At 36.0% G+C, this 144,179-nt stretch overlaps 2 protein-coding genes across 10 annotated transcripts; one reads left to right on the top strand and one right to left on the bottom strand.

Annotated features, from left to right (window-relative positions):
• The first annotated feature begins 33,933 nt into the window (after nucleotides 1–33,933).
• On the top strand, nucleotides 33,934–107,762 carry FXR1 (FMR1 autosomal homolog 1). Of its 6 annotated transcripts, XM_036926732.2 has the most exons (18): nucleotides 33,937–34,059; nucleotides 51,936–51,988; nucleotides 53,653–53,746; nucleotides 74,792–74,863; nucleotides 75,257–75,405; nucleotides 75,635–75,728; nucleotides 76,163–76,279; nucleotides 77,330–77,500; nucleotides 78,966–79,044; nucleotides 82,737–82,846; nucleotides 88,714–88,800; nucleotides 89,844–89,901; nucleotides 89,989–90,051; nucleotides 99,391–99,594; nucleotides 101,433–101,633; nucleotides 102,341–102,421; nucleotides 105,840–105,931; nucleotides 106,720–107,762. In XM_036926732.2, exons 1-18 carry the CDS (start codon nucleotides 34,009–34,011, stop codon nucleotides 106,888–106,890), a joined length of 1,947 nt encoding a protein of 648 aa, XP_036782627.1. In that variant the 5' UTR covers nucleotides 33,937–34,008; the 3' UTR covers nucleotides 106,891–107,762. The 6 variants fall into 6 exon arrangements, with proteins under 6 accessions (XP_057356269.1, XP_036782625.1, XP_036782627.1 ...); XM_036926730.2 differs by having other exon boundaries at nucleotides 33,935–34,059; nucleotides 89,844–90,051; XM_036926733.2 differs by lacking the exon at nucleotides 102,341–102,421 and having other exon boundaries at nucleotides 33,939–34,059.
• Nucleotides 101,209–119,122, bottom strand: DNAJC19 (DnaJ heat shock protein family (Hsp40) member C19). Of its 4 annotated transcripts, none has more exons than XM_036926737.2 (7): nucleotides 118,968–119,122; nucleotides 118,067–118,118; nucleotides 117,913–117,986; nucleotides 116,853–116,932; nucleotides 116,232–116,302; nucleotides 114,980–115,033; nucleotides 101,209–102,436 (listed from the first exon to the last, which is right to left on the bottom strand). In XM_036926737.2, the coding sequence occupies exons 1-7, from the start codon at nucleotides 118,968–118,970 to the stop codon at nucleotides 102,399–102,401; spliced, it is 372 nt and encodes a 123-aa protein (XP_036782632.1). In that variant the 5' UTR covers nucleotides 118,971–119,122; the 3' UTR covers nucleotides 101,209–102,398. The 4 variants fall into 4 exon arrangements, with proteins under 4 accessions (XP_036782632.1, XP_036782634.1, XP_036782635.1 ...); XM_036926739.2 differs by having other exon boundaries at nucleotides 114,962–115,033; nucleotides 118,968–119,120; XM_036926740.2 differs by lacking the exon at nucleotides 114,980–115,033 and having other exon boundaries at nucleotides 118,968–119,121.
• Nucleotides 119,123–144,179: the final 25,057 nt, after the last annotated feature.

Consider the following 144,179-nt stretch of genomic DNA (forward strand, 5'->3'; position numbering starts at 1 on the left):
AATACCAAGAAGTTCATAATAGTCTAGTCAGTAACACAGGTTCTTAGGTTTCAATTATAGAAAAAACATTGTTGTTAAAGTCTGCAAGTGCTATCCTAATTTTTCAGATTACTTCCTTAGAAAGTGTGCTTTTTATCTGCTCTTCCAAAGAAAAACACATGTGCAGACTTCAATGCTTAATAAAGTTGAAAGCTTCTCTCTGGGGTAACTGAAATTTTTATCAAAGGGGCGATAGACCTGGTTGCAGCTGCAACAAAGGAGTGCCATATAAAGCCAAGTGGAAAGCAGTTATACCTCATTGGTGGTACAGGGCCATTGAACATGGTCATATTAATTGGAATCTATTGCACAGGACATTCCACTGCACGCTGGGCAAATGACCCTGAAAGTTTTGAGTCTCTCTGGTGTGTAAAAAAAGTTCAGATGTAAAAATAATCATACAGATGGTGGATTCTCTGTCCTTGAATGGGCATAGCTACCCTGAGAGCTGGGTGGCTGGAAAATCTCTTTTTTAAATAATGCCCTTTGAGTGAGTCCCCACATATGCATCTTCTTTTACAATCATCTGAAAACTTGTCTTCTAATAATTTCACACAGAGCTTTCAGCATAGCAACATTCAAAAGAATAAAACTAATGAAACACGGCAACTTTTACTTTTTACTTTTCTGCTTTGGGAAAATTATGATTAAAAGATATAAGGCAGTTCAACTTGATATTTCTTTATTGCTCCCAAAATGAATAACTTCTAATCTAATAGACAAATCAGAGAGATTTAAAACCAAGGTAGTATGGAACATGTCTCAGGTACATCATGATGAAACTGTTATGCACTTATGATTTAAATTCTTGTATCCTTAGATGCTCATGTTGTTTTTGATTGCAGGTTGCATGTAAAGAGCAATCACAGTATTTGTCTTTTAGGCAGAAACCATTCCTGAGCTTCATCACTGATTCTTTATCCTACTCTTTAAACTAAATATTAAAAGAAAAATCCACAAGATATAATAATGCCAATGAATAATAACCTTAAAATGTCAAAAATATCATTGAGATACAGCCAACTGATTAAATACAAGGAGTAAATTTAACAAGAAAGTTCCAAAACTTATACACAGAAAATTATAAAACATTATTGAAAGAAATGAAAAGTACCAAATAAATGGAGACACATCCAATGTTTGTCGATTGGAAGACTTAATGTAATTAAGATGGCAATATTCCCCAAAGAGAGCTACAGATTCAATACAGTCCATATTGAAATCCCAATTGGAGTTTTTGCAGAAATTGGCAAGCTGATCTTAAAATTAATGTGGAAATTCATGTGAACCAAAATGATCTTGGAAAAAAGAACACAGTTGAAGGACTCACGCTTTCTGATTCTGAAACTTACTACAATGCTACAGTAATAAAAACAGTATGGTACTGGAACAAGGAAAGATATATAGATTAATGGTGCATAATTGAAAGTGCATAAATAAACCCATACATTTACAGTTGGTTGATTTTTGACTAGGTTACCAAGCTCATTCAATGAATGCAACAAGAGACTATTTTTCAGGCCAATCACTGTTTCCATGGAAATGGACCACCATGACTTGTGGGGTCAGAATCAAGTGCCCACAGCTCAGGTCAAGAATTGATGGTCCTAGGGTAGACCCTTCCTGCTAGACCCTTCCATCTGCATTGGACTGGGTGAGGAGCAGTTCCCCTCCCCCACATACCCCCAAATTCTAGGCAGATAAAAGTAACAGATGTCAACTATATCAAACATAAACATTTTTTTCTCAATGTTTGACCCTGAAAAAGAGTAGGGAGAGAGGCAAGTATAGCTACAGTGGAAAGTGGAGATGAAGTTTGTGAGAATATAAGTGACCTGAGCACATGTAAGTGCCAACAGAGAGTGAAGAGTTAAAGATACAAAAGAAATGGAAGCTAATCAATACATCTAAAGAAATAACTCTTTCCAACTCTCTTTCAGAAAATATATTCAATAAAGGAATTTCTTCCTGGGTCTTTGGAAGATAACCCAGGCTCTTCCTTAACTCTCCGCTTCATGCTCTGCTACCGTGAAGTTGAACCACCACTTCAAATCATATTGTACAGTTGATACTGTTGTTGGGATCTGAAATTCTGATGCTCTGGTCATTATGATAATAATCAGCACTTCACTCTTCATTAATAATAGGATTCTCTCCACTCAGTCATGTACACAGGGAGGGCATAATTGCAGGCAGGCCACTGCCTTTGCAAAAAGGGAGGTGGTAGGCTTCTCCCACATTCTCAGCTGCCGTTGCTGACCCCTCTAAGCTAGCATACTAGCAGAAAGGAGAGGAAAGGGAAGCAAAAAAACTTCTGCGATTGAAACTATTTCAAAATGGCTTTGTACTCTCTGGTTTGGCAGATATTTAAAGCTAAGTCATTCTTAAAGATGGTTTTATGGATTCTTTGGAATTTATCCTGCTAGACCCATCCAACTGCAACTCCCAGGGTGTGGGTCATTCTTTCTGTATTTCCAGCTTCTGATCCACCCTTGAAAACAGCAACCCATTTCTCAGATTCTCTGTTGGAGACCCATCACCCTCCCAAGCAGTCGTCTTGGAAAAACTTCCTGCTACGTAAAATTATACATTTTTCTTTATTGTTCAAGTCAATCAAGTCATAGTTTTAGGTTATCTGCAGCTGAGTCATTTTTACTGATAATAGTGACTTGTAGTAAATTTTATTTTTCTGTACCTGGTATCCTGATTATTTAATGGGAGAGGAGCTGCTGATTGCTTGTGTCTTTGATATCACTTTAGGGAATTTCAGTGGTCCTGGTTTTGGAAGCTCTAAGCTAATATTCTCAGAGAATATTGAGAAAATTAATGAATTGATTATGACTATGAATCAAAATAATAATAAAGAATTATTTTTAAAAGGCTGGAGAGCCTTATCCCAAAAAATTCTAAAGGCAGTGTTCCCAGACTTTTCTTCTTATACCTCCCTGAGTTTTTTTTGAGATTGACAGATTTTATTTTCACTGTATTTTGGAAGTTAGATGAAATGTTCATATGTTTTAAGCTGTAACTGTAATATATTTGCCTTAAAAACTGACAAGAAACCAAAAGATCTAGAACAAAGAGCACTAATTTTGTACCCAGCTGCATGCTAAACACATAATGAACCAATCTGAACCCAATATAACCGCTGTTTTCAGATGTCTGTTTAATTTCATAAGTAGCATATGAATATATTCTATCATGAAAGTTCCCAACAATCTCAAAGTTCCTTTCCTTTTTATATGTATTTGCATACATACCCACATATAACTTTAAATATTTTACATAAATGGAGTCATCGTAAATGTATGGTTCTGTGGCTTGCATTTCTGGTTAATAATTTGTTTTGAAATTTTTTCCAAGTCAGTGTACAGAGCTCATTTTAACAAATGCATAATAGTCAACAGTGGAGTGCATATAATTTATTCAACCACATCTATTAATGGATGTTTAGGTTCCTTCCAATTTTTAGTTATTACAAACAGTATTGCACTGAACCATAAGCATTTTTTGTTTCATATTTTTCTATAGCATTTGAAAAATTAATTGAGGTAATATACACCTGAAGCAACAAAATATCCTGTAAATCACTCCCATGTGCTTGCTTAAAGCTCTTGCTTCAATTATGTATAGAGAATTGTCCAACAGGTTGTAATAATACATCATTTGAATAAATAGTTCACTGCCTGCATGGACATTACCTAAAACAGTATGCTTCATAAATGTCTCATGTCTCAAAATGGAACTGCAACAGACAAGTTCATGAGCTGACTAATCTAATTGGGAATGCAAGCTGACTTTAGCCATGGTTCATTAGACCTAGTTTCTCTCTTCCTTTCTTCCTTCTTTCTTCCCTCCCTCCCTCCCTTCTTCTTACACTTGTAGATATCAGTCACCATTTATTAATTGTGTTAGAATATATTTTTTAGGTCTTGGTACTTTCATTACCCACTGAGGTATAGCTCTGCAATAATTACTACTACTACTAAGAGGTGTTTCTAATTTCCACAACCGCTGGAAGACTAAAAGACGGGTTTTGAAAAGTTGTCCTCTTTAAAGCAGTTATAGAATTACTCTTGTCAAGCTGTTTGTTTTTCATTACAAGGGAGGACTTGAATTACATTTTTATTGCCTGAAAGAAAACCCTACCATGCTTTTCATGTTATCAGGTACTCTATAAATAGATTTTCTCATTCAGCAGAAAGGAAGCAGAAACTTGATAAGTTTTTCAAAAGGTATCAAATATTCCTGTGGTTCGTAGGTCAACAAATGGAACAACGAACACCACCACCAAATCTCCCTCACATATTACAGTCAGCATTAGCAGTAATTCTTAGTTTAGCAACCTAAGAAGAATATTGCAACAGAATCAAGATTTCAAAGCATCAGAGGGTATTTTTAGACCTCTATGGGGTCATGATCTGCCTCTCTTTTTAGGTGTGGATTTCATGCATTAAAATTCAATGACTAGTTTTCCCAACATCATAGAGCCCTCAAGGCAAAATGCATAACATAAAATTCCAGAAGGGTCCTAAACAATAACAATGGATACATTTTAATTTTAATTGTTTTCAGTAGTTATAGAACTTGTTTATTGTTAAGCCGTAGGTCTTCCAGACATTCAGTTGTAAAAGGCCTCTGTGACTTGGCAGTGTAATCGCCGTGAAGGAATGAAAACTAAGTATTTCCAATTAGCTCAAAGCCAGGTTAGGTATCAGTCAAGTGCAACCATAGATAACATTCTTTGTATGTGCAAGGAACTTTGGTTAAACAAAATTTCCTGCCAGCTTGAATTTAATTTAACCATACTAAATATAGAAAACTTTCAGAGTCTTTGTAAATAAATTTCTTAGAAGGCTGTAAAAGTGGTTTTAGTCTCTCAGTAGAGTCTTTTTTAAAGTCTTAATTATACTTTCAGCATTTTCATAATAACATTAGTCAGAGCAACCTCTTGGTACTTTGACCAAAGTTTATTTGAAAATGTAATGAGTTAGAATTAGGTTTGCATTTGTATCAAAAAGTTGCTTACAGGGTTAGGGAGCATTTTTTTAAGGCATTAATAAAGGCACAAAAGAATTTCATTCTAATTCTGATTCACTCTTACCATTTGTGAGATCTCAATGTTTCTCAATAAATATTTCTCAAATGTTAATTGTGTGGTGACATAGTGTTCCAATATTATTCAAATGTTTGAAGTGTTTTTTTAAATTAAGGTATTATTGATACACACTCTTATGAAGGTTTCACATGAAAAACAATGTGGTTATTACATTCACCCATATAATCCAGTGCCCCCACAACCCCACTGCAGTCACTGTCCATCAGTTTAGTAAGATGCCACAGAGCCACTACTTGACTTCTCTGTGCTATACTGTCTTCCCCGTGAACCACCAATACCATGTGTACTAATCCTAATACCCCACAATCCTCTTCTCCTTCCCTCTCCACCCTATCTCCCCAACCCCTCCCCTTTGGTAACCACTTGTCCTTTCTTGGAGTCTGTGAGTCTGCTGCTGTTTTTGTTCCTTCAGTTTCACTTCTTTGTTATGCTCCACAGATGAGGGAAATCATTTGGTAATTATCCTTCTCCACCTGGCTTATTTCACTGAGCATAATATCCTCTAGGTCCATCCATGTTGTTGCAAATGCTAGGATTTGTGTCTTTCTTTCGGCTGAATAGTATTCCATTGTGTATATGTACCACATCTTCTTTTCCATTCATCTACTGATGGACACTTAGGTTGCTTCCATAACTTAGCTATTATAAATAGTGCTGCGATAAACATAGGGGTACATGTCTTTTCTGAATCTGAGAACTTGTATTCTTTGGATAAATTCCTAGGAGTGGAATTTCTGGGTCAAATGGTATTTCTATTTTTAGATTTTTGAGGAACCTCCATATTGCTTTCCACAATGGTTGAAGTAGTGTACATTCCCACCAGCAGTGTAGGAGGCTTCCCCTATCTCCAAATCCTCGCCAGCATTTGTTGTTTGTAGTCTTTTCGATGCTGGCCATCCTAACTGGTGTGAGGTGATATCTCATTGTGGCTTTAATTTGCATTTCCCTGATAATTAGTGTTGTGGAGCATCTTTTCATGTGCCAGTTGGCCATCTGAATTTCTTCTTTGGAGAAGTGTCTGTTCATATCCTCTGCCCATTTTTTAATTGGGTTATTTGCTTTTTTTGGGTCTTGAGGCGTGTGAGTTCTTTATATATTTTGGATGTTATCCCCTTGTCAGATATGTCATTTATGAATATATTCTCCCATACTGTAGGATGCCTTTCTGTTCTGCTGTTGGTGTCCTTTGCTGTACAGAAGCTTTTTAGCATGATGTAGTCCAAATAATGACAACTAAAAGTTGCAGGTAAAAGGGTTCCTACTAAACTTTATTCTTGCAGTGGCAGGTCAAGTGCTAGAATTGTATCTACATCTGGCAAATCTGCAGTCAGCCTCAGGCTCCACCAGGCAGGGAGAACATTGGGCAGAGTTCTTTACATAACAACACAGACAATAATGGCTCACTGCCAACATGTGTAAGCATGTACCTATGCAGTGGCAATTACATCATTTCACATGCACCGTGGGCAGGTAGATTAGGGTCAGGTGAGGATCCTGGTCATGGGAACTTCCATTTTCCCTACACTAGTGGAAACTGATTTCTTAATAATTAGAAGAAAGCAATAACTACTACTGGTGTGTTTAATATTTTTATTTTTCAAGAGGTAACACATACCACGTTCCATATTTTAAAAGTTAAGCATTCCACATTCATAAAAGCACATTTTCCTGGGAGTGAGGTGAATTATATATTATAAATTGAATCAAAATGCCTTTTATTATTTTACACATGCATATTCTAAAAGTACCTTGGTAAAAGCAAATACTCTTCTAAGAATTGGTAGACATGCTTTTTGGAATTCCGTGTATATACATATATATATATATATATATATATATATATATATATATTATATTTAATTTTTTTTGTTATCACTGATGTACAATTACATGAACAACATTGTGGTTACTAGACTCCCCACATTATCAAGTCCCCACCACATACCCCATTACAGTCACTGTCCATCAGCGTAGTAAGATGATACCGAATCACTACTAGTCTTCTCTGTGTTATACTGCCTTCCCTGTGCCCCTCCACATTATATGTGCTAATCATAATGCCCCATTTCCCCCCTTATCCCTCCCTTCCCACCCATCCTCCCCAATCCCATTCCCTTTGGTAACTGTTAGTCCATTCATGGGTTCTGTGAGTCTGCTGTTGTTTTATTCCTTCAGTTTTTGCTTTGTTTTTATACTCCACCAATGAGTGAAATAATTTGATACTTGTCTTTCTGGGGCTGGCTTATTTCACTGAGCATAATATGCCCTAGCTCCATCCATGTTGTTACAAATGGTAGGATTTGTTTTCCTCTTAGGGCTGAATAATTTTTCCATTGTATATATGGACCACATCTCCTTTATCCATTCACCTACTGATAGACACTTAGGTTGCTTCCATTTCTTGGCTATTGTAAATAGTGCTGCAATAAACATAGGGGTGCATATGTTTTTTTCAGACTGGGCTGCTTAGGGTAATTCTTAGGAGTGGAATTTCTGGGTCAAATGGTATTTCTATTTTGAGTTTTTTAAGGAACCTCCATACTGCTTTCCACAATGACTGAACCAATTTACATTCCCACCAGCAGTGTAGGAGGGTTTCCCTTTCTCCACATCCTCACCAGCATTTGTTGTTGTTTGTCTTTTGGATGATGGCCATCCTAACTGGTGTGAGGTGATATCTCATTGTGGTTTTAATTTGCATTTCTCTGATGATTAGCAATGTGAAGCATCTTATTGTGTGCCTGTTGGCCATCTGAATTTCTTCTTTGGAGAAGTGTCTGTTCAGCTCCTCTGCCCATTTTTTAATTGGCTTATTTGCTTTTTGTTCATTGAGGTGCGTGAGCTCTTTATATATTTTAGATCTTAACCCCTTATCAGATATATAATTTATGAATATATTCTCCCATACTGTAGGATGTCTTTTTATTCTACTGATGGTGTCCTTTGTTGTGCAGAAGTTTTTAGTTTTATATAGTCTCACTTGTTCATTTTTGCTTTTGTTTCCCTTGCCTGGGGAGATATATTCATGAAGAAGTTGCTCATGTTTGTATCCAAGAGATTTTTGCCTTTGAGTTTCTCTGAGTTTTATGGTTTCGTGACTTACATTCAGGTCTTTGATACATTTTGAGTTTACTTTTGTGTGTGGGATTAGGTAATAATCCCATTCCATTCTCTTGCATGTGGCTGTCCAGTTTTGCCCATACTAGCTGTTGAAGAGGCTGTCATTTCCCCATTGTACATCCATGGCTCCTTTATCATTTATTAATTGACCATATGTACTTGGGTTTATATCTGGGCTCTCTATTCTGTTCCATTGGTCTATGGGTCTTTTCTTCTGCCAGTACCAAATTGTCTTGATTACTGTGGCTTTGTAGTAGAGCTTGAAGTCGTGGAGCATAATTCCCCCCACTTAATTCTTCCTTCTCAGGATTGCTTAAGCTATTGTGGGTCTTTTGTGGCTCCATATGAATGTTAGAACTATTTACTCTAGTTCATTGAAGAATGCTGTTGGTACTATGACAGGGATTGCATTGAATCTGTAGATTTCTTTAGGCAGGATGGCCATTTTGACAATATTAATTCTTCCTATCCATGAGCATGGGATGTATTTCCATTTAATAGTATCTTCTTCAATTTCTCTCATGAATGTCTTATAGTTTTCAGTGTATAGGTCTTTCACATCCCTGGTTAGGTTTATTCCTAGGTATTTTATTCTTTTTAATGTAATTTTGAATGGAATTGTTTTCCTGATTTCTCTTTCTGCTAGTTCATCATTAGGGTATAGTAATGCAACAGATTTCTGTGTATTAATTTTGTATACCACAACTTTGTTGAATTCTGATATTAGATCTAGTACTTTTGGAGTGGATTCTTTAGGGTATTTTTATATACAATATCACGTCATCTGCAAAAAGTCTTGACTTTTATTTCTTTGTGTTGTGTGATTGCCATGGCTAGGACCTCCAGAACTTTGTTGAATATAAGTGCAGAGAGTGGACATCCTTGTCTTGCTCCCAATCTTAAATGAAAAGCTTTCAGCTTCTTGCTGTTAAGTATAATGTTGGCAGTGGGTTTGTCATATATGGTCTTTATTATGTTGAGGTACTTGCCCTCTGTACCCATTTTGTTGAGAGTTTTTATCATGAATGGATGTTGAATTTCGTTGAATGCTTTTTCAGCATCTATGGAGATAATAGTGTGGTTTTTGTCCTTCTTTTTGTTGGTGTAGTGGATGATGTTGATGTATTTTTGAATGTTGTACCATCCTTGCATCCCTGGGATGAGTCCTACTTGATCATGATGGATGATCCTTTTGATGTATTTTTGAATTCGGTTTGCTAATATTTTGTTGAGTATTTTTGCATCTATGTTCATCTGGGATATTGGTCTGTAGTTTTCTTTTTTGGTGGGGTCTTTGTCTGGTTTTGGTATTAGAGTGATATTGGCCTCATATAATGAGTTTGGGACTATTCCCTCCTCTTTTACTTTTTGGAAAACTTTAAGTAGGATCGGTATTAGGTCTTCACTAAATGTTTGATAAAATTTAGCAGTGAAACCATCTGGTCCAAGTCTTTTGCTCTTAGGTAGTTTTTGATTACCAATTCAATTTCCTTGGTGGTAATTGGTCTATTCAGATTTTCTGGGTCAGTTTTGGAAGGTTGTATTTTTCTAGAAAGTTGTCCATTTCTTCTAGGTTATCCAGTTTGTTACCATATAATTTTTCATACATAATTCTTTGTATTTGTTGTGTCTGTAGTGATTTTTCCTTTCTCATTTCTGATTCTGTTTATGTATGTAGACTCTCTTTTTTTCTTGATAAGTCTGGCTAGGGGTTTTTCTATTTTGTTTATTTTCTCAAAGAACCAGCTCCTGCTTTCATTGATTCTTTCTATTGCTTTATTTTTCTCAATTTTATTTATTTATGCTTTAATCTTTATTATGTCCCTCCTTCTACTGACTGTGGGCCTCATTTGTTCTTCTTTTTCTAGTTTCATTAATTGTGAGTTTAGAGTGTTCATATGGGATTGTTCTTCTTTCCTGAGGTAGACCTGTATTGCAATACACTTCCCTTTTAGCACATCCTTTGCTGTGTCCCATAGATTTTGTGGTGTTGAATTATTATTGTCATTTGTCCCCATATACTGCTTGATCTCTGTTTTTATTTGGTCATTGATCTATTGATTATTTAGGACCATTTTATTAAGCCTCCATGTGTTTGTGGGCTTTTTCATTTTCTTTGTGTAATTTATTTCTAGTTTCATACTTTGTGATCTAGAAGCGGCTTGGTACAATTTCAATCTTTTTGAATTTACTGAGGCTCTTTTTGTGGTTTAGTATACGACCTATTCTTGAAAATGTTCCATGTGCACTTGAGAAGAATGTGTATCCTGTTGCTTTTGGATGAAGTGTTCTGCAGATGTCCATTAGGTCCATCTGTTATAATACTTTGTTCAGGGCCTCTGTCTCTTTACTATTTTCTGTCTGGTTAATATGTCCTTTGGAGTGAGTGGTGTGTTGAAGTCTCCCAAAATGAATGCATTGCATTTTATTTCCCCTTTTAATTCTGTTAGTATATGTTTCACCTATGTAGGTGACTGTGTTGGGTGCGTAGATATTTATAATAGTTATATTGTCTTGTTGGACTGACCCCTTTATTATTATGTAATGTCCTTCTTTGTCTCTTGTTACTTTCTTTGTTTTGAAGTCTAATTTGTCTGATACAAGTACTGCAGCTCCTGCTTTTTTATCCCTAATAATTGCATGAAATATCTTTTCCCATCCCTTACTTTCAGTCTGTGTATGTCTTTGGGTTTGAAGTGAGTCTCTTGGAGGCAGCATATAGATGGGTCTTGTTATTTTGTCCAATCAGTGACTCTATGTCTTTTGATTGCTGCATTCAGACCATTTACCTTTAGGGTGATTATCGATAGGTATGTACTTATTGCCATTACAGGGTTGAGATTCATGGTTACCAAAGGTTCAGGGGTAATTCCCTTCCTATCTAACAGTCTAATTTAACTCACTTAGTATGCTATTACAAACACAACCTAAAGGTTCTTTTTTTCCCCTCCTTTCTCTTCCTCCTCCATTCTTTATATGTTATGTATCTTATTCTGTACTCTTTATCTATCCCTTTATTGACTTTGGGGTAGTTGTTTTGATTTTGCATCTGCTTAGTAATTAATTTTTCTACTTTGCTGTGGTTTTATTTCCGTTGATGACATCTGTTTAGTCTTAGGAATACTTTCATCTTAAGTATGCTTCCACCCCTTCCCCGCTCCATTTCTCTTTCTCCCACTGGTGAGCTTAGGGTGGGAGAAGGGCTCAGGTCCTGCCAGATTAAGGCTTTGTATGTGACCCTGTTTCATGAGGTCTGCTCTGCTCGTGAGGTCTGTGTGGAGTCTGGTGCAGCCTTCTTTCCTGTTGCTGTTTTAGGGCTATTTGCATTAACTGTATCTTCACACTATCTGTGGTTTGGGGAGGAGTCCTCCATCCCTCCTCATGCCACCATCCTGAATTTCATACGTTTTTCTATTGAGTTCTTTTTGCTTTTGCCTTCTCAATCCGGAAGTTCTATTTTACAGAATATGAACTAAATTGCTGTTGAAAATCTTTAATTCATGCCTAAAAACTCTGAATTTATGAAACACAAGTCAATTTGAGAAAGTTGGAATGATTAATTTTGCTGCAGGTTAATGGAATTATAAACAGTAGTTTTAATTCTCTTTCAAATTCTAAATTAATCCAATGTCAATGAAAATACACACAAAATAGTTACATGCTGTTTTAGAAGTCTTCAATAAAGGCTAGAGGGAAGGAAAAGAAATTATTGAAGATCTGAATTTGCTAGGAATTGATACAAGTGTTTTTTCCTTAATCCTTACAATATTAAAATAAGGTAGGAAATGTTATTTTCAAGAATTTAGATTTGAGGGAAAGTAACCTTCTCAATGTCAGAAAATTAGTAAGTGGCTGTTTGGTTTAGCCCAGGTGACTTCAGAAACTCAGTTTAGTGACCATACTCTGCTGCCCATCTAATTTGTCTTAATTTCCTTTTGTCTCCTGGTTTTCTGTTAATTTCCAATTTTCATCCTTTTGTTGCCCCACTTCCCTTCTTTCTTTCTTTTTCCAATACAAATGGAGAAACACAAGAAAACAACAATTATTTCCCTCATTGTAGTGGGAAAAATACATTGTGGACATCCTAGATGCTTTATCTTATTTATTTTCAAATTTTGGGGGTAAAGATCAAAAGCAGCAGAGTCCTAAAGGATTTTGTTAGTTAGGGATTGGCAGGAAATATATGGCATACTCAAATTGGATAATTTGAGGATAGTTCTAAGAAGAAACTATTTTAAGTGTGTGATCAGGATATAGGAAAACTACTATGTGAGATAGTGCCGCTGGAGTTGGGTTCCTTGGCCACTGCTAGGTCTGCAGAGCAAAGGGGATTCATGGCTTCCAAAACCTGGAGACTCAGAAAGCTTTGTGAAGAGGGCCATCTGAGAGGTATTCTGACCTTCAGTAATGGATGCAAACAGATGCAAGATGGTGGCACCAGTTCCCATAGTCTCTGTCCTTCTACCATCTCTTGCCAGGGCTTTCTGTTAGCAGCATCTACCCAAAGCAAGAAGACAATAACCCTGCTAGTATAGCCTATTCAGGTCAACCTTCTGGGGCAGAGAGCCCACTGAAGAAGAGTAGAGAGAGGGCCTAAAGAGGCAAACAGAAGATACCCAGTGCGAGGCCTAAATTTTGGTGGTGAAAAGAGGCTGTGCAGCTACTCTAGCTGTTACTACTTCCTTGTCTTCCAAAAGCTTTCATTTTTGCCAATACCAGAATAAGCTTTCCTTGATTAATCCCATCAGAATTCATGTAACTATTTTTGTACAAGTTACAATGACATTAAATATTTTATCTGTACCTGATTATAATTCCTTTCATGCATATCATTGTTTCTAAGTTTTAGCAATGTGTATATTTTATGTATACTACTCCTGAGTCATAGAAACCAGCAGGCTGGGGGCCTCCTATGTCAGATGGCTGGGACCTCATACTAGGAAATACAATGTTGAGAATTGCTAGGGTTCCCAGATCATACTAGCTTCAGGCAGCCTGTATTGCACAATGCATAAGAATAAGGGCTCTGAAGCCAGACATACTTGCTAGCTGTACAATTTGGACAAATTATTTCTTTCTGTGTTATCTATTTGTAAAATAGGAAGTAATGATACCATCTACCTCAAAGGTCACTTGAATGTTTAGATGAATAAATATGTACAAAGTGATTACAGTAATGCCTGACACATTATAAGCACTGAACAAATGTTAGCTTTTATTAGTATCTCAAAAATGAATGTTTTTGGTTTGACACCATTTGGCTGATTAAAACAAGTTTATGTGTAAAAGTGAGACAGATTAGTATAAATTACAATTAGAAAAGCAATTCACAGTGACTTTGAGACCATGTAAAGAAACATCAGAGCAGAAACCACATCTCAATGACTGTTTGCAGGCAAACAACAAGCCCCAGTAACCAACTTTGCAGTTTGGGGTCTCGCATCAAATTTGCTTTAAATTTAGGTTGACTACCATATTTCACTCATTCCACCATACTTTGCCAAGTATTTTTGGTCATTTCAAGTGACAACAAACAGGTCAAATTGTTTTCCCCTGGTTCCTCTTAGCTGAGTCCACATTTCATCTTGAACCAGCCACTTTCCCTCTCTGTCTCCAGCTCTGCTCCTCCATTTAATGTCCACTTTATTTCACCTGCTCTTAAGGACAATGCTTTTGTCACCGTTCTTGTGCCCACAGTCCTCTAGTTAACTTTCAAACCTAGGATCCTGAATTATTCTCTCTAGAAACCTGTAGCTTTGTCAGCTTTATAGCTGTCAGACAATTTCTGCCTCATTCAAAATGATTGCTTTTTGAGTAGTCATTTTACATATTTATCCATAACTTTTGTAGATTCAAAAGGTGAAAGCAAAGAAAACCTGTTGTCATAGATAAATTAAAGAATATTATTAGTAATCTGATAAGCTCAGTGTTTTCCAAAACTGTAGGCCATCGCCCATTATGGGTCATAAGCTAAATGTAATTTAGCAGATTCCAGAATTTTTTTAATTAAACAAAATACAATAAAATAGGATGGAATAAAAAAATAGAATGTGACCATAAAATAAGAGTATGCATTATTTCATAAAACTTTTGTTTTATTTATGTGGATATATGCTTGGTTACCATGTCAAATCTACATTTTATTTTTGCTCAAGATATAAAAAGCTTGAAAGTCACTCTAATGTAACTCATTTGTTTCTTGCTTTTAAGCTCTTTATCCTTTCTATAAGGACATTTTTAGGTTTTCAGTTAGATTGTAAGCTGCTTAAGAGAAGGGACTCATTCTTATTTACCTTTTGTATAACAGCTCCACATTATTGAAACCTTGATACATACAATACACTATGTATCCAATAAATATTGACTAACTTGACATCTATATAGCTAAAGAAAAAGGAAGGCAGTGTTAGCTGAAAATGCTTGTAAATGAAATATTCAACTCTAATAGGTCTACAATATATCTGGTTATTTATAGGTGACCCACTACCATTTTTTCAATACCATTAAACTAAATTAAAAAGTTGGCATTTTTTATTTATTTGCCAAACTAGCCATTTGGGGCATTTTGCTAGGTGTTTAAGATAGACATGTGATTAATATACAGTCCCTGTTTCCAAAGAATTCATGATCTATAAAGGATACATGTTTTAATGACAGGATTGAATTATAAGTATTAAGTCTCACAACATTCCATTAAAGTGGGCATCAGTATTCCCACTTTAAAGAGGAAACGTTTTTTAGAGATATTAAACTATTATTGGGATTTTAATGCCTCTTACCTTTCTCCTATACACATTATATTAAGTCTAAGATTTTTATGTACTTACTTTGCCAAATCTCAGAATATGGAGAGGCATAGGACCAACATTCACATTTATCAATTAATCAATAATTTTTTTTGAGTGGCTGCTATACACTCATGTTCTAGAAAGAAGGTAATCATGTGGAAACTTCAGACAGATATTAACCACTGAATTTAAGGAATCCCATTAGGTTGGACAAAATCAAGTGCCAGAGAAGTGGACTCCATGAAAACCACCAAATAAGACAAATAGGAGACCAAATTCAAGTTAGCTCTGGTTATATAAAGCATTTCAAAGAAGTCATGGCTCCCATGCCACAACACAAAATTGGAATAGCCCTAGAAACACTCTGTGCGCCTGCCTCAAACCCCTTCACTATAAAATGTGTAAAGTTGGGACAAAATGGCTGAGAATATCAAGTAATCATGGTTTACTGCAATACTTTCCCATAACCTTACAAAACTAACAATTTCTTCTGTGGCAGGCACAAGTTTAAAATGTAGAAGAGATAAAAGCCAAGCTGATCATGGAGAGACTTGTGATGCACAGTAACCCCCTTCCCTACTAAATGGTATTGATCGTTACATGATTAGAAACAATTTAATAGGGCAGATATTCCTTGATTACTTTATTATTTACTAGACACTGGTCTCAGTCCTTAGGAAACAAGAAAAAGTTGGAGCAGAGCAAACTTAAACAGCCTTTAAGAGTTTACAAAGCACAAGGTTAGATTTCATTTTCTCAGAATAATTCTGTGTGGTAGGTTTGGGCAGATTTTTGGACAACTTGGTCAAGATTGTGGATCTCCAACCTAACTGCTTTTTAAAATTGGTTTTTCCTTCAGGGATGTTCATACAAGTGGCTTTATAAATATGTTCTTAAAATTAATGTTGAAATCAAAATATTTTGAAATACAAGATTCCTTGGCAATGACAAAAATCCCTTGTTTCTTATCTTAGAATAATAATATATTTGATTAGTGATGGCAAAATGAGTGTATACTTTCTTATTGTCTTTTTCACCATGCTTTGAGATTTCTTGAATAACTGAACATTTAATATTCTTGTTTCCCTTGATTTTAAATTGACATTCAAAGAAAGGCTTAAACTTTTTATGTTAACCTTTATATATTACACCTTTTTTGAAATATACCTAACTCCACATACATTAATTCAAGGGACTAAAAATCCCAATTACACCTTAAAATTTTTAATGTTTCCTCTTCTTTAAAGTGAGGATAAAGCTACCTACCTAGTTATCATCTGTTTGTAAACGAGTTTATAAAATTAACTGTCAAATGTCTGGTAGTACAGCACAGAGAATACAATTAATGATTCTGTAACATCTTACTATGTTGATCATCTGTGACCACACTGTAGGGGTTGAGGGCTTAATAATATGGGTCACTGTTGAACCACTGTGTTGTGTATTTGAAACCAACATAAGATTGTATATCGATGACACTTAAATAAAAAAATTAACTGTCAAATGTCAAGTTCATGAATGTGTTTTTAAGTATTATTATTATAATTCCCATATGTTCCTGTTATAGATGTATAGTGTAATTTCTTACTGTAAGATCTCAGCTTAAACCTCACTTGACTCACCCATGGCTATGCTATGATGTCCTGCTCTGGGCTGTTATAGAACCCAGTCCTGTCTCTACCTAGAACTTATCTCATTTTATTGTAATTGCTTGTTCAGTCACCTTTCTTGCCTTTAAACTGAAAGCTCTTAGGGAACAAGAACTATATCAGTCTTTCTCATCATTATCCTACACATGCATAGCACAATATATGACACAGTAAAAATCTAAAAAATTCTTATAGAGTGGAAAGTCAAAGTTAGAGCTTTTTCTCTATTTCATAAAATTTTATTATCAGCATTGAATATTATTACTTAAAAAGTAATTTTATCAATAATGCAATTGCCTAAGGCTTTGATCACTTTACTCTTCCTCTAACCTATTAATATGAACATTTTTGCATGGAAAATGATATGATGATAACAACAAAACAGTATTAAATGCCTTTACAGTATATTTGCCTAGAAAGCTGGTGTCTTTGAATGAGAGATCACCAAGAAGATGAAATTTAGAGTTATCTATTTCTGAGTTACTTTGAGTTAATTACATATTATTCTCCAAAAATGTCATCTTACCAAGGACATTCTTTTCCCTAAGAAGATAATTCTTAGTAGAGAAGAAAAAATGTTTCTATTTATTGGCTGTGGTAGAAAAATAATTTACAAAGCAAGATCAGAAAGAGAAATAAAATAAATCTATAAGTGACTTTCAGAAAACAAAATTGTAATAAAATATCAAGCCTGCTTGAGTGCATTAACAATTTTTTTAAGTTCTCAAGACATTTCCTAGGTAAAGCCTTATATATATTTTATCCTACTCATGATGAATGCCAAGCCAATCTTCATTTAAACAAGGAATATGACCTATTAATAAGAGTATGATATTACTATCTTCATATTAAAGCCTTATGCACAATGTAATTGGTAAATTGAAGAAGTCAAAGGAAATTGAGGATCCAAGCATTATCTCCCTTTTCTCCCACATTTTACTCTCTGGGGAATTCACATAATTTAAAAAATTTTACCTAACACATACTCATCAAAGAATATGAGGTTCAAAGAAAATGACTGTCTTTTTTTGGTTCTTATATACTTTGCACTTGGTAAATGCTTAACATGTTATAAATACTTAACTAATGAATGAATGAAAAATGGTTTTTGCAATAATCAGTTATTCTTAAGATCACACTAGACTTTTAGAAATCCCAACTTAGTCTACATACAAATGTGTATTTGGTTACATCAGTTATGTTAACCAATGTAACTAATAATGTCTGGCACAGGAAAAAAAAACCTTATTTATGGATAGGAACCTAGCATTTTTCAGTGGACTGAATTCAATACACCTTATACATCCCCTTCTCTTATGGTTTCTTAATAGCAATGTGTCATTAGAATTACTGCAACTACTTTTTAAAAACTATTTCAGAGAATATAATGAAAAACTCACAAAAGAAAAACAATCAAACCAGTTAAAATGGGCCAAAAGATTAATCAAATCTAAAAACACACAAAAAATGTTCTATTTATCTTCAACTAAAGGAGATGCCTTCTTTCCCATGTTTATCCAACTGCACCTATCTGATTTAATGTTCTTTATATAGAAGTATCATCCTCTCAGCATCACCAAGCATAGATTTAAAGCAAAACAATTTTAATCAAATTCACATGCAGATTATATGGGCTCCAGCCAATTCCTCTTATTATAATTTACCAGAACTGTGGTACTGCAGTACTTTACAGAGCGTTAGAACAATTTTCTCTGATGCATATCTCATATTGATGCTGGGGTTCCTGTTTGTGGAGATGAAGAATGAACTTCGCAAACACTCAAGGTAGGAGAGCAAGGCAGAGGCTTTTGTTTAGAGATAAAGCAAAAGGACAGAGCTCCTGGCTCATGCCAGGAGGAGATAAGAAAGTGCTGATGTGGTGTGTTGACTAGGGGTTCTATAAGTGATTGAGAGACAAAGGGCTAGGGATGTACACCTGCTAAGTGGTCCGAAAATGTTTATCTTTGAAGAGACATTAAGTTTCTTATTAGTCTTCCTAGTTATTTACAAGGATTTTACTGCTCTGATTTTCTCCCAGGATAGCAGCTTCCTGGTCTGGGAGCATATCACTTAAGACTGCCTGCTTTGCTCCCAAAGGTGGGCTCAGTTATTGTCTGTTTGTTAAGAAACTTACTTTTTAACTAATTAGGTTTTAAGATGATGCAATCTTATTTTCAAAATGGAACCCTTTCTGTTTTTACTAGTTGTTGTTTTGGGCTTGCTTGCTACATTGCCCAGGTTGCAAATCATTTGTTTAGGGCTGGAGGAAGAAAAGCAGCACCTGGGTAAAGTCAGAAAAATAAGCTGGGCCCCCAGTAGGCCAAAGCAAATCCCACATGGATTATCTTGCTTGGTTTTTTTCCAGAGGCCCTCACCCTACTCTGACTACACCCATGGTCCCTGTCTCAATATCATGATGAAATGATATGACTTATTTAGAAATATGTTTTATAAAACCAATTCCCTCTCCTGTCTTTTTGGACAGTAAAAGTTATTTATTTATATCCTGTTTTTTTTTTTGGCTTTGAAATTTCCTTTAAATTTAGAATTGGAGAAAACATTATTAAATTTCACTGTGTTTCAAAGTAGTTTTACTTACCCTAAATGTATTTTTAAAGTACTACAAAATGTATCTTTCAAAATGTCTCATAGAAATAGAAATGATATAGTCAAAATTAATGAAAGCAGTTAAGTCCAAAATACAAGGAATTTTATGAAAAAATTGAAAATGCCTATTATTTTTTTAGTTTGAAAATCATCTTTAAAAAAATTTAGGTGTAACATGCATTCATAAGAGCATATAAAAATCAGGCAGTCTAGGAAATAAAATAAAAATATAATAAAATAATAAATAAATAAATAAATTCAACACCCATAAATGCATTAGCCTAATAAATAAAACATTAGTAGTATTTTAGAAGCTCTATTTATGGTCTATCCTGAGAGGTAACTGCTCTCCTGACTTCTTTGTTAATTATTCCCTTGCTTTCTTTATAGTTTGTGTCACCTATTCCTAAACTATTTCATTTTTATTGTTTAATTTTGAAAACCTGAGTAACAAACCCAAACCTTAGACATACACAGAAATAGCTCTATTACCACTGTTACATATACCTTCCAAGGATTCCAAGGAGAAGCTGAATACAGTTTGTATGTTACAGTCTGGTTTCAGCGTCCCTGAGAATTTAGATGAGCCCTTTTATAAGAAGTCAGTGAGTAAGGCCATAGCGAATAGGCAGAATATCAGTTAGGACAGAAATGTGGGTCAGCATGGAGGAAACAGAGATAATGATCCAACCTAAATTCCATTAGACTAAACTGGAGAAACAACAATAAAAGGTGTATATATGTAGTGGAGGCAGTAAAAGAATGAGAGCTAAAGGCTCTTCCATAGTGGCAAGTTAATAGATAATGCCCACATGTTATTCAGAGGTACAGGATATAGCAAAATAATAAGCTAAAAAATTAGAGGTGGTTGTCCCCATGAACAGGGCAATGATTGTAGATGGGAGTGGAGTACTGCAGTTTCTAAGATTCCTTGAGAACTAGTGGATTCTTTAGTTGAGGTACAATTTTTGACAAAAAGAAAAATGAAAGAGGAGATTTATAATTTTTTGAAAGAAAGAAAGAGATTCTCTGCAGAGAATCCAGGAGTGAGGTCTGGTAGCACCAGTGGTGACTAAGAGAGTCAAAGTTTCAGAAGATCAACAGACAAGATTTGGCTCCTATTCCAGGCTCACATGATCAAATTATTTTTTCCACTCTTAAGATTATTTCTTCCACTCTCCTCTCTAGGCAACTCTTAGCTAGCTCATATGCCTATTCCACCTAAATTAAGTTGCTAATGGTACCAAGACATTGTGGCATAGCATTTAAGGGTGTAAACTTTAGAATGAGACCGAGTTTGAATTCTGACTTAATCCTTTGTTATATAGTCTTTGGCGAGTTAGTTAACATCTCTGAGCTTTAGTTTTATCTTTTGTGATGTGAAGAATAATAATGGTCTCTCTAAGGGCCGAGAGAATTAAGTGAAGCAATATATGTAAAGGTGCTGAACCCAGTGTCTGGCATGTAATGAGTGCTCAGTTATTATTATTAAACTCCATAAGCATTGTACTGTTAGAATTAGTATTTTAATTTAAGTACGGGACTCATTTTTTAAAAAATCATTATGGGTGCTTTGTGTTCTTTTAAACTGCTAGTACTGATTCATTGTTGGATCACTGTAATCAGTTTAGTGGGTCATTATCAACATTTTCAAAACTAAAACAAACTAGTAATGAGGAGACCAGAATATTGCACTAAGAAGTGTTTACTTAAATGTTTGAGAAACACTGGCCTAAGTGTTGATGGGAGAGAAGAATGCTATGTGAAGGTAGCAGTGGTTCTCTCCTTTTAAGTAAAAGCACAGCTATGGAGAAACAGATTGAAGGTGCTATAAATGTATGTGTTTTTCAAAGTCTTTGCTACAATAATAAATTATAATAAAGTCTAAAATCAAATATGTGTTTATAAAAAGATAACTCCTAGTTTTCAGGACTACCAAAGGCAACAAAGTACTGCTTGGAGTTTATTGCTTCCTAGCTCATCTTTCATGCCTAAGAATAAAATTCTGAAGTCTTATAAAATAAGCTTAGTTTATAAAAATGTCTTTGACAAACTTTCATATTTTAAAAACAACAGGTATATATTTATCACCCAGATCTTGGTTTCTAAATATAATTATTTAATAAAAGGAACCAGGGCTCCTTGGAGACATAACTCATCCCACAACACAGGAAGGGAAGTATAAGATAAACCTGCAAGAAAGTACATTATTGCTCAAATATTGATGAGCCACGTTAACAGAACTTGCAAGCCAGTTTGAAGATGTTCCCACTGGCTAAACCTGGAATACATTGCAAATCAAAAGGAATATTTTGAAAAATAAAATATTACTGGAATGGGGAAGGGAAATACAAAATGAGCCTGGAGCATTTTATAGTAATAGAAAGCAAGTAAGCACTCAAAAATAAATAAATAAGTAAGTAAATAAATAAAACAATGGGACTTTATCAAAGGATACAGTAGACAACCTGAAAGAGCTTCCAGTAGCCAAAGCTGGAACAATATGAACAACAAAATAAATAAAGTCATTTTGGATTCTACCCAAAGTATAAAATAAATAACCATGAGTCTATGCTTACATAAAATAGTGGTTGAATAAATAAATGGTAGTGAAGGGACAAGTTTTCTTCACTGAAGAATTTCAAATTATATACTATCCCCTCCTAGAGGTAGAGTTTAATCCTCTTGGGTTGTGTATTTATTGACTTCCAAAGAATACAGTATGGATAAGGAGCAGCTGCAGTGGAGAAATGTGGAAAGCACTACTTTAGCCAATTGATTAAGGTGAGTATCATCAGTAATAAGTTATGTTGGTGATATTTTACCTCTGGGCTATGATGTGATGACACTTCACCTCTGTGGTATTCTTCCCTCAGATCCATAACTCTAGTGTAATCATGAGAAAGTAATCAGGACAAATCCAAAATGAGGGATATTCTAAAAAATATCTGGAGGAGATGGGAAGATGGTGGCATGAGTAGTTCAGAGGAAATCTCCTCCCCAAAACATATATATTTATGAAAATACAATAAATACAACTATTCGTAAAAGAGACACCAGTGGATGCAGTACAACAGCCAGGATACATCTACATCTGTGAGAACTCAGCATCACACGAAGGGGGTAAGATACGAAGCCGTGGCCAGGCGGGACCCAAACACTCCCCCCACCCCAGAACCCGGTGAGAAGAAAGGAGTTGGAACGGGGAGGGAGTGAAAGTCCAGGACTGCTAAACAACCAGCTCTAGAAATCCGCACCAGGAGCACAGATACAAGGTGCACGGGGTGCTGGATATTAGAGAAATGGAAAAGCAAAACCCGTGGGCAGGTCCCAGCAACCAGCGCCCCTGAGAAAAAAGAAAAGTGAGTGCTTTCTGCAAGTCTTAAAGAGACAGGGACCCCATAGCTGGACGAAGTCGTCCCGGCACACTTAGCCAGCAGCTGGAAATCCAGGGGAACTTTAGGCGCCCTAAACCCCAGGAAGGCAGTGCAGCTCTGAAGCCCCTCACAGCACTAAGCAGCCTGCCAGTTGTTCCTCCAACTGGCGCAGACCCCGACACACTGGCCCAGTAGCGGGAGAGTGGTAGCGTGTGCCGGGGCGGCTGCACCAGAAGAGACCAGGAGCAGATGGTATTCGCCAACCGCGCCAGAGGAGACCAGGAGAGGCTTGTGCGAGCCTACAGCTGTGGCAACCGAACAGCCCAGGTATGGCTCGCACACACCGGAGGCAGTGGAGCCAGAGGAGCCTGGTAGAGGCCCGCGTGGGAGAGCCCTGCGCGCACCTGCAGTGGAGCTATAGGGAGCAGACATGCTCCCAGCAGCCAACCGGAATCTCAGCCCAATGCACAGCCACTCGGGCCAGACCCAAAGGCTGCTGCTGGCACACAGCTGCCCTGCAGGGGCGCCGCTATCACGGAGGAGTGCACGTGGCATGCCTGCCACTCCCCGCAGGGCTCTGTGCTGCTCTGATGGAGACCCCACACACAGAAGCTTAGGGAACTAACCTGGTGGCTGTGCCAGGAGTGCGGGTAACCAACACAGGCAGCAGAGAAGGGAAAGGCATCCAGCAAGCAGGAAAGGACTTTCTCCTCCCAGCTGACACACCCGCAACCTGACTACAGCCACTGCTATCACCACGAAAGGGCAAACAAATTTAGTCCAGTCCAAGACAGTTCAGACAACACCTGAAAAAGGAGCTGCAGAGACAGACCTAGCCAGTCTCCCTGAAAAAGAATTCAAAATAAAAATCATAAACTTGCTGACAAAGTGGCAGAGAAATATGCAAGAGCTAAGGGATGAAGTCCGGAGGGAGATTACAGAAGTGAAACAAACTCTGGAAGGATTTATAAGCAGAATGGATAAGATGCAAGAGGCCATTGATGGAATAGAAACCAGAGAACAGGAACGCATAGAAGCTGACATAGAGAGAGATAAAAGGATCTCCAGGAATGAAACAATATTAAGAGAACTGTGTGACCAATCCAAAAGGAACAACATCACATTATAGGGGTACCAGAAGAAAAAGAGAGAGAAAAAGGGATAGAAAGTGTCTTTGAAGAAATAATTGCTGAGAACTTCCCCAAACTGGGGGAGAAAATAGTTGCTCAGACTACGGAGGCACACAGAACTCTGTTGTAGAGCTTGAAGTTGGGGAGTGAGATCCCCCCCACTTTATTCTTCCTTCTAAGGATTGCTTTGGCCATTCGGGGTCTTTGTTGGTTCCATATGAATTTTTGAATTATTTGTTCCAGTTCATTGAAGAATGCTGTTAGTAATTTGATAGGGATTGCATCGAAACTGTATATTGCTTTGGGCAGGATGGCCATTTTGACAATATTAATTCTTCCTAGCCAGGAGCATGGGATGCGTTTCCATTTGTTAGTGACCTCTTTAATTTCTCTCATGAGTGTCTTGTAGTTTTCGGGGTACAGGTCTTTCACTTCCTTGGTTAGGTTTATTCCTAGGTATTTTATTATTTTTGATGCTATTGTGAATGGAATTCTTTTCCTGATTTCTCTTTCTATTAGTTCATTGTTAGTGCATAGGAAAGCTACAGATTTCTGTGTTAATTTTGTATTTGCTTCCATATCTTGGCTATTGTAAATAGTGCAGTGATAAACATAGGGGTGCATCTGTCTTTTCAAACTGGAGTGCTGAGTGCTGCATTCTTAGGGTAAATTCCTAGAAGTGGAATTCCTGGGTCAAATGGTATTTCTATTTTGAGCATTCTGAGGAACCTCCATACTGCTTTCCACAACGGTTGAAATAATTTACATTCCCACCAGCAGTGTAGGAGGGTTCCCCTTTCTCCACAACCTCGCCAATATTTGTTGTTGTTGTCTTTTCGATGATGGCGATCCTTACTGGTGTGAGGTGATATCTCATTATGGTTTTAATTTGCATTTCTCTGATGATTAGCGATGTGGAGCATCTTTTCATGTGCCTGTTGGCCATCTGGATTTCTTCTTTAGAGAACTTTCTGTTCAGTTCCTCTGCCCATTTTTTAATTAGATTATTTGCTTTTTGTTTGTTGAGGTGTGTGAGCTCTTTATATATTTTGGATATCAACCCTTTATCGGATCTGTCATTTATGAATATATTCTCCCATACTGTAGGATACCTTTTTGTTCTATTGATGGTGTCCTTTGCTATACAGAAGCTTTTTAGCTTGATATAGTCCCACTTGTTCATTTTTGCCTTTGTTTCCCTTGCCAAGGGAGATATGTTCATGAAGAAGTCACTCATGTTTATGACCATGAGATTTTTGCCTAGTTTTTTTCTAAGAGTTTTATGGTTTCATGCCTTACATTCAGGTCTTTGATCCATTTGGAGTTTACTTTTGTGTATGGGGTTAGACAGTGATCCAGTTTCATTCTCTTACATGTAGCTGTCCAGTTTTGCCAGCACCATCTGTTGAAGAGACTGTCATTTCGCCACTGTATGTTCATGGCTCCTTTATCGTATATTAATTGAACCATATATGTTTGGGTTAATGTTTGGAGTCTCTATTCTGTTCCACTGGTCTGTGGCTCTGTTCTTGTGCCAGTACCAAATTGTCTTGATTACTGTGGCTTTATTATTATTGTTACTAGTAATACTATAGTCTATATTAATAAGATATTCTTTTGTGATCTGTAGATTGCACTATATAACCTCTTTTTCCAAGTAGTCCCATCTATAAATTGCATTTACTATTATTTACTTTCTCCATATAAGCCTTCTCAAGGAAATCTTATCTGCTTTCCTGATCTTAAATGCAAAGTATTTATCATAGACTCCCCAAACATCTTTGCCCTACACCTCTACTAAGATCTTCACTGAATGTTTTGAAGACACCTCAAATGCAATATTTCCCACCAGAATTTATCTCCTTTCTCCAATTTTCCCTTATGTTCTAAATTAATGGCATCATTATGTATCCAATTGTCCAAGTAAAAACTTAAATTTATCTTGAATCTCTCATTTCTCATCAGATCTCTAGCTTCTAGGTCACATTGCTTCAACACTTCAGATGCCTCAATTTTACTCTTTTTCTTGACTCTTACTGCTTTTGTTCAGGTTCTGTTTATCTCTTCTCTAGCTTGCAATAGACTTTTAACTGATTTCTGCCTTTTCTGTCTTCTCAATTATAAATCTTTCTTCCTCTATATTGATAAAAAATTCAACTTCTTAAAACCAAATGTGGTTAAGTGATTTCCCTACTTCTGAGCTTGTGATGGCTTGTTCATTATCTGACACTGTCACCATCATTCATTGAACATGTAATATATACCTATACCAGGCATCTTTCTAAGTGGTTTGTAAATATTATTTCATTTAATTCTTATATCAGCCCTTTTAGATTACCACTATTTTCATCCCAATTTTACAAATGAGGAAAACAGGACCCAGGGAGGTTAAATAATTTGTCCACTATTATATCTAGTAAGTGGCAGAGCCAGCAATTTGACTCTAGAGTCATTGCTCTTAACGTCGTATTACAACTGTCTTTCAGAAATACACTAATTCCAAACCTTTTAAGTATTCTTCCCAATTGTATCCCAAATCCATCCAGCCATTCATTAAATATCAAGTATAGTTGCTAATTAATAAGAACTTCCTTCGAAGGGCTCACTGTTTGGTGGAAAAAAATGTGAGTGCAAAATGTTACAACTAAGTGGGATAATACTTAGTTTGAGAAATATCGAAATAGAAATATTCTCAAATTCTATGTGAACAGAGTAAAAAGCTTCAACTGGGCTGACTTTTCCTTTTTTCATACTTCTGGTCATTTTTCATGTTGTTCTTGAGTTTGGAATGTCTCCTTTCTTGACGATATGACCAACTATGGTTTCTTCCAAGATGCTACTAAATTGTCTTCTGCCTTGCATAGGCACAAAGACTTCACAGCACAGCATTCCTCCTCTGAATGTTCATCTTAAATGGTGCAAGTTATAATACTGTATGGTCTGTAGAATTATTATTGCTTATTTTGGGGGTTATCCCACATCTCAACCCCAGACTATAACCAATGGTCAGTCAGATTTTTCTTTGTACTCCCTTTTACTACACCTACCTAGCAGTGGCCATATACTATTAATAATTGCTTAAAACATAAAAAATGAAATGATGACAGTCGCCACTGGACTGTTTACTATGTGCCTGGCTTTCAAGTGCTTTACATAAATCAGATGAATGAATGAATAAACAGAAGAAAAAGTATAGAGAGAGGTTGGCTGGTGAAGTTGTGCTTCACAGATTCTCAGGGTGACCAGTAGATTTTGCTCTTTTTGCATTATGGTAGGCAGAATTCTAACATGGCCTTTGTGATTCTTGCTCTCTGGTTATCCATGTTTTTGTGTGGGCAGAACCTGTAACTCCCTTCTAAACAATAGAATATGACAAAGGTGAAGAAGTTTTACAGGTGTCAATTTGATTCTTAGACCAGCTAGGAGAACCTCGAGAAGTAAAGGAAATTTCTTCCTCTCCAACAGTGGTGATGGGTAATTTTAATTGTCAACTTAACCAGACTATGGTGCCCAGTTGTTTTGTCAAACAGCAATCTAGATATTGCTGCAAATGTAGTTTGAAGATGTGATTAACATTTAAATAGGTATATTTTGAGTAAAACATTTCCCTCTGGGATGTGTTTTTTCCCCATACCACCAAACAATTTTCCAATTCCCAGCAAGGCTCACTGGGTGTCCTAACTCAATTCTAACACTATCTACCTGGAGATTGCATCAGATCCCACAGGTTTAAGGCTCAGTCCCACAAGACTTCCCTTGTTTCAGAGGCCAATTGCCAAGTTCAGGTTGCCTTCTGTACTTCCTGATCAAGCCATAAACTGGAGATCCCAATGGCTCCCTTCTCAGGTTTGATTTATTTGTTTGAGCTGCTCACAGAAACAATTACTTAGGTTTACCAGTTTATTATAAAGGATATTATAAAGGATACAAATGAATAGCCACCTGAGGTACATAGGGTGAGGTCTGGGAAGATCCTGAGCATGGAAGCTTCTGTCCCCGTGCAACTGGGGTGCACACCCTCCCAGCATGTGGATGTTTTCATCAACTTGGAAGCTTATCATGTCTCCTTGTTCAAGAATCTTTTTATAAGGATTTTAATTTCCAGGGTTACCTCCCATTCACCTTCTCCTTCCCAAAAGTCAGGGGTAGAGCTCAAAGTTTCAACTCTCTAATCCCGAGGTGTTTCTGGTGGCCAGCCCCATCCTGAGGCTATCTAGGGACCCCACTCCAAGGAACCTTGTGGATATGAATTCAGATGTGCTTTAGAAGGCTCCTTTGAATAACAAAAAATACTCCTCTCTCTCTCAGGAACTTCCAAGGGTTTAAGAGAGAGAGATTTTGAGGAATTTGTTCAAACAACTGTGAGGGCTGGCAAGCCTAAAATATGAAGATAGGCTGGCAGGCTGGAAGTTCTGGCAACAGCTGATGTTGCAGTCTTGAGCCTGAAAGCAGTATGAAGACGGAATTGCTTCCTGTTGAGGAGATCTTAAGTCTTTAAAGGCCTCACCTGATTGGATGAGATCCACCCACATTAGGTAGGGTTTGGAATAATATATATCCTGAAAAAATAGTGTATGTTATTAAGCAAAATTAGAAGAAAAATAATACCAATTTTAAATACCTTACCATATCAAGGAAAGATTCTCAGTGATGCTTTGATCACTGAGAATATGTCAGTTTAGGGGAGGATATATCAGTTTTTAAAAAAATTTCTTTTTAAAAAATTGTAAAAGGTAATATATAGATGCACATGAGAGAAAAAGTAAAAAGTATACAAAACAAATCAATTCTTACTCTATCCTCCCATAAATAAGCGGTTCTCTGCTTATATCACCTAATGATATTTGTGGATGAACTGTCCATATTTGCATGTGTAGATCTACTTCTACTCCGGAGGCACCCAAACATTCTTCGTTCATAGTATCCTTAGTGTCTCAGTACTCAGTACAATGCCCAGTGAAATACCGAATGATTTTGTTCAAGTAGTTAGATATAAACAACTTGGGGAGCATTTATGTCTTCACATTTAATAGATGTGAAAAATGAATAAATGTAAAAACTAGTAGAGAAAAATTTTAATCTCATTTTTAAGTAACCTGATTCCTTACTAATGGGATGTATATACCTATTGGTCACCAGACACCTCTCTTGGAATCACAGTGGACATTGCCATCCTTGTTTCCTGTTCCACAGTCATTTTTGCTTTTTGTTACATCAATTGCTGAAAACTCATGCTTGCATAGATATGAAATCATCAAATCTAATATTAAAACTGTGAGCTACTTTGAGATAGCACTGTGCACCATTTCCAAGAGACAGTAAGAATCACTATGTTTATCTCAAAAATGTAAAATATCCTTAGGCACCCCTATGAATTCTTTGTCATGTCCTGGTGCCTGTTGGTACACAACTTTGGAACTTCTGGCCCTAACCCATTCATTCCTTTTAATGAGTATATATTATTAAATTTTATGGATAAGCTTGCTTTAATTATTGTCTTATTAAGGGTTAATTTAGGCTCTTCCTGATTTTTATTTACTTTCCTCTTCTATTTTTTTCTTAATTGTGCCTGTCCTTCCATCAGTGAAAAATCCATAGGAATAATCTTAAAATCTTATTGAGTGTAACTGCAGGATACATTCCTGTAAGTTGAATTGTTGCTTTAAGTGATGATTAATTTAAATGTTGATACCATTGAAAAATATGTCTCTATAGAAGTTGAATTAACGTATACATTTGTCTTCCAATATGGGTTTTTCCGAAACTTTTTCTAATGCTTGTTTCATCAAAATTTTAAATTTTTTTTGGGAGGGAAAAATTGATTTTTAAATGGTATTTTAATATGTATCTCTCTTTTTGAGAGGGTTTTAATTGTAAGCATTTTTACTGTATTTACTATGTATATCTATGTCAACTGTTCATGTCCTTTGTCCATTTTCTATGGTATTATTTGTGTTTCCTTAGGACTTGCAAGAGATTGTCTTTTAGTAAGGACCTTAGCCATTTTTTCTATGGGCTATCTTTAAACTTTGTTTATGGTAATTTTTCCCTAAGAGAAACTTTAAATTTTTATGTATTCACATGTGTTGTTCCACACTGGCTGTTGGGTATTTTGTTATGGCAGAAACAATTAAACAATAGTTTAAAATATACTCATATTTACTTGTAATATTTTCATGATTATTTTACAACGAAATCTTTATTCCAACTGGAATTTATTTGATGTAAGTAGTAAAGTAAGGATATTTATTTGTCAGATTGATTAATGATAAACAACTAAAATTGTTGTGACTTAACATTAATAAAAATTTCTTTCTTACTCACACATAGTTCAAACTAGAAAATGATGGAGCTGGATTTCAAATGAGCAATCCATATTCAGAGCCCATGCTCTTAACTATTAATTACTCTTCAAGTGGGCATGTGATCTAGTCTTTTTGCTTTAAGTTCAACTTCATATTAGGTTAGGGCCTAGGCAGAAATGAGACCCACGTTTCTAACTTGCAAAGTAAAACCATTATGGCTTCTTCTTTCTTCACCCTGGGTCACCTTTAACATAAGAAATACATCAGAGGACTCTATAGTATCAAGACAACTGAATTTTCTTTACTATTAATTTTTATACTCAAGGTCTGATAATATATTGTGATAAAAAAGATGCCTATGGAACAAAAGTTGAAATATTTTATAATATTACTCCTGAGTCTTTCATTAGTTTTATAAAATAGGGCACAGTTTGTTTTGGAAACTGTTGATTGAGATATTAAAAATTATTTTAGACTTCTTAAATCTTTGTTTCTTAAGGAAGGAAAACTATAGTCTCAGGTTAGTCAAGTTAAAATTACTTACAAGTGCACTACTTGAGAAGATTTAAGATGATGAACATGTTTCCATATCACATTTCGTTAAGACAACTCAAACTAAATATAGTGTGAGAGTATTGATCAAAATCTTCAGTTCTTAGTGTTCCAGCAGCTGTGTACACAAGATTTCATTATGCGTCTTTATTTCTATTTTTAAGGAACATGTTCCTATTTCATTTATAATTTTTAAAAATTAGGAATAGTACTACTTTCAATGCAGAAAACACGGACAATGTAGAAAACAGGAAGAAAAATAATCATAATGCCACTTCCTTAAGATAATGACTGTTACCATTTTGGTAAAAATCTTTACACTTTACTTTCATGCAGTATATGTTATACTTTGTATAAAATTCATTGTACATACCATATTTGACAATCTTTCCATAGTTATAAACATTTTTCATATCAATAATTATTATTCTAAAACTTTATTTGTAATGGATGCAAAATATTCCATGTTATAGTGTATAAAAAATGAAAATATTTTTCTTCTGAGAATTAAGTGATATGTACATTCCAAAAAATTCAGAAATTGCAAAAAATACAGAAATTATAAAATTTATGTCAACCAGAAGTCCACCTTCTGGAAATATACACTATTAATAGTAACTCCCAGTACACACACACACACACACACACACACACACACACACACACACAACGTTTTAAATGCGATTATGTATGCTGTTTTGTGCCTTTCTTCTCCTTAAAAAAATTTTTTTTAACTTTTTCCCAGTTTTATTGAGATACAATTGACATTCTTTTCCTTTTACTAATGAACATTTTTTCAAGATGATGACAGTAAATCTACATCACAATTTTAAAGTTTGTGTAATATTCCATTATGAATATAACTTGGAGGGTGCAAACGGTCATTGATGTAGGCTTTGGAAATGGAAAGGGAGGGACTTAAATCCTAGTTCTGCTTCTTAGAACTTGTGTGATCTTAGATAAATGGCTGGTTGCTATAAGCCTCAATTGCTTAATCAAAATAATGAGGTCTGGCTAGCAGGAGTGATAAAGTGTTAGTGGGAAGTGGGGGAAGGGGTCCAAACTCAAGTATTTTTAGCATGCAAGGTCTGAAGAGGACCAACCTTGATTCTTCAAAGTTCAGATAATACAGAATGCTTTGGTCTGTGTCCACTTGGAACTTCGAAGCCCTACTCAAGGTCACTCATCTTGAGAACAAACAAAACAATACAGTGAAGGCCAAAACAAACAAAAAGAGAGAAAGAAAGAAAGAGAGAGAGAAACAAGCAAGCAAGCAAGCAGTCAGGAAGGCAGGAAAGGAAGGAAGGATGGAAGGAACAAAAGGAAGGGAGGGAGGAAGGGAGGGAGGCAGGAAGGAAGGAGGGAAAGAAGGAAAGAAACCCTTAAAGCAAACTAGGACCCTCATACATTGCTGGTGAGAATGCAAATGGTGCAGCCACTTGGGAAAAATTTCTTAAAAGCTTAAATAAATATGGAGTTACCATATGAGCCAGATATTCCAATGCTAGGTTTTTATCCAAGAGAAATGAAAACATACATCTGTCTATACAATAACTTGTACAGGAATCTTTAGCGCAGCATTTATTCGTAATAGACAAAAATGTGGAAATGACCCAAATGTCTATCACTGGATGAGTGAATAAAATGATGTGTAACATACACACAATGGTATATTTGACAATAAAAAGGAGTGAGTAGTGATACGTGCTACAACACGGATAAACCTTAAAAACACAATGCTAACTGAAAGAAGCCAGTGACGATAGAAGGCCACATACTGTATGATTCTATTTATATGAAATGTCTAGAGGAGGCAAATCTATACAGACAGCAAGTAGATTGCTGGATGCCTACCACAACCTGGGGTTTTTTGATGAAATGGGGAGTGACTGCCATCACGTACAGCATGTCTTTTTGGAGTGATGAACACGCTGTAAAATTGATTGTGATGATGGTTGCACAATTCTGTGAATATACTAAAAATAATTGAGTTGTACACTTGAAATGGATAAATTGTAAGGTATGTGAATTATATCTCCATAAAGCTGTTGGAAAAAACAAACTAAGGCACTAAAATTCTGAAGGATCATCATACCATGGCATATAAAGTGCTGGACTTTTGAAGCCGTTAACGGTGGCCATTATTGATGGTTATTTAGTTTGCTTACGTTTTCATCACCATGATCAACATTTTAAAAACGCTTTGTACATAGTAATACAATATTGGGCACTTTTGTAGCCACCATTTGCTTTCCGAACCTTTGGAGACGTAAAAGTGCTAACAAATATTTCGTACATATTTAAGATCCCTCCTCCCAAAGGCTGGGCCAGAGGGCAGTTCTTTCAGAGTATAGAGGGTCAATAAAGCACCCTTTTCTGGTTTGTCACAATGGTAATAGAACCCACACATAAAAAGAGTCCTTCTGGTATTATTTCCAAAGGCCTTGCTTTGGGAAGAGGTTTTAGTATTGTTAAAATAGATATGTAAAATATCTCTGTCATGATAACAGTATTGGTGTAGGTTCTGGTAAAAACCATACAAAGATCCTATTTGCGGAAGTTCGCATGCCCTGCATTCGGAAAAACGTGGTCTTCCGCTCTCTTAAGTTTGCCTTACTGTTTCTAACAACGGGTATTTTTCCATACTCTGCTGCAAGTTGTGAACGTATCTAAGTTGAGCTGATAATACTGTTTGACTTTTAAACGGCTAAAGTGATAACAGGTGGGAAGAGGGCTCGGGTGAAACTGTGAGACGTGCAACTGCAGAATTTAAGAGGCCACAGATTTTTTAAGAAGAGCGAGTTTATAGAACTTGGGGCACTTAGTTTGCACATTTTTAGGCTCCCTCCTCCCACGAGAAGGTTGTGCCAATGGGTAACTGGAACTCCCCCGAGTTGTTCTTCCCTGAAGCAGCTACCCCAGGGCTACCAGCATTTGCAGAAGTTTAAGGGCAGGATGCCCGAGCGCAGATGGGTGGGGTAGGCGGTGTCCGGGTGGTTCATTCCGGGACGACGTAATGGACCCTTCGTCTGAAGCAGGGAAGCCTCCAGCACTGACCCGCGGGGACGTAGGGCAGGTCAGCAAAGGTGGGGCGATTGTGTCGTTAGGCAAAAGGAGCGTCTACGCGGGAGGGCGGAGCCCACGCCGAGAGATGTAAGGAGAGGACGGATCCCATGGGGAGAGTGGGCACCGCGCGTTGAGACCCCAGGCGTGCAGGGCGGGGGATCCCAGTCCCCGCCCAGTTTTCCCCGCCCCTCCCCCCGCCTCCCTTCTGGTTGGAAAGTTTCTAGAATCTCTTCCCAGCGGCCTTTGCGGTTCCAACATGGCGGAGCTGACGGTGGAGGTTCGCGGCTCCAACGGGGCTTTCTACAAGGTACCGACTCTTTCTCTGCTTCGTCGGGTCTTTTGGGGGCTGAGGCAGGTTTAGGGGATGGTTGGTGGTCCCGGAGAGAGGTTTGGGGTCTAAAAGGACAGCCAGGCCAAAGACCGAGGCCGCTGGGTTCCTCGCTTCTCCCCCCTCCACCCCGCGGTTTAACGGTCTCGGGGGCTCCGTTATGTTTTGAAATAACACGTCGGACACCCCTTGCATTTTCCTTCTTATGGGTCACCTTCGTGGATACTGGTGCGGCCCTTGGTGGGCCGGTGAGAGGAAGCGGAGTTGGCTGCAGGGCGGCGGGCTGCTTCTCGGGAGCAGGCCTGAGCGCCGGAGGTGGGGGGTGGGTCGTCACGGAGGTGGTGGGATTGTGTGGTCGCGGCCGCTCCCCCGCCTCTCGGCCTGGGCCGAGCGGGAGCGCCTCGGCCCGCTGCTGCGACCCATCCCCACCCCCTTGGGGGGGCGCGTCGCGGAATCTTAGGAATTCACCTTTGTACTTGGGGTTTGGACTAATAAACTTTAGTGTCGGAAGGGGAAGCGGGTGGCGAATTAAGGGTTAGGAGCGAAGAGAGAAAGCTAGAAAACCTTGAAATGTGGCGGGTTGAAATATTTTTGCGGCCTGGGAAATTGGGCGGTGCCTTAGCCCCTGTATTAACGGAAGAAAGGCAAGAGGTCTATGCTTTAAAGTAAGATTTAAAATGTGAAATGGGTCAGGGAGACAGGTGGGAGGTGCCAAGTTTCTTTATATCCGTTACCCAGTGTTTTTGGAAGTTTATTTTTGTTTCTTCCCCTACGAGTTTTTTGTTTCCTTCGGGAGGAAGGAGATGCATTATTATGTGTTCGGGGCTAGAAAATGGAAGGGGAATTCGAGAGTAGAGGAATTTATTAGGGGCTTCCAGCGTAAGGTCACATAACTGAAAATGAAGTCCTTACAGTTTAGTTTTGCCTTTATAATCGTTCCTTACCCCGATTCTCCTTTTCTTCCAAACCATGCCACGATGTTACTAGATCAATACAAAAATCTCCCAGCTGTTGCTTGTCAGTCAATCTCACTAAGCCAGCATCTCAAATGTTTGAGAGTCCTGGCTATTTTTATGAGGGGCCTTCTCCTCACACAGGAGTATTGTGCGTACGCAGAATGTAGTCTCGCTGGGTTTCATTTCAGCTTACCTTTTATCTAATGGATTTTATTTTATTTGGTTGCCGTAATTTCCTATTTTCGGCGTAGTTTTTTCCTTTCCTAGTTTACCGATTAGTTGTGTGGATTTGGTTTAACTGTCACGTGGGTCATGGCCTAGTGGGGAATCACAGTTGGCTTCTAAAGGATCTCCCTAAGCTTTTTACAAGTTTGGATTTCCTTAGGTGGTCAGTATACACAAACAACAATGCCCGGTGCAAAGGCGACTAGTTAAATTAGTTTAGGTTTAAAACTTCTGGTGTCAAAGGACCTAAGTGAAATTTAAGTATATAACTTAATTGACTTCTAATTGAAACTCTAGTGGTTATCTTCTTTGAACGACTGCAGGTAACGTTGTGGCATAATGCAGAAAGAATGGGCTTATACTTTTCCTGTCAAGGTTAGGCAAATTTAATCATTTTTGTATCAACACTCCCCTCCACCATGGAAAAGTTTCAAATTGTTACTGTTTGGCTGTACAGATCTTGTGTAGTGGAGGTATGCATTATTTTTTCTGCCATATTGGAAAATAGAAAAGGATGGACATGGTAGGTAGAACACTTAATTTTAGCCAGATACATTTTATTTATGTTTTGCTATGCAAGATACTCATTTCTTCCTTTTTTAAAAAATAAGATTAAGGTCATTAATTTGAAAGCTTTAGTAAAGATTATTTACAATCTTAACTTTGGTTTTTCATAGTATTTTTAGATAAATTCACAATGTCCCCATTTTGGAACTCTGACATATATGCACTGTTGATCCCAGTCCATACTCTACAAATGTGCTTGATTATACTTAGAATCTGACTCCATTACCCATTTTTACCTAACAAAGTAAGGTGGGTTCTTTGGCAAAATGTGAACATCACATTTTATAGGAAAATAATTGAGCACTTGAATGTTTGGAATTTTATGTCTAGCCGTAATACACTTACACATGCATTTTGTGGAAACTGGTCTTAACTGTATGTAGGAGAGAAAGAATGGTGAACTGGGAACCCAGGATTTGAAGTTAAAGGGGAATTCTAGGTCTGTACTTCATTCAGCTTACTATTATCTAACAATGGCTCCAGAACACATCTCCCTGGGCCTTTTTTTTCTTTTGTGTAAAGTGAGGGGTTTGAAGTTGATCAGTGGTCCCCAGTATTTTTTATCCCACGAAGCTGCCCCCTTTTGAAAAAAACTGGCTTACTGCACAGTTGATTATTTTTAACTATGAATTTTTTGGGATTAATTTGCATATAGTAAAATTCACCTTCTTTTATACACAAAGGAATTGATAAATGCTAACAATGTGTAGTTGTGTGACCACCACCAGTATGATGAAGAGACAGAACAGTTCCATCATCCCCCAGAATGTCTTGTGTGTAGGATTGTATGGTATATGGTATAGTGTTTTGAGCCTGGCTTTAATTTACCATAACAATTTAATTTTTTAAATTTAAAATATATACATAGTCTCTGATAGAATTTGGAAAACTAGAAAAAAAGTTGCCTTGATATAGCAACTGTTCACATTTTAGTGTGTTTTCTATCAGTGTACAGGTGAGTCTGATTTTCTTTCTCCTCTCTCTTCCCTTCCTCCCAAATACATAGACACATGGCTGTAAATGCGATTTGCCACTGCAGAACTTCAAAGTCATGGGTTTAGTAGCCAGTATCATCAGGTCTTGAGGCAGTGCTTTGTAGACAGTGGTTAAAATTTTCAAGGTGAACTGAACACTCTGATGAATTGGAACTGGTGAAAAGCTGGAGATTGGAATATTAGGCCTAAACTTAGGATTTTACAAAATTTTTACATTAATGATATGCTGAATATGTTCTGTGTTTTGTGTTTTTTTTTAACAGTGGATGTATGGTTAACGAGGAAAACTTGATAATGGTCCTGTTTGCAGCCCTATAAATCTCTGGGGTTAGAAACAATGGGAGATATATTAAGCACTTGATAGGGGATATAATTTTATATAAAATTTGCTTTTACAGACTTTTCTACCTGGAGTGTGCATCTTAGGGTTTATACTACTCGCTATTTAAGGTGCTTTCTTTTTTTTTAAATACACTTCGAGGTAGAATTAACATTCTGTGATTGTTAGTGTATTTACAGAGTTGTGTAACTATTACCATAATCTTACTCTCCCAAAAAACCTTGTGCTCATTTGGAGTCACTAAGATGCCTTTTAATGGATGATATTAAGCTTTATAATCATGTAACCATGGGCAATTACAATTTTAAATAGAAGTTGAAAGTAAGTCACTCAATTCTGGCTCCAGTAGAGGAAAGTTTTCATGGTGTTCCAAGGAAATGTTAATCTCTAAGATGGCTGAATGAAATGTCAGTCCTTCTCGGTAGAAGATGGAATTAATGACTTCAGAGTCTCTTTGCTTTTTGCTTTGTAATTGGTTACTTACAAAACAAATTTCAAATACTTACACAATATTCCAAAATTCCCTTATTACTTTAGGTTAATTTAATATTAAAATGAATTTGAGAGTGATTGAATTATGCAGTAGGTTTGTTATCATTAATGGTGACCTATAGAGTTTTAGTAAAGGAGCTGTGTCCTGAGAGTACACTGACTTTTCAAAGTTAACATAGAATATTAATTTCTTTCTGGATATTAGTAATTGGAAAGATGGTGTTTGCCTTAATATTAGGAACATTGTTAAGTTAAAAACATACAGTTACAGATATTTCAGAGATAATAACTTCTATTTCTACATGTTTTCAAAATGTTTTTTATAAATATATAAGAGAACAAAGATTTATCTGAAAAGGCCACTTAGTTTTTAAAAATTAAATACTTTTCCTGTAAAGTTGTTTTTGTATTGTAAGAACAATATATAATTACGAAATATATGAAGACAAAAGCAAAACAAAACTACCTTAAGATAGGTTGTCAAGGCCTTGGCTTTGTGTACTTGCAGAAAAGAAACTTTTCTCCATTTTTTTACTTGTATGCCCATATATTGTCTGTATCATCAGGTATTCTTGTCTCCTCGTGTACTACGAGTGCCTATTATTTACTAGACATTCTATGCCTGATTTTTGTTCTCAAGGATTTCATGAGGTATGTGTTTTTATCCCCAGCTTACATACTAGGAAACTCACAGTAATGATTGACTTGTCCAAGATTACACTGTAGCTGAAGTGAGATTTAAATTTAAGGCTTCTCACTTCCAGTTGCCTAGTTTAGCATGACATAGCATTAAAGGTTTTTCAGTGGAAATTTCAGGGTACTGAGTTTACATTTTGGTTAGCAAGACCTGGCAGACACCTGACTAGATAATGAAACTCAAGAAGTGAGTTCTGTACCACAGTGTTAAGGATGTAGCAAACTAGTTTTTTTAATAGTTGGAAGAACAATATGCATTCCATAATTGACCCCTAATTCTTGTACTTGCTAATTGTGAGATCTTGTTTTTTTTTCATTTGCAGTATTAGGCAGTAGGATTTCTACTAATGATTTATCTAGTGGAATCTGCTAGGTTCTGTTAGTTCACTAAGGTCCCATCTAGCTCTTAACAACAGCTGTTAATTCAGCTCTGAAACTGTGTATCAGACTCTGCAGGTACTTCATTGAATTTATCTCATTTAGTTCTGTCAGTCACAGTGAAGGAGGTAAGTGTTACCACCAGTTGAGGAAACTGAGACTGAGTGAATCTAGGTCCATACAATTTGTAGGCGGTTTCAAGATACAGACTCTGATCTTTTGGACTCCAGAGAGCCTGGTCTCTTTAATCATTAGTGTGGCTTCTTTGGAGATTGTAACAAACATAAAGATTTATCAAATTATTAATTATAAATTATTGCTCATTAATAGAAGGGAGTCGAGAGGACTGACTGGAGGATTTCTGGAGAAATGATTAGAGCCTATGGCTTCACTTTGCAAAAATTTACTCTTAATAAATATGGTAGCCACTGGCCATGAGCCTGAAATGTGATAGTCTGAATTGAAATATGCCTTAATAGAATCCATACCAGCTTTCAAAGACTTAGTATGAAAAAAAGAAAGTAAAACAATAATTTAAAAATAATTCTGACATATTTCGGATATATTGAATTAAATAAATTGTTAATTTTACCTGTTACTTTTTACTTAGTTTAAAATAGCTACTAGAAAATTTAAAACTAGATATATGGCTCAGATTATAATGTGCTGGATAGTTAAGATTTATGCCATCCTTAACTGTTAGCTTTATATTGTTGATAAAGGTATTTTGAGAAATATTTGAAATGTTTATATATGCATATGCATGAAGCTTGCTCTTCAGATTTTCTTACGATGAGGCACCTGTTGGTAATATTGCCACATAATACTTGTGGGTATTTAAAAAAAAAGGATTTATGTGATTCTTTGTCAGATGTTTAGCTAAGTCATCTTAGTTTCCTAAGAGACTGTTTAAGTAGCTTGAGCAAAACAAAGTTAAATCGTGTAAAACATTGCTTTGTTAATCTAAGCATACATGTTTACATGTATAACATTCCCTTCAGTTTGTTTGTCCTTACATTAAAAAGACTGAAAACCAACATAAATTGAACTAACATTGAATTTCTTAAAAATCAGTTGTTTTAACGTGTCTCCCATACTCTGTAGTCTCAGCCTTGTTTTGCTTAGCTTTTTTGGGAGGATGTGTAGAGATTTCTCCTAGTAATACCTGATGAAGTTTATAGTTACTGTTGGCAAAGAAACATGCATTCCCCTGTCAAGATTTCTTCAGGATCAGGAATCTAATCTTTCAGGCTCCTGTCTTATTCTGGCTGATTAATAGTAGTAGAACTTTTGTTTCTTTTTTGTAATTTTTGCTTTTATAGTTTCAGGTTTATTTTCAAGTCTTAACTTTACCAATGATTTGATGTCTGTACTTAGTACATAGTAGGCCTTCAGTACATATTTGTTGAGTGAACAGATGAATTGATCATTCTTGGCTTCCAGACCTTCTTTGATACGTTGTTAATCTTAGACCTTATAACTGCATATGTACAAAACTTCATCATTTCTGATTTGATTCAAACTGAACTTAAATTTTACTTATAGAGGTTATGTATTGATCAAGTTCAGATACTGTCACAGAACTTTATGCATATATGGAGAGAACTTTAAGGAACTTCAACTCTTCATAACAGGAAAGTCATAATAGTTTTGATGGCCACTTGGAACCACTAAGCCATTCCATTTCAAGGGGAACTGTTGTACATTATAAATTTGTGAAATTAACAAATCATGAACATTACTGGTATGCAGGCATTTGTAGATATTGATGCATTTATATGAAATCCTCACATCCTGTCATTTTTGTATTCATTACAGCTAAATGTTCAATACTAACAAATGGTGAAGGCTTGCCTTGAATAATTTTCCTTAATAGAACTTAATGATAATGATGCAATAATTTCTATGATGTATAATGTAATTAACAAATTTGCACTTATTTGCGGAACATGTGTCTATTGATGAAAAATAATTTCCATTTGTAGATACAGTCACATAGGTCTTTTTAAAAAATTGTATTTGAGTTAAATCTTTTGATTGCAGTAGTAGTCTTGCATGTTTGTGCTTATTACTAGAAGCAGAACTCCTCTATCTTTAAAGTGTCGTAAACATCAAACTCAACCAATTTGTTACATAGAATGTGGATTTGAGATCCCTAGAAATGGGAAAATGAAAAAGATACGGGGATTAGTGATGTATGTATGTACAACATGGTAAAAGTGCTGGTTGACAAAGTGTTTAAGGTACTTCAACTGTGAAAACATATGCATATATGTGTATAATTTTTGTATATGCATAAACATATATAAATTTGATTTATTGTAAATTGTTTTTCCATTCCTTTGGCTCCCCTTTACTGCTTCATCTCATCCCCACTGCATTTCAGGTAATCTCTAGCCAAGTATACATTGCACAGATTTTTCTCCATTCGTAGGGTGGTACATAGATTCACAGGCAGATACAGATGTAGGATTTTTCAGTACTGCTCTGTAAAAATCAGGTAATCTCTATCTTGGCATTTTCCTTTGAAGTGTAATTTATTTCTTAATGATTACATAATATTTCATGGTAAGAATTGAACTATGAAATCCAGCCATTCCCCAGTTAATAGACATTTTTTTTCTCAGTTTTTGCCACTCCACATACCTGTTTCCGTTGGACAGGTTTCAAAGAGTGGGATAACTTGGTGGAAGGGAACTTTTTAAAAACTCTAATACTTGTTAACACTGCTTTTCAAAAGGTTTCACCCTTCTCTTTCCTCCATTGATGACTATCAGCTCTTTCACATCCATGCTGAAAGGGGGTTTTATAAACTTCGATTTTTGCTAGTCTGTTGGAACTTGGATTTGCAGATCCTTAAGGATTTTAATGTTGGCCATTTGGATTTGCTTTTCCATAAATTGCCTGTTTGCCCATTTTCTTCTTGGGATGTCCTTTGTCATTTTTTTCAGATAGGACCCACAAGTGTATCCACTCCACATCTATTCTTTTTTGACTTTCTTGGTATCCCTGGCCATAGAGAAGTTATATTTTTTTACATAGTGAACTGTTTTTTTCCCTGTTAAGGTTCAGAGTTTCCAGTCCTGGTTAAGATAGCCTTCATCCAGATTATACATGCAATTTTTTAGATTTTCTTACAGTATTTTATTCATTTATTTTATATTTACTGCATCAGTATTTATTTTGATTACTCTTAGGCAGTTGTGTTAGCATGAAGTAGTAAAAAGTAAACTTGTAAATGTTTTGTTGTTTGGCATGTGGGAACGTTAGGTACTTCCTTCCTCTATCTAAATAGCACTTTGAGGATTGCATGGGGGGAGAATGTCCAGCGTCCAGGAGGGCTGGGTCCTAGTTAGGGTTGATAGGACTTAAAAGAATTGCTGCAGTAAGTCTGGGGTGTTCTGGGAAGACCATAAAGAATCCCTAAAGGAGGAAGGGTGGTGATTTTCTTTTGGGGGTTATGTAAAGCCAGTTATTTCTTACCTTACTGCCCTAGACCCTGTTGTTTTACTGACTACATAGTACCAGATCTGAGACCAATTTTAACAGTATAGTGAAACCACTATACTTTACTGTGTCTTCAGTAAGTGAGGGTTCCCCCCCACCCCTTTGTCTAATGGGGTTCTTTCTATATCTGAACTGTATACACAGCCCAGAAATAAAAATAGTCATTTTATTATAAATAATTTTAAGTTACTTGACAAAAGCTCCAGGAAGATTTACCATGATGTTTTTTGGGGGAGAGGAATAGCTTTAAGTACTTCTGGCACATATTTTGAGTGCCTAGAAAATACCTTAGTTTAAGAAGCTTCAACTCCTTTTGTTTGCAGATTGAGGCTGTTATATGTAAAATAGCTCAGGCAATGACAATTACTTCGACTTTGGAGCTCCTAAATCAGTTTTCTGGACCTAATAGAGCTTCTCATCTGAATTACAAAACACAGAAACACCTTTTTCTCAGTTGTTACAAGGCTGGTGCATAGCTAGTATCATTGTAGATGTGTGAGAAACTACACAATAAATGCCTTAGTGATCGATCTGTATTCTTGTAGAACCCTGGTTAAGAAACGCTGTTTACTGTATGCGATTTTCTTTTTTTAATCCTGTGAAATGGATCATGTGTATAGAGTACAAAGCAGGACAGCAGGTGATTTGTGTTTTGTTGATTTGCGGTAACAAAAGTTAGCCAAGGGTAAGGATATCTACATAGTTGGAAGTTGGGTTTAGAGTCCAGGGAATAGGTTTTTTCCATATATAGATTTGGGAAGTTAGTGGAAGATTCGTATTTCATGTTTTTGAAAAGCATCAGTTTTAAGAGGTGCTAAGAAAGAAGAAATGCTGCCATTTAATCTCTGAGTGGGTCATCTTCATCTTGTAGAATTATTCTTACATACTTACTGAAAAATCATCTTTAAATACTTGCATACATAAAATGGAAAATACAAGCAAAACAAATTGGTAAAATAAAACATCTTCACATTCAGATGATTGTTTCTTCTCACAATATTTTCCTCAGTGCCATGGAAAGCATTGATGGTGCAAGCATACTTTAAAAGAGCCCTCCTCTATTATCTCGTGGATTTTCTTGCAAGAATTTTCACCCACTCTGCAAGTTTTGATGCTGGTGCTTTCTTGATTTTATCAGAAGGTGTCAACAGAACAACCTTCTGGTAAGAAACCTCAATCCTTCTTAAAATGGTCCTTCATTGGTTTGCTGAATATGAAATGTCAAGGGGTTGCAGTCAAGTGCCACAGAAAATTGCAAGCAAACCAAGTTTGAGCATGCTTAACCAGGGACATTTGGATCCTGTGTTTCCTATCTGCCCTAAGGTTATCAGTGTTCTAAGATACCTTCATTTGTAAGAAGTATCCTGATTTCAGAGATGTTAGAGTGATAGAATTGATGGGCTGAGAAGGAATACTGGGGCCAGAGAATGAGTCAATAAATAAAGTGATAAATGATAACAAGTGATAATCAGATCTACTGTGGCAGTTCTTAAACTCAGGAGGTGAATTTTGCATAAATCAAGCTATTTTCCCTTTCATGGATTGTGTTTCTAATCAGTTTTATCTACTGTGGTAAACTGATGTAGTTGGGGAAGGTGGAGGGTTAACTCAGAGGAAAGGCTCTACAGGATCTAACTGAGCTCAAAGCCTTATATATGTAATTTATCCAAAAGTTTATTTTTAGAAATACGGTATTTTATGACAAGTTTGCCAAAGTAATTAAGCCTTTAACTGTAATGTTTTAACAAAGGAAAACATTGATAGGCAGTTTAAAAGAAGTGACTCTTAAATTTTTCAAGAATCCTTGATCAAGTTTGCAGGAGGCAGTAATGTGAATGTGAGAACTTGATTGATTGTTGCTTGCTTAAAAAAATAATTGTGAAGTAGAAGTTGAATCATTAAAACCTGTCCTGTATTTAGGAAGATTGTACTGTTTTTTTTTTTTTTTTTTTTTGCTGTCCTTTTTTCTTTTTTTTGCTCAGTGTATTGGCAATCATCAAATTCTAACGGTAATTTTGGAATTTAAGAGTTACAGTTTCAGAGTGTAAACCTTGGGTTTTTGGGTTTGGGCTTTTACTCTGTTATCTTACTTTGAGGATTCAAGTTGTCTTGTTTCTGGTGGTAGTTTGCTGAGTATTAAGGGTTTTAAGTTTGTTTTCCCCTTTATAAGGAATGTAAATTTTGTGATACAGTGGATTGCAATAATAGGACATCATTAGTGGATTTTGGGAAAGTCTAAAGTAGGTGAATCTGAAATAGTTGCTTTGCAGTCAGGAATTTCTCTAGACTAAGATAAAGATAGTAAGTTTTTAATGAATTTAGGGGGAGCATTTTCAAAGGGATTCATGTATCTCTAGATTTCTGAGCCACAGCTCAAGCAAAGCCTCTGATAAATTGATAGATATTTTAAACATTAAGATCTTATTTTAAACTCAAGTCTATGTTTTGGACAGGATATACCTTTCCAGTTGTGAACTAGATTTTGATGTTCTGTTCTGGAATTTTGCCTTAAATAGGCTTTTTAGGAAAGGTACCTTCTTTCTCCAGATCAGTATTACAACCAGACTTAACTTTTTGGATTTTAAAACTAGTGGGCAAAAGCATTTTATTACCATCTGATTGATAATGATATAATGGAAAGACTCCAGACAGAAGGTGAGGTTTTAAATTCAGTATTTATAACCACCCAGAGTGTACAGCTTTGTAGATGTGTATGGTTTCGCCCTCACTTTCTCGCAAATGAGGAATCTGGAACATCGTCTATAAAAGAAACTTTATCTTCAGTCATTAGGTGACTTTTCCACAGGGCCCATAATTACTCTGTTCTGATACTTGACTACTAATCAACCTCAATCTTTTAATTCCTGAAATGCATCCCTGTTTTTCTTCTTAACCAATAGGATTTTATTCCTCCTGACTACCGTCAAAAAGTTTAAATTTTGTTTTTTAGCTGTAGTGTTCTATAACTTTAAAACCATATCCATAAGTTAGACAGATAACCTATGCATCTTGTTCTTTCCACAGGTCATTTAAGCTGCTCCTCAAAATTGCTGACCATCTCATGCATATGTTAAAAAAATGAGGTTGATCTTTATATTCTGATCAGGAAGAATTTGTGAAATGCTTAAGGAAAGCAAAGTTTAAAACAAATTTCAGTAAATTTGTAACATCCTAAAGAGAATTTGTGTATTATTAAAATTATAACTTACTTTTTTTCTGTGAATTGCCCATTCACATAGTTCATACACATTATTACCTTCGCTTGTCAGCTTATTCTTATCTGGGAATATTATACATTGGGAATTTAACTCTGTTGTATGTTGTTTCACCCTCTTTGGTTTTTTTTTTTGTGATACTGTTTATCATATTTTAGCTTTTGGGTAGTATAAATTATCAAACATTTTGCTTATGGTTTTTTTTTTTTTTTTTTTGGTTACAATAGCCTTCCTTTGTCCAAGTATATTTACTCATACTTTGTCCTGCAAGCTCTGTTGCTTTAAAAATTTCAATCTTTGAACCATTGAATTTTTTTTGGCGGGTGGGAGGCAAAGACATCCATTTTAGTTTTCTTCAGTAAATACCCACTTCTCCCAATATCATTTAAAAACAATCCAGTCCTTTCCCTAATTGTAATGTCCTAAATGACACTTATTTTTGAAATCTGTGTTGTTCCCTTAAAATGTCCTTTTCATTATTGTAGTTTAAAATATGTGTTAATATTTGGCAGGGATAGTGTATTCTCGTGTCTCTACCCTTAAAAGTTTACTTTTTCAGTGTTTCCTTGGTTTTTAAGATAGACTTGGGTTTAATTTTATTAAGATAAACCTAACCCTTTTCCCCCAACAGAAACATATTCCTTAGTAGTTTAGTGGGATCTCACTTAGGGGCATATTGAAAATTTTACATCAAGACCTCCTTAGAATAATGTCATGCAGTTTACATTTTCCTAAATATTTATGTTCATTAGTGAAGTTTCAAAGATTTCTCCCCATAGGACCTGCACATTTTTTGTTGATTTTTGTTGGCATTTTTTGGGTTTTATTTTTGGATTGCTGTTATTAATAGAATATATTTTGTCTGTTTTATTTTCCAGCTGCTTGTTCCTACCTAGCAAGCTAACTGATTATTGACTAACTTGCCACCTTAATGAATCTATGAGTTAAATAATTTTTTATTTTAGACTCATTTTGAAAAATGAGTTCTTCAAATAGTGCTTCCACTGCTCAGGGATTCATGCTATTCTATCCATCTCCTTCCTTAACACCAGTTTACACATAATTTATGGCATTTCTGAGTTATTACAACCTGATGCTCTATTTGTTTTTTTGGTGGGAATAACATTCTAAGTTGCTTGATCACACTTCAGATGTGTTACACTGCCTTGTTACTTATGATTATTTTAAATTATTATTGTCTCAAAATACAATCTTATATTGCACTGTGTGAATGAACAAATTAAGGGACCATTTTATGATGCCTTGGTGAGAAGAAAAATAAATGTCAAAGGTTTTATTCTGAGAAACATGGGTCCTGTGCTAGATGAGTGTGAGTAAGAAGAGACAAAATCTCCAAAGGTTGGACTTACATGAGGAGAACAGAAGTTAAGGAGACCTAAAATCATAAAGCCACCTTTGTGCAGGGAAATGTGTCCATTGTTACTTGGTGTCCCCTGTTAAAAGATTTTCGTAAAGACCCAATCCTGCCATTTTGGGTCTTCAGTATACAGGGACCTCCGTCATTCTGGTAAATTGGAGAGTATAAAAATACCTTGAGAATTGTTGACTATGTCCTACATCAGATGCACGTAATTTTATAATGTGTCCCATTAGAAGCACCTTATCCCTAGAAACTAGGGTTTGGGGATTTTAATGTTTCCTAATTGTTTACCATAGTTCAGATACGCTTTGAAGACTGGGTGTCAAGTCCTTAATCTATTTAAACTTTTGCCTGAAGGATACTAGCATTAAGAGTAGGTGTCCAGAGCTGTATTTATTCTTAAGGTTTGTGAAAAATGTGCACCCAAACAAAGCAGATGCTGAAATTTGTGGTTGGAAGTAAAGTGGGTTGAAGGCAGGAAGAGGTCATAAGCATTAATTTTTAGACAGAAAAAAAGGTTTTATTATAATGAAGAGTAGATTTTCCCCGTGGCTTAGAGGCCTGATTTGAACTAATGCACTGAATAAGTTATACAGAAATGGCAAAGTTAGTCAGACAGTCCAAACTCTGAAAGTTGTGAAGGACTAGAAAATGTTAAATGAAAGTTGAATATATAAGTAATCTCTGACAATATATATATTTTACTCTAATATTAATTGAAAGTTCTAGGAATTCTCAGCTTCTGAAATAGCTCCTTACAAATGGCAAGGGTATGGTAGAGAGAGATTTGTTGGTAACATAACTACAAAAGCGCTGACCAAAATAATTGGTGAAAGTGGCTATGTGGATGAACTACTAGAAATAAATGAACTGTCCAGGAAGTCATTATTATAGTATGGTTAGATAATCAGAGCTTGAGTTGGAATGGCTGCTCTTAATTTTTTGCTTTGTTGGGGGGAGAAAAAGGAATAAAAAAATGTCTTAAGAATTGCAAGGCAGGAGCTACTACAGTGCTCTTGAAAGAAAGGTATCCTGAGTTTTAGGCCTCACATGATATTTGTATTGAAATGTCCCACAGCCACAAATAAATCAGATAATAGGCCTTTGGAGCTAGAGAGACATCATAGCCAAATTACAAAATCATACAATTGAATAGCAAAGATGGGAGGAGGGCTCTAAGACTTTAGATTTATGTTACCTATATTCTATGATTGGTGATTCTATATTATTAAAGAAGATGATTTTATTTTCAGCCCCATCTGTTACCATCTCCTCTCCAAGACCTCTTATGTGCAATTCCAAAGATTTTCCAAATATCCTGATCTCCCTGCTTGGTTTTTCTACTGCCAGTTTTGTCTGTCTTGGATTGCTAATTTACTTAGAATAATGTCTGACACATTATAAGCACTTACATATTGTTTTTTTTTTAAATTACTCTTCCATCTGTTTTGTAAGTTTTCCAAATTTTGTTGGACTTTTTCTTTTCTCTTTATTGTGTCTTTTTCTTGTTGGTTTATGCCTGAAAGTTCCTATAGTATTACTTAATGGGCTTTGGCAAGGAGATGGGATAAATGGATGTGTTTATTTCTGCCATGTTTTAACCAGGTACTAGAAGTGTATAGATACTGCTTACTGCACATTATGTGATAGAGATATTTTAGAAAAAGAGTTTTACTGAGGACCTAGCAGATCAAAGTGTATGTGTAAGCATTTGACTCAGGGTGAGACATTTGCAGTGCTGATTGACAGTAATCAAAGAAGTGCCAAGCACTGCTTTCACAAGGTTGCGTAGTGATGGACCAAGGATTTGAACAACTTTATTACATGTGCAAATCCTTTGTTCTCTCTTGAATATGTCAGATCTGGTTTCTTTTAGCTGTATTAATCAAATGAAGATAAAAACTAACTTCAAAAGTAATTTTAAGGCTAGAGAATGACCACTGATTTTTATTAAGAATCTATTTATATTCATTCCAAAATGGTGTGAGGCAGTACTAACAATAGTCCAGTTTTCTTTATTAAAGTATCGTTGATTTACAATCTTATGAAGGTTTCACGTCAACATTGTGGTTTCAACATTTACCCATTTTATCAAGTCCTCACCCCCCACTGGAATCGCTATCTATCAGCGTAGTAAGATGCTACAGAGTCATTACTTGTCTTCTCCATACTATACTGTCTTCCCCATGACCTCCCTATATTATGTGTGTGCTAATCATAGCCCTCCTTAATCCCCTTCTTCTTCCCTTCCCATTTTCCCTCCCCTTAGGTAACCACTAGTCCCTTCTTGGAGTCTGTGAGCCTGCTGTTATGTTGTTCCTTCAGTTTTGCTTTGTTTTTATACTCCACAAATGAGTGAAGTCATTTGGTACTTGTCTTTTCTCTGCCCGACTCATTGCACTAAGCATAATCTCTGGTTCCATGTTGCGAATGGAAGGACTTGTTTTCTTTTTATGGCTGAGTAATATTCCTTTGTGTATATGTACTACATCTTTATCCATTCATCTATTGATGGGACACTTAGGTTGCTTCCATATCTTGTCTGTTGTAAATAGTGCAGTGATAAACATAGGGGTGCATATGTCTTTTTGAATCAGGGATCTTGTTTTCTTTGGATAAATTCTTAGGAGTGGAATTACTGAGCCAAAGGGTATTTCTGTTTTTAGTTTTAGTTTTTAGGAACCTGCATACTGCTTTCCACAAGGTTGAGCCAGTTTACATTCATTCCCACCAACAGTGTAGGAGGGTTCCCCTTTTTCTGCATCCTTGCTGACATTTATTGTTTCTTGTCTTGGATGTTGGCCATCCTAACTGCTGTGAGGTGATACCTCACTGTGGTTTTAATTTGCATTTCCCTGATGATTAGTGATAATGGAGCATCTTTTCATGTACTGTTGGCCATTTGTATTTCTTCTTTGGAGAAGTGTTTCTTCATATCCTATGCCTGTTTTTTAATGGGGTTGTTTTTTGGGTGTTGAGGCATGTGAATTCTTTATATATTTTGGATGTTAACCCCTTATTGGGTAAGTCATTTATCCCATACTGTAGAATGCCTTTTGTTCTGATGGTGTACTTTGCTGTACAGAAGATTTTTAATTTGATAGAGTTCCACTTGTTCATTTTTTATTTTTTCTCCCTTGCCTGAGGAGATGTGTTCAGGAAAAAGTTGATCATGTTTATATTCAAGAGATTTTTGCCTATTTTCTTCTGTGAGTTTAATGGTTTCATGACTTAAATTCAGGAAGTATTTGATCCATTTTGAGTTTACTGTTGTGTATGGAGTTAGACAGTAATCCAGTTTCATTCTCTTAACATGTAGCTGTCAATTTTTGCTGACACCAGTTGTTGAAGAGGCTCTCTTTTTGCCATTCTGTACTCATGGTTCCTTAATTGTATATTAATGGACCATATATCTGTGGGTTTATATCTGGGCTCTCTATTATGTTACATTGACCTGTGGATCTATTCTTGTGCCAGTACCAAATAGTTGTGATTATTGTGGCTTTGCAGTAGAGCTTGAGGTAAGGGAGCATAATTCCCCCAGCTTTGTTCTTCCTTCTCAGGATTGCTTTGGCTATTTGGGGGTCTTTTGTGATTACATATATATATATTTTTTTACATAAAAAAAAAACTTGGTATCATTAATATAAAATCACATGAGCAACATTGGGGTTACTACATTCCCCCCATTATCAAGTCCCTACAACATACCCCATTACAGTCACTGTCCATCAGTGTAGTAAGATGCTATAGAGTCACTACTTGTCTTCTCTGTGCTATACTGCCTTCTCTCTGGACACCCCCACCCACTATGTTATGTGTGCTAATTGTAATGTCCCTTTTTCCATTCCACCCTTCCCACCAGTAACTTTCCCTTTGGTAATTTAGTCCATTCTTGGATTCTGTGAATCTGCTGCTGTTTTGTTCCTTCAGTTTTTGCTTCGTTCTTACGCTCCACAGATGAGTGAAATCATTTGATTCTTGTCTTTCTCCGCCTGGTTCATTTCATTGAGCATAGTACCCTCTAGCTTTATCCATGTTGTTGCAACTGGTAAAATTTGTTCTCTTATGGCTGAATAATATTCCATTGTGTATATGTACCACATCTTCTTTATCCATTCATCTACTGATGGACACTAGGGTGCTTCCATTTCTTGGCTATTGTAAATAGTGCTGTGATAAACATAGGGGTGCATATGTCTTTTTGAAACTCGGCTCCTGCATTCTTAGGGTAAATTTCTAAGAGTGGAATTCCTGAGTCAAATGGTATGTCTATTTTGAGTTTTTTGAGGAACTGCTTTCCACAATGGTTGAACTAGTTTACATTCCCATCAGCAGTATAGGAGAGTTCCCCTTTCTTCACATCCTTGCCAGCATTTGTTGTTCCTAGTCTTTTCGATGCTGGCCATCCTAACTGGTGTGAGGTGAACGTAAAAATTTTATAACTATTTGTTCTAGTTCGTTGAAGAATGCTGTTTGTATTTTGTTAGGGATTGCATTGAATCTGTATGTTTGTATTTTGTTAGGGATTGCATTGAATCTGTAGATGGCTTTAGGCTGGATTAGCTCAATTTGTTTTTATGTGAAAGAGGAAGAGAAGTTGGTAGGTAAAATAAGATTAATTAGTGACAATGTTAGTATTCAAAATGTAGTCTTTTTTTATTAAAGATGGACTATAATGGAATATGTATAACAAATTTGAGTTATTTATGCCAAGAACTGTTAACATTATTTCACTAATTCTCGTAATTACAGGTATGACACTGTAGTAAACCATTAGATTTAATCTATATCCTGAACTGTTAGTACTAAACACTACCACACTCAGTTTGAGTCTTAATGCCTGTGATGTTCCAGGGATATACATTTATTTTTTTCTAATTCTGAGGTGTAGGTGATACTCTGTGAAAACAGGTTCAGAAAGGTTAAGTAACTTTCAGGGGCATACATTGTGTAAGTGATGGAGGTGGAAATCAAACCCAGATCTGCCTAAGTCTAAGCTCTGTTCTTTTCAGTATTCCATATTGCCTTGCATTTCCAGTACATAGCCTTTTAGAGTTAATGGTTAATTGAATATTGATTTAATATTTTTGGTTTTTTCAGGGGTTTATCAAAGATGTTCATGAAGACTCCCTCACAGTTGTTTTTGAGAACAAGTAAGTTATTTTTTACTGATGGAGATTAAAGATTGGTAGTGCCAAAAACTGCTTTTGGGTGTTCCTGTTGATAGTGGAAAATGATTTTGCTTTTTGGATGGTAGTCTGGTAGTTTTATCATAGTACAAGTTCAGGTAATTCTAGTTCTGTGACTCCTTGCCTGTTTTTCTGCTCACAATTTACTTGTCACTTAATCATGACCCTTTTCTTTGCCCAGACACATGAAAATATGAATCAGTAAGTATGAAAATAGATGGTGCAAATGGGATGCTTAATTCTTAAAAACCCAGAATCTTGCATGATGATGCCGAAGAACTTCCAAATTCTTACTATTGGTAGTAAGAATAAACATGAGACCATCTTTAATTGGTTGATGTTAATAAATAATATCAATGTTATAGATACTGTAAGGGATAGGTAGTGTTCTAAAAATGTGAAAGACAGTATGTTGGGCTTGGTTAGTAAGTTATAAAGGAGCACTTCATAATTGCAGGTCAGAAAACTGTTTGTTCACCTTCACTTTTAAGCTGTTTCTGGAACTGCCTGAGAAAATATCTGTCCAATAGCTCTTTGAAGTAGAAACAAGTATTGAGATGATTTCTGTCATTGAACAGCTGCCTTTTTTTATAATAATGGTGAGAAGAAAGCATTTGAAAATCTTTAACTTGTCTTGTGTTTTGCCCAGCATTGGCAGATAGAACTACAGGAACTTTTTATGTGCTGAAGTACCTCTCAGGCATATGAATGAGCTATAAGAACTTAAGAGTAGGAAAGAATTTTTAACTTTTATCAAACTCGGCTTATAAAATACAACACACAACGTGTCAATTAAGTGACAGCTGCTATGCGGAAAAATTAAATCTTGTAATTCAGCTCTCCAAAGCAGTTGAGTAATAATCTGTATTTCTGTGAACAGGTACACTAAAAAGGAGTTAATGCAGTTTATATTGGTTTATAGTCTATGAAATTGTGTTCCTTTGATAGGTTACACAGTTGTAAAAGTGTTTGTAATAACTTGATTCCACTGTTATTTGGCAGCAGTGTGGATGTGACATTATTTTGAATCTTAAGTCATGACTATGAACTTAGCCTATTTTGCAGAGTAATGTATATACTAATCCCTTGGTTATTTTAATGAATTTTATAAACTTCATCAAGAATAATGCAAAATCTGTTTTACCTCAACAAAGTAGATACTGGGAAAAATACATAATGTGAAGGTTGTGTTTTGTTAATGAAAGCTAAATGATTAACTTGAAAAATATATAGCACTAAGCATAGACTACAGTTGACTCTTGAACAACATGGATTTGAATTACACCTAGGTCCACTTACATGTGGATTTTTTTCAGTAAATATATCAGAAAAATTTGAGATTTGCCACAATTTGAAAAAATGTTCTCTCTTCTTTAGCTTAATTGTAAGAATACATCATTAACATAACAAAATGTGTTACTGTATATTGTAAGCTCTCTCTCTGGTCAATAGTAGCCTATTATAGGTAGGCTTTGGGGAGTTGAAAGTTAGGTGTGGATTTTTGACTGTGTAGGAGGTTTTCATCCTTAACTCCTCATTTGTAAGTGTCAACTGTATTTAGCTCCCATATTAGGGTCTCTTAGGGATAATATATTTTAAAATTGTCAATTCATTTTCTAATCTTTCAGCTGGCAACCAGAACGCCAGGTTCCATTTAATGAAGTTAGATTACCACCACCACCTGATATAAAAAAAGAAATTAGTGAAGGAGATGAAGTAGAGGTATGTATTTGAAGTTTACTTTTTTCTCTCTTTTTGTTTGTTTCAAATAAATATTCTTGTAGAAAAGTGTTTAGCTGATGTGGAGTGAATTTTAATTTTGCTTTAATTCTTAAATTCTATTGCTGATGGCTGTTTAATGTAACTGCTTGAGTTTTGGAGTCAGAACTGGGATTCATGTCTTATTCCATTTTTTAGCTTCGTGACCTTGGTAAACCTTTTTCTAAAATGAAAATAGTTTGAGAGTTAAGGATGTTAGTGTATTTGAATTGCTTTGCACAGTATCTGGCACAGGGAGCTATATGGTTGGCGGTGGTCACTTTCTGCTTTTTGCTAGTTAGTTTAAAGTTTGTCTTGTGCTTTTTCCTCAGTATATTTGTAAATGTATAGTTATCCTTTACTATACTGATTATTAATATAGTTCATATGTAATAATTTGAAACATTGTATTAAGCGCACTGCTTTTTTGGACATTCTAGAACCGTCTGAAATTTTGTACAAAAAACAAAATCACTGCCCAGAGATAAAAGTCATTGTTCATAGTTTATATATCATTATCAGGCTCCCCTTTTGTGTCTTTTTAAAAATAAAAATGAAATCATTGTCGTGCTTCTTTGTATCTTCTTTTTTTCACTTGGATGTCTGTCTTCAGTATGATGATGTTGGTTAGTTAATATGCTTGCTCTTATGTAAAAAGAAACTTGGAAATAATTGTCAAATAGAGGTGTGATGAGTTTGTTGGAGATAGAAAATTTGAATTGCGATTTTCAAGAAATTGATAAAACTCCCACACTGTGGTCAAATATGCCAAATACATTCTCACAAGGAGTGGGCTTGATAGTATTGGAAGAGATTTTCACATCTCATTTGTACTTAGTTTTTGTAGGGTAGAGTAGGAAAACTGGAAGCATGGGAGAACCTTTAATGTTGAAAGAGCTATCTAAATGTTTTTATAGAAAAATATATATACTCTGTGCCAAACGCTGTTCTGAGCACTTAGCAGAACTAGCTAATTTAATTATTCATTTAGTTACCTGCTAGTGTAATTCTTGAGATTTTTTTTTTGGTATCATTTATCTGCAATTACATGAGAAACATTATGTTTACTAGACTACCCCCATCACCAAGTCCCCACCAAATAACCCGTTACAGTCTCTGTCCATCAGCGTAGTAAGATGCTGTAGAGTCACTCCTTGTCTTCACTGTGTTGTACAGCCCTCCCTGTGCCCCCCACAACATTTACATGCTAATCATAATGCGCCCTTTCTCCACCCCCCCACCCCCCTTATCCCTCCCTTCCCATCCATCCTCCCCAGTCCCTTTTCCTTTGGTTAGACCATTCTTGGGTTCTGTGAGTCTGCTGCTGTTTTGCTCCTTCAGATTTTGCTTTGTTCTTATATTCCACAGATGAGTGAAATCATTTGATAATTGTCTTTCTCCGCCTGGCTTATTTCACTGAGCATAATACCCTCTAGCTCCATCCGTGTTGTTGAAAATGGTAGGGTTTGTTTTCTTCTTAAGGCTGAATAATATTCCATTGTGTATATGAACCATATCTTCTCTATCCATTCATCTACTGATGGATACTTAGGTTGCGTCCATTTCTTGGCTATTGTGAATAGTGCTGTGATAAACATAGGGGTGCATCTGTCTTTTTCAGTTTGGGCTGCTGCATTCTTACGGTAAATTCCTAGGAGAGAAATTTCTGGGTCAAATGGTATTTCTAGTTTGTGTTTTTTGAAGAACCTCCATACTGCTTTCCACAATGGTTGAACTAATTTACATTCCCACCAGCAGTGTAGGAGGGTTCCCCTTTCTCCACACCCTCACCAACATTTGTTGTTGTTTGTCTTTTGGATGGTGGCGATCCTTACTGACGTAACATGGTATCTCATTGTGGTTTTAATTTGCATTTCTCTGATGACAAGCAATGTGGAGCATCTTTTCATGTGTCTGTTGGCCATCTGAATTTCTTCTTTGGAGAACTGTCTGTTCAGTTCCTCTGCCCATTTTTTAATTGGATTATTTGCTTTTTGTTTGTTGAGGTGCATGAGCTCTCTATATATTTTGGATGTCAACCCTTGATCGGATCTGTCATTTATGAATATATTCTCCCATACTGTAGTATTTTTTTGCTCTATTGATGGTGTCCTTTGCTGTACAGAAGCTTTTCAGCTTGATATAGTCCCACTTGTTCATTTTTGCTTTTGTTTTCCTTGGCTGGGGAGATATGTTCATGAAGAAGTCGCTCATATTTATGTCCAAGAGATTTTTGCCTATGTTTTTTTCTAAGAGTTTTATGGTTTCATGACTTACATTCAGGTCTTTGATCCATTTCGAATTTACTTTTGTGTATGGGGTTAGAGAGTGATCCAGTTTCATTCTCTTACATGTAGCTGTCCAGTTTTGCCAACACCAGCTGTTGAAGAGGTTGTCATTTCCCCATTGTATGTCCATGGCTCCTTTATCATATATTAATTGACCATATATGTTTAGATTAATATATGGATTCTGTTCTGTTCCACTGGTCTGTGGCTCTGTTCTTGTGCCAGTACCAAATTGTCTTGATTACTGTGGCTTTGTAGTAGAGCTTGAAGTTGGGAGCAAGATCCCCCCCACTTTACTCTTCCTTCTCAGGATTGCTTTGGCTATTCGGGGTCTTTGGTGTTTCCATATGAATTTTTGAACTATTTGTTTCAGATCCTTGAAGAATGCTGTTGGTATTTTGATAGGGATTGCATTGAATCTGTAGATTGCTTTAGGCAGTATGGCCATTTTGACAATATTAATTCTTCCTAGCCAAGAGCATGGGATGAGTTTCCATTTGTTAGTGTCCTCTTAAATTTCTCTTAAGAGTGTCTTGTAGTTTTCAGGGTATAGGTCTTTCACTTCCTTGGTTAGGTTTATTCCTAGGTATTGTATTCTTTTTGATGCAAGTGTGAATGGAATTGTTTTCCTGATTTCTCTTTCTGCTAGTTCATCATTAGTGTAGAGGAAAGCAATAGATTTCTGTGTGTTAATTTTGTATCCTGCAACCTTGCTGAATTCAGATATTCTAGTAGTTTTGGAGTGGAGTCTTTAGGGTTTCTTATGTACAATATCATGTCATCTGCAAATAGTGACAGTTTGACTTCTTTACCAGTCTGGATGCCTTGTATTTCTTTGTTTTGTCTGATTGCTGTGACTAGGACTTTCAGTACTATGTTGAATAACAGTGGGGAGAGTGGGCCTCCCTGTCTTGTTCCCGATCTTAGAGGAAAAGTTTTCAGCTTCTCACTGTTAAGTATGATGTTGGCTGTGGGTTTGTCATGTATGGCCTTTATTATCTTGAGGTACTTGTCCTGTATAACCATTTTGTTGAGAGTTTTTATCATGAATGGATGTTGAATTTTGTAGAATGCTCTTTCAGTGTCCATGGAGATGATCATGTGGTTTTTGTCCTTCTTTTTGTTGATGTGGTGGATGGTGATGATGGATTTTTTAATGTTGTACCATCCTTGCATCCCTGAGATGAATCCCAATTGATTATGGTGTATGATCCTCTTGATGTATTTTTGAATTCGGTTTGCTAATTTTTGTTGAGTATTTTTGCATCTATGTTCATCAGGGTATTGGTCTGTAGTGTTCTTTTTTTGGTGTTGTCTTTGCCTGATTTTGGTATTAGAGTGATGTTGGCTTCACAGAATGAGTTTGGAAGTATTCCCTCCTGTTACATTTTTTTGGAAAACTTTAAGGAGAATGTGTATTATGTCTTCTCTATATGTCTGATAAAATTACGGCGGTGAATCCATCTGGCCTGGGAGTTTTGTTCTTGGGTAGTTTTTTGATTACTGATTCAATTTTGTTGCTGGTTAATTGGTCTGTTTAGATTTTGTTTCTTCCTTGTTCAGTCTTGGAAGGTTGTATTTTTCTAGGAAGTTGTCCATTTCTTCTTGGTTTTCCAGCTAGTTAGCATGTAGATTCTGATAGCATTCTCTAATAATTTTTCGTATTTCTGTGGGGTCCATTATTATTTTTCCTTTCTTATTTCTGACTCTTTTGATGTGTGTAAATTCTCTTTTTCTCTTAATAAGACTGGCTAGGGACTTACCTATTTTGTTTTTTTTCTCAAAGAACCAGCTCTTGGTTTCATTGATTTTTTTCTGTTGTTTTATTCTCAGTTTTATTTATTTCTTCTCTGATGTTTATTATGTCCCTCTTTATGTTGACTTTTGGCCTCATTTTTTCTTTTTTCAGTTTCAATAATTGTGACTTTAGACTATTCATTTGGGATTGTCTTCCTTCTTTAAATAGGTCTGAATTGCTATATACTTTCCTGTTAGAACGGCCTTCATTCTGTCCCACAGGAGTTGGGGCTTTGTGTTGTTGTTGTCATTTGTCTCCATATATTGCTTGATCTCTAGTTTAATTTGGTCATTGATCCATTGATTATTTAGGAGCATGTTGTTAAGCCTCCATGTGTTTGTAAGCCTTTTTGTTTTCTTTGTACAGTTTATTTCTAGTTTTATGCCTTTGTGGTCTGAGAAGTTGGTTAGTAGAATTAGAATCTTTTTGAATTTACTGAGACTTTTTTTGTGGCATAGTATGTGGTCTATTCTGGAAAATGTTCCATGTGCACTTGAGAAGAATGTGTATCCTGTTGCTTTTGGGTGTAGAGTTCTGTAGATGTCTGTTAAGTCCATCTGTTCTAGTGTGTTGTTCAGTGCCTCTGTGTCCTTACTAATTTTCTGTCTGGTGGATCTGTCCATTGGAGTGAGTGGTGTGTTGAAGTCTCCCAAAATGAGTGCATTGCATTCTATTTCCTCCTTTAATTCTGTTAGTATTTGTGTCACATATGCTAGTGCTCCTGTGTTGGGTGTATATATGTTTATAATGGTTATATCTGCTTGTTGGACTGAGCCCTTTATCATTATGTAATGTCCTTCTTTATCTCTTGTTACTTTCTTCATTTTGAAGTCTATTTTGTCTGATACTAGTACTGCAACACCTTTTTTATCCCTGTTGTTTGCATGAAACATCTTTTTCCATCCCTTGACTTTTAATCTGTGCATATCTTTGGGTTTGAGGTGAGTCTCTTGTACGCAGCATATAGATGGGTCTTGCTTTTTTATCCATTCTATTACTCTGTGTCTTTTGATTGGTGCATTCAGTCCATTTACATTTAGGGTGATTATTGAAAGATATGTACTTATTGCCATTGCAGGCTTAAATTTGTGATTTCCAGAGGTTCAAGGGTAGCTTCTTTACTATCTAACTGTCTAACTTAACCCTCTTATTAAGCTTTTAATAACACAGTCTGATGATTCTTTATTTCTCTCCCTTCTTATTCTTCCTCCTCCATTCTTTATATGTTAAGTGTTTTATTCTTTCCTCTTTTGTGTTTCCTTTGACTGCTTTTGTTTATAGTTGATTTTATTTTTTACCTTTAGTTAGTATCTTGTTGGTCTGCTTTTTTGTTGTGATTTTATTTTCTTTGGTGGCGTCTATTTAGCCTTAGCAGTGCTTTCATCTAGAGCAGTCCGTTTAAAATAACTTGTAGAGGTGTTTAGTGGGAGGCAAATTCCCTCAGCTTTGCTTGCCTGGGATTTGTTTAGTCCCTCCTTCATGTTTAAATAATAATTGTGCTGGATACAGTATTCTAGGTTCAAGGCCCTTCTGTTTCATTGCATTAAATATATCATGCCATTCTCTTCTGGCCTGTAAGGTTTCTGTTGAGAAGTCTGATGATAGCCTGATGGGTTTTCCTTTGTAGGTGACCTTTTTTCTCTCTCTGACTGCCTTTAATACTCTGTCCTTGTCTTTCATCTTGGCCATTTTAATTATTATATGTCTTGGTGTTGTCCTCCTTGGGTCCCTTGTTTTGGGAGATCTGTGGGCTTCCTTAGTCTGAGAGACTATTTCTTACCCCAGTTTGAGGAAGTTTTCTGCTATTATTTCTTCAATGAAAATTTCTATCCGTTTTTCTCTCTCTTCTTCTACTGGTACCCCTATAATGCGAATATTGTTCTGTTTGGATTGGTCACACAGTTCTCTTAATATTCTTTCATTCCTGGAGATCCTTTTATCTTTCTGTGCCTCAGCTCCTCTTGTCTGATTTTTATTCCATTAATAGTCTCTTGCACCTCATCCTGTCTACTCTTAAGTCCTTCCAGAGATTGTTTTATTTCTGTATTGTCCCTCCTGACTTCATCCCTTAGCTCTTGCATACTTCTCTTCAGGTCCATCAGCATGGTTATGACCTTTATTTTGAATTGTTTTTCAGGAAGATTGGTTAAATCTATCTCCCCAGGCCCTCTCTTGGGGGTTGTGTGGGCAATTATGGACTGGACCAAATTCTTCTGCCTTTTCCTGGCAACAGAGGTAGTTGTAGGCAGGTTGTGTGTGTGTCACCTGGGAGAACAAAGTCCTTTCCTGCTTGCTGGTCCCCTTGCCCTTCTCCACTGCCTGTGTCAGTTAACTTTACACCTGGAGCAGTCTGTGGATTAAACCCCTGAGCTGCCGTGGTCGGGGTCGCCATCAGGGTAGCCCAGAGCCCTCCCGGGAGTGGCTGGCACGCCGGGTATGCTCTTCTGCGAGAGTGGTGTCTCTTTGTGCCTTGCCCCAGCTTCTTCCGCCTGCTCCAGGCAGCTGCGTGTCGGCAGCAGCCTTTAGGTCTGTCCCGAGCAGCTGCGTGCCGGGAGGAGACTCTGGGTTGTTGCTGTCGGCATGGCCACTCTCTGCTCGGCGGCTGTTGTGAGGCTGCGTGTGCTGTTTATTGCCATGAGGGGCTTCAGGGCTGCGTTGCCACCCAGGGGGCTGGGGGGCTGATTTCCTCAGGATTCCGGGCCTGCGGGCTGAGTGTGCAGGGACGATTCCATCCAGCTGTGAGGCCCCTGTCCCTTTAAGACTTTCAAAGAGCACTTGCTTTTCTTTTGTCTCAGGGTTGCTGGCTGCTGGGACCTGCTCGCTGATTTTACTTTTCCGTTTCTCTAATATCCAGCACACCATGCAATGTGTGTCTGTGCTCGTGGTGCTGATGACTTGAGCTGGTTATTTAGCAGTCTTGCACTTCCACTCCCTTCCTGCTCCGACTCCTTTCTTCCCTCCGGGGATCTGGGGTAGGGTGTTCTCTCGTGGCCCGGGGTAGGGTGTTCGCTTGTGTCCTGCTGGGCCGCGGCTTGTATCTTACCCCCTTCGTGTGATGCTGAGTTCTCGCACATGTATATGTAGCCTGGCTGTTGTACTGTATCCACTGGTCTCTCTTTTAGGAATAGTTGTATTTGTTATATTTTCAAAAATATGTATGGTTTTGGGAGGAGATTTCCGCTGCCCTACTCATGCTGCCATCTTTGCTCCTCCTCCTAAGAATTATTTAATCAAGGAGTTCTCTAACCTAGTGTAGGTGTGGTGTGTAGTTTGTGTCCTTGAGAGAGAAGTGTTACAAGTGGTATGGGAATATATGGTCCAAAGTGACTTATGAAAATTAAGGGAGTGTGAAGTAGGGTACTTAGGTGGTGCTATGAATTGTAACAGTGATACTGATTACTGTTTTCCATTCCAGTGGACTTTAGACTCTCATCCTTTCCTAATCAACATCTTCCTGTCAAGGTGGTTAATAGAGCTTGATTTGTTTTCATTTTTCAAAATTTGTTTCAGAAGTTTCATCTCAAATTCTTGTGACAACTCAGATTAACCAAAGAATGACTTAGTTTTGGAAATGTTTTAGAATTAGAAATGTGTTTGGTGGTCAGTTCAGAGAGTAGTGCTTTTCATCCTTCTAATTTGTTCGGATGCTTACTGGTAGTGTCAGATTAAGGGAAAAACTTTGTGGAGTGCTGAGTGTGTTGCTATAGCATGCTTTCCCCAGTCTCAGTCTAGAAGATCCTGTGGAATTTTTGGACCATCTTTGTGGTGCATCTCCCCAACCGTGTAGAAAACTTAATTAAAGTGGTAAATTGAATGATTTAGAAATTGATGATTACAGTGTTTTATTTCACTTTGTGTTTCACAGTTCAGTCTTGGTGAACTGTGCTCCCAAATTTATGAGAATCATTATCTGACATTGAGATGTTACTGCTTTTTTTTCATTTTTGAAAATTCCAATAATTCACACAATGAAGAAGATTATAATTATTCTTGCCACCCATGGATTTATTGATCTTTTTTGTTTGTATTTTTCTTAGGAGTCTATCCATTAGTTAGGGGTCTATCCACATGACCTGGAATGTTTAGGTATGTTTCTATGGTTGCTAGTGCTTTATATTTTGAACCAAATAACTTTTTGAAAGCCCCCCTTTAAACACAAAGTAATTAAAGCTTAATGTAGAAAATGAAATGACAACAGAATTATGTAAAGTAAAAAGTGGGCCTTCTCTCTTGGAGTAGATGTGAAAGTATGCTTGTCTGCCACTCCAGTTTAAATCTCATTTACCAAATTTGAATGTCTCTTTTAAGTTTTTTTCTTTGCCTTTATGAAGTTATGTGTAAAATTGAAAATACATTTTATATTTGTGATTTTTGTGTTCAGTTAATTAGGGTATAGAGATTTTCTTACCTGCATATGCAGATTTACTTAATTCCTTATAACTACTTCATAATATTCCTTAGTGCAGATGTATCATACTTAGAAGAAATTATTGGCAGATTTTGCTATTACCAAAAAAGGGGGGAAAGCCAATTAATGTCCTTATTTAGTTCACCTTCTGGTAGTATAGATCTAAATGGTTCAATGGCTTAATCAATAGACATGTACTTAAAATTTTAGTTGTACCAAAATGTAATTTTGTCCTCCAAAAATGCTTTTTAAGTTACCTCTTCATAATTTTGCTAATGTGAGGTTGCTTGTTTTCTCTTAGATTGACTGGTTGCATTATTATTATTCTGTGAAGTTTTATTAAGGTAGAAGGAAGCCAGTGTCTTCTAAAATCTTCATTTTCTTCATCATTACTGACTTGGAGCATCTTTTAGTTTATGGCTGTTAGCTCCTTCGTCTGTGAATTGTTGCTATTTTTTGTCCTTTTAGATCTAATGTAGGAAATCTTTGCATTTTGTGGTTAAGTTTTTATTTGTTAGATGATGTGTTTTCTCCCAGGCAATTAAAAAAGAAAACAGTACTGTAAAGTGGCTTTTGCCATTAAGATGTTAATCAGATCTTTTTTTGTTGTTGTTGTGGTCTCCAGGATACTCTAGTATTTCTCCACATGGCTCCTCCCCCTTTTTTTTTAAAGTAGTTAGGTTTTTAATCTAACTTAATACTTTTTTTCTAGGGTGATTTACTGCATAGTGTTATTTTTAGTGTGCAGTTGACTCTTGAACAAGGTTTGAACTGTGTGAAATGAGAAATTTTTTTCCATATTGGAAAATTTTTTTGAGATTTGTGACAATTTAAAAGAATTTCTCTTTTCTCTAGCTTAACTTTATTTTAAGAATACATGTAACATACAAAGTATGTGTTAATTGTTTATGTTACCTGTGATGCTTCCAGTTGACAGTATGCCATTAATAGTTAAGTTTCCAGGCAGTCAAAAAGTTATATATGGATTTTTGACTGCAAGGGGATTTTCAGTCAGTTCGCTTGCAGTCAAAAATGACCAACCAGTGCTCAAGGGTCAACTGTATTGATTTTTTAATTTAGGTTATTGGCCCCTGTTTTCTTTCTGCTAGTCACAAATACTGTAGTAGTAGTAGTAATAAACAGCTGACACTTGATTAGCACTTAACTTATGTAACACATAAGACAGATTATGTCAGTTCAACATAATGGTCTCTTGAGGGCCTCTTCTAAACCTTCTGAATACTTTATTAACTTTTCCAAGGTCATATATAGCCTGAAGGTTGGGAAGCTGATAACCAGTTTCAGTTTTTGTCCTGATTGTTATTCTGTAATCTGTCATGCTGTATTCACGGGGTGTTGTTAGTTCTTTGTCAGACTCATAGTTCTTGTCCTTTTGCATCTCTAGAAATCCTTCTTTGAGAAGGGAAGGGTGTCTTTGATTTAGCCGTTAGCAATAAATTTAGGAAAAAATGATCAAGGACAGATTTCCATTGAGCTCTTCATGCATTTATTTTTAAGTTCAGCCATATGAAATTTACAATTTGTATGTTAGGAATGGGAATATCGACAATTCCATATGGCTTACCCTAAAATTTTATTACCTTAAAAATAGGTTTGGCTACTTGAGGTTTGCCTTTCCAGCCAATTTATGAGGAGTTTTAGAACATAAATTAGTGTCATGGCCTACTAATGGCCTAGACAGTATATGATTTATAATAGGAAGTTGGTTTGAAAAGTAAAATTCAATGGTTTATTTTTAAACCTAACTATTGGCTTTTTATTTTACTTAGAAAGTTTTGGCATATATTTGAAAATTTACATATCATTTAATATATAGTGAAAGTTTTTCAATAAGTATTTGCTTAATGGTTGATCTTGCTAACTAGATTGCTGAGAAAATAATGCACAGCTGTAAAGTTGGAGATAATCAGAAAAGGAAGAGTTCTAAAACTGGTAACATTAGGATCCAGACTGGAATTCCATTTCAGTCACAATTTGTGTGCTGGAATTAGTAGGCTGTTTTTGTAATAAGGTTTGACTTGGAGTCACTTGGTAGAAAGAATCCTGAAATATAGGGTTTTGTAATTTGTTTTTCATATTCCATTCTCTACTACATAAAACTGTAGCCTCCTTCAATCTAAGTACTATTGTGTTTTTATGTTTCTCCTTGAAACTTCTTGCACACTTCTTGATTTCCTGTTTGTTTTTTAAGCTCTTCTTGGACTTGAGGAAACTTAGAATGTTAGAGCATTGAGGGCCATTGCTTTAGAGTTTGAATTTCTCCCTTGGTGTAGTAGGGAGATTTAAATAAAATCTGAAGGAAGCAAATTTCTTTGAAGTGCTCTTCGTCCAGTGACAGTCATGAATAAATTCAGTAATAAACATCTGTTGCATAGTACATAGGGCACACACAGTTTTAATGCTGCATTCTTAAAGTGATTTTTTTATTGTGTGAGATACACTGTCCATTTTGTAAGGGATATTATTTGACCCACAGCACTCAAGTGGAGCCAAATTTATATTGTTTTAATTCTAGCTTAGGAACTTAAGTTTAGTTGGTTTTATTAGATGTCTTTGTCTTTTAGGGTTAAAGTTAATGAAGCTTACCGAGGTATGTGTAAGTATAAAACTGAATCCACCATTTTAATGTTCGATGAGATAGCCTCATGGCAGTCAAAAATGTTTAATTTTTTTTCTTGTAAGCAAGCTTACTAGGAAGTCAGATTCCTAAAAGGTTATGCTAGGGTGAAAATAGAACAAAAGGATTTAGGTGTAGTTTTCTTTTTTTTTTTAAATTATATATATAATTTAAACTTTATTTTGAAAAATGTTAAGCCTAGAGAAAAGTAGCAAAAACAGTATAGACTACTGTGTGTCTTCACCTAGATTAAACAACTAGTAACATTTCATCTGTGTATATATACACTTTTCCTGAAATATGTGAAAGTTAGAGGTCATGACATGACACTTTCCCCCTAAATACAGTAGTACATTTGTCCTCAGAACAAAGATATTCACCTTTAAAACTGCAATATTATCATACTGAAGAAATTTAGTTAAAAATATTCACAGTAGTCCCCAAAATGTTCTTTACATCCGTTAAATTTTTAAAATAAAGGATCCAATCAATATACTGCATTTTGAAATTAATATAACATTGTATCTCAGCTATACTTCAATTTAAAAAAAGAATTATATATTGCATTATTTGGCTGTCATGTTTCTTTAGTCTCCTTTACTCTCAAATAGTCATATTGCCTCTTTGTTTTTCATGGAACTGTTACTATTATTATTATTTTTTTTACTTTTTAAATTATTTTTATTTTGGTATCATTAATCTACAAATGCATGAAGAACATTATGTTTACTAGGCTCCCCACTTCACCAATCCCCCCCACAAATCCCATTACAGTCACTGTCCATCAGCATAGTAAGATGCTGTAGACTCACTACTTGTCTTCTCTGTGTTGTACGGCCCTTCCCGTGCCCCCCCCAACACACACATTATACATGCTAATCATAATGTGCCCTTTCATTTTTCCTGCCCTTATTCCTCCCCAGTCCCTTTCCCTTTGGTAACTGTTAGTTCATTCTTGGGTTCTGTGAGTCTGCTGTTGTTTTGTTCCTTCAGTTTTTGCTTTGTTGTTATACTCCACAGATGAGTGAAATCATTTGGTACTTATCTTTGTCTGCCTGGCTTATTTCACTGAGCATAATACCCTCTAGCTCAATCCATGTTGTTGCAAATGGTATGATTTGTTTTCTTCTTATGGCTGAGTAATATTCCATTGTGTATATGTACCACATCTTCTTTATCTATTCATCTACTGACGGACACTTAGGTTGCTTCCATTTCTTGGCTGTTGTAAATAGTGCTGTGATAAACATAGGGGTGCATCTCTCTTTTTCAAACTGTGCTGCTGCATTTTTAGGGTAAATTCCTAGAAGTGGAATTCCTGGGTCAAATGGTATTTCTATTTTGAGCATTCTGAGGAACCTCCATACTGCTTTCCACAATGGTTGAACTAATTTACGTTCCACCAGCAGTGTAGAGGGTTCCCCTTTCACCACAACCTCACCAACATTTGTTGTTTGTCTTTTGGATGGTAGCCATCCTTACTGGTTGAGGTGATATCTCATTGTGGTTTTAATTTGCATTTCCCTGATGACAAGCAATGTGGAGCATCTTTTCATGTGTCTGTTGGCCATCTGAATTTCTTCTTTAGAGAACTCGGTTCAGCTCCTCTGCCCATTTTTTAATTGGATTATTTGCTTTTTGTTTGTTGAGGTGCATGAGCTCTCTATATATTTTGGATGTCAACCCTTGATCGGATCTGTCATTTATGAATATATTCTCCCATACTGTAGTATTTTTTTGCTCTATTGATGGTGTCCTTTGCTGTACAGAAGCTTTTTAGCTTGATATAGTCCCACTTGTTCATTTTTGCTTTTGTTTTCCTTGGCTGGGGAGATATGTTCATGAAGAAGTCGCTCATATTTATGTCCAAGAGATTTTTGCCTATGTTTTTTTCTAAGAGTTTTATGGTTTCATGACTTACATTCAGGTCTTTGATCCATTTCGAATTTACTTTTGTGTATGGGGTTAGAGAGTGATCCAGTTTCATTCTCTTACATGTAGCTGTCCAGTTTTGCCAACACCAGCTGTTGAAGAGGTTGTCATTTCCCCATTGTATGTCCATGGCTCCTTTATCATATATTAATTGACCATATATGTTTGGATTAATATATGGATTCTGTTCTGTTCCACTGGTCTGTGGCTCTGTTCTTGTGCCAGTACCAAATTGTCTTGATTACTGTGGCTTTGCAGTAGAGCTTGAAGTTGGGAGCAAGATCCCCCCCACTTTACTCTTCCTTCTCAGGATTGCTTTGGGTATTCGGGGTCTTTGGTGTTTCCATATGAATTTTTGAACTATTTGTTCCAGTTCTTTGAAGAATGCTGTTGGTAATTTGATAGGGAGTGCATCAAATCTGTATATTGCTTTGGACAAGGTGGCCATTTTGACGATATTAATTCTTTCTAGCCATAAGCATGCAATGAGTTTCCATTTATTAGTGTCCTCTTAAATTTCTCTTAAGAGTGTCTTGTAGTTTTCAGGGTATAGGTCTTTCACTTCCTTGGTTAGGTTTATTCCTAGGTATTGTATTCTTTTTGATGCAAGTGTGAATGGAATTGTTTTCCTGATTTCTCTTTCTATTAGTTCATTGTTAGTGCATAGGAAAGTCACAGATATCTGTGTGTTAATTTTGTATCCTGCAACTTTGCTGTATTCCGATATCAGTTCTAGTAGTTTTGGAGTGGAGTCTTTAGGGTTTTTTATGTACAGTATCATGTCATCTGCAAATAGTGACAGTTTAACTTCTTCTTTACCAATCTGGATTCCTTGTATTTCTTTGTTTTGTCTATTGCCATGGTTAGGACCTCCAATACTATGTTGAATAACAGTGGGGAGAGTGGGCATCCCTGTCTTGTTCCCGATCTCAGAGGAAAAGCTTTCAGCTTCGCACTGTTCAGTATGATGTTGGCTGTGGGTTTTATCATATATGGCCTTTATTATGTTGGGTTACTTGCCCTCTATACCCATTTTGTTGAGAGTTTTTATCATGAATGGATGTTGAATTTTGTCAAATGCTTTTTCAGCATCTATGGAAATGATCGTGTGGTTTTTGTCCTTTTTGTTGATGTGGTGGATGATGTTGATGGGCTTTCGAATGTTATACCATCCTTGCATCCCTGGGATGAATCCTACTTGGTCATGGTGTATGATCCTCTTGATGTATTTTTGAATTTGGTTTGCTAATATTTTGTTGAATATCTTTGCATCTATGTTCATCAGGGATATTGGTCTGTAGTTTTCTTTTTTGGTGGGGTCTTTGCCTGGTTTTGGTATTAGAGTGATGTGGCTTCATAGAATGAGTTTGCGGGTATTCCCTCTTCTTCTGTTTTTTGGAAAACTTTAAGGAGAATGGGTATTACATGTTCTCTGTGTGTCTGATAAAATTCCGAGGTAAATCCATCTGGCCCGGGTGTTTTGTTCTTGGGTAGTGTTTTGATTACCGATTCAATTTCGTTGCTGGTAATTGGTCTGTTTAGATTTTCTGTTTCTTCCTTGGTCAGTCTTGGAAGGTTGTATTTTTCTAGGAAGTTGTCCATTTCTCCTAGGTTTTCCAGCTTGTTAGCATATAGGTTTTTGTAGTAGTCTCTAATAATTCTTTGTATTTCTGTTGGGTCCATCATGATATTTCCTTTCTTGTTTCTGATTCTGTTGATGTGTGTTGATTCTCTTTTTCTCTTAATAAGCCTGGCTAGAGGCTTATCTATTTTGTTTATTTTCTCAAAGAACTAGCTCTTGGTTTCATTGAATTTTTTTTTTCAATTGTTTTATTCTTCTCAATTTTATTTATTTCTTCTCTGATCTTTATTATGTCCCTCCTTCTGCTGACTTTAGGCCTCATTTGTTCTTCTTTTTCCAATTTTGATAATTGTGACGTTAGACTATTCATTTGGGATTGTTCTTCCTTCTTTAAATATGCCTGGATTGCTATATACTTTCCTATTAAGACTGCTTTTCCTGCGTGCCACAGAAGTTGGGGCTTTGTGTTGTTGTTGTCATTTGTTTCCATATATTGCTTGATCTCTTTTAATTTGGTCGTGCCATTGATTATTTAGGAGCATGTGTTTGTGAGCCTTTTTGCTTTCTTTGTACAATTTATTTCTAGTTTTATACCTTTGTGGTCTGAAAAATTGGTTGGTAGAATTTCAATCTTTTGGAATTTACTAAGGCTCTTTTTGTGGCCTCTTATGTGGTCTATTCTGGAGAATATTCCATGTGCACTTGAGAAGAATGTTTATCCTGTTGCTTTTGGATGTAGAGTTCTATAGATGTCTATTAGGTCCATCTGTTCTAGTGTGTTGTTCAGTGCCTCTGTGTCCTTACTAATTTTCTGTCTGGTGGATCTGTCCATTGGGGTGAGTGGTGTGTTGAAGTCTCCCAAAATGAGTGCATTGCATTCTATTTCCTCCTTTAATTCTGTTAGTATTTGTGTCACATATGCTAGTGCTCCTGTGTTGGGTGTATATATGTTTATAATGGTTATATCTGCTTGTTGGACTGAGCCCTTTATCATTATGTAATGTCCTTCTTTATCTCTTGTTACTTTCTTCATTTTGAAGTCTGTTTTGTCTGATACTAGTATTGCAACACCTGCTTTTTTCTCTCTGTTGTTTGCATGAAACATCTTTTTCCATCCCTTGACTTTTAATCTGTGCATATCTTTGGGTTTGAGGTGAGTCTCTTGTACGCAGCATATAGATGGGTCTTGCTTTTTTATCCATTCTATTACTCTGTGTCTTTTGATTGGTGCATTCAGTCCATTTACATTTAGGGTGATTATTGCAAGATACATACTTATTGCCATTACAGGCTTTAGGTTTGTGGTTACCAAAGGTTCAAGGTTAGCCTCTTTACTATCTAGCCCCCTATCTTAACTTGCTTATTGAACTATTATAAACACTGTTTGGTGATTCTTTATTTTTCTCCCTTCCTATTCCTCCTCCTCCATTCTTCGTATGTTGGGTGTTTTGTTCTGTGCTCTTTTGTGTTTTCTTTGACTGCTTTTGTGGGTAGTTGATTTTATTTTTTGCCTTTAGTTAGTATTTGGTTGGTCTGCTTTCTTTGCTGTAATTCTGTTTTCTCTGGTGACATCTATTAGGGTTAGGAGTGCTCCCATTTAGAGCAGTCCCTCTAAAATACCCTGTAGAGGTGGTTTTTGGGAGGCAAATTACCTCAACTTTTGCTTTTCTGGGATTTGTTTAATCCCTCCTTCATATTTAAATGATAATCGTGCTGGATATAGTATTCTTGGTTCAAGGCCCTTCTGTTTCATTGCATTAAATATATCATGCCATTCTCTTCTGGCCTGTAAGGTTTCTGTTGAGAAGTCTGATGATAGCCTAATGGGTTTTCCTTTGTAGGTGACTTTTTTTCTCTCTCTAGCTGGCTGTAATACTTTATCCTTGTGCTTGATCTTTGCCATTTTAATTATTATGTGTCTTGGTGTTGTCCTCTTTGGGTCCCTTCTGTTGGGAGTTCTGTGTGCTTCTGTGGTCTGAGCGACTATTTCCCCCTACCAGTTTGGGGAAGTTTTCAGCTTTTATTTCTTCAATGACACTTTCTATCCCTTTTACTGTGTTGTCTTCTTCTGGTACCCTTATAATTTGAATATTGTTCTGTTTTGATTGCTCACACAGTTCTCTTAATGTTGTTCCATTCCTGGAGATCCTTTTATCTCTCTCTGCATCAGCTTCTCTGCGTTCCTCTTCTCTGATTTCTGTTCCTTTAATGGCCTCTTGCACCTCGTTCAGTCTGCTTTTAAGTCCTTCCAGAGATTGTTTTATGTCTGTATTCTCCCTCTGTACTTGCTACTTTTGCTCTTGCATATTTCTCTGCAGATCCATCAGCATGGTTATGACTTTTATTTTGAATTCTTTTTCGGGAGGTTGGTTAGGTCTGTCTACCACGCCCTTTCACAGGGGTTGTCTGGACTATTTTGGACTGGACTAAATTCTTCTGCCTTTTCATGGTGATCGAGGTAGCTGTAGGCATGTAATGCGTGTGTCAGCTCAGAGAACAAAGTCCTTTCCCGCTTGCTGGTCGTCTTGCCCTTCTCTGTTACCTGTGTCGGTTACCCGCACTCCTGGAGCAGTCTCCGGGTTAATCCCCTAAGCTTCTATGAGCAGGGTCTCCGTTAGAGTAGCACAGAGCCCTGCGGGAAGTGGCAGGTGTGCCGGGTACACTCTCCTGCGAAAGCGGCGCCTCTGCCAGGCATCTTTGTGCCGGCAGCGGCCTTTGGGTCTGGCCCGGGCTGCTGTGCGCAGGGCTGAGATTGTGGGCGGCTGCCGGGGCACTGCTGCTCCTGGGCTGCTCCTGTGCTGCCACCGCCAGCTCCTGTGGGCCATTCCTGGGCCCCTCTGGCACCACTGCTGCTGGCGCGCACGGGCCACACTCGGACCCTTCTGGCACCGCCACCGCTGGTGTGCGTAGGGCGCGCGTGGGCCACTCCCATACCCTCTGGCACTGCTGCCGCTGGTGCGCGCGGGCCTCTCCCAGGTCGCTCGGTTGTCGCCGCCACAGGCTCATGCTGGCTGCTCCCTGTCCCCTGTGGTGCTGCCTCCGCAGGCTAGCATGGGTTGCTCTGTCACCGCCACTGCCGGCTCACTCGGGCCATCCCCAGGTCGCCTGTCTGCCCCTCTTGCGCCGCCGACCCCAGCACGTGCTGCCGCTCTCCCACTACTTTGCCTGTGTGTCGACGTCTGTGCCAGTTGGGGGAACAACTGGTAGTCTGCTTATTGCTGTGAGGGGCTTCAGAGCTGCACTGCCACCCAGGGTGTTAGGTCGCCTAGAGTTCCCTGGGATTCCCTGCCTGCTGGGCACAATGCGCTGGGACGACTTCGTCCAGCTGTGGAGTCCCTGTCCCTTTTAAGACTTGCAAAAAGAATTCGCTTTTCTTTTGTCTCAGGGACACCGGTTGTGGGGTCCTGCTCACAGGTTTTGCTTTTCCATTTCTCTAATATCCAGCACCCCGTGCACTGTGTGTCTGCACGCCGGGTGTGGATTTCTAGAGCTGTTTTGTTTAGCAGTCCTGGGCTTTTACTCCCTCCCTGCTCCGACTTCTTTCTTCCCGCCGGGGTCTGGGGTAGGGGGACATTCATGTCCCGCTGGGCCGCAGCTTGTATCTTACCCCCTTCGTGTGATGCTGGGTTCTTGCAGACATAGCTGTAGCCTGGCTGTTGTACTGTATCCACTGGTGTCTCCTTTAGGAACAGTTGTATTTGTTGTATTTTCAAAAATATATTTGTTTTTGGGAGGAGATTTCTGCAGAACTTCTTATGCCGCCATCTTGGCTCCCCCCTAGGTGTAGTTTTAAGACCGTTTTTTTTCCCCAGCATTCAGTACCCATTCACTGTAGATCACCAAGAGACACTCCAGTCGGCTAGCTGAGGTGCATTTCTGCGGTGGAGCTTAGAATGGGTACTTTCTTTTTCTTAGGGTTTTCTTTTTTATTTTAATCCTCTTTATTCTAGAGAAAATAATTTCTGTCTGGGTCCTGTGTGTCATTTTTCATTTTTATTTTTTAAAAAATATTTTAAAGTCATTTGAGATAATTTTACAGAAATAAAAATAAAAGGATGGTGAAGGGCAACATAATTAGATATTAATAAGCATTTAAACATAGAAAATCCAACTTGTTATTTCATGTGCTCCTGGTGTTGACATACATCTACTTGAAGTTCTCTGAATATAGCTTAACTGCTCATCAACTATCATGCGTAAACCTGGAACCTGTCCATCTTAAAAATACTATATCAAAGTTAAAATACATCTCTGAAGTTCTAGTTTATTATTTCTTCTGGTTCATCTTACACTTGAATTATCAGAATGCAATACTTTAAGAATATATGGGTGGTTTCTAATTTCATTGAACCGAGCATAGTAATCTATGTGCTATAATCACACCATTTTCATATTTGACCAATTGGATTGACTAATACATTGAATTTTTTGCATTTCTTCTTCATCTGTTTCTTTCTAGTAATCTTTGTATACACAGCTGTCTTTGGCATCTGTCCTGACCACTTATGAACTGTATCAAGTTCATTTTGATGTGCAGACATAAAAAGTTGAACAAATACTGTCATGTGTCCTTTTAGAAAAACTGAACGGTTCAGATTCTTGTTGTAGTGTTTTGTATGATAAAGTCCCAGTTGAATGATTAACTGCGTGAGAATACTAAATTTCCTTTTTCCTGTCTGTAGTATATTGTTTGAGAATATTCATCTAGGATGTTGTCTTCTGAAGACTTCATAGTCTTGAGATGCCACTCATAATTTCATATTCACTAAAATCTACAGTTCTTTTTGTCTTTTTCTTTGTATCAGTCTGCTTCCTTGAATAATCATGGAAGTCCTTTGTAAACACTTTCTTCTCTTTACAATTATGGGTAGAAAATAAAAATTGTGAATTCATAACTTTTTCATCTATACCCTAAAGTAGGCTAAAAGAATGATTTGTCCTTCTGTGCTTGAGTAAAGACTATGCAACAGAGAAACTAGAGGATGATGATAGAATAGTAACAATGTATTTCACTGTTAATATCCTTCTAGATCATACTATCATTCTTCTGTTTTCTTAGATTTTTTTTAAAAAGCACAGTTGGGAATAATTGATAAATGATGATGAAATAGCAGTGTTCCAAGATAAGAGGAAAAATAAGATCATTAGATTCCACCTTAACAATTTCTAAAAGGGTACATTGGATACATATAATTGCAAGGTAGAATGAGCTTTATTCTATTTCTTAACAATGAAGATTTTTTTTGAAGACCTGTGAGAAAGGATAAAAGTCATGAAATAGATTTGCTCATAAAAGCTAAGTAAAATTAAGTCCACGGAGCCTGATTGGCCATTTTTTTCTTCTTCAGCCATTTTCCTAATCAAGGCGTACATTAAAGTTAATCATGAGGTCTTGGCTTACTCATTTACAGTTTCAGTATTCTACCATTTCCAAGATTATTCTCAGATCATCTTGATAAGTGTAAGGACTTTCCAAAACTTTGCCTATCAGTAGTTGTTTGCATTTATCTTACAGATAGTTGTTAAGATGTATTGATAGATTTCTCTTGTCACCTCTGCAGAGGCAACCTTAGTTCATATAATCAAGATTTTTGTGGGGTACTTCTTAGTCATCTGTTCTGAGGCCTCCTGCCCAATCTAATATTGAAAATACATTGTACAAGGTGCTGTATCATGAAAAACACTAATCTGGAAGGGAATCTTTTCTAATGTATTATGTTAAATACCTGATTACTATAGATAAAGAGCATAAAAGATAAATTTTGTAGATAGGTTTTGTAGGATACTTATGCACTCACTCTGTTAGATGAATTAAATGTGTAATTTTTTAATGTTCACCTAAATAATTTTAGTATTTTGATTTTGGTTCCTCAAGAAAAGACCTAAATCTCATGTTTTGAAGGAACTTTAAAATTGGGTTTTTCACTTTCTTAAAATAATTCTTGAATCCAACATCTCATAAATACTAATTGCCAGATTTAAAATACATCCCTAGTAAATTCTAGCTTATCCACAGGGCTTGAAGATGAACAGTGTTGACGACATACACTGAAACCTGCAGTTTACACTATGTAAAACTTGTCTTGTAGGAAGCATTTCTTTAAAATAGTATTTGTTTAGTAAACCCTCATGAACTTGAAATTTGATTTTTAATGATCCAAATAGTCCAAAAATGGTTCAGTTTTATTTTCCAGTAGTAAAACTTAAGCATATGTATTTTATGAAACTTTATTTAGTACACCATTTTAAATACAATATTTTTGATTCTTGAGTTTAATGGGATTTGGCATTTATAATAGATTGTTATTTACAATGCTGAGATCTTTTGACGTGAATGGGTAAGGGTATTTTTTTTCCTCTCAGGTATACTCAAGAGCAAATGACCAAGAACCATGTGGATGGTGGTTGGCTAAAGTTCGAATGATGAAAGGAGAAGTAAGTGGTGTTAACACTTGCCTTGTGTGATTAATTTCCAAGGAAGTACCTCAACTCTTGGTTTTGGTACATCTTAACTCCAGCTCTTAGTTTTGTTTCTAAAAGCCTGCTTCAGAAATAGTTGATAACACATTCCAAAAATTGATGAGACCATTAATACCTGTTTGTGTTCTGGATTTGCAAACACCAGAGCTGTTCTCCAGAGGGGCTCATGCTTTTAAGAACCTATAATCTAGTTTAGGCAAATCTGATTGATGTAATTAAGATGTGCTTAGTATTTGTGCCACAAGGTGGAGGGTCTGCTGATTAAGCTGAGCAAGGTAATTAGAACTTCATGTAAAGCTTATTATTTTCATTCAGTTGGAATTTTAAAAGTATTTTGATGTCTTTTAGTTTTATGTCATTGAATATGCTGCTTGTGATGCCACTTACAACGAAATAGTCACATTTGAACGACTTCGGCCTGTCAATCAAAATAAAACTGTCAAAAAAAATACTTTCTTTAAATGCACAGTGGATGTTCCTGAGGATTTGAGAGAGGCGTGAGTAATTTTGTTTACTATTGAATTTGTTTGTGAATTAAGAGGATTTTTCAGTGTCACAAAAATCTTTTTTTCCCCAAACACCCAATCAAAAACTTCTCATAGAAAATCTTTTTTAATAAACAAAAGTTTTATTGGGTTGTGTCCAAATGAAATACTGAGTTTGCATTAATATCCTTGGAATTTAATCTACTACTTAGGTCTTACACATGAATTAATTTCTCTCTAGGTGTGCTAATGAAAATGCACATAAAGATTTTAAGAAAGCAGTAGGAGCATGCAGAATTTTTTACCATCCAGAAACCACACAGTTAATGATACTGGTAAGATAACACAATATTTTAAGGTAACTAAAGGATATTAGACAGATTTTATAATTATTTCAAAACATAAAAGCTATTTGGTGTACAGTGTATTTATTAATATAGTGTGGGCAAAAATTTGATTTTGCAATTATAAAATAGTCTTTTACATCTCTTCTGGAGTAGGGAGGAAATATCTTAATATGACGTGCTTGGTATAAAAGTCTTAATGTGTGGGATCCTGGGTTTCCCTCTCACCAATCATAATTTGAATAGCATAACTAAGTAATAAGGGAATTGAGAAAGGAAAGTAAGGTTAGTAGTGGGAGGGGGGGATGTTAGGTGAGGAGAGAAGTGTAGTAGAAGAGAATCAAGGAAGGCTTTATGTAGAAGGTTGTGTTTGTAATGTCTTGAAAAATGATTGAAGGTTTTGAGTGATTAACTTGTTTTTATAGTCTGCCAGTGAAGCAACTGTGAAAAGAGTAAATATTTTAAGTGATATGCATTTGCGAAGTATTCGTACAAAGTTGATGCTTATGTCCAGAAATGAAGAGGCCACTAAACATTTAGAAGTAAGTGGGTTTACTTATGAAAGGTTTTTGTGTGTCCCATTTAGTGTAAGTGTCTAATTCAAGTTGCTTAGCTCAAATGACTTAACTGCTAGCTAGATAAGGCAAATTAGGACCTGTTTTGTGGCTAATATCTGGAGTAGTGTCTTTAGGATTACTTTTTTCTATTACTTGTCTTAAACGTAGGCTTCTGTTTGCTAAATGCCTGTTGAATTTTTTGTTAGGACTTAAATGATAGGTACCAAAAAGCTTAGAAACTCACTAGGAATGTCTAGTAGAATTGTATTGCTAATTCTTTACTTTTAACCTTTTTTAAAACTACCCTGTCACCTGTCAGTCACAACACACTTCATTAGTAAATACTTCACTGTAATAACTTGTAAGAGAAGATGAGGACCCATAGCATGTAGTTTTTAATAAGAGCCTGTAGTTCTCTCTCCTTTTCTTAGGTCCACACTACTAGGAGATTTGTGTTCCACATTCCCCCGCCCTGTCCCCAACAAACATGCACATGCATGCTATCTTAGAGAAATTAAGGTAGGTTAATCTTCAGGACAAATACGAGTACCCTCTTTAATTTACCAGTTTTGCACAAGGGATATGAGAATGAGTTTTGAAGCATGAATCATCTGAATTAGAGAACTGCATGTTGTAGTTGACATTTTTAAGTGTGCAGTTCAGTAGTGTTAAGTATATTCATATTGTTTGCAACCGATCTGCAGAACTTTTTCGTCTTGCAAGAACTGAAATTATACCCATTAAATAACTTCCCATTTCTCTCTACCCCCAGCGCCAGGCAACCACTACTACTTTCTGTTTCTACAAATTTGACTATTCTAGATACCTCATATTAGTGGAATAATGCAGTGTTCGTCATTTGGTGACTGACTGGCTTATTTCACTAAGCATATTGTCTGTTTATTCATCAGTCAGTGAACATTTGGATAGCTTCCACCTCTTGATTAATGTGAATAATGCTATGAACATGGGTGTAGAAAAACCATTTTTGTTTTTGATCCTTCATAGTAATGAATAATTTACCTCTTTTACTAGTGTACAAAACAACTTGCAGCAGCTTTTCATGAAGAATTTGTTGTGAGAGAAGATTTGATGGGTCTGGCAATAGGAACACATGGTAGTAACATACAGCAAGCTAGGAAGGTTCCTGGAGTTACAGCTATTGAGCTAGATGAAGATACTGGAACATTTAGAATCTATGGAGAGGTAAGCTATTGTTCAATCCCCACCTCAGGTAACTTTACTATAATAATGTACTAACTATTATTTGATCATATTTTATATGAAATTTCAGTTTCCCAATAAAGTACTTTAGAGTCAATTAGCTTAGTAGTCATTACATATATGCAGGTGGATTGAGGATGATACTGTATTATATAGGGCAATGAAAGATTGACTGAGTATTTAATAAAGTACTGTTTTTGAAAGAACCCTGGCCAGCTGCATCTGAGTTGAACTGAATTTTATGTGCATACAAATAATGTATTTAAATATTTGAGTGCTTACTGTGTTTCAGGCACTTGCAGTTGTAAATGGCATGTAACAAAAGTTTTTGTAGAACTTGAATTTGGATAATATTTTGTTACTGGTTAATTGTGATATTTGTGTGGACAGGAAAATAATAAATCTGAAAAATAACTCAGACTTTTCACTGAAATCATCCTTCACACTAGAATAAATCAATGAGGTTTTTTAAAGGGGTGATAATTTTGGGTCTTGGTTTTTCATACATAGCTCTTCTCATGAAAAGCTTGCATACAGTAAATCTAACTAGATGCCTGATTTTTTTTTTCTGAAACCATTAGAAGTGGGCAGTATAACAAAGTAATTAAGATGAAAGACTTTAGAGCCATACTGCCTGAATTGGAATTCTGTCTACCATTGTGAGTGGAACTGTAGAAAGTTAATTAACTTTCCTGCATAATTTTCCTCATTGTAAAATGAGAATAATAGTGCTTACGTTGCATTTGATGAGGATTATACATTCTTAAAATTTCTATTAGTATAATATAGTGAGCACACAATACATGTGATCTCTGGTTATTAAACAACAAACATTAAAACTGGAAGTTAACTATTACTAAGAACTGTAAATTCCCTTTAGAGAGACCCACCCCGACCCACAACTTCCTGTCTTAAAATTGTACCCATTGGAAATTAGGAAATGTAGTGATCCTATCAGTAGATATATTTTTATAAATGAATGTCTGCAAAAATAGCTTGTAAAATCATACCTTATGTTGAGAATGAAAAAACAATGCAGATAGTACAATGGGAACAATATCTTTTTTAACATTCATCTGGAGAAATTCATCATGGGAGTATGGACTAAATATATGTAAGATTGGGTTAAAATTTGGCTAACATAAACAAGTTAAACTCTTAGCCAATTTTCTCAGGAACTTTAATGGAAACTTAGAGATAATCTAACATTTTTGTTCTAATAGTACTTTTTTTCTCATCTTTTAATGATTACTATTTTTTATTCTTATTTTTACTTTTTTTAAAAATACTTAATGAATTATTTGACCTGAAAGTTCAACCTAGTGGGCTGAGCAGAATCTTGTACCAGAGCATAATACCGATTTTTCTCACTTCTCATGTTTCTGTTTTGGATTGTGGGTTTCTTTGGGATTGTATTTCATGTTTGTTTTTTCCCCGCCTTCTACAGAGTGCTGATGCTGTAAAAAAGGCTAGAGGTTTCTTGGAGTTTGTGGAGGATTTTATTCAGGTTCCTAGGAATCTTGTTGGTAGGTACTTGTGCTAAGTGTTAAGTAAGTTAAATGTCATTTAATTTACATACATGACAATTGAAAATTAGTCTTGTATGATAACTTACTTAGAGTTATATGGAGCATTTGGGTGGCAGTAGTTGTTTTCATTCTTTTAAGTAGTAGTGTATGTGACTATTACCTTGTTATTGTCATGTTAAAAAGCAAAGACGTTTTCTTCTATACAGGGTGACCCACTAATGAGACCCATGATTTTAATAGCAGTTTGTTATTATAGCTTCTCTGAAGTTTTATCATCCTTTGGTTTCTTAATATCATTTGTTTAATATCTTTTTATCATTCATACATTCATCAAAATTGTCATGGTTCTTTATGAGAAAGTGTTTGTGATAATTTTTTTCTTTTGTTTAGTGTAGAAGAAAAAGTAGGAGTGGACTAATGATAGGTTAATAAACTTCTACACAGTAGGCCCTGAATAAATAATAATTTGTTGTTGCAAAGGTATAGAATAAGGTAAGAAGTCATGGGCAGGAGAGAAGAATGGTGATGATGATATGAGGGGAGGTTTCACTATTAATTTTTGACACCATTAATGAAAACTGTTGTACCCATGGGCTATAAGTTAAGTAACAGAAAATTCTGAGTTTGAAGCTATAGTTAAATGAATGTTATAACTGGGGATGAGTTTTTCAATAGCTTTGTTATTAACCTCTATGTCTGTGCTGTCTGTTCTTTTAAATGCTATTTGAGACAAAAGGAAAGCTTTGGTTACATGGTAAATATTTAGTGATTATCCTAAAAGTTTAATATAAAAGTAAGCATTAGAATAAAATATTGAAGTTTGCCAAGAGGGGGAGGAGTTTTTGTCACCTATTGTGTCTTAGTTTTTTGCTGTTATTGATATAAGTAGAACCCCTTGGACTCCATTTATATGTAATTAGGCCTGTTCTGCCTTTAGGAAATTATTTCTTTGCTATAGATATGTTTTATTTATCAAATTCTGTAAGAGATTAGTAGGAGAAAATTTTAAAAGGTGAAAACACTTCCATTACAAAAATGTTTGTTTTGGCCAATAACAAGTAATATATCCTCTGGGACAGGAGTTTACAACACAAGAATGTGGACAGAAGAACACAAGAATTTCTTGGTATTCAACTATTATTTATATAAAAAGTTGCCCAAACATTGGGATAGGTATGACATACTGCCAATTAAATTCCAATGTCTGTTCTTAGAAACCACCGTTAATGTAGACTGAACTAAGAGAGGTGAGTCCAGAACATAAAATTGAACATAAGCTTGAAGAGTTTTTTATCAAAATGTTACCAAATGTTTATCATTGTCAAATGAAATCATCTTTGGAAAGGAAGCTGCTTTTGAAAATGATCCTTTTTTTGGCTTAAATCATAATAATTGACACCTATCAGTACTAATGTGGTTGCTGCTTTACAGAACATATTTCAGTTAGGTTTCTTCACTTCTGAAAATGATGTGGAGGTATGTGCAAGGCAATCAGGGTTGTTCTTCCTAACCCAGCAGTTCTATAGAGAAAGCCTTGGTCTTAAAGAATTTGTGGTAGATTTTATCTTGAGTAAAAATTATGATGTTTCAGAAATAAGGAATTTGGATATATTTGTAGTTCAGTGCAGTGACGTGAATATCTGTCACGTCTCTTTTCCTGCTTGGTTGGCTTTGGTAATTTAGATTGTTTGTGTACTCTTTAGGAATTATAGGTTAGCAGCAATTATTAGGTGTTGATGAAATACTCAGGAGCAATCTAAAGATTTCAGTTGGATGTTGTGTATAGTAATACTACATTTCCCTCTAAAATGTTTTATGGGTGAAGCAGTCTTCTGAAAAATAGTACATTATTAGTCCAAATGAAAAAGGACTGAGGAATGAAAGGGAATGAGAACTACTTGGTGGGTAAGTTCCCGAGAGGATTTTCTTTACACAGTTAGGTTCCAAGAAGAGTTCTAGAATTTGACCAGTCCCATCCCTCTCAAATTAAAAGAAAAATATTATATGAACATTGATTTGAAAATAAATAAAAACCTTTCACTTCCTGGAAGCCACGTTTAACCACTTTTCTACTCTGTCCCTTCAGCATTTATGCTCAGTGTTCAATTTATACTGCAGGTCTGCTTCAATTTTTGCAATGTACTTTGGAATTTAAACTATGGAATGATGAGTTAAAATATTGACGGTCTCTGGTGGGACTAAATAAAACTTGCAGGTAGGTCCCTGCCACAGACCCCAGGAGGGTGATGGATGTTCACTCACCACTGGTATAGTTCACAAGAAGGAAGGGGAAAAGATTCTGGGGAAGGGATTATGATATATCAACTTGATTTTTGTTTTTTCGAAAAGATATTTGCTTACTTTTAGCAGGGTCGTGGATGGAGTTGCTGCTTGAGCTTCAGTGTGTTAACAATGGCGGTTCCTTTTTTGTGCTGCTGCTAGGGCTGCTCAGAGAAGACACACATCATGTGAATCCTTGTCTACTCTGTTTTTTCTTTATGCTGTTCAGTTGCTGCTTTTAAATTTAGGATTATTAAAGGAGAAGGAAGTTTGAGAATCGGGATAAAATATCTTAACCTGAAATAGTGTCTTTGCTGTATTGACTAGCTTACTGTTGCCATTGTTTCCTTATTCTTTAGTGGAAGCTTTTTTCAAGCATGTAATATGAAAAACTTCCATTTTAATAGCCCTTTAAATCAAAATTAATTTATTGTGAAAATTGGTGATCTAGTAAAAAAAAAATTTGGTAATATAGATATAATAATGACTTAGTAACGTAATACAGTGTTGCTGTTAACTTTTATAAGGGATACATGTGTTCCATATGGTGATGATTACCTGAATATTTACTTAGTTTTCTTCCAGGTAACACTATCCATTATTACTTTGTTATTTTATCAGTATATATGTTATCTTTTTAATTAGTAAGTTCCTAAAAGGAGGAGAGTCTTCATGTCCCCCTTTTTAGTTTCTCTTTTAATTATTGGATACTCAGTAATTGCTGTTTGACAGACTTAAAGTTTACATATGGAGAAGGTAAATAATTGGGATTTTATGTCACTTTACAGTATCTCACATGTAGGAAGGCACCATACTGTATATATGCTGTATGTATTTTTATAGCTGTGAAGTACTTTAAAAACATCTTGGTGTAAAATGTAACACGTGTTAAATGTAAACTATATTTGAGTGAAGGGAATACTCATTTTAAAAGTATTTTCAAGTCACAGGTGTTTTTTCGACAAATAGAAACTTGAAAAGCAAAATCGAATTTGTTAATTGTTTGAATGATAAATATATAATAAAGGTAAAGTGATACGATTAATGCTAAAATAATAAAATAAAGTGGTGTTCTTTTTACCTTTATTTGTATATCTAAGCTTTTGAAATGGGTTGGACTTGATATAAAAATACAAAAAGGATGTAGAATATTAAAAAGTCTAAACTTGAAAATATCTTACATATGAGCAGCATTGTTAATCCCAGTTAATAGCTTTAGGCATAGGGAAAAGAAAGTTTCAAATTAAGGATTATATTTTTGAGTATTCTAAAGGGTGAGTTGAGAGTTGGTAGAGTTTTGCTTGACTTCTATAATTTAATAGCAGGTCATAAATTATTTGGGCTGGTTTTAAAAGAAGATAGCAGTATTAGTTTTTAACTTGTCATATTTGTTTTTCTTTTTATTAAAGGAAAAGTAATTGGAAAAAATGGCAAAGTCATTCAGGAAATAGTGGACAAATCTGGTGTGGTTCGGGTGAGAATTGAAGGAGACAATGAAAATAAACTACCTAGAGAAGATGTAAGTATTTAAAGTGTAATTCAATTTGACTTTTTTTTTTCATATCCTTTTTCTGGCTGACTTTAAGGTTATTTTTATATTTTAGGAATTGTTTTGGAAAGTGATCTAGTGAGCTACACTGTGATACAGTGGATTTTTCTATCTTTTTAAAAAATTACATTCCTTATTGTTTTACATGCCTAGAAAACAGTCATCTTTCAATTGTGGGCCTTGGGTTCTTGGTTTCTCAGCACGTCAGTAAAAAGGCCAGTTTTTGGTAAAAAGCCTTCACTTTGATCATCTTAACAGTTCTTTTTTGTACGAGAACATGGTACTTTACAACAAAACTGTCTGTTTTAGGGGAATTTTTAGTAAATAACACTCTCCTTGACCTTTTTGTAGAATCTGAAAGCACCGACCATTTGTTCTTTGTAATCTTTAAGCTCTATGTTGCTATTAATTCTGAGACCAAATTTCTGTGGTTTCTTTTTCCATGACTTTTTTTCTCACATGTTGATGTTTTGTCCAGAAAACTGTTCTTTACTCATACATCACTTTTAACAGTCTCTCACCTTGGTGGCTCCAGTGGCCTACTCTGTATAGTTGACCTAAACTTTGCATGCCTGAATATAAGGCAAAGTATTTTCTCCCAAATTAATGCCTCAGAAGGCAGTATACCCAGAGCTTCTTTAGTTTTGCACAAGAGGTTAGTGTTCGGAGAGTTTGTTAGCCTATTAGGTGAAATCAATCTTGAAAAAAATAGAAGTATAGAAAACTGAACAGCCCAGATAAATAGTCTCACATAAAGGTATTGAATACTATTAAGATTCTTTTTACAGATAGGCACTTCTCTTATTCCTTTTAAGTAGTTAGAATGTGGAGGAAATATACATGGAAAAACAAATCACTTAGTATTATACAAATGAATACTTGAGGCTAGGATTGATTTCATTCTATATTGCTTCAAAAACTGCTGTAGATTTCAAGTAATTCTTACTTAAGCAATCCCCCAAACCCCCTGTTTTCGTGACTTAAAGATATTTTTGAGATAAGGATTAAAATCAGTGGTATCAGTTACTAAAATTTGCACTTTCCTCCTCTATACTTAATATGTGAAACAGTGGTGATCTATTTGGCATACAGTCATTGCCTAAAAATTGGTCTAATGGTCAAGATGTTTATTGGTCAGGGCCATTATATGACCCGAGTATATGTTTCTTAGCTTGGTACTGATAATCAGTCTTAGCTCGACATGTTCCCAGGTACCACCCAACATTTGCTGTCTTACTGCAAGCTGGCTCTTCTAAGTCCTCCTCACACATGATTAGGGCATGGCTACTGCTGTTTCCAAGCCAGTGGTAAGAAACTCAAATACTTAGAGAAGCCAAGCAGATGATGTAAATAAGTAGCTTGGGATATATAAGACCCTGGGGATAGTATTCTAGTATTTCGAGAGAAGCTGGAAACCTATAATATACTAAGTTTTTCAATTTTCAAAACATTATGTGTTAAATTAAATCTGAAAGTTGGTATCAGCTTATGTGGGGCCACCATTTCATTATTTAAGCTGTCTAAGTCCCCTGGAAACTCAATTTATAACTTGTTTGCTCTGAGAATTTGGTGATCTACCCCTAACCTGAGATGACCTTTCCTACCTGTATACTGTAGCAGTTAATTGGGTACTTAATGATTTCCTTTCAGCCTTACATTGTTTTCTGGTTTACCTTAATGTCTTGAAGGCAGGTGTGTACTCCTTGAACAAAGCAGATTTGAATTCTCATATTTACCATTCTTCCCTAGTACAGTGAACGGTATAGAGTAGGTACTTGATAAATATTTTAACTCAAGATTTTTAAAGATTATGCTTGAGTTTTTTATTGTAAAAGAAGTATATTTATGTAAAAGAATAGCACAGAAGGTTATAGTATGAACAATAAGTATATCTAGGTCCTGTCAGTGTCTCTTCTTCCTTCTTTTATCAGGCCTAATAGATTTTAGACTTGTCAGGTTGCCTTTTCGTGTCTTGTCTTGCTACTAAAAACAACGCTGCAGCACACATCCTTTGACTGGAGAGTAAATTCCTGGAAGTGGATTTGTTAGATCAAAGGGTATATGGCATTTAAATTTGGGGTCTTGTTAATTTTCCCACACATTCCTTCCACATATTTTGCCAATACTGAGTTTTATCAAACTTAACAATTAGTGCCATTCCAGAAGGCGTGTGTTACCTTCCCATATGCTTAAGAGACATTTTTATTTTCTGTAAACTGTTTGTCTTTTGTATATCTCTTGTCTTTTCTATTACTGAGTTGTAAGAGCATTTTGCATTTTAAGGAAGCTAGTGTTTTATCTTTTCATATGTGTGCCAAGTCGTGTTTCTTTTGACTTGATTTTTTTTTCCCTGTACAGACATTACATTTTTTTTATATTGAAGTTATTTAGACTTTGGCGTTATGACTTACTTCTTCAGCATTTTGTGTCATGCTTGGCAAGGTTTTTCCTACTCCTGGATCATTCAGAAATTCATTTATATTCTTCGGATTTTGTGTGTTTTTTTAGTGTAAATTTTTCACTACAGTTGGAATCATTTTGATATAAGATATCAGGAACAGGGGTTAGCTTTATTTTTTCTGAATGCTAGTTGGTTGTCTGTTAAACATGGATAATCAGTTTTTACCATTTAAAAAAAATTAGGAATATCACTAAAATCTCTTAGAAGTGAACTCATATATTTTGTAATATTTACATTTTTAAAAGTGACTTTACAGTGGCCATTAAAATAATTTATAAAACAAGTGTCTTTAAGGACTTCTTACCTCCTCTTTTACTGGAGGTAACTATTGGTGATAAGTAACATCTCCAGTTCAGGGTCAAGGCACTGTATTTCTCTAATCCCTTGCAGATAATACTTCTGTAATGACTTTCTTTTCTTCATCTACTTGGCAAAATTCTGTGTTTTTAAAAATTTTTTAACATTAACTTCAAATAATAATAATAGTAATCTTATGAATTCCACTAAGTTTCCACACTTGGGGTGGGATAATGCACTTTTAACCTAATATTCCTGTGTTTTTTATTCATAGCATTAATGCTATACAAAGATATTATTCCAGGAATATTTACTTTCTGAAATTGTGATTGCCTTTAGAACAAGGACGTTGCTTTATCCTATACCTTAGCATAGATTCTCATGATTACAAGTGAATATTATTTGGAATTAGGTAATTTGATATGAAATTGGCTGGTTCGGTTGCTCATTTTATGATTTTGGGCAAATTGTTTTCTCAACTGTAAAACTGGGATATTTCTTTAAGTTACTTTTAAATAAAAATTAAATAAATACTGATGTAAAATAAATAATATAGTCCCAGAGATACGGTATGTCTTCAAATTTTTATGTGTTTTTTTCCCTCATCTTTTATTTACTTTGTATCCTCTATCTGCCTGTGAATTCCTGAGGACAGTGTCAAGACTTACTTCCTAAGCTTAAGTCAGATTCCTTCGTTTAATGCCTTCATAGTTGTAACTACTTCTTTACAATCACTACAGCTTTCTATAATCTCAGTGTTTGCTGTGCTGTGTACTGTATACTTAGTACCTGCCCTGGTACATGCCTACTTTTTAATCTCCCATATCTAAAATTCTTCAGTTAACTTTTTAAAAAATTAGTTTTAAAGTAAGTCATAGATTCTTGTATAGCATAAGAAGCTCTTAAGCCATACTTAGTTCCATATTTAAAGCCCAAAAATTCTTAAGCCAGTCTGTTTAAATGACTTAGAAACTATTCTGTAAAATCAGGAAAAGAAGAGACATTAAAACCGATTGGGTGAGTTTACTTAGAAGAAAGCATAGGCAAAAATCTCTTGAACATAAACATGAACAATTTTTTTTCTGGACACATCTTCCTGGGCAAGGGAAACAATAAAAAATGAACAAGTGGGACTTTATGAAACCAAAAAGCTTCTGTACAGCAAAGGACACCATCAGCAGAACAAAAAGGCATCTACAGTATGGGAGAATATATTCCTAAATGACTGATCAGCTAAGGGGTTAACATCCAAAATGTATAAAGAACTCATACCTCTCAATACCCAGTAAAACAAATAACCTGATTAAAAAATGGGTGGAGGATCTGGACAGACATTTCTCCAAAGAGGAAATACAGATGGCCAACAGGCACATGAAAAGATACTCCACACCGCTAATCATCAGGGAAAGGCAAATCAAAATGAGAAGGAGATGCCACCTCACACCAGTTAGAATGGCCACCATCCAGAAGACAAGAAATAGCAAATGTTGGCGAGGATGTGGAGAAAAGGGAGCCCTCCTACACTGTTGGGAATGTAAACTGATGCAGCCAAGCCCTCCAAAAACCTAAAAATAGAAATACCGGAGGACCTAGTGATTCCACATCTAGGAATTTACCTGAAAAAACCCAAGATCCCTGATTCAAGAAGATATATGCCCCCCTATGTTTATTCCTTCATTATTTATAATAGCCAAGATACGGAAGCAACCTAAGTGTCCATCACAGATGAATGAATAAAGGAGATGGGTGGTACATACACACAATGGACTATTATTCAGCTGTTAAAAAAAATCCTGCCATTTGCAACTACATGGATGGACTTCGAGGGTATTAGGCTAAGTGAAATAAGCCAGGCAGAGAAAGACAAACATCATATAATTTCACTAATTTGTGGAATCTCAAAACACTGAACAAAACAACAGTAGACTCAAAGACACAGTGACTGGGCCAGGGGCTGGTGTGGGTGGGGAGAATAAGGGGGGGATGATAAAGGTACACAAAAATTTTCAACCATAGTATCAGTTGGTCTGGGGGATGGTACTACAGCATGGTGAGGGGGGATAAAGGTGCACAAAAATAATCATAATACAGGTTGGTCTTGGGGATGGTAGTACAGCACGCAAAGTATAGTCAATGATGCTGTATCATTTTATGTTAACAGATAGTATCCATAGTAGAAGGGGTGAGGATTTAATTAATAAGGTAACTGTTGAACTACTGTGTTGTACTTGAAACCAGTATATTCGGCTGTGTATCATCCATACTTCAGTTTTTAAAAAATGCAAAAGAAAAGCCTGATTGGGTCAGTTTATTTATTAGGCTTTACTCATTTTCTCGTCAGTAGGAACCTGGAAGTGGGTTTCTTTAAAGAAAAAATACCCATCATTACCTATCTTATTTCTGGTTCCCACATTTTAAACCTTCTTCCCTTTTTTAAAATTCAGCAAAGTAAACCATGTCTGGGTTAATGCTTTGATGTGTTTTAATGTCTTTGTGACCAGTATTTGCCCATATCAATAATTCTTACATTTTTATATTGTGTAAATATTTATGCTCTTGATTATACTTTCATTAATGGTCAGGAAGCACTCCTTCCAATACAAAGACATTAAATGTTTTGTCATGTGAACGCATTACAGGGATAACCTGGCTAATGTGTTTTATGTTGTTTTTAAAGTAGTCACTTCTATGGTGATATAGCTAGTCTGTAAATTCATGCCAATTTGAAGGACAATTTCTTTGAAAGTTGGCTTTTATACTGGGAAAATTAAACAGAATTGGAAACTAGAAATCCTGTGTGTAAAAAATTCTCAAATTTTAGCAGACAAATGCTAAATTACAGTGCAGATATGACAATTATTAAATATATCAGTATTTCAGATAACTGATTTTTTGTAGCAGTGTATTTTTAAATCTTGAAATTTAGTACATAAATTGTGTATTTTTGGGAAGTTTTCCAAATTACATAATGGAAATATGTATCTATATATATTGTCAAATTTTGGCTAGGACTTTGTTAAAATATTAAATACTGAGGATATTGTTTGTGTGTGTGTGTGTGTTTGTTTTTTTTTTACAGGGGATGGTTCCATTTGTATTTGTTGGCACTAAAGAAAGCATCGGAAATGTGCAAGTTCTTTTAGAGTATCATATTGCTTATCTAAAGGTTTGTATACTGTTCACCTATCACTGTTACTCCACATAGTAAACTTACTTAGCTAAAATTAAAATTAATGTAGTAACTTTCAAATCTTTAAGTCTTTTTGTTAATTCAGCAAGAAATTTGCCCCATTTTTCTATGTGAGAGTTTAAAAATTAAAGGTCCTTTGCTGTCATAAAATGTTTGGCCTCGTGTACATTGTTTCTCTTTTCTGCTGAATTGATGAATGAAGAGCCATGGTTTTAGGGAAAATACGCTCCCTAAATCATTAAAAATTGTAGTTGTCATTTTCTCCTTTTCCTCTTATTCCTGCTATGTTTTTATTGTTTACAGTAATACTCAACTGCCTTGTCTCTAGTATGTTCTCCTATTAGTCACTCATTGCTGCTGTCACTCATATTATTCATTTGAAAGGGCATTCTTTTTATTTTAAAACTTGTCTTATTATATAAGTCTCAATTCAGTCTGGCATATTAAGCTCAGGTTTTATCTTCCAGTATTCCTACTGCCTTTTAGCCAAAAGCTTTCTCTAGACACCTTACCTTCACATATTCTGATGACTTCAGTTTTGAATGGTCAAGTATACTAGTCATGTAGGTCAAACCTCGGGTGTCATTATTTTGATAAGAGTTTTTCAGTACCTCTTATAGAAGGTGAGGGTACCTGTACCTCATTTAGAAGTTCTAACTCCTTGAGGGCTAACAAATCTGGTAATAATTATACAATTACTAGCTATTTAATAAACAGGTTATTTTTACACTGTCTGTTAAACATTCCCTTGAAAAAAATGAATCCTTGTCTTTTTATATTGTATTCCTGGAGCACTTAGCATGGTTGGCACATGCTGACACATTCAGTAGTGCTTGTTGGTTGAATCAGCAAATGACCTTGCAAGTCATGTTTATTAGGCAAACAGTTGTACTTTACTAAATAATTGTGCAAGATTACAGTTTCTTTCATTGGTAGGAACTAAAGCTTGAGCTCTAGGTTCTAAAACAGAAAGTTACATACATCCTAAGAATATTTACCCTTTTATGTTTTGATTATAGGAAGTAGAACAGCTAAGAATGGAACGCCTGCAGATTGATGAACAGCTACGACAGATTGGTATGGGTTTCAGACCTTCTTCCACCAGAGGGCCTGAAAAAGAGAAAGGATATGCCACTGATGAAAGTACCGTCTCTTCTGTACAAGGTTCTAGGTCTTATAGTGGAAGAGGCAGAGGTCGTCGGGGCCCTAATTACACCTCCGGTTATGGTAAAAGACAAATTTTTATTGTAGTACTTCTTGTTTAGGCACTCCAGTACCTTTTGTTTATTATTTAGTTCATTACTCTTATCTTGGCTTTAGGGTAGAAGATAGTTCTGAGGTTTATATCTTAATGGTAGTGTTAGCGTACTTTATATTAAAGACAACAAAAGGTGTGTGTTGTTCAAGCAGCTATGTAATGAGTTGAAACATGGTTTTGCTAACTGGGCAGTTCATGGTCATGTTTATTCTAAATACTTAGAATAAATAAGTATGAATTAAGTTTTCTTAATATTCCCTATACAATTGTATTCATTTTCCAATAAAAACCTAGTAGTGACACTGCTGAGAATCACTTTTTGCTTAACCTTCTAGGAAAATGAAAAATATGCTAGTCACTGTGCCAAGATTACATATAGTAAACCTGGACTTGCTTTCAAAATATATTTTAATAGCTCATTCAGCAGTTTTGAGTAGTAGTATCTCAGCTTTGGAATTATTTTGTAAAATACAACATTTTACTAAAACGAGGGCTTTAAAAGCCAGAGCATAATTACCATTTTATAAGTGAATGTTTTTCTAAAATGTATTTCATTGTGAAGGTGGGGCCTAACGCCTGCAGAAAGGGACCAGTGGATGGTAATCAGTGATTTTCTAATCCTAAATTCTCACTCTTCTTCAGCTTTGGAGTTGTTCCATTTTTCTACATTTGGATTTGGATCTTAGCAGAGACCTGATTTTTTTTTCCTCCCTCATTTTATTCCCTTTTTCTTCCTTCTCATTTCCACCTCTCTGTGCCCACCCTAAAATATTTGGATAATTTGGGAAGATACTTCATAAACCTTTACCAGAATAAAAGTCATTCAGGGTAATTAGAGGTACATGAAAGATACAGCATCCAGATAACACGTCCACATTTCATGTTTGACGGAAGGATCATCTAAGGATGCCAGAGTTATATAAAATCTGTATATTATTTGCTATTGAGTTGAAAGCTTAATTAATCCCTCTCATATCCTATTTCTGTGTTTTCATTTATTGATACATTTTATTAAAGTTAACCCTTTATTGAAACCTGAAAAAAGTTCTGATATATAGTAAAAGTGTTTAGTATGTGAAGGGCTGAGAATTGTGAAATTATTATTGTATTCTTAAAAATACATTTAATACAAACAATAATTAGCCAGTAATTAAGTAGAAATAAAGCATATACTGAATTATTTTATAGGTACAATTACTAGTATAAATAATCAGGTCTAGCTTTTTAGCTGATTAGAGTAATTAATTCATTGAAGAATTTTATATGTCTCTCTGGGAAGTCCACTTACTAATGAGTGGTCACTCTTTGGCAAAATGCTTTTGTTGACAGTTGATAATATATTTTTAAGGAGTAGTGGAGGAAGAGGAATATCATCTGAATGGAAAAAAGCTATGCAAATTGTTGAGTAGATGGCACTCTTCTGAAACTGTAGACTAATAACAGTATTTCTTAAAATAGCTGATAATTTATATGGGCTCCACAAAAATAAAAACCATCTGTATTCAGTTATATGTTCTTGTCCACTTAATATCAGAATGGTTTTTATGTAATATATCTAAGTTGGGAAGAAACTTATCTCAGTATAACATCTCTGAAGTTGGTTCTGTATCTTAAGATGGGTTATGTTTTACAGCTTCAACTGACAGCATTTTCTTTTATGGCACACAATTATGACTTGAAATGGGTGGCATGTTGGATTTAATAAAAGGTGGTATCTTAGCTATATAAAAGGATGTAAATCATTTTACATGAGGTGGTTTTAGTTTTAGAGGGGGAAATGTCATTTAAAATTCCTTTTAAAACAGACCTTCTTATTTGTTGGCATAATTTAAAAATGCATCATTTTCATCAATCATGTTTACAGTTTTTCAAATTCTTGGATTCATGAACTTCTATTTTGCAAAACAGATTGGAATTGTCTCAGTGCTTTGAACAAACAGGATTTGGATTTGGATCTTAGCAGAGACCTGATGTTTTTTTCCTCCTTCTGTTCCCTTTTTTCTTCTAGTTTTGGGTTGATGGCCTTATAAACTTAGAAGCTTGAACAACACAAATTTATCATCTTCCAGTTCTGTAGGTCAGAAGTCTGACATGAATCTCAAGGGGCTAAAATATAAGTGTCCACAGGGCTGTATTCTGTCTGGAGGCTGTAGGGGAGAATCTGTTCTCTTGACATTTCCAGATCCTAGAGACCACCTCCATATCTTGGTTTATGGCCTGCTCTTCTTCCTTCCTCTTACAAAGCCACTAACTAGAGAGTCCTTGGCCTGCCATCTCTGGTTTTCTGCACCTGAGAAAGGTTCTCTACTTCTAAAGATCATGTGATTAGTTTGGTCTCACCTGGATGATCTCCTTCACCTCAGTATCCTTAAGTTTAATTGCAGAGGCCCATTTACCATCTTAAAAATGTTTAAGGGGTGTTAAGTATGAATAAAGTGGAACACTAGCCAATTCATTAATCCCTTTTGCTTTTTGTTTTTGACCTTAATATCTTGTCTTAAAATTTGTTATGATTTAGATACTCACTTCAGGTATCTTGAATACCAGATTTAGGTTAAACTTACACAATTTCTTTTATTTGACACTGAGTTAAATACTACACTGTGTTTCTAAAGACAGTATAGTAGGAACTTCTGTGAAAATAAAAATGAGATCTTTACCTTCAGATTTTGCTCATGTTTCTAGGGGAGGGTATAGGTTTGTAAATAAATGCAGAATTTCTTACACATTTCCAAGTTTTTTTCACTATTCATGAAATGTTAAATTGCCCATATGCCAACAAATCATGATTATCAGCTTAAAAAGTAATTTTTTTGTCATTTGGAGAAATAAGTGTTTTTCTTTTCTGTGAGATCCTCAATCCTAACATGGACTTGAATATAAATAATTTTTTCTAAAATACAATTCAACTGATTTATCCATTCTTAAATAATTGGCTAGCTACATCCACACTTAATGGCATGTGGTGAATAAAAGATGTATTGAAGAGTTGTCTTTAAAGGAAAGGAAGTTTTGGTAGGCTCCTTCATTTGTAAACTTTTCATTTTATTCCCTTAACGTTATACTTAAAATTTCATGAATCTGAAGAGCTTGCATTTTATTTGCATCATAAAATGACCGTAGAGTTGAAATGTAGGCAGCTTTTAGTTTATCATGCAATCACTCTTATTTTGGAGTTTAGCAAAGGAACTTTAAAGTCATGCAGCAGATTCATTTATCAAGAAAAATTATTATGTACATTGCTAGGTGTCTGGAGACAGGTAAGAGCCAGAGCTCTATCTTTTAGACCAAGTGGGAAGTAAATCCAAAGGGGAAAAAAAAAATAAAAAGAGCAGATGAACGCTATATGATAGATACTACACATTACACATTACTTTTTTGTTGTTGTTACCAATAATTTTTTTTTGGTATCATTAATATACAATTACAAGAGCAACATACTGATTACTAGATTCCCCCCATTATCAAGTCCCCACCACATACCCCATTACTGTCACTGCCCATCAGCATAGTAAGGTGCTATAGAGTCACTCACTACTTGTCTTCTCTGTGCTATTCTGCCTTCCTCATGTCCCCTGCTACATCATGTGTGCTAATTGTAATGCCACTTATTCCCCTTTTTCCTCCCCCTCCGCATCCAACCCCCTCCCCCTAAGTCCCTTTCCCTTTGGTAACTGTTGGTCCATTCTTGGGTTCTGTGAGTCTGCTGCTGTTTTGTTCCTTCAGTTTTTGCTTTGTTCTTAAGCTTCACAGATGAGTGAAATCATTGGTAATTGTCTTTGTCCACCTGGCTTATTTTACTGAGCATAATACCCTCTAGCTCCATCCATGTTGTTGCAAATAGTAGGATTTTTCTTCTTACTGCTGGATTAAATACTCCATTGTGTATATGTACCACATCTTCTTTATCCATTCATCTACTAATGGACACTTAGGTTCCTTCCATATCTTGGCTACTGTGAATAGTGCTGTCATAAACATTGGGGTGCATATGTCTTTTTCAGACTGTGCTGCAGCATTCTTAGAGTAAATTGCTAGGAGTGGAATTGCTGGGTCAAATGGTATTACTATCTTTAGTTTTTTGAAGAACCTCCATACTGCTTTCCACAATGGTTGAAGAGTTTACATTCCCACCAGCAGTGTAAGAGGGTTCCCCTTTCTCTGCACCCTTGCCAGCATTTGTTGTTCCTGTGCTTTTCTATGTTGGCCATCCTAACTGGTGTGAGGTGATATCTCATTGTGGGTTTAATTTGCATTTCTCTGATAATTAGCAACGTGGAGCATCTCTTTATGTGCCTGTTGGCCATCTGAATTTCTTTGGAGAATTGTCTGTTCATATCCTTCGCCCATTTTTTAATAGGGTTATTTACTTTTTGGGTGTTGAGGCATGTGAGAGTTCTTTATATATTTTGGATGTTAACCCCTTCTCAGGTATGTCATTTACAAATATGTTCTCCCATACTGTAGGATGCCTTTTTGTTCTGCTGATAGTGTCCTTTGCTATACAGAAGTGTTTTAGCAAAATGAAGTCCCATTTGTTCATTTTTTATTTTGTTTCCTTGCCCGAGGAGATGCGTTCAGGAAAAGTTGCTCATGTTTATATTTAAGAGAGTTTTGCCTATGTTTTCTTCTAAGAGTTTTATCATCTCCTGACTTACATTAGGGTCTTTGGTCCATTTTGAGTTTACTTTTTGTGTATGAGGTTAGACACTAATCCAGTTTCATTCTCTTACCTGTAGCTGTCCAGTTTTGCCAACACTAGCTGTTGAAGAGGGTTTTTCCCATTGTTTATCCATGGCTCCTTTATTGTATATTAATTGACCATATGTGCTTGGGTTAATATCTGGACTCTCTATTCTGTTCCATTGGTCTATGGGTCTGTTCTTGTGCCAGTATCAAATTGTCTTGATTACTGTGGCTTTGTAGAAGAGCTTGAAGTCAGGGAGCGTAATCCCGCCCGCTTTATTCTTCCTTCTCAGAATTGCTTTGGCTATTCGGGGTCTTGTGTCATTCCATATGAATTTTAGAATTATTTGCTCCAGTTCGTTGAAGAATGCTGTTGGTATTTTGATAGGGATTGCATTGGATCTGTAGACAATATTAATTCTTCTTACCCATGAGCACAGGATGTGTTTCCATTTATTGGTATCTTCTTGAGTGTTTTGTAGTTTTCAGTGTATAGGTTTTTCACTTCCTTGGTTAGGTTTATTCCTAGGTATTTTATTCTTTTTGGTACATTTGTGAATGGAGTTGTTTTCCTGATTTCTCTTTCTGCTAGTTCATTGTTAGTATATAGGAATGCAGCAGATTTCTGTGTGTTAATTTTGTATCCCACAATTTTGCTGAATTCAGATACTAGATTTAGTAGTTTTGGAGTGGATTCTTTAGGATTTTTATGTACAATATGTCATCTGCAAGCAGTGACAGTTTAAATTCTTCCTTGCCAATCTGGATTCCTTTTATTTCTTTGTGTTGTCTGATTGCCATGGCTTAGACCTCCAGAACTATGTTGGATAACAGTGGGGAGAGTGAGCATCCTTGTCTTGTTACTGATATTAGAGGAAAATCTTTCAGCTTTTTACTGTAATATGTTGGCTGTGGGTTTGTCATATATGGCCTTTATTATGTTGAGGTACTTGCCCTCTATACCCATTTTGTTGAGTTGCATCTATGTTCATCTGGCATATTGGTTTGTAATTTTCTTTTTTTGTGGTGTCTTTGCCTGGTTTTGGCATTAGAGTGATGTTGGCCTCATTGAATGAGCTTGGGAGTATTCCCTCCTCTTCTACTTTTTGGAAGACTTTAAGGAGGAGATGGGTGATGGGTATTAGGTCTTCACTAAATGCTTGGTAAAATTCAGCAGTGAAACCATCTGGTCCAGGTCTTTTGTTCTTAGGTAGTTTTTTGATTAGCAATTCAATTTCCTTGGTGGTAATTGGTCTATTCAGATTTTCTATTTCTTCCTGTGTCAGCCTGTCTGATACAAGTACTGCAACTCCTGCGTTTTTCTCCCTGTTAGTTGCATGAAATACATTTTTCCATCCCTTTCCTTTCAGTCTGTGTATGTCTTTGGGTTTGAAGTGAGTCTTTTGTAGGCAGCATATAGACATGTCTTGTTTTTTTATCCGTTCAGTGACTCTGTGTCTTTTGATTGGTGCATTCGGATCATTTACATTTAGGGTGATTATCGATAGGTATGTGCTTATTGCCATTGCAGACTTTAGATTTGTGGTTACCAAAGGTTCAAGGGTAATCTCCGTACTATCTTACAATCTAATTTAACTTGATTATATGCTATTATAAACACAGTGTAAAAGTTCTTCTTTTTTTTTCCTCCTTTTCTTCCTCCTCCATTCTTTATATGTTAGGTATAATATTCTGTACTCTTTCTTTGTCTGTCCCTTGATTGACTTTGGGGGTAGTTGATTTGATTTTTCATTTGCTTAGTAATTAATTTTTCTACTTTGCTGTGGTTTTATTTTCCCTGGTGACAGCTATTTAGCCTTAGGAGCACTTCCATCTATAGCAGTCCCTCCACAATGCACTGCAGAGGTGGTTTGTGGGAGGTAAATTCTCTCAGCTTTTGCTTATCTGAAAATTATTTAATCCCTCCTTCAGATTTAAATGATAACCTTGCGGGGTTGAGTATTCTCGGTTCGAGGCCCTTCTTTTTTTTCATTGCATTAAATACCTCATGCCACACCCTTCTGGCCTGTAAGGTTTCTGTTGAGAAGTGTGATGATAGCCTGATGGGTTTTCCTTTGTATGTGAACTTTTTTCCATCTAGCTGCTTTTAAAAGTCTGTCCTTATCCTTAATCTTTACCATTTTTAACTATTATATGTCCTCATGTTGTGTTCCTTGGTCCCTTGTTTTGGGAGGAGAAGACCTGTGCACCTCCATGGCCTGAGAGACTACCACCTTCCACAAATTGGGGAATTTTTTAGCAGTAACCTCCTCAGTGACACTTTCTATCCCTTTTTCTCTTCTTCTTCTGGTATCCCTATAATGCGAATGTTGTTCCATTTGGATGGGTCACACCATTCTCCCGATATTCTTTCATTCTTAGAGATTTCTTTTTTTCTCTGTGTGCCTCAGCTTCTTTGTGTTCCTCTTCTCTAATTTCTGTTCCATTTACCATCTCTTCTACTACATCTAATCTGCTTTTAAATCCCTCCATTGTATGTTTCATTTCAGATATGGAATTTCTTAATGATTGAATCTCTGTCTTAAATTTATTCCTAGTTCTTGAATATCTTTCTGTACCTCCATGACCATGTTTATGGTTTTTATTTTGAACTCTTAGGAAGATTGGTGAGTTCAGTTTCATTTGGCCCTTTCTCTGGGATTTTTGAGATTTTGGTCTGGACCAGGTTTCTTTGATGTTTCATATTTCTGTGTGGTGCCCTCTAGTGCCCATAAGCTCTAGTCTCTGGAGCTGCTCAGTCTCTGGAGTTAAATTAGGGGTTGCAGGGGAGTCCCGCTGGTGCCTAGTGGTAGGAAAGAGCTGTTTCTTGCTTTCCAACTGCAGTGCCTGTTTCCAGTGTCAGAGCCAGTGGGCCGAGCACACAGATTTACACCTCTCTGCTTTGTGTGTCTAGCTGTTGTAGGTGGGGCCTCACTCTGGCTGGCCTGACGCCAGTGCAGTGACTGCTGGTTTGCGAGCTGGTGCCAGCAGGTCAGGAAGAAGGCGCAGCAGGCTGTGTCACAGTTGGGGGCCTCGGAGCTGAGTAGGCAGCCAAGGGGATGGAGCACCTGAAGCTCCTCAAAGTTACCTGCTAGGCAGAGCACGCCCAGAGAGCCTTGTCCACCTATTCCTTCTCCCGCGCAGCAAGCTCCATGCAAACCCTGCTCCTTCAGCAGCCCTCTCGCTGCTAGGAAGCCTCTCAGACCGCCCACCTTTCCTTTGTCCCAGAGCAGCCGGGTGTGGATCCCTGTCCTCCACAAATGGCTGGAATCTCTGTCTCTCAAGCACTCTGCCTGTCCCAGCTCCTCAACACCACCAACCTTCAGAACACCACACAATGTAGGTTTGTGCTCCAAAGCAGATCTCTAGGGTGTTCAGCAGACCTAGGCTTCCACTCTCCGCCCGCTCCGTTTCTCTTCCTCCTGCTGGTGAGCCGGGCTGGGGGAACGGCTTGTGTCCCATTGGATCACAGCTTTGGTACGTTACTCTGCTTTGTGAGGTCTGCTCTGTTCTCCAGGTGTATGCTGTCTGGTGCAGCCTTCTTTCCTGTTGCTGTTTTAGGATTAGTTGTATTATATGTATGTCCTACTATATGTGGTTTTGGGAGGAGTTCTCTGTCTCACCTCTCACACTGCCATCTTGAATCCTCTCTCACAACACATTACTTTTAAGGGCATAAGAGAGGGGTACAGGAGAGGAGAGGTCTGTTTTCAGTTAAATGGATCTGAAGGAGATACATTCAGATTACATGATAAAAGGGAAGGATGGAAATGGCATCCCAGAACTGACAGAGAATAGAAGTGGTGGATGAGTGTGATAGTGATTAGGTCATGTAAATCTGATACTTTGTGATAATACTGATGATACTATAGGTTTTTATAGAATCTTTGCAGTGTTTAAATTTTTTAAATGTTAGTATTAGATCAGTGTAACATTAGAAATAGTCTGTAAACTTTTGAAATCATGCTAGATTTTTCTCTTAATGGTTTAAGTTCTTTCGTTAGTTTGAAGTTGTCTTCTCAGTAAGTTCTTAAGTTTTGTTAAATTTTGTTAGTAATTTCAAATACAGTATGCTAATAAGACATTCATAATGGCTACTGTTATTTCATGTACAATCACTAAAAATATATTCCCAGTTTATGAGGTCATCAATTACAAGAAGTGCCCCTTAGAATCAGTGATATAATGGATTTAATATATCCTATACAATTCAACTGTTAATTTGTCCAAAAATGATTAAATTTACTTTTAAATATTGGATAGTAGTGGTTCTTATTATGCTGATACTTTGTTATTAAACCTAAAAGTAGGCAAATTTTTTTCTGTTTCTCCATCTTAACTGCATTTTCATATTGTATATGTAATGTTTTGTATGTTTTCTGTAATACTCGGCTTTGTTTCTGCACAGACAATTCAATTTTTAATCGATACGACTAATGTTAGTAATGTTAACATTTGAGTATTTCTCAGTTAATAAATTTCAATTATTTTACTTTCACCTAGCTTTGAAGCAGCCAATTCAGTAGAGTTATTTAAACAATGACCTGCAGGAAATAATTTTGAAAAACTTCACTTTTTTAAAATGGGAATCTGATTGGCTTATGTTCTCTTCTTTCCCCAAGGTACAAACTCTGAGCTGTCTAACCCCTCTGAAACAGAATCTGAACGGAAAGATGAGCTGAGTGATTGGTCATTGGCAGGAGAAGATGATCGAGAGAGCCGACATCAGCGTGACAGTAGGAGACGCCCAGGAGGAAGAGGCAGAAGTGTTTCAGGGGGTCGAGGTCGTGGTGGACCACGTGGTGGCAAATCCTCCATCAGTTCTGGTAGTCTTTTATATACTATGTCAGCATCCTTTCTTGGTAAACAGTATAATTTGATGCAGGTTAATTCATTTTCCAGTGCTACACAGTTTTGGAAGTTTCTATTCATTGTCTGAGAGAAATAGTGGAACATGTAGCAATAAAAAGAAAAGCTCTGTAGAGTGTTTCTCAGTAAAGGTTTAGCTACAATACTAAGGTCAAAGACACTTTAGCTGGCTGATTTTGTTTCCATGGTCAGATGTTTATCCCTTCACTTTTGTGGGGTTTATGTAATTAGATTTTATCCCCTAGGATATTTGGGTAACATGTTTGTTTGCTAGCCAGTTGCAGAGAATTCTAGTGCATGGAGAGATCTAAATACTTCTGTATACTTAATACTGAAAATTAACCTAAAAGCATTCTTTGCTACAGTGTACTACTTTGGCAAGAGGGAAATATTGTGAAATTTGTTCTTGAGCTGTAAAGAGGAGTGTGGAGAAGACTGAGATTTGAGGTGTATAAGCAACTTTTTTTACTTGGGTGGTCTTGAAAGTTTTAAATGGTATAACTTGCAGTTGTAGGAGTTGCCACAATGGTCTTGCTAATAGCATACGGGCTTGGGGCAGAATTGTCATAGTACATGGATTAGATTACATTAGGCATATAACCATAAGATATTATTGTATATTATAAGAAAACCATTCTTACTGTTAAAATATATGCCCTATGAAAGTTTATATGGTATTTTAATGTTACAAAACATATGTATATATAATTAAATATATACCAGACATGCTTACAAATTACAAAACACTGGAACAAATTACAAAATTTAGGGGTTTTGAGAAAGGTAATCTTCAGTTCCAGTGATAACTCTTTTAGCCTTATATATAGTTTACAGGCTTTCAGGGGAATAGTTTTTGTATTTCAGTGTATTATTGCTCATTATTACCAAGGTTTATAAAATTACAGTATGCTTTATTGCAAAATAAATGTACTTATCTAGTGTTCATGATTAATGGATAAACTTAGTGTCTTTTGCAAAGATGCTAGCTTGCTAGCTGTTACCAAAGGAAACTTAGAAAGGAAAAATCGTGATTAGGTGAATTTCTTCTGTAATTTGATTGGTGGAGGCAATAAATGCACATAGGTAAGATGGGTATTTTTTTCCTTATAAATTATATCTTGAGACTTTCCTTTTCCACTCTTCAACCCTACCTTACCCCACCTTTTACTCTTTGTTTCTGGAGATGGGAATACTAGTTAACATTCATTTCCACATTTTCTTATAACCTGTTAGAAATTGAACCATTGTTCTTTGGTTTCTGTTTAGACTTGTTTTGATTGCTTCAGTTCATAGTAACATATTTCTATTATGTCATGGAGTTCAGGTTTTGATATTATTTGGAAATAATATTAGCACAACGAAGGTGCAATCATTTTCTCAGGAGAAGGGACAGAAGCTTGCCCTTAGAATTTATATTATGAGCTATATATTTATTTATCTTCATTTTCATAGCTCTAGCCTCTGGCAGGATTAGCTGCCATGAATGTGAATGTCAAAAATAGAATGAAGTAATATACTATTTCCTAATATATTTTCAAAGCAAGTCCAAGAGAAGTGATAGGAAGCTGAGGTATCTGTTCCATTTACTTTTATTTTTCATTGCCATTTAAACTTTATTCATATTTGTTATTTTCCAGGTAAAATGGTGATATAGGAAACATTTTATTTGAAGATAATACATTTTTATTTGGGGGAAATTGAAGTTTATAATGGGTATAGTTCAATATAGATCAAAACATTCCTGATAACTGCAGCTCTCTTAAACAAATATTTCTTGCCTCTGACATGCATATAGTGCTCAAAGATCCAGACAGCAATCCATACAGCTTACTTGATAATACAGAATCAGATCAGACTGCAGACACTGATGCCAGCGAATCTCATCACAGTACTAACCGTCGTAGGCGGTCTCGTAGACGAAGGACTGATGAAGATGCTGTTCTGATGGATGGAATGACTGAATCTGATACAGCTTCAGTTAATGAAAATGGGCTAGGTATGTAAGCATTTAGGGAAAAGATATATATAATTGTAAAATACTGTTACTGTATGATGGTTTTTCCAAAAAAGAAAAAAAAAACCCAAACATATGCAATTTGCATTTGAATTTTTTTTGTTAGTATTTACTTTAGACAATGTAGATGGCTTTGTGTCTGTCTTAAATGTCTACTTCTGAGATTTGTATAGCCAAATTATTTGAAACTGGGAGGGTTTATTAAAGTGCTCTTTGATGTCATTAAGTCAGTTACAGGTATTCAAACTGCAAGGCACTTAATACTCTTTTGTTCCTAAACCAAAATTGTGCTTTCAACTTGCCTTCTAAAAAATTACTATAAATGAGACTAGTGAAGGTATGTATATTGAATAGGAATTAATTTCCAAAGGGCTAAAATGTCATTAACTTTGGTAAAACTAAACCGTATTGGAGTGGAAACTTGTATCTCTGAATGATGGTGATTTAAATTAAGTTTTAGTGTTTGTTTAATTGAGTTAAAACCCTCTTAATTTCCAGATAAATTCCATATTTAATCTATTTGAAATGCTTAAACTACAAAAGTATTTTTCTTGTAAGCAGTGTATATTGTTTTATCTTGTTTAATTAAAAAGTTCTCTTTCCCCCTCCTTAAATCTTTGAAGGAAAGAAGTTTTTTATTTTGTTTTTGTTTTTGTCAGAATAGTTCATGGTAAACTTTGCAATTACAGATGATAGTGAAAAAAAACCCCAGCGACGCAATCGTAGCCGCAGGCGTCGTTTCAGGGGTCAGGCAGAAGATAGACAGCCAGGTAACTTGAGTGGACCTGTTGACAACAACAGGTCACAAGCATGAAAAAAATGTCATGTGTCTGCTTTCTGAATATATTATTCTTAACATGTACACATGTGTGCATATACAGTCAAAATGTGCATTGCATAAATTGTTTACAACTAATAAGACTACTGCTCTTAAGAAAATGCATTCATTCTTCACACCGTAAATGTTTGGTAACCTGTCTAATTGAACTAGTGTTGTGTCTCAATTTTTTACATGGTATTACTGTTAAGACTATTATTTTGTCCACTTGGCAGGTTCTTTAGCCTTGAGTTGAGGCCTGCCATCCTAGGGACCATGTTGTACATTGTGATTGAGGTTGATTGGCAAAACTGGGCAGCTTTTGCATGGTGCCGCTTACATATCTGGATTCAGCACCTCATTTTAGTGGGAATTGTAATACCCACAGTTAAAAAAAAAGTATAAATGAGAAAAATACTTGAAAGTGTCTTTTTCCTAGTAAGAGGAATGCATGTTAATGTTTCTGTTTATTGTAGTGTGATGCATTTTCCGTTACACCTACTAACTATTCAAATTAATAGTACTTACTTAGTTTTAGAATGTTAATTTAAGTACTCATAATTTTTAGTAACTTCAAAGAAACTTGTTTGCTGTGTCTCTATTTTGAACATAAGTCCATAACTTGTGTACAGAGAATCACATGTATATTCACATTGAAGAAACTGTGTGCACCAGAAATAAACCCCTTTCAAACTACTCAATTTTTGCATTTTTTCCAAAGCAAATTCTTTAATGTGTTTTCCCCAAATAAAGAATGTAAATTCTAATTTCTTTAGTATTTTAAATTTAGTGGCTGTAAAGACATTTGGGAAAACTGGTTAAAGGTATTCCCATTCTTGAAAAAAAGTTCATGTTTTAAAAATAGTTGTAAGTTTAAAAGGAATTAAATATTGTCAAAAATAGAATGTTTCCAGAAAATGTTTGTTTTCCCTTCCCTCCCTTTCTTGTAATTTTACAAATGTACTTTAGATCGAGTATTTTATTTTTTGAAGCTGGCACAGCACTGGATATAGTTACTGGCCATAATTTATAAATAAGAAAATTCAAGATACACCAGTATGCACTTAACATAGGATGAATTACAATAATTTATTAAGACGGAAGGTGGTATATCACTAATTCAATGAACATGAAAGGAATTAACTGGGGTTAGTTGAAGAGGAGGCAGAGATTTCTGCATGGTGTAAATTGAAAGGAGTTATTTGGAAATTTCATTAATTTGACAGTGGTGTCCTGGAGTGCATTTATTCCTGTTTTACTGTTCTTGGAACTACCGCTTTTCTCTTTTTTAATTCTTTGCCTCCCCACCACCTCCCTCCTCCCCCTAAATAAAACAAAAACCAAAATCCCAAAATTGAAAGGTGGAACAAGCACATCGTTTTTTCCTTGCCAATAGCAACAGTTCTAGGAAAGGCAGCCTTCATCTAAAGTTAGTATCAATAATCTCTTAAATATAGTTATTTAATTTGTTCACATTTGCTCAAAATTTCTTATTGCCCTTACTATAAGTTAAGCTGTAGATACTCTATTTACTAAGAATGTGACATTGTTGGTCATATGATTAACTTGGACCCTTAGAGGAAATTCTAGAGCCCAAATTATGCTGCTTAAATTGCCCTTTTTCTGTAGTACTGTAAATATTTATTAATCTGTATTGAACTTTTAAGTGGCTTGTATTGTAAGGACTGTATATGGGTTTTTCTTTGAATCAGCTGAGGTTCTATTTAGTTTTACCTCCCTTTTTTGGGGGGAGTGGGCACTGGTAAGTTTTTACCTTTCCAGCTTAGTGCTTCTTAATTGATAAACTATGTACATAGTGTATGAAGGGCTCTAAGAACTGTCACACATTCAACTTTAGCAGTCTGTCTATGCATCAGGGATTCCAAGTAGTAGAGTTTTTCCAGGTATCACTGAGGGCCTAACTATAGAAACAAAGTGAATATTAAAGTCCTTCCCAAAGTAGAATCATTCCTAGAATGGTTTTGCCACCAATGTTATATAGACATACTAACAAAGGGATATCTACCTTCCCAGTTTTCAAAATACTCCTAAATCTAAATGATTTTAAAAACTCCAAGATGGACAGACTGAGTTATTCTTATAATTTGAAGAGACATTTTTTAAACATGAAACATCTTTATTTAGTGGTGTTTCTAATAAATGGGGTGTATTAGTTCTGAATTAAGTTGTTTCCTCAAGGTTTAAAAAGATATGGTGGCTCTGGAAAGTCCTTGGATCTTACAGAAGTGTTAGCTATGTTCATGATTAAGAAAAATGAACTGTAAATACTATTGAGCTTTTTATTAGAATGATCTATTTTCATATAATTTAAACCTGATGGACCAATTCTTCTCGTAACTCGTGACTTCAAATAAATAATTAAAAATTTCCTTGAGTTTTCATTCTTAACTTGCTCCCAAAATTTAAAATAACAATATTTCCTCTAATCAGGTTTTTCTTAGCCATTTTCTGATAGAAGATAATTTTTTGAAAGAAAAGAGGGTGATTATTTTGATATTTCTTCAGATCAGTAGATTCTGAGTTGCAAGTCTTGGAAGATAAAGGGTTGAGGTATAAAGTGAGGCCAGTCCAGAGTACCTGTGGACTAGAGGTCATTTACTGCACTTGGGTTGGCAGAACTGGATGTTAGTTTCCTGTATCACTATTGCCATCTACACACACATGCCCACACATGCACGTGCACGCACACACACACTCTGAGTCCCTTGAAAGATTGGCAAAGTGGGGAGGGGATGGTTATTAATGGTGGGCCTTTTCCCACCATGATCAGTGTGCACATTTTAGGTTGGTGGTGTGTCATCTTTGCTTGCAGTTTATTTTAGATCACTCATGGTTTCTAGTATGAAATGTTAAAAAGGAACCATAAAATATCACACTTGGATATGTTACTGTGCTCTTCAAAAAGAGAAAAATGTAAATGAATTTTCTATATCCTAGATAAAATTTTCAGATAGAAGTATATACTGTACCATGGCTTGCACCAGATTTGCCCCATTTTTGCTGAAAACTGCATACACTGGACTTAGAATGCTGCATTTCCTATTCTTGGTTGTGGATTTTTATTTCAAACCTATCCCACAACAGTAGACTCAATTCAGAATGGCTGGATTGTTGTAAAAGAGGATGTTTGTCTTCCTCTATCTTCAGCCTGAAATTTTCTATTAGTAATATAAACCACAGGCACATTTTTCAAGCTCATTTTTGGTTTGAGGTGTGGTACCCAGCTTAAAAAAATTTTGAAATTGGGTTACCTACCATTAGTTTATTTTAGAAGTAAAATTCTCTTTATCCATAAATAAGCTTTAGAAATATTTTTTCAACACCTGTAATTTTTTTCTCATCTTCAACAGTCACAGTTGCAGATTATATTTCTAGAGCTGAGTCTCAGAGCAGACAAAGAAACCTCCCAAGGGAAACTTTGGCTAAAAACAAGAAAGAAATGGTAAGGAGAATTTAACCTGTAGGTTTTGTTGGCTTTTTTTTTTTTTTTTTTTTTATGGTTTAGCATTATTTTTACTTCTTGAACTTACTGTATGATCACTTGTTTCCCCAACTAGATGAATAATATTTTAAAGACTATTCTTGATTTTGTTCTTGGCCCCAGATAACTAAAGATATGCATGCTCAAGTGTGAAATAATTTTCAGTTAGAATTCTAAATATCATTTGTAAAATTAACTCTGCCCAAAGATACTGGGCATAGAGACTGTTGCTTAATTTGGGGAGCAGTAGGCTATATATATATATATATATATATATATATATATATATATATATATATACATCTTCTGAAAATAGGTCTGATGGATACAGACCTTTATGTTTCAATTCTTTTAAATGCTTTAAGGGATTTGATACGTAATGTGAGTTTCAAAAAACAAAAAGGTGAGTAAAGTAGGTGATTATTTGCTTAGGGTATTAACTGTTTATATCTTTTACATGGTGAGCTTTTCCAGTCGTTAAAATAAAAATAGGTACAAGTTTTCACTAACAAGACAGATTTTTCCTGTGGTTTAGGTATTGCTAGGCATTAGAGATAAAGAGTCAAAAGACTCAAGACAGGTGGAGAATCTTGGTATTTGGTTTGAATTTTAAGATCGTTTTAATTCTTTAATCCATTGTGGTATATGAAACTAATATTATTAGCTAATTGATGTTTATGTAGCTACTTTCCTCCTCAGCTATAGATTACATTTATAAAGAAGTTGAAAAAGTTGTCTCCCTTTGGCAGGCAAAAGATGTGATTGAAGAGCATGGTCCTTCAGAAAAGGCAATAAATGGCCCAACTAGTGCTTCTGGCGATGAAATTTCTAAGCTCCAACGTACTCCAGGAGAAGAAAAGATTAATACCATAAAAGAAGAAAACACTCAAGAAGCAGCAGTCCTGAATGGTGTTCCATAAACTGAAGAAGTTCCTAGTTTACAGTTCTTTCACATTACATTTTACAATAGTGCTTGTACAAGCTTGCCAAAGATAGAATATGGATCGCCAGTCTTTACATCGCACTTTCAGTTCCTCCATTTGGAGTTCAGAAAGGGGAGGGATCCTGAAGAAATCATATGTTAAAACATACTTTGACACCTACTGTGTTATAAAATATATCATCAGATGTGCCTTGAGAATAGTATATGTAACATTAAAAAAGTTGCTGGCTATAGGAAATGTTATTTTGTTTTCAAAATATGGCAGAGATGGGGGGAGGTGGGTGGGATGGGATCCCTAACGTAATATTCTTTATGAAAGCATTAGCTGCTTTTGTTACATTTTTAATAATATGCAACCACTTCTTCACCTGAGGAAAAATAGAATGAAAGCAGTCTAAAATATTTTGCACTGAATTGTAATTTCATCATTAGTTTAGTCTGGAAACTGGTCTGTTTTAATGTTTTTTTTAAATGCTGTATGTCAAAAAAAATCTGCAGACCACTGGAATGCATTTGTTAAACTCTCATCTGCAGGGACACTGGGTGATATTGGCAGTGACTGTTCTACATTGAGGCTTTGTTTGGTTTATTTATTAAAGTGTACAGTATTTAAAATCAAACATAGCTTTAAAAATAAAAACACTAAGGTGAGCTAGTCATGTCCATTTCAGACATAACCTAAACTACTGAAAAGATAATTTCCAGAAAGTTTATTCTGTATAAAACTACGTTAGTCTTCAGTAGAGTATCTTTTCCCTTTTTTCTTTTACTTTTTTTCTTTTTTTGATTTTGGTTGGTTGATGTGCAATATGTTTTTGTATGCAGGTAGTAAATAAAATTTGATCTTCGGTTTGCTGATTTTTAACTTTCTACTTTCTATAACAATTGTTGCAAAATAGTTGGAGCTCACTTCTAGGCCTAGAATAGTATCCTGATTGCTAATAAGAAGCATTTATACTTATAAATAGTATTAAATTGGTCAGTCAGTCATTTTATAATGAATCCTCTGAAATATTAGCGCTTAATATTTAGTTTGTTAGAATAGCTTAGGGAGTTTGATCATACATTTGATATTGAAGTTTTTATAACAATTTTAGTCAAAGGCAACCTTTGGAAATGGAGTAAAATCCAGAATTTTACTTTGGCCTTTGATTCTTTATTAAGATTACAGAGTATGATGAGCAATTTTAAAATAGTAGGTCACTAATTTGCCTTTATTCTCAAGGAAATAATTTGAAGGTTCTCATACTAATTGTCTTTTGAATATGTAATTTTGCCAGATGGCTTAATTTTAGGAAGAGAAAGACTTTCCTGCAACGTGTGTTCTAAAGAGTAATCGTAGTTTATGCAGCTAATGGTGAAGTCATAGCAAATTGTATATTTATGGGAGGGTTTTGTTCCACAATAATAGATCACTGAGCAAGAAAGCCCTCTCTTTGTCACTTTGGGTCTGAAAGTGTTCATGTGCATAATTTGTATTAATTTGTTAGGTGCATAAAAATGTTAAGTGATTTATAGTTAGTTTATGACTGAAGGGGAATTCAGGGTATAGTTAAAAATGTATTTGCTAGGTTAATGTATAGCCCAGCCCTCACATTTGAGTATTAAATAGGTTAATGTGATGGCATTAAATGCTTCTTCTTAAACCCCTTAGAACAGAAATTTTAAGGTGTGGTGTGAATAGTTCAGTCCTTCTACTTTGAATTAACAGTATCAAATTCATATCCTGATTTTAAAAAAAATCTACCCACGAATGTCTTTTTTACCCATCAAAGCTGGAAACAAAACTGATTTTATTCTTCATTCTCTTTAATAATAGGATTATAAGATTATAAGGTTTGAGAATTTTCATTAATCCCTGAAATGGTAAATACAGTATAAAGAAAAAATTCTTTTTCATTTTCTTCCAAATAGATTCACTAAAATCCTTCCATAAACATTGTTTCAATGGGGAAGAGACACAAAACCATCTTAAAAAGTGGGAATAGCCAAGCAGTTCTTTAGAAAAGATAACCATATTCTAGGAAAGTATTAAGATTTCATTATTTACAAACAACTGAACCCAATGTCTTGTCCTTTAAGAAAAATTATGTACCTGCAGAACTATGATAGGCTATTTATGGTAAAGAGTGTTATTCAGAGAGGGAAAAGCCTACTCCCTACATGTAACCACTGTTAATTGGTAGCCTTCCAGACTTATTTTCAGGGATACATCTTTTTGTCTACTCTTACTAGTTTGATGTTGCTATGGGAGAACTTGCCAGTACACACTAAAAATAATTAGGTCTTGTGCAGCTTAAATGTTTCAGCCTATGATGTGGAATCACACATGAACTTGAACTAAATCATGAAGTAGGAGCTATAAGGTTCTGTAGGGACAAAAGTGATTTGCTTTTCTTGAAATCTTGAGAAGCTTAGGATACTTGGGTTTGGCATCAACTATTTAAATCGTTCAACAGGGCTGAAACACTTTTGGCAAAATGGCATGGGCTCAGTTGACAGGTCATCTACTGGTAAAAAATTGTAGGGAACTGCAGAAAATTTTAAGTAGCTAATATTTAATGTGGAGTCACAAAAAGAAGCACATCAAGCAAGTGAGTTCATGAAGACATCTGAGATTGCTTAGGACAAGGCTAAGGGAGACTGTTTAAACAGCAAAATAACTGAAGGACAGCGAAACAGGCAAAAAACAGCTGTTTTATTGTATTCTAGATATCCATGTCAGCGATTCTTTTTGTGGCTGGGATCCATCACCTTTATGCTAAGAGGTATTTTTATAGCTATTGCTATGAGTCTAGTGTGTAACATGAGAAGGGTCTTGGCAAAGTTGGCATGTTAATGGAATGTTGCAGTTACATTGGGAAATAGTACCATTTGTGTCCTCTGCAAACAGATTTACACTTTGAGGTTGAAACCAAACTAGTTAGCATTTTTCTCAAAGGCTGTCTCTAAAATAAGCTGAGTCAGAAGGACAGATGAATGGAAAACTGGCAGTAAGTCCTATGTTAAATAATGGATGGTGATTACTGGAAATGAGAGTAAAAATTACTTTTACTTTGGATTTTCTAGAAGGCTTCAAGGAACTTGGGATTTGAGCTATGCAGGTTTGGCAAAATTCCAAGAGGCAAAAGAACGTCTTTGCTATTGGGATTTGGTTCGCTCACACCTTTTTGTAAGACTATCTGGTATACTGGACTTGATGACTATTTAAAATTATAGTTCTTAATTAGGATGTGTGCTTGAATGGACAGTAGTCATTTGAAACTCATTAACACATGATAGCATTTGGGTTTATTTCAGAATTGTTGCAGTAAAGCAGTAATTGCTATTTGCTGTAAACTTTTGGCAGGTTGGTGGTAATTCGAAACTCAACTGCTGGTTGAAAGTAAGTCATGTTGAATCATAGGAAACTGTCAATAGTTGACTACTTTTGATCCCAAAAGTGGCAATTTTCTATGGTTCAACCTAACAGTACATTAAGTATAATCATTCTAGAAATCCAAGTAAGAATCTGATCATCCAACAAAGCTCTATAATTATTGAAGGAGGTTCATGTAGTCTATAAGGAAAAATGTTAATTTGGTGTTTTTAAAAGGGTTTATCGGTGGATCACTTTAGGTTGAGAATCATCTTTCTCTTCTATATTACAAGTACTGAATTAAGGTGCATAAAAATGCCCCTTGGTAATTAGTTTTTAAAAGAGGATTTCCACCAGTTCATTCACTTGCCTATTTCTTCCTTTGATAATTTGAAAAGATGATATAGGTCCAAGTACAGAATTGGGAATTATATCTTAGTTTCTTCTGTATTCTGTTTTAACTAGAGACGGCTGGATTAGTTAATCTCTTAAGGGCCCTTCTAATATTAATGTAACTTGAGTCTAGTCATGTGGAACTCTGAGTAACACTTAAACCATAATAAGGAATATGCTGAGTTAAAGTGGTAATTTATATATGTATCATCACAGACATTTCCAACTATGCTGTGTGCAATCTACAGATAACAAAATCAACTACAGTTTTTCACTGACATTCTCAGGTTTAAAGGTCCTCTGTTAAGTATACTGAACGGCTTTCCACATTTATTTCAGTGACTGGTATGAATTTTGGGTGAGGGGTATGTATGAAATTAACATTTTCTGAATGTTTTCTGCCGTTTTTCACTTGATGCATTAACTTTCAAATGTAACTACTCATTTTCTAGTTATAGACTGTTTTCATTACAAAAATGTTCCCAGTTTTTCTAGGTTATAATCAGTTTACACTTAACTTGTCTGCAGCTTATACCCGGTACTTTAAAACTTTTTTTTAGCTTGCTGTTTTCAGGTTGTAAACAATTACATTTGTGATTTCATTAATTGAAACAGCAAGTGTTAACATGTTCCAGATTATATTTTAACACTGGGTCAGGAATAATAGGTAACACTGGATAGAAGCTCTTTCTATATCCTGTTGCAAAGGCAACAGTTGGTTGTAAGTAAAAGTAAGTAGGTAGCACTCTGAACAGTGCCAACAACAAAAAGCAGAATTTAGGTATTTAAAATTTTTTGGTACTCAAAGTTACTCTCAGTTCAAGACACTTTTAACCAAAAACTCCTCTAGCATTCTGAGTGGTTTTAACCTCAGATTTACAGATTTTTCTATCACATGAAATACCTGAGCCAATTTCTAAATTTTTATTGGAATTAACACGTGGGGGGGGGGGGATTATTTAAGCTTAATAAAATGTGAGCCTGTTGCACATTTCTGAATTGTAAAACAGCTTTTATAGGTCATTGTCAATGGAAAGATGCTCTTTTATATATTCTCATTGAAACAGTAGAACTCATTATTCTAGGTTAAAGTGTTGAAACTTCAAGTAACTTTAAATGAAATGTTCTGCCTTGTCAATTTTTTAAAAAATTATTTCTGATGCAGTTTTCTTTAAAGCATAGATTTTTAGTATGCTGAAGGCAACATAGCTTTTTATTGCGGCATAAACTTGTTTAGGGTTTACCCTTGTGTTAGGTTGGTAAGTTACCTCGTTTTCTCAAATTAATGGTCATCTGTTTTAAAGTAGAACAAATTAAGGATAGCAGAAAGCACCATATAACCAAGCTTGTAGATTCAGAGTGTATAGGTATGAGTGTGTATTCTACCTTTTTTCACACAATTCCTTGAGTAGTTTGAAAGGAAGAGAATTTGCTTATAGCTCTATGGGGAGAAGATAAAACTTGTGGGTCACTCATTACAGCCCACTATGATCATCAGCAAAGCAGTTTTTATAAAGCAGCATAGGACTAATGGCAATCCTGAAGCCCAGTGAAGGCAAAAGGGGCCAAGTAGGGAAACTAAATCTCTGGTATGCCTGTTTAACATTTTACACTGGGTAGGAATTCCCCCAAACCATGTCTATTGAGAACTAATAAAATACATGGAGAACCAAATTGTGAACATACATAGTATTTTGGAGATGACATCCAAGACTTATAGTCCCACTAGCTAGCTAATCTCAGAAACCATTTGTTCTGGCCTTTTGTTTTTCTATGCATAAAATATGGAGGAATCCTCACAGTTTTTGAATTCATTATATAACAATTCTGAGCACACTGAGGTGGCTTGCTCAAAGTTGCCTGGCTGCTCTTAACAGAAGTTTGACTTGAAATCTGGACCTCCTTTCTCATGTGTTCAACTATACCCTCCTTACCTTTTAGAAAAAGCCTATCTGTAAGCCCTGACTGATAAAAGACAAAGGTCGCAAACTAGAAATGTAATGACAAGTACCAGACTGACATCTAAGTACCACCAAGAAAAACATCCCTGGGTATTTTACTTGTAAAAAACCAGTGCAGAGGTTAGCAGCATTGAATTTGGGATTGAGAAGATCCACCTTCTCACCCAGCATGTTGCTTTGACCACCTCACTGAACTTGTTTCCATACTTGTAAAATGTACCTAACGATAGTAACTACTATTGAGATATACAGAGAAAATGCTTAGCACAGTGTTAGCAGTCAATAAATGCTAACATTACAAAATATTTTGTAAGAACAAAACTTAAAAAGATGAAGGCTCTTTCAAGTAGTGACTCTATAGCATCTTACCACACTGATGGACTGTGACTGCAATGGGGTGTGTAGGGGGAACTCAGTAATATAGGTGAATGTAGTAACCACAATGTTGCTCATGTTGCACAATGAAGCCTTCATAAGATCGTATATCAATACCTTAATTTTTTAAAGAAGTAATTTAAAAAGTAAAAAAAAAAAAAAAGCTCTTTGATCATACTAACGTCAATTACTATGATCTAAAAGGTCTCACAGACAACTTTTTCTTCCGAAGAAAAATGTTAGGTTTACTTAAACATCCTTCAAAGAAATATGGATTCTACTTGAAAAAAGGTAATCCTAGAGACAATAAAACTACCTAGTTTTATTATGAAACAAATTATTGTGAAAGAAATGTGCTCTGCTGTGCTTTTCAGTACTACAGTGGTCTTCAAACAGGTATCCTTTACTTTGGTCCAAAAGACTGAAGTAAAAGATTAATAAGCTAAAATACAGTTGGTCCTCATTATTAGCAGGCCACTTAATTTACAAATTCACCTATTTGCTAATTTGCAACCCCAGACTCAACACTTGAGGTTTTTGCCCGACCATCTGTTGACATGTGGAGTAATGAAATATTTGAATCACCCAGTGCCTATTGTTTTCATGGTCCATTTAGTGCCAAGTTTTCACATTTGTGTGCTGCTCCTTGGTAATATCCTGTTTAAAATGATCCAAGCTTAGTGAAGTGCTGCCTGATGTTCCTAAATGCAGGAAGGCTAGTTTGCCAGCATGAGGTACAGTGTTGGCTGTGAGTTTGATGGCAATGAATCAATAATATATATTGAATAAGTTGTCTTTTGAGAGAGAGATACATAAAGACAAGGTAATGCACTGATCAGTTGATAAAAATGTGACCAGGACGATAGGCACCTGTATTGCCCCTAGAGCAGTTCAGTATTTGCTTGTGTTCTGTGACTACAGAACATACCTACTACCAAAAAAAGCAAATATGCCCCAGTTGTGAAATGCTTCAAACACATTCCAACACTATTACCTCCCATATTTTGACCTTGAAAGTCTGTTCTCCATTAATTACTTTAGAATGATTTGAGAGTTTAGATAGTGTAATTTATCACCTTAAAGCTAAACAATAAAATTCCTGTTGCTGATCACAGACGAGGTTGACTAGGTGTTTTACCTCAGATATTTATAAAGGTCCTCTGGTTAATATCCTTACATGCTTTGTTAGACCAGTAGTAAGCCATTTGCCCTCCAGTGTGACTTAAATATATATCATTATAGAAAATCTTGAGAGTCCAAGCTGGGTATTTTGATAACTGAGGGCATTTCAGTTTCACTAACTGAATTTAAGTTTGGTCATAATACATGCAAAGCTTATAACCAATTAATTTATAAATGGTCATTTTAAGCAGCTAGCTGACTACAGTGTTAAGTACTTTTTTGATTAAAAACAAGAATTGTATTTTCAAATCTTTTGTCATACTCTCAATTTTTAATATATGAAATCTTAATTCTGCCAGTGATACTATACATACCTAGATCAGTATCTTAGGCCAGGGTTGTCACTAAATTCACTTTTAAATTCAAGGTCCCAGGCAGCTGGACCAGGTCTCTGTACCCTGAATACTCATTCTTCCCAGTGAGTCTCTACTATAGTAACCTTTGCTAATTCATCATACAGACTACACTGTATTTTAATTACCAGTTTGTCTACCATTGGATTGGCAGCTCCTTGAGAGCAGACTGTCATGTTCACTTTGCCTTGAAGTAGGTGTACAAAACTATCTGCTAAATGAATAACGAACGATACTTATATTCAAATGGTATTAATCCAGGGAGTATTAATTGCCAAATACTCTATAATCTGATTTATAAGAAGATGAAGGTTTTGATTTAGCCTGTGCTAAATCATTTTTAAAACTTGCAGCTTTGAGTATTTATTACAAAAAGCTGGTACTCATACACATAAACTAGTAAGAACTTAAAATTCACAAATTTACTTCATTTTTTAGCTTGACCTTCTAGTAAATCTTTAGCTTCATTGATTTTGGCTGCTATATAAGGAGATCCTCCTACAGAAAGAAAAAGGAAATAGTTATAATATGGAATCTCAACTTCTGCTTCATCAAAAGTTACTCTCGTTTCAAGAATCCCTAGGCCTAGAAGTGAAATTAGCAGAAGCACGTTGATTTTTAAAAATAAGACACTGCAACCGGGTCACCAAATATGTGGTAATGTATTTGACCAAAAATGGGAAATGAGGTGATTCCCATGAGGCAGATTTCCACAAAAATGGCATCCTTTAAGAAGGCTTCAGCTGATACCCCCATACTCAGGTGACTTTGAAATGCTGTTAAGTTACCAATTCATGAAGATTACAATCATGAATGAAGATCAATTTATGGTACTGTAATATTTTTAAACCATCATACACTTAGTGGCTGCTGAGCAGAAGACCTCATTTTGCTTAGGTCCTTTTCTGTGCATACTTTTTCTCTTTTCCTGTTACTGTCCCTTCACAGTGCCATCTACAGCAGTGTTTTTTTACTAATCTAGAGCAATGACTCTCAAAGTGTGCTGTCAGAGCAGAAAGCACTGGCATCAAGAAGCTCGGCAGAAATACAAACTTGAGGGCTCCACCCTAACTAAGCCTAGTGAATCAGAAGTCTCCAGTTAATACAAGTTAAGTTTTATAAAAGGGGCTATACAGTCATACCAAACAATTACAACACTCTTTAAACTCAAAACCCTTTTAATGAGAGGAAAATGGATTTTTGTGATCTGTATTTTGGTATTGTTTTTCAACATAGCCAATGCTGCTTAGACATCAGAAACTAAAATACATTCTATAGGTTTCTAACTAGATAACCTCTAGTTCAAAGGTTTAAATGGATAGGAAAAATACATTTTTAGTTTCATTAACTGAAATTTAACATTTCTTTACTTAAGAATGTATACTGTCCCTTCCCCAAAAGTAGTATTATTAGTATTTGACATGAGAAGTCATATTTAACCACATTGCAGATTGCAAAACATTAGTGCTTATCACTACTTCTAAATTACAGTATCTGATCATTGTATTATAAACATTTTACTCAGATTTTATTCTTTTAAGACACCAAAAACAAATGGATCCAGCCTAGGAGAGAGTGCTTACACAAGGATTTAGGCATTTCCCTTAAAACAATCGAGAATTAGATATAAAATTATTCCATTAATACAATTAGTCACTCCAACAACATACATAACAGGAATTTAATGACTACTTACCCTTGTCTGGGTGATTTAGAAGCATAATTCGTCGATGAGCATCTCTTATTTTTCCTTTATTGGCAGTAGGGCTAATTTTAAAAGGAAAAGGTATTATTTACATCAAACTACTTCTGGATTACATAAAAAAGTTGTACATAAAGGCCCATTAAAGATATTGTGAAGCTGGACTAAATCAAAATGTATGAAAAGCTATTTAGGAATCTCTTCCCCAACATACAAGGAAGATGAATATTCTGAATTGGAACTAAACAGCTACTTAGAAAAATAAGGCATTTTCAAAAAAAATTTAGTTGAACTTGACAATATGCATTACAACAGCGCTTTTATTTGGAAAAGAAAGCATTTTCAAATATTTGTAAATGAAGGCAGTTTCCCACCACAAAAAGTGTTAACACAGAGAACATTGAGCACTGACTACCTGTTGAAGTCTACCTTCCCAATGAATTAAAACTGCTTATTTTATGTATCAGTGTGCTTTTTCACTGGACTTGTGTAGGAGTGGGTAGATCTTAAAAATATCCTTAATACAGTAACTCCCTAACAAAAGGACAGTCTTTCGTGTATTTGCTCATTGCTCTAGAATTGTGGAAAAATTATATTAAAAATATTAGAAATTACCTTACACCTAGTATTAATGCTGCTTCTCGTTTTGTCATTTTGGGTTCAAATCCACCTCTGTAATAGGCACCACTGAAGGCCTAATAGAGGAAATGTACTTGTCAGAAGATTATTAGAATAAATTCAAAGTTGCTTACAAATGTCTGTAAACGTTCACAGAACTAGCAGAAAAACAGACATTTCAGGAATATTAAGTGCAATGCCCATAATTTAACTTTTTAAGTATCAACAAATATTTTAATGATTGTTAAAACATCTATTTTTCCCAAAACTGTCTTGAAAATATGAGATAAAAGAACAGTGCCTCAAATTCAGTGTTCTGAAAGTGAAGGGAAGATACTCCAAGTTAGCCAAGTTCTAGATACAAATTTTATCTCAGAATATGTCTGTTCTACAACAAGAAGTGCTTCAAGAAGAGAATTTAGAGATCTTTTAACAGCAAGTGGTTCAAGGCAACAACTAAAGACTAAGATATATATTATGAAAATCAGGCTATCAGGTTGTCTGAAGTCAGATACCAAATTGGTGAAGCCTACCATCACGCCGTTCTGTCAAAATACTCAATAGGCTCTTTAGAGCCAAATTCATTCTGAACTGTGAGCACAAAAGGATGATCATGACATCCAGTCATAGTCCATAGCCTAATTAACTGTGACGCTGCCCAAGTACCAAGTTAGGGAATGCCAGGGCTGCAAAGTAAGGGAACAGATCACCTCAGATCCCCAGATCCCTCTGTGCTGGTGATGCAGAACAAATGAGGGATGGCAAAAATGTTGACACAAGACACTGATGTTACTAGTATGTGAACAACAAATTGATACTATCACTATATTAGAATTGTTAACACCTCTGCCCTAATTCTGTCACACAAAACATTTGATTTTTTAGAGTTAGCACCATTACAAAGCTTAGGACTTCAAATCTTCCTTGTGGGAAGCAAGAAAAGGCCCAAGGGAATAAGAACTTCACAGATATTTGAAAATTCACCCTCTGCAAGTGTGGCTCTAAGGCTTCATACACAGCCAGCAAAGAATTACCAAAAATGTTTATTATGTCTTACAGATTTTGGCAGACTTTGAAAAACTTGTTTTACTTGAGGCTCCATGTGCTTCATGGCTTGCAAAACATAACGGCCTGGAAACAAAAGCAACAGAGTAATTAAAAAATCCCCAACCTCCCCTAACTTCACTTACATTCTCAAACCATAAACAAACCTGCAAATCCTGCAGCAGCAATGGTCAGTCCAACTGCTACCACTGTACTGGCCTGGTAAGGGGAAGCAGAGTAAATATTTACTTCTCTAATTCCCACTTTCCCTATCATTACCATTCTTCCATCACAACTCATTACAACTTTTATTTCAACGAGAGAAACAATTTTTAGAATGAAAATACTCTGCCCAATTATCTCTTAAACGTGCACTTTTATATCCAATTGTATAGGTATGGGACTTTCACTATGGAACAAAAGGGCAAGTAGATTTGCTTATTTTTACTATAGTTAAAAGGATGATTTCCCTCCCTTTGAAAATCTTTCATCTCTGGGCAAATGAAGTCACACTAGAGTTGAGTCAAGAGCAATGCAAATAAAGTTTCTGCTAGAGAAGGAATAACTGCTGACAGAGTTCCTGTAAAATTCTGATAACGCATTGTCAACGTTCCACGTGGGCTTAACTAGGGGGCTAGTTTTTCACAGCGTCTTCAGCACTGTCGCTCCTCGCAGTTACAGAAAGGAGGGAGCCCCAAGTACATTCAGGAATCCATGTGTCGGTAGGAGCCAAAATAAAGGACACAGAAAGAGAAAATGCTGTGAGGATGTGTTAGGGGAAGGGCAAGTATAATCAAATGCGTTTCCACTCATCTCCAAGCCCTGGGACAGCGAACCAGGCAGGGGTCGGAGCCTCCGGCAGACAGGTGGTGTAAGAACACAAAGGCCAGGGAGGGGTGGGCCAACAGGTCATCATTTGCGTTCTGGAGAATGTGACTCCGGGGCCTGTAGTCCGTAGTTGCCCAGAGTCGAACTACGGAGACAACCTCGGCTGCTGCCCGAGAGTGTTTAAGCTGAGGCTGAGGCCTGAGCCCAAGATCACCCAGGAGACCGGAAGGCTGCACTCACCATGGCTCTGGCTCGGCTCCCCTGCCTCCACTGAGAGCGCGGTTCATCCCAGCCCAGAGGCCGCAGCCGCGCGCCCCGCACCTCCACCAGAAAGCGCAGCAGGCACTCTCAGCAGGCAGAGGCTGCCCCGGACACTGGCGCCGCAGGAAATACGGTAGCGGCGGCCGCAAACTAGGACGGAAAACTGCCGTAAAAGGGGCGGAGGAAGCAGTGGGCAATGGGGGGAAGGTCTCTCAAACTGTGGGCAAGTGCGGAGCACGATTTGGGATTGGTTGATGGGTGGGCGGATGCCTCCTTGGCTCAAAGGTAGGGGCGTCTGTCTTGCCCTTCGCTCTTGGGCTGAAAGTATTTACATATTCCTGCGGAGAAGGGCGTTCTTGTGCAAATACTGTGTGTCCTTACTCAGAACGTTTTTACTCCCTACCTCTCAGCACCTCCGTTTGCCATTTATTTTGTTTGGAATTGTCAAGAATATTGAATATCCTTTAACACGCTGTTCCACAGTGAAGCCAAATAAAAATTTAGCAACCCAATATAGCAAACGAGAGTATGTCCCAGAAAGCAAAACAAACAAACCACCCAGTGTTGCAGGGGTTTCTCAGTAGCATCCTTCTATTTACAATAATTTTATTTAAATATGTGACTTGACAAGATTATATGTGAACGGGGTTTTGTTTTGTACAATGGAATTACAACTTCAAAGACAAGTTAATATTTCTGAGCATGAAATCTCAAAATCCCAACTGAAAAAACGTTGTTGAAAGTGTGTCTCCCTTGCTTCAAAATAAAAAAAAATAGGGTTTGGTTTTGCCCTTACAGGTCATGCGTTTCATATATCCCTACATAAAAGCTTGAGAAAAGTAAGGGAGACAATATGGAAGTTTTACAATGCAATGTTGGGATGAACAAAATAAATTTGGAGTTACTTTCCTCTTAGAACTTAAAGTGTTAGAAATCTCTTTACATTGCAATGAAATTCTGCTTTGATGAGCTGGTTGGTTATTAGGTAAATAAGCAAATTTGTTGGCTTTGTTTTCCTCATCTATAAAAAGATGCTACTAGCCTTGAGGTTTTTGTAATGTAATTTATTTTTAACAAATGATCCAGCACTAAGACAATAGTGTTAAGTGTACTTCTTCCTCTTTAGTTTTTCTTTAATTTAGCTTTTACCCAACAATTACAAAAGAAATAATCAAGTGAAGCCTAAGACCTTGGGACCAAAATGGCCAGAAACAAGCTAGACAGCAGCCTGAAAAAACTTATTGTTTTTGGTATGTACACCTTATGGCATGCAGCTTGCTTGAGGAATAAGTTACCATACAGCCCAGCCTGAAGAAACCAGCGATGGGTAAATACAGGGAGACATTGGTTGAGATGAAGATAGGTATGTTTGTGGAGGCAAATTAAACCAAATGTATAACCTGGCTTTGCCACTAGTTGTGTGAATTTGGACAGTTATTTCTAACTCAGAGTTTTCTCATTCATAAAACAAGGATAATTATGACTACCTCACCACATTTTTGTGAGGATAGAGATTATGTACGTAGTGTGCACTGTGCATAATTATCACCCAGTGTGTGGCCATTATTATTATGAGGAAAGTCAGAATTCAAACAGGTATGTAGAGGCTTTCCCAATTTTCATGACATTTCACTCGTGGATATTAAGTTTGGTATTTCCTTTGGTACCCACTAAGGCCATGGAAAGAACCTTTAAAAGTAATCTCTTTAAATGTCCATCAACTAATGAATGGATTGTTGGGTCCGTGTAATCGACCTCCAAACAACTGGGAGATGCGTGGATGCAAAAGCAAGAGCGTTTATTGGGTAGCCAACATGCTGGGGTCTGGCACTTGCAGGTGGAGATCCCAAAGTACAAGTTCATTCTCCTTTTGTACACAGGAATGGGGTCGTGTGCAGAGCAGGCCGTGCGCAGACCTGGCCTTGCGCAGAGCGGTCGTGCGCAGAGCGGGCCTACATGTGACCTGACCTTCACTGCAATTGGTCTCAACTTGTTCACCAACCATTTGGACCGGTTCCTTCTAGGTGAAGTGACACTCCTGACCTCTGGGTGGGTGAGCCATACACCTTCCACTGGCCGGGAGCATCCGGCCAGCCCTGTCTTTTACAAAATGAAGTCACTTATAAAATGGAGTAGCTTATGTCAAGACTCTTCAGTCAGGGCTCTTCAGGATAAATAATCATTCTTTGTTTATTCTAGCTTCTGGTGACTGCCAGCATTCCTTAACTTGTGACTGCAGCATTTGATCTTCAAAGAATGTGGGTATCTTGAAATCTCTCTCTACTCTGTCTTCCCATTTCCTTTCTCTTCTGTGGGTAGAATCTCCTCTGTTCTCTTCTTAAATTATATGTAAAATTGTTTTTAGGGCCCACCCCTATACTCCAGGAGAATTTCCCCATTTTAAGACCCCCAATTTAATCATAGGCCATTAACTTAATCATAGCTGCAAAGACTTTGCTATATAAGGTAACATTCACAGGTTCCAGATTTTAGGACCTGATATCTTTGGGGGCCATTATTTAGTCTACTGTAAAGAATAAGAGAAGACAAAGGAGGGTACTAGCAGGGGCAAAAGAATGAGAAAGGACTGAAGCCCATCTTCTCAGTTTGTCCCCCCAAACTTGTTAGTTATGTAAGTCACTTCTTGGGGAAGGAAGTGAGAGATGAGAGGGAATAGTAAGAAGTATTCTTGCATTGTGGCTCTCAAGTACTTTTTGACCATGACTCTTAGTAAGAAATAAATTTTACATTGTGATCCAGGGAACAAATACATATGTGAACACACATACACACACAAATGCACATTTAATTAAATGTGTATTTAAGTTTAATTTAATTGAAATTAATGTTTTCAAGATAATAGTTATCCTTACTTCCTGAGAAGCATGCTGGTCTTTTTTATAAAATAAAATAAAATGCAGGGAAACCTATTATGTTTACAACCCACTAATTGGTCAGAACCTGAAAGCATCAATTTTGGAAACCATCACTCCATAAAATCCACAATTGGAAATATGATGCCAGGCAAATAAGAGTTGTTTTTTCTTTTTCTTAAAAACTATGTGCCCTACATTGTGCTACATGTTTTGTGTACATTATTTCACTTCACTCCATGACAACTTATTTCTCTTTTGCAGCTGAGGATATTTTGCTAGATATATTTGTTTTTTCCTCTGGATCCCTTCTTTTCCATTTTCCATTCTTCTCTGTGTCCCAGAGGGATATAGAAAGCTTGGAAGCTGACGTTAATGGACTGCTTCATTGGGCTTTCTTGTCTTCTGGCTTAAGATACAGTTATGTCCATGATCAGAAGATCAGCAGGCAGGAGGAAGATGAGTTCATAGTCTTCATTTCTCCTTCTTTCTTCCTGGTGGTTGCCACAGGCTGGCTGAGTTTGTCCACTGGAAAATATAGCTCCTGATGCATGTAAGTGTTCAGGTAATTATTCCCATTTCTTGCTTCTTGAGGTCTATGGGTACTAGTGACTCCATTGGCCCCCACTGCCTTGCTAGATACACAGCTCTTGACTGTCATTTTCTAGTTTCCCTTAATCCTGTCTTTGTGAACTGTCTCTCTGTTAAATCCTTCTCAGTTATTCCAGTTGGGTATATCATCTATTTCCAGCATGGATGGGGACTGTTATGAAAGTACTACAAGAATTCAAGTAGGAGATAATGGTAATGGTGGAAGTGGAAAGAAGTGGCTAGACTCCTGTCTATGTTTTGTAGGATGAATTGATAAGAGTCTGCTGTTGGATGACATGTCATGTATGAGAGAAAGGAAGGATTCAAGAGTGACTCTAAAGCTGCTTTAGAGTCACTGGAATGGCTGGAAGGATGGGGTTGTTGCTTAGTGGAACTGGAAAGACTTCAGGAAGAGCAAGCTGGGATGGGAGCCTTTGTTGTGTTGAATTTGCAATACCAAGTAGATATGTAAGGAGTGTTTTCCAGTATCATTTGGATATACAAGTTTGGTGTCAAGAGAGAGGTCTGGGAGTCATCAGCCCATTGATGGTCTTCAAGGTCATGTAACAGATGAAATCATCCATTGCATGAGTGAAGAGAGAAGTAAGAGGAATAGGACTGTGTTTGGGGATCTTCCATATTTGGAATTTGGGGAGATAAAGAAAAGCCAGATAATTGGACTAGAAAAGGGTGACTGGGAACCAGGTGAGTGTGCTGTCCTGGAAGCCAAATAAAGTGTTCAGTGGGGGAATTGTGTGAAATGCTACTAATAATCAAATAAAAGAACAGCTAAGAATTGACTGCTAGAGACCATAGGTGATATTTATGAGAAGAGTTTCTGCAGCATGATGAGGACAAAAGTCTAACTGCAGTGAATTCTAGAGAGAATGGGAGGAGGAAATGTGGACTTATGGGTTATAAGTTATCTCTTTCAAGAAATTTTGCTGAAAAGGGAATTAGAAAAATAAAGCAATACTCAAAGGGAGAAGCAGTATAAGGAGAGTGTTTTTATTTTTGTTTTTTTAAAATGGAAGAAATAAGAGTATGTTTAACTGTTATAGGAATGATCTTACAGAAGGGAAAATTTCACAAAATTTGTTGAATTATATAATTCAAGAATAAAAAGAAAATGTAAAAGCTGCTTTTTTTCTCCAACACCTTTGTTTTATAAATGAGAAACACAGGCCTCAGAGGTTACCTGACTTTTCTAAAACCCTAGCATAGTCTAGTAACTGCTCAGCCTTATTGTCCACTTGCCATATGTATAATGTTAGGGTTATAAGATGACAGGGCAATAGAATTGCTTTTCCCTATATTTCCTTACCATTCTTTTTAGGAATTATCTCTGAATTAATGGAGTTTAAGTTCCTGACTAGCAGCCCTTTAACCCATGGAATCCTCTGTAGGCAGATGCTCACATAATGTTATCTGTAAAACTACATGGTGCTCAGTAAATACTTCCTCCCCTTCCCTTCATTCCACCTCTTTTTATCCTCTTCCCTCCTTTCATTCAGTGATCCTGCCACCACCTGACAATCTGCCATTGGGAATTCATCCTACTGTCCCCTGTTTGGCTATGAATATTCTTGGTAAATGATCATAGTGAGCTATGATCAACAGCTCCTCTATGAAGTATTTTAAGAGATATTTTTCGTCCTTATAACTAGTAAAAGAAATACTTTAATTGCAGAGCAGCAAGGAAGAAAGAAAAGAGATTTAGAGCAACGGAGAGTGAGGACAGGCCTTGGTAAGAATCACATGAGGACCTGGGGCAGTGGGAACCAGAGGGGATGCCGGCAAGCCAAAAAGGAAGACCCGAGGTCCAACTGCTCTTTCCTATAAAAGGCTTCATCTGTATCCAAGTTAGGTGGCCCTGCTCTGCCCTGTGGCTATTATAAAATAATTCATAACTATTTATCCTGTGATTTTTCTCTCCCCTTTCCTCGATTCATTTTTTTTTCTGCCCTGCATCTGTTTTAATCCGACTTCCTACTTTCCTTTCAAATTACGAGAACTGTTATCTGTATTTAGTCCAGAGCATGTGAGTGGAGGGCCAGTCAAAAACTGCAGTGTGTTTGACCAGAGTGACAGTACCCAGGAGGCATGTTTTCTGGGTAAAGGCTCTGCTTTCTACTCAGGCTGTGAGGAAGGGAAACTGAGGCACTCAGGATTTCAGTGGAAACTTAGAAATTGGGGTAGCCTCAGTGCTTTTTCCCAAATGGAGATTTCCCAACCAGGCCTCCATTTCATTCCACCTTTGCATGTCCTTCTCTGTTACCTTTCTTAGTACATTTCCCCCTTCCTGAGCCAGAGTTCCACTTGCATGCAGCAGCTTTATGCATTGAATAAATAGAGCCCTCCCTGCTGAGCTGTCAGCAAATGGGACTGACCAACAGAACAGTCTGTTAAGTGCATTTTGTGTGCCTAGGCCAGATAGACAATTGTAATTATTTGATTGCTGGAGATTGCTACAAAATGAGGATGAAATAGTAGTTCTGAGACTTGTTGGTGAATATTATTGGTGATGTAGTGCCATGCACTAATAACATAGTGTCATGTGAAACAAAGCTACACTGGAGGGTTTATCTGAAGTTGCATTTTAATTACATTTTCAGAGATCTCAATGGTGGAGATGAGTAGTAATAAAGCAAGGTGTCTTTAAGCACCTGTTTGGAAGTTTCAGTTTGACCTAGGCTGATGTTAAGGAAATACACATTGCCATCACGAATTATTTAGTGGCTAGAATGAAGCATGCGATTCATTCCTGGCTAATTGTCATAAAAATCATATTAATATAGCACCCTTCTGTGAAAAATCATCTTCACTCTTATCATTAGAGTCCTTGAAGAGGGGCCATTGCAAAAACCCCATGAAATTTTTCCTGGCAACTGTGATGTCCTTAGTTATTGCATAGTTGACTTCCTTAGCCCACTCACCGCAGACAACCCATCCAGATTTCTCCACTTCTGCCTCCATAAGCCTCACAGTCCTGCCAAACAGGATCTGTCACCATTATTCTCCAGATATGCCCTGAAGTCGCCTGCTTCTGGGCTTTTTCTCAAGTCATCTCCTGCTTGCCAAATGCTCTTCGTCTATTCCATCTCTGACCACCAGTTAAAGGCCCATATCAAATATGTCTTCTGTGAAGCCTTCTTTGTTCATTACTCTGCACAAGTGTCCACAAGGAAGAGATAGTAAACTTTTAGGCTTTGCAGGCCACATAGAGTCTATGTATTCTTTTTTATTTATCAAAATGTAAAAACTGTTATTAGTTTGTAGACCATCCAAAAACAGACCACAGGATTAATTTGGCTCATGGGTCATAGTTAGCCAATCCATGATCTAAAGTGGTCTCGCCTTTCTCTGACTCCTGTACAGTTTTGTTTGTACTACACATGCCACTAGTCTTGTATAAAAATTATTGCTATATAAGTATTTTCTCTATTGGACTGAAGATCATTAGGAGTAGGCATCAGGTCTCATATACTTTTTTACTCCCTACAACTATTGTAGTTTCTAAATAAAGAAAGTGCTCAGAGGATATTTGTAAAATGAATGAATAAATTACTTATAATATCTTCCAACAAGAATGTAACTTATTTCCCAACTCTTCTGAGCCTTAATTTTCTGACAAGTAGGTCTTTCACCTCGACCCTACCCGTCTGCACCATACACACAACTGGTAATTAGGCATAGAATATTGTTTTCATTTATTAAGTATTCATTGAGCCCATTATGTGCAAAGCTCTGAGAGAACATCAATGGACAAGATAGCTGGAAACCTCAGCTCCTGTGGTGCTTTTCAGTCTAGGCCAGAAACATGATCTTAATATGAGCTCTTCTGGTATATCTCAACTTTGCTTTCCTATTTTTCAGATCATTGATTAATAATAATTGCCACTTGGTTTACCAGGGTACAAGAAATAATACAAATTAAAATAGTAGAAGATAACATTTAGTATATACTTTAGACAGTTATAGATATTTTTAAAATATCTACAACCATTTAATGAAGTAATTAACTGTATTCAGTTATTTTGTTGTCAATCTGCATAAACTGGTGATCATGGCTGTCACTTAGCCAGAATATGAGAGATAAACCAGTCTACTAGAGGCAATATCTTGGTTACAAGCTAAATTAAGCAATGTCATTTAGAATAGGCACATAGGGCTTAATAATTGGTGGTAGTTTTAAAAAAACAACTTAGCTAGTAAGTGAAGGAGCAGAGATTTGAATTAAGGTCTGTTTGCATCCTAAGTCTGATCTTTCCTATGTAGTCAAAATAATGTTGTTTCATGTTGTTTCATTCTGAGCACAGATGTACACTTAAATGAATAACAGTGAAGCAAAACATAAAAGCAAGAAACAAAAACAGCTATACATAACATTAGTTGACAGAAATGACTGCATTTTATGGCAGTCCCTGAAGAAAATATTTAAAGAGAGACTGAGTTCTTAATAGAAGAATTTCCTTAAGGTCCTTTTTCCTTATTGTATCTTTTATACTGTCTGCCTCACACAAAATCCATTGCCAGAAAAAACCCCAGTGCTGTTTGCTCAGTTCTTTTTCTTTGCCACCACTTCTCAGTCTATTTTATTTCCTTCTTCCAGTTATTGTCTGCCCGTTCAAGAGTTCCCATTCCTTTATAGTCTGTCCCTCCCTGCAATACACAATGTGGTGGGACAAATTCTGAGATGGCCCCCAAGATTCCCAGCCAGTGGCATACACTCCCTGTATGATTCTATCCCCTTGGGCATGGGCTGGACCTGTGAATATAGTGGGATCATCAGTCCTTGATTAGATTATGTAATATGGCAAAGGTAAGAAGACAGTCACTCCTGTAGGTTCATTACTTTATGTAAGGAAGATACCATGGGACCAAACTGGGGTGAGGTTCTCCTGCTTGCTTTAAAGAAGTAAGCTGCCATGTTTTAAAAGGCCTTGTGCCTAGGACCTGAAGGTTGCCTCTAGGATCTGACAGCCACTAAGAAAATGGGGTCTCGGTTCTATAGCTGCAAGAACTGGATTCTACCAATGTCAATGAGCTTAGAAGAGGCCCCTGTGCCTCAGAAAGGACTGCAATGCTGGCTGAAGCCTGAGCAGAGAACTCAGCTATAGTGGGCCTGGTCTTCTGACCTAGTGAGAAAAAAATAAGTATTGTTTTAACCCAATACCTTTGTGGTAATTTATTACACAGTGATAGAAAATGAATACATGAACATTAATCAGGTTTGTGTGATAAGGTCCAGAAATATCTGGGGAAAGGGAAAGGTGTGCATTTATGATTTTGTTCTATGTATTTATATTTTTGTTTGTGTTACACCATTATTCTAATGGGTCTAATCTTTTTTTTCCCCAATACAGTACACAAACAAAACACCTGAAAAATGTGACATCCTTCTATAACAATAGTGCCTCCCTATACCTATGAATCTCCAAGAGTGTGGTTAAGGCTTGTGTGGTTTGTAAAACAGGTGGTTGGGGTGTGCTTTGGGTTGAGATCTACTGCACTGTAATATTTTAGGGGCACCTAAAACTGTGCCTGACCTCCATATCTGGACTACATTATACATTGACTTTATTTGATTTCAATGAGCTGGAAATTTTAAGTCACCAAATATCAGAGACGAGTGAGAAAGTTTTCATATGCTCCTTTTCTTGATAAAATTCAGTGTTAGACATTGCTTAGACATAACCTGCCCTGATCTTGCCCCCTACCTGAAGATGGGATTTTTCAATCTTCAAATCAGTTCTGGGCTTCCAGGAATGTTATGGCGCTCTTGATAATTTTAGGTGGCTGGTAGAGGGGATACCTTGAAGCATCCACAAACCTGATGGTCTGCTCTTTGAGAGAGGTTTTGGTGGAGGTGGTGAAGTCATTATGCCTCCTTTCATTAAATTTCCTCAGGGAAAAAAAAATGTAGGTGTGGGTGACATCTACCACTAGTTGAAGATGTAAAAAGGTGTGTTTCTCCCTATTTTTTTCCTTTTCTTTCTGTTAGTGTTTATGTAGAGAATTACATTGATTTTTTAATGTTAAGCCAATTTTGCATTCCTCAGTGGATCATGATATATTTATTTATTTACTTTTTATGTATTGCTTGATTTGGTTTGCTAATATTTTCTTTGGAGTTTGTACCTATGTTCACCTCTGACAATGGCCTGTAATTTGGGTTTCTCATAATATCATTTTCAGGCATTGATGTCAAAGTTATGTTGGCCATTGGCCTCATAAAATGAATTGAGGAGGCTAGAAAAACAGCCCCCTAAATGACATTCATGCCCTAATTCCTGTAACCTGTTAATGTTAAACTTATTCGGAAAAAGGGCCTTAGCAGATATGATTAAGTTAAGGATCTTGTGAAGAGATTATGTAGGTCCTATCAGTTCTCATCAAAGTGGCCGAAGGAAATTACATGCAGCAGAAGAGAAAGCAGTGTAAGGTTGAGAAGCAGAGACTGGAGTGATGTGGCCACAAACCAAGAAATCCCAGCAGCCTCTGGAAGCTGGAATAGGTAAGGAACAAATTATCTCCTAGAACCTCCAGAGGGAATGGGACTCTGCTGACACCTTGATTTTGACCCATAATTTGTCCTGTAAAATTTTTCTATTAATATGTTTTCAATTCTTTTGGGTATATACCTAGGAGAGGAATTGCTGGATCATATGGTAACACTGTTTTTAACTTTTTGAGGACCTGTCAAACTGATTTCCGCCATGGCTGCACTATTTTACATTCCCACTAACAATGTATTATGGTTCTGATTTCTCCACATCCACACTAACACTTGTTATTTTCTGTTTTTTTCCTTTCATTGTATCCATCCTATTGAATGTGAAGTGGTTGCCCATTGTAGTTTTGATTTGTATTTCCTCAATGACATATGATGATGAGAATTTTTCATGTGTTTATTAGTCATTTGTTTATCTTCTTTGTAGAAATGTCTATTTAAATCATTTGCCCATTTTAAAAACAGGATCTTTTCTTTTTATTATTTGATTGTAAGAATTCTTTATATATTCTGGATATTAGACCCTTATTAGATATAAGATTTGCACATATTTTCTTCAATTCTATGGATTATCTTTTCACTTTCTTGATAGTGTTGTTCGAAGCCCTCAAATTTCAAATTTGGGTGAGTTCTGGTATATCTTTTTTCCCTTGATTGCTTTCTTCTGTTACAATATCTAAAAACCACTGTCTTGAACTATAGCACAGAGAAGACAGGTAGTGACTCTATAGCATCTTACTATGCTGATGGACAGTGACTGTAATGGAGTATGTGCTGGTGACTTGATAATTGGGGGAAATGTAGTAATCACAATGTTGCTCATGTGAAACCCGAGCATAAGATTGTATATCAATGATACCTTAATAAAAAAAAAAAGCACTGTCTAATCTAAGGTCATGTAGATTTACTCCTAAGTTTACTATGAAGAACTTTGTACTATTTTAGTTATTACATTTAGGTCTTTGATCCATTTTGAGTTCACTTTTATACATAATATGAAGTAGGGTCCAGCTGAATTCCTCTGCAATAAGGATATCCAGTTTTCCCAGCAACATTTAATGAACACACTATTTTTCCCCCATTGAATTGTTTTGGTATCCTTGCCAAATTCAACTGACCATAGATGTGTATGGGTTTATATCTAGGTTTATATCTGGAATCACAGTTCTATTCTATTGATTTATATGTCTGTTCTTAAGCCAATAGTACACTATCTTAATTACTGTAACTTTGTAGTACAGTCTATTTTGGGTCCCTTGCAACTCCACATGGATTTTAGGATTAGCTTTTCCATTTCCATTAAAAGGGCCTTTGGCATTTTGGTTGGGATTGTGTAGAATCTGTAGATAAACATGGAGTATTGCCATTTTAACAATGTTACATATTCCAATAAACATGGGATGTTTTTACATTTATTTAGGTTTTTAACTTCATTCAACATTTTTTTGTAATTTTCAGTGTACAAATCTTCAACTTATTTGATTAAATTTATTCCTAAGTATTCTTTTCTTTTTATTTATTTTTTATTTTTTATTAAGGCATCATTGATATACAATCACATGAGCAACATTGTGGTTACTACATTTCCCCCAATTATCAAGTCCCTGCCACATACCCCATTACAGTCACTGTCCATCAGCATAGTAAGATGCTATAGAGTCACTACTTGTCTTCTCTGTGCTATACTTCCTTCTGCATGCCCCCACTACATTATGTGTGTTAATCATAATGCCCCTTAATTCTCTTATCCCTCCCTTCCCACCCACCCTCCCCAGTCCCTTTCCCTTTGGTAACTGTTAGTTCATTCTTGGGTTCTGTGAGTCTGCTGCTGTTTTGTTCCTTCAGTTTTTGCTTTGTTGTTATACTCCACAGATGAGTGAAATCATTTGGTACTTATCTTTGTCTTCCTAGCTTATTTCACTAAGCATAATACCCTCTAGCTCCATCCATGTTGTTGCAAATGGTATGATTTGTTTTCTTCTTATGGCTGAGTAATATTCCATTGTGTATATGTACTACATCTTCTATATCCATTCATCTACTGATGGACACTAAAGTTGTTTCCATTTCTTGGCTATTGTAAATAGTGCTGCAATAAACATAGGGGTGCATATATCTTTTTGAATCTGTGATCCTGTTATCTTAGGGTAAATTTCTAGGAGTGGAATTCCTGGGTCAAACGGTATTTCTATTTTAAGTTTTTTGAGGAACCTGCATACTGCTTGCCACAATGGTTGAACTAATTTACATTCCCACCAGCAGTGTAGGAAGGTTCCCCTTTCTCCACATCCTTGACAGCATTTGTTGTTGTTTGTCTTTTGGATGTTGGTCATCCTAGCTGGTGTGAGGTGATATCTCATTGTGTTAATTGCTTTTTGGTTGTTAAGGCATGTTAGTTGTTTATGTATTTTGGATGTCAACCCCTTATTGGATATGTCATTTATGAATATATTCTCCCATACTGTAGGATGCCTTTTTGTTCTACTGATGGTGTCCTTTGCTGTACAGAAGGTTTTTAGTTTGATATAGTCCCACTTGTTTATTTTTTATTTTCTTTCCCTTGCCTGGGTAGATATGTTCATGAAAAAGTTGCTCATGTTTATATTCAGTAAAACTTTGCCTATGTTTTCTTCTAAGAGTTTTATGGTTTCATGACTTACATTCAGGTCTTTGATCATTTTTGAGTTTACTTTTGTTTATGGAGTTAGACAGTAATCCAGTTTCATTCTCTTGCCTGTAGCTGTCCAGTTTTGCCAACACCAGTTGTTGAAGAGGCCATCATTTCCCCACTGTATATCCATGAAGTATTCTTTTCTTTTGATTATTTGTAAATGGAATTGTTCTCTTAATTTCAGTTTTGGATTGTTCATTGCTAGTGTATAGAAATACAAATAATTTTTGTATATTGATCTGGTATCCTGCAACCTTGCTGAACTCATTTATTAGCTCTAATAGTTGTTCAGTTTTTGGTGAGCATGGCTTATGTGTGTATGTGTGTATTCCTTATAATTTTTTATATATGAGATTATGTCATCTCTAAATAAAGATAACTTTACTGCTTTCTTTCCAATATGGATGTGTTTTTTTTTCATTTCCTTGCCTAATTGTCCTGCTAGAACCTCCAGTCCAACATTGATAAAAGTGGTGAGAGTTGACATTCTTCTCTCTTATCTTTTTCCTGATATTAAGGGGAAAGCTTTCAGTTTCTCATCCTTACGTAGATGCCCTTTATCAGGTTAAGGAAATTCCCATCTTCTCCTTGGTTTCATAATAAAAGAGTGTTGAATTTTATTAACTGCTTTTTCTGCATATATTAAGGTGAATTTATATTTTTTGCTGTATTCTCTTAATATGGTATATTACATTTATTGTTTTCATATGTGGAAACATCCTTGCATTCCTGAGATAAAATGCTAACCTCATAGAATGAATTGGCAATGCCCTTCTATTCTTTGGCATAGTTTTGAAAGATTGGTCTTCATTCTTTTTTAAACATTTTGCAGAATTCACCAGTGAAGCCATTTTGTCCTGAGATTTTCTTTGTGGAAAGTTTTTTGACTCCTAACCGAAAATCTTTCTTATAGGTCTATTCATATTTTCTGTTTCTTAGTCAGTTTTAGTAGTTCACCTGTTTCTAGAAATTTGTCTGTTTCATCTAGGTTATTTAGATTTTTTTTACATACAATTGTTCATAGTATTACCTTGTGATCCTTTTTATTTCTGTAAGTTTGGTAGTAATATCACCATATTCATTCTTGGTTTTAATAAAGATTTTTGGCCAGTTCAGCTAAAGGTTTTTCAATTTTGTTGAAATTTTCAAAGAACTAACTTGGTTTCATTGATTTTTCTCTATTGTTTTTCTATTCTCTATCTTATTTATATCCAATATAATCTTTATTATTTCCTTCTTCTGTTTACTTTGGATTTAGTTGCCCTTCTTGTTTTAGTTTCTTAGGGTGGCAAGTTAGGTCATTGATTTGGGATCTTTTTTAATGTAGGCATTTACAGCTATAAATTTCCCTCTCAGTCATGCTTTCACTGAATTCCATGTTTTCATATGTTGTGTTTTTGTTTTCATTCATCTCAGAGTATTTTCTAATTTCCTTTCTGAATTCTTATTTGACCCTCTGGTTATTTTGGAGTGTGTTGTTTAATTCCCCAATTTTCTTCTGCTGTTGATTTCTAGTTTCATTCCATTATCATCAGAGAATAGACTTTGTAGGATTTCAATTCCTTAAGGAGACTTGTTTTATGGCCTAACATATGGTCTATTTTAGAGAATATTCCATGTGCACTTGAGACAAATGTGTATTTTTCTGTTGGCAGAGGAGTATTCTATAGATGCTTGCTAGGTCTAGATGGTTTGTCATGTTGTTCAATGCTTCTGTTTCCTTACTGGTCTGTCTAGCTCTTCTGAAAATGATAGTATTGATATTTCCAACTATTGTTGGATTGTCTGTTTATTTAATTCTTTCAGTTTTTTATTCAAGTATTTTGGATCTCTGCTGCTAGATGCATAATATATGATTATAATTGTTATATCTTCTTGGTTGATTGATGTTTTTTATCATATGAAAGATCATTCTTTGTCTCTAGTATCAATTTTTGTTTAAAGTTTTATTTTGTTTCATATTAGCATAGCTACTCCAGCTCTTTTCATTATCTTTTGCATGGTATTTTTTTTTTCCATTTCTCTTACTTTCAACCTATTTGTGTTTTTTAATCTGAAGTGTGTCTATTGTATATAGCATATTATTGGATCATGTTTTTTTGTTCATTTTGCCAACTTCTGCCTTTTAATTGGAGAGTTCAGTCTGTTTACATTTAATGTAATTGCCAGTAAAGTATGAATTACATATTGCATTTTGCTCTAATTTATGCCCTTTTTTGGCTTGTTCTTCCAATCCTCTATTACTGGCTCCCTTTGTGTTAAATAGATGTTTTCTGGTATACTACTTTAATTGTTTTGTCTTTTCTTTTTATACAGTTTCAAATTTTGTTTTTTTTTTAGTGGGTGCCTAGTGGTGTCATTAACATCTTACTTTATAACAATCTAGCTTCAATTATTACAACTTAATTTCAGTAGTACACAAAAACTTTGCTTCTAAATAGGTCTACTTCCCCCATGCTTTTATGCTGTTATTGACATAAATTATATTTTTATAATTTGAAATGCCCACCAACTTAGATTTATAACTATTGTTTTACCCAGTTGTGATTTAAATTAGATAGAAAAAGTTATGAACAAAAAGATACATTTATACTATCTTTTATATTTACCTACATAGTTACATTTATTGATGCTCTTACTTCTTACTTTCTGGTGTCCTTTCATTTCAGAATGAAAAACTTCCTTTAGTATTTCTTGCAGGACAGATCTACTAGAGAAGAACTATCTTAGTTTCCTGCTGACTGAGAATGTCTTAATTTCTCCTTCATTTTTGAGGGTTAGTTTTGCTGGATGTAGAATTTTTGGTTGATAGTTTAATTTTCAGCACTTTGGAGTTATCATCTATTGGCTACTGGCCTCTGTGGTTTCAGGAAACTTACTGTTTATCTTATTGAGAATCCCTTGTATGTGATGAGTCACTTCCCTCTTGCTTATTGATAATGACAAACATTTTGAGGAGAATCTTGCAGGGAACAATGAGATATCAAATAATTATTCCTCTTGGGGAATGAACCTCTGAAAGATAATATAGATATGTGGATTGTGTTCTTTGAAAGTGCTGAAGAACTAGAAAGTAGAAGATGGGAGTAGAGTAAGTTAAAATGCCACAAAACTCAATGTCTTCACAAAGATCCACTGATTTTTCTTGTCTAAATGCTCCCTATATTGCTGCAAACTTTTGGTTAATTTTTCAGAGTTCTGAAAAAATTGATTCTGACACTTTTTTGCAAGTGTTTTTCATTGTGTTTATGGAGGAGTGAAGTTCCATTTGCCATTTTTGTTGATATGGTAAGTGGTATTTTTAATTTTTTAAATTTTCAGTTGTTTGCTGCTAGTATGTAAAAGAACATGAAAAATGTAGAGATAAATTAACCCAAATGAATGGAAAACCTATAGATTGAAAACTGCAAAGAGAAATTTGAAAAGGTCTAAAAATAAGTGGAGAAATATACTCTGACCTTTGGGAACAGCTCTTTTCCTACTCTTCATTATTCCATAGGAGAATATTACCCATTATCTGACACAGGGCTACTCCATATATAATCAGTTGGCTAATATATATTAGAGAATTTTTATGTTTATATTCATGAAGGATTCTATTCATAGTGGATGTAGTATTCTTTTTTTGTAATTTTTTTTTGTCTGCTTTTAGTAGCAGTGTAATGCTGGTTTCATGTAGCCAGTTGGGAAGTGTTCCTTTTTACTTATTGAAATGATTTACATAAAAATGGCATTATTTCATGCATCTATCCTTTGGAGAATTCACCAATAAAGCCATCTGGGCTTGAATTTTTCTTTGCGGGAAGATGTTTTAAACAATAAATTCAATTTCTTGAGTCAATATAGAGCTATTAATATTTTCTGTGTTATCATATGTTGATTTTGGTAATATGTGTTTTCAAAGAATTTATCCATTTCATCTAGTGCCACATTCTTTGGCCAGTTGTTCATAATATCTCTTTACTATACTGTTAATATTTGAGGTAAATCTTAGGATTTCTACTCTTTCATTCCTGATATCATTAATATACTTTTCTTTCTTTTTATATCAGTTATTTTCCAAAGAACCAGCTTTGTTTTCATTGATTTTTCTTCTATTGTTTATTCGGTTTCCATTTCATTAATTTCTGCATCTATTTATTTACTTTTAAATTAAAGTATCTCTGATACACAATCTTATGTTGGTTTCAAATACACAAAACAGTGGTTCAACATTTACCCATATTATTAAGTCCTCACCCCCTCCAGTGTGGTCACTGTCCATCAGTGTAATAAAATGTTACAGAATCATTAGCTGTATTATCTGTGCTGTACTGCCATTCCCATGACAAACCTATATAGTGATTGTGAATTATTGTGCCCCCTAATCCCCTTCCCCCACCCCCCAACTCTTCCTAACCTGTCCTCCTTGGTAACCACTAGTCCCTTCTCAGTGTCTATGAGTCTACTCCTATTTTGTTCCTTCTGTTTTGCTTTTTTTATATTCCACAAAAATGTGAAATCATTTGGTATTTGTCTTTCTGCACCTGCCTATTTTACTGAGCATAATACCCTCAACATCCATCCATACTGTTGGAAATGGGAGGGATTCTTTTATTTTTATGGTTGAGTAATATTCTATTGTGTATATGTACCACATATTCTTTATTCATTCATCTGTTCATGGACAGTTAGGTTGCTTCCATATCTTGACTGTTTCAAAGAGTACAGTGATAAATATAGAGGTGCATATGTCTTTTAGAATCAGGAATCTTGTTTTCTTTAGGTGAACTCCTAGGAGTGGAATTCCTGGGTCAAGTGGTATTTCTATTTTGAGTTTTTTGAGGAACCTCCATATTGCTTTCCACAATGGTTGCAACAATTTACGTTCCCACTAACAGTATAGAAGGGTTTCTATTTCTCTGTATCCTTGCCAGCATTTATTTCTTGTCTTTTGGATGTTGACCATTCTAACTGGTGTGAGGTGATATCTCATTGTGGTTTTAATTTGCATTTCCCTGATGATTAGTAATGTGAAGCATCTTTTCATGTACTGTTGGCCATCTGTATTTCTTCTTTGGAGAAGTGTCTGTTCAGGTTCTGCACCCAGTTTTTAATTGGGTTGTTTTTTGAGTGTTGAGTTCTTTCCATATTTTAGATATTGACCCCTTATCAGATGAGTCATTTACAAATTTATTATCGCATAGTAGGATGCCTTTTTGTTCTGCTGATGGTGTCCTTTGCTGTACAGAAGCTTTTTAGTTTGATGTGGTACTACTTGTTCATTTTTTATTTTGTTTTCCTTGCCTGAGGATATGTGCTCAGGAAAAAGTTGTTCATGTTTGTATTCAGGAGATTTTTGTCCATGTTTTCTTCTATGAGTTTTATTGTTTCATGACTTACATTCAGGTCTTTGATCAATTTTGAGTTTACTTTTGTATATGGCATTAGATAATAATCCAGTTTCATTCTCTTACATGTAGCAGTTCAGTTTTGCCAACACTGTTTGTTGAAGAGGCTGTCATTTCCCCATTGTCCATCCATGGCTCCTTTATCATATATTAATTGACTCAATATGCTTGGGTTTATATTTGAGCTCTCTGTTCTGTTCAATTGCTCTATGGATCTGTTCTTGTGCCAGTACCAAATTGTTTTGACTACTGTGACTTTGTAGTAGAGCTTGAAGTAGGGGAGCATAACTGCCCTGGCTTTATTATTGCTTCTCAGGATTGCTTTGGCTATTTGGGGTCTTTTGTAGTTCCATATGAATTTTAGAACTATTTATTGTAGTTTGTTGAAGAATGCTGTCACTGATTCTGTAGATTGCTTTAGGCAGGATGGCTATTTTGACAATATTAATTCTTCCTATCCATGAGCATGGGATGTACTTCTATTTATTGTTATCTTCTTTAATTCTCACATGAGTATCTTGTAGTTTTCACATGAGGATATTGGTCTTTCACCTCCTTCATTAGGTTTATTCCTAGGTATTTTATTCTTTTTGATGCAATTGTGAATGGAATTGTTTTTCTGATTTCTCTTTCTGCTAGTTCATCATTAGTATATAGGAATGTAACAAATGTCTGTGTGTTAATTTTGTATACTGCAACTTTGCTAAATTCAGTTATTAGTTCTAGTAGTTTTGGGGTGGATTCTTCAGGTTTTTTAATGTACAGTTTCATGTCATCTGCAAACAGTGGCAGTTTAACTTCTTCCCTACCAATCTGGATTTCTTTTATTTCTTTGTGCTGTCTGATTGCTATGGCTAGGACCTCCAGAACTATGTTGAATAAAAGTGGGGAGATTGGGCATCCTTGTCTTGTTACTGATATTAGAGGAAAAGCTTTTAGTTTTTCACTGTAATATGATGTTGGCTGTGGGTTTGTCATATATGGCCTTGATTGTGTTGAGGTACTTGCCCTGTATACCCATTTTGCTGAGTTTTTATCATGAATGGATTTTGAATTTTGTCAAATGCTTTTTCAGCATCTATTGAGATGATCATATGACTTTTGTCCTTTTTGTTGCTGTGGTATATGATGTTGATGGATTTTTTATTATTATACCATCCTTGCATCCCTGGAATAAATCCCACCTGATCATGATGGATGATCTCTTTGATATGTTTTTCAATTTGGTTTGCTAATATTTTGTTGAGTATTTTTACATCTATGTTCATCAGGGATATTGGTCTGTAGTTTTCTTTTTTATAGTGTCTTTGCCTGGTTTTGGTATTAGAGTGATGCTGGCCTCATAGAATGAGTTTGGAAGTATTCCCTCCTCTTCTACTTTTTGGAAAACTTTAAGGAGGATGGGTATTAGGTTTTCTCTAAATGTTTGATAAAATTGAGTGATGAAGCCATCTGGTCCAGGTGTTTTGTTCTTAGGTAGTTTTTTGAATACCAGTTCAATTTCATTGCTGGTAATTGGTCTGTTCATATTTTCTGTTTCTTCCTGGGTCAGTCTTGGAAGGATTTATTTTTCTAGAAAGTTGTCCATTTCTTCTAGGTTATCCAGTTTGCTACCATGTAATTTTTCATAGTATTCTCTCATAATTCTTTGTATTTCTGTGGTGTCCATAGTAATTTTTCCTTTCTTATATCTGATTCTGTTTATGTGTGTAGATTCTCTTTTTTTCTTGATAAGTTCTGGCTAGGGGTTTACTATTTTGTTTATTTTCTCAAAAACCAGCTCCTGGTTTCATTGATACTTTCTAGTGTTTTATTCTTCTCAGTTGTATTTATTTCTGCCCTGATCTTTATTATGTTCCTCCTTCTACTGACTTTGGGCCTCCTTTGTTCTTCTTTTCCTAATTGTGAGTTTAGACTGTTCATTTTGGATTGTTCTTTCTTGAGTTAAGCCTGTATTGCAATATACTTTCCTCTTAGCTTGGCCTTCACTGCATCCCACAGATTTTGACATGTTGAGTTGTTGTTTTCATTTGTGTATATTTGCTTGCTCTCTGATTTTATTTGGTCATTGTTGCATTGATTATTTAGGACTGTGTTGTTAAGCCTCCATGTGTTTGTGGGATGTTTTTGTTTTCTTTGCATAATTTATTTCTAGTTTCATACTTTGTGGTCTGAGAAGCTGGTTGGTACAATTCCCATCCTTCTGAATTTACTGAGGCTCTTTTTGTGGCCTAGTATGTGATCTATTCTGGAAAATGTTCCATGTACACTTGAGAAGAATGTGTATCCTGCTGCTTTTGAATGGAGTGTTCTGTAGATGTCCGTTAGGTCCATCTGTTCTAATATGTTGTTCAGTGCCTCTGTCTCCTTACTTATTTTCTGTCTGGTTGATCTGTCCTTCAGAGTGAGTGGTGTGTTGAAGTCTCCTAAAATGAATGCATTGCATTCTATTTACTCCTTTAATTCTGTTATATTTGTTTCACACATGTAGGTGCTCCTGTGTTGGGTGCATAGATTTTTATAATGGTTATATCTTCTTGTTGGACTGACCCCTTTATCATTATGTAATGTCCTTCTCTGTCTCTTGTTACATTCTTTGCTTTGAAGTCTATTTTGTTTGATAACAAGTACTGCTACTCCTGCTTTTTCTCCCTATTGTTTGCATGAAATCCCTTTTTCCATGCCTTCACTTTTAGTCTGTGTATTTCATTGTGTTTGAAGTGAGCCTCTTGTAGGCAGCATATAGATGGGTCTTGTTTTTTTTATCCATTCTGTAACTATATTTCTTTTAATTGGTGCAGCCAATCCATTTACATTTAGGGTGATTATCAATAGATATGTATTTATTGCCATTGTAGGCTTCAGAGTCATGATTACCAAATGATCAAGGGCAGCTTCTCTATTATCTAACAGTGTAACCTAACTTGCTTAATATGCTATTTCCAACATAATCTAAAGGTTTTCTTTTTCCTCTTTGTCTTCTTCTTCCTTCTCCACTCTTCATATATTAGGGGTCACATTCAGTTCTCTGTGTATATCCCTTGACTGACTTTGTGGGTAATTGATTTAATTTTGCATTTACTTAGTCTATTTCCTTTACTGTGGTTTTATTTTCTTTGGTGATGGCTATTTAGCTTTAGGAGCACTTCCATCTAGAGCAGTCCCTCCAAAATACACTGTAGATATGGTTTGTGGAAGGTAATCCCTCAACTTTTGCTTATCTGGAAATTGTTTAATCCCTTATTCAAATTTAAATAATAATCTTGCCACATAGAGTATTCTTGGTTTGAGGCACTTCTGTCTCATTGCATGAAATATAATCATGCCACTCCCTTCTGGCCCGTACAGTTTCTGCTGAGAAGTCTAATGACAGCCTGATGGATTTTCCTTTGTAGGTGATCTTTTTTATCTCTCTAACTGCTTTTAAAAGTCTGTCCTTACCCTTGACCTTTGCCATTTTAATTATTATATGCCTTGGTGTTGTCTTCCTTGGGTTCCTTGTGTTGGGACATCTGTGTACCTCCATGGCCTGAGAGATGATTTTCTTCCCCAGATTGGGGAAGTTTTCAGCAATTATTTCCTCAAAGACACTTTCTATCCCCTTTTCTCTCTTCTTCTTCTTCTGGTACCCCTATAATGAGAACATTATTCTGTTTGGATTGGTTCCACAGTTCTCTTAATATTCTTTCATTTCTAGTGATCTTCTTTTCTTTCTGTGCCTCAGCTTCTTTGTATTCCTGTTCTCTAATTTCTATTTCATTTACTCTCTCCTCTACTTCATCTAATCTGCTTTTAAATCCCTACATTGTATGTTTCATTTCAGGTACTGTTTTATTCAAAGTTTCTGTCTCTTTCTTGAAGTCCTCCCTGTGATCTTGAATATTTTTCTGTAGTGCTGTGAGCATGTTTATGATTTTTATGTCCTGGAGCAGATCTCCAGGGGTGGGTCTTCTGTAGTCATGGGCTCTTAATCCCTCCTTGCTCCATTTCTCTTCCTCCCCCCAGTGATCTGAGGTGGGGGAGGTCCTGGATCTGGCTGGATCATGGCTTTGCTTCTTTGCCCTTTTCTATGAGGTCTTCTCTTTTTTCCAGATGTCGGCAGTCTTTCACAGTCTTCTTCCCAGTTGCTCTTTCAGGATTTGTTGTTTTTTGCTGTATTTTCATATTATATTTGGTTTTGGGAGGAGGTTTCTGCTTCACTTTTCATGCCAACATATTATCTTTTCTGCCTGCCATTTTAATTATTATGTCTGGTGTTGTCTTCCTGGGTCCTTTTTGTTAAGGGATATCTGTGCTTCCATGACCTGAGTGTCTGTTTCCTTCCCCAGATTGGGGAACTTTTCAACAATTATTTCCTTAAAAAGACTTTCTATCCCTTTGTCTTTCTTTTCTTCTGGTACCCCTATTATGCAAATATTATTTCACTTGGATTGGTCACATAGCTCTGTTATTCCAAGAGATCCTTTTTTCTCTCTATTCTTCAGCTTCTTTGTTTTCCTATTCTCTAATTTCCATTTCATTTACCATCTCCTGTACACAATCTAATCTATTTTTAAATCCATCCCTTGTATGTTTCATTTCATATGCTATATTCTTCAGCTCTGAGTGGAGCTTTTTCAGGTTTTCTACCTCTTTCTTTTAGTCCTGAGATCTTGAATACTTTTCTGTAAACCGTGAGCATGTTTATGACTTTTATTTTGACATACTTATCAAGAAGATCGGTGATCTCTGTTTCATTTAGCCCTCTTTCTGGGGTTGTGTCTTGTAGTTTTGTTTGGATCACATTCCTCACCTACTCATTTTGTCAGGGTTTATGTGTTTCTTCATTTGTATTGAATGTCTCTGCTATGCTTAGTGACCTATAGAGTAATAGGTTTATGAAGAAAGCATGCTATGGTGCCCAGAAGCTCAAGACACTTTACTCTGTAATGGCTGCTTCTACTTTGCAGAGGTCCCTGCTGTTGGCATGTCTGGGAGGGGTGCCTTTCTGTCTCACTGCAGTGGTCTAAGTCTGGGTGGACAGTTCACTTGTGCTGTTGCCTTCCCGATCAGCTCAGGTATCTCTGCTGAACTCTTTGTGGTTGGGGCTGCCGTCTGTCTTGCCTGCAACAATGGTGGTGCTGTGGGGTTAATGGGGTGGGCAGACTGATGTGTGGCTATGCCCCAGCTGGACCTGCAGCTCTGGTTTTGGACACATGCAGTGCAAAAGGAGCTCTTGGGGCTTATCCTGTAGGTACCTCACTGGTTGGTCTGAAACAGAGCCAGAGAAGCTGGGAGAGTCTCCCTCTTCCTGCCAGGCAACAAAGTCTGATGCTGACATTGGGCCAAGTGGGTTGGCTCCCAGCATTGTGTGCAGTAAAGAACTTCAGGTCTGCATTGTCAGTGGGGGGAGATGGAGCATCTAGGGCTCCCAAGAGTTCCCCATCTGTTGGGCCAAGAAAGGCCTGGGGACATGTAACTCAAGGGGGAAAATATGTTCCCAGCCTGGGGCAAATAAATATTTGAAACCAAAATTAGTCAAAGGGAGAAATAAAGTGGAAGAAACCCACTTGGGTCCTTCTCAGTTTTGGCTTTGCCACCTCATCATTTTCTGTGTGGACCTCTCTTCCTCTTCAGGTGCATGTGGTCTGTTTTGCAATCTTCAGGTCATTTTCAGATCTAGTTGCATTTGCTGTATTTTCCCCTTTTATGTGTTTTGGGAGGAAATTTCCATCTTGCCTTCCTATTCCACCATCTTTAATCCACTCCACCCTGTGTTTTCTTCTAGGAGTTTTATATTTTTAGGCCTTCAATTGAAGTCTTTAATCCATTTTTAGTTAATTTTTTGTATGGTGCAAGATCGTGGACCAATTTCATCCATTTCCATGAGGCTGACCAGTTTTTACAGCACCATTTATCGAAGAGACTGTTGCTTCCCAATTGTATATTTTCAGCTCCTTTGTCATAAATTAATTGACCATACATGCATCGTTTTATTTCTGGGCTCTTTATTCTGTTCCCTTTATCTATGTATGTTTTTGTGTGATGATACCAAGCTATTTTAATTATAACTTTGCAATAAAGTTTAAAATCAAGGCTCATGATGATTTCAGCCTTATTATTTTTTCTCGATTGCTTTAGCTGTTTGGTTTTTTTTGTGTGTGTGGTTGCATACACATTTTACTATTTGTGTGGAAATGGGAATTTTGATAGAAATTGCATTGAATCTGTACATTGCCTGGGGTAGTATGGACATTTTAACCATATTAATTCTTCCAATCCATGAGCAGAGAATATCTTTCTATCTATTTGTGTCTTCAGTTTCTCTCCTTAATGTCTTGTAGTTTTCAATATACAGGTCTTTTATCTCCTTGGTTGAATTTATTCCTAGGTATTTTGTTCATTTTGATGCAATTATAAATGGGATTGTTTTCTTAATTTCTCTTTCTGATAGTTCATCATTAGTGTACAGAAGCACAACAGATTTTTGTGTGTTGATTTTGTATCCTGCAATATTACTGAATTTGTAATTTATTAGAATTAATAAATTGTGGATTCAGTTGTAATAAGAAAATTGTAAATTTCATAAAACATAAAGCTTACCATTTCAACCATTTAAAGTATACAATTTATTGGCATTTAGTATATTCACAACATTGTGTAACTATCACCATTATCTAGTTCCAGAACATTTTCATTTCCCCAAAGGGAAACCTGTACCAGTTGATCATTCACTTCCCATTCTCCTCTGTTCCCATCCGCTGGAAACCACTAATGTGCATTCTTTCTTCATGAATTTGCCTACTCTGGGTATTTAATATAAATATAATAATACAATATATGACATTTTGTGTCTAGCTTCTTAGTAGTGTGTTTTCAAGCTTAATCCATGTTACAGCATGTATATAGCACTTCATTCCTCTTTATGGCCGAATAATATTTTGTTATGTGGATATGCCACATTTTGTTTATCCATTCATCAGGTGATAAATTTGGGTTATTTCTACCTTTCAGCTATTGTGAATAGTGCTGCTAGAAACATTATGTGCAAGATTTTCTTAAACTGATCTGTTTTCATTTCTTTAAGATATATACCTATAGTGGAATTGTTTGGATATGTATTAACTCTGTGTTTAAATATTTCAGTAACTGCCAAAGTGTTTTATAAAGGAG

The sequence above is a fragment of the Manis pentadactyla genome, chromosome 1, assembly GCF_030020395.1.
Source record: "Manis pentadactyla isolate mManPen7 chromosome 1, mManPen7.hap1, whole genome shotgun sequence".
Taxonomy (NCBI): Eukaryota; Metazoa; Chordata; class Mammalia; order Pholidota; family Manidae; genus Manis; species Manis pentadactyla.

Coding starts and splice junctions, on each gene's coding strand:
- FXR1 (XM_036926730.2), top strand. CDS start 34,009: ATGGCGGAGCTGACGGTGGAGGTTCGCGGCTCCAACGGGGCTTTCTAC. Junction 79,045..82,736: donor GGTTCCTAGGAATCTTGTTG/GTAGGTACTTGT, acceptor TTTTTATTAAAG/GAAAAGTAATTGGAAAAAAT. Junction 102,422..105,839: donor GGCAGAAGATAGACAGCCAG/GTAACTTGAGTG, acceptor CATCTTCAACAG/TCACAGTTGCAGATTATATT.
- DNAJC19 (XM_036926737.2), bottom strand. Junction 117,987..118,066: donor TGCTGCTGCAGGATTTGCAG/GTTTGTTTATGG, acceptor TTTTGTTTCCAG/GCCGTTATGTTTTGCAAGCC. Junction 115,034..116,231: donor TCTAAATCACCCAGACAAGG/GTAAGTAGTCAT, acceptor TTCTTTCTGTAG/GAGGATCTCCTTATATAGCA.